Source organism: Manis pentadactyla, chromosome 3 (assembly GCF_030020395.1).
Source record: "Manis pentadactyla isolate mManPen7 chromosome 3, mManPen7.hap1, whole genome shotgun sequence".
Taxonomy (NCBI): Eukaryota; Metazoa; Chordata; class Mammalia; order Pholidota; family Manidae; genus Manis; species Manis pentadactyla.
The window spans coordinates 80,201,181-80,345,359 of record NC_080021.1 but is presented as its reverse complement, the minus strand read 5'-3'; the positions used below and the strand labels follow the sequence as shown (position 1 = coordinate 80,345,359).

Genomic DNA, 144,179 nt, shown 5'->3' with positions numbered 1-144,179 from the left:
ATGGTCAATGATTTTTAGCTTCAGTGCTTAACTGCCTGGTTAATCATCTCTTCTGGCCAGCACTTCCTACATCCAGAGTTTACAGATACTTTTATCCTTTGTTCCAAAATGGAATGCTTTTAGTGGCCTGAGAGTGCAGTCTCTTAGATCAGGGAGCATATAAACTGTGAATGAGTGGAGAAATGTCGAAACTCTTGTCCTCAGAAAGGTCCCAAAGCTTAACAATATGTTGCTGAAATTTAATAACTTTTATAGAAACTACTTGAGTTTCTTTCAAGATAAATCATCAACTTTGAAAATAAACTTTCTCCTACAGAAAAGGTGTGAGGAAAGCTGCAGCTTTCCCTTGTTCTCCACATTAAAAACCCTCTGACCCAGAATGCCTTCTCCATCATGCCTGATTTTTTTTTGGAGGGTTTCCAGTTTTCTTGAGAAATAGTGGACACACATCACCCTGTAAGTTTAAGGCATACAGCAGGATGGTTTGATTTGCTTATATTGTGAAATGATCACCACAGTAGGTTCAGCTAACATCCATCTTCCATAGACACAATAAAAAGAAAAGACAGAAAGAAAAAAAATGTTTCTCTTTGTGATGAGAACTCACAGGATTCACTCTCTTAGAAGCTTTCTGGTCTCAGCTATCCTCATCATGTTGTACATCACATCCCTAGTGCTTATTTGTCTTGTAACTGGAAGTTTGTACCTTTTGACCACCCCTCTCTAATTCTCTCTTCCAATTCTTCCTTCCCGCACCCTCCACAAGTCTGAGTTCTTTTTCCTTGAGTTGCTTTTTTTGGTTGTTTTCTTTTTTTAAAAAATTCCCCATGTAAGTGAGGTCATACAGTATTTGTCTTTCTCTGTCTGACTTATTTCACTAAGCCTAATCTCCTCAATGTCCATCCGTGTTGATGTAAATGGCAAGATTTCATTCTTTCTATGGCTGAATAATATTCCATTGTATATATGTACCACTTCCTTATCCATTCATCTATCAATGGACACTTAGGTTATTTTCATGTCTTGGCTACTGTAAATAATTTTTCTATGAACATGAGGGTACAGATAGCTTTTCAAGTTAGTATTTTTATTTCCTTTGGAACATTCCCAGAAGTGGAATTGCTGGATCATATGATAGTTCTATTTTTAATTATTTTATCCATCCTCCATACTGTTTTCCATAGCATTTGTATCAATCTATAATCTACATCTCATCCAAAGTGCACAAGGGTTCTCTTTTCTCCACATCCACGCCATGCAAAAGAATGAAACTGGACCCATACCTTACACAGCTCAAAAAAATTAACTCAAAATGGATTAAAGATTTAAATGTAAATCCTGAAACCATGAAATTCTTAGAAGAAAATGTAGGAAAGAAAGCTCCTTGGAATGGGTCTTGGTAAGGATTTTTTGAATATGATACTTAAAGCACAAGTAACAAAATCAAAAATAAACAAGAGTGACTACATTAAATTGAAAAGCTTCTACACAGCAACAGAAACCACCAACAAAGTGAAAAGACAACCTAAAGAACAGGAAACAATTTGCAAGCCATGTATCTAATTAGTGGTTAATATCCAAAACATATAAAATGTCATATGACTCAAAGCAAAAAATGTAATAATCCATTCAAAATGGGCAAAGGACTTGAATAGACATTTCTCCAAAGAAGATATACAAGAGACTACCATGCACATGAAAAGATGCTCAGCATCACTAGTCATTAGAGAAATGCAAATCAAAACCACAATGAGATATCATCTCCCACTTGTTAGAATGGTCATCATCAAAAAAGAAATAACAACTGCTGGTGTGGATGTGCATTTGTTTTTAATAGATGATAAAATTGGTTTTCATGTATATTCACAATACATACACCAGATGTGCTTGAGCTAGAAAAGCCTACATAAGCTTGGAGAAGAGAGCAAATTTTCTGTAACCTGATTCTTCTCTAACTGTAAACTTAAAATCTGCATTAACTCTTAGGGAACAATAAAGTAAGTGGAAGTCCCTAAAATTTTCCAAGGATAACACCTTTAGAGAGATAGTTAACATTCTTAATAAATTCAAATAATCTAGTGGTAAAGATCTGTAATGCCCTTTCTCCTTGCTCTGTCTCAAAGGCAGCCTTCTATATAAAACTTAAATGCAATCCTCTCTGCCCATTTTCTTTACTTCCCCCACCCCCCCCACCCTAAGAACATTCTCTGTCCCCCAACCCCAGGACCAAGCCACTTGTCCAATTTTATCTTCAGCACTTTTCTCTCTGCTTCTCTGTGTTTACTTGTCAGACTCCAGAACCAGACTCCAAGCTCCTCAAGGCCACACACTGTAACTTAGCATCTTTAAAGCTCAAAACTTAATATTTTAACTCATGCTTAATAAATACTCATTGAACACAACAAAGGCTCTAATGCTTTTTTCCTAGGGATATTTTTCTTCCCTTTCAAAATTCACCTAAATGTATATAATGGTACTCTTCTGGCAATAATGCTCTTTTTCTATCTGTCTCAGAGGGAATTTCTGGCAGGTCAGAACTGACAGCTAGAGGATAGCCTGGGTCCTTTGGTATCCTCATTTGGGTCCTACGGACATCTCGAAATTAACTGTTGACTGACTTAAAATAAAGTAGATGTAATGCAAAAACAGTACTTTTCACCAGCTCAACTTTTCCTTGTTTTTTTTGGTGGGTGGGCGGGGGGACCTTTATCTTTTAGCATCTGAGAGTTAAACTGTGAAGTGAAGTCACTGTGTAGGTTCAATTTCATGCTCACTATTATTATTAACTGTGTGACCATGGGCTCATTTGCTTAGCCTCTTAGTAATGCTGTTTTCTCAACTGTAAACAGGACACCACTTGCAAGAGTTAAATGAATTGATGCATGCAGAGCATGTGGAACTTGCCTGCTATGTAGGAAGATGCCAAATGTGTTGCTATTGTTATTATTATTATGGCGGTGATAGTGGTTGCTATTGCCTTAAGCAGCTGTGGTCTTCTTTAATATTTTTAGTAGATGCCCCCATCTAATTTTTACATGAAATGATTGTGTATAAGAATGTTCAGCTGTAACAAGGATATGATTATCAAAAATCAAGAAAATAACACCAAAAACAAAAGATGCTCTATTATTTATTTTAAAAGATGGGTCTGGGAGAAGAACACAGTAGGCTTCAAAAAAAGCCTCTTTTAATGGTAAAGTCATGGGCTACATTCAGGAGAACTCCATCTTTGATCCTGATATCACCTATTTGATTAGCTAGCTATATGTGCTTGGATAAAGTTACTCAATCTTTTTTGTCTTAGGTCCTCACTATTAAACAGTAATGACTGCACCTGGCTTGACTCCCTTAGAGGCTATTTTAAGGATCAGATGAAACATATAAAGGCTATTTTTGTATTACAATATTATTTCTACATTATTGAACAACAGCCTAATGAAAAGAAAATTTCTATTAGATGTGAGACCACCAGGTGAGTTCATATAAAAATGATTGGACTGAAAATCTAAACTCTTGGTTTACTAGTCACATAATGTTGGGCAAGTCAAGATGTAAAGAACTTTTCTTGAACTATAAAGCTGTCCTAGTAATCTGTGACCTACTTGTAGGTCAAATTATGTGTAAGAAAATGTCCTGTAAATCAGAAAGTTTCTAGTTAATATAAAATATTTTCATACTCATTATTTATTTAAGAATTTAAGAATTCAATTATTTTAGCAGTTGTTGCCAAAATAAATATTTTGGAGAATTAGCATTTCAAAGGTAAATTCCCTTCTACTAAAATGCTTTATGTGTCATGCCATTGTTGCGATAACATAATGAATTTAGCAGTTACCTTCTTCCTTAATAGGACATACCTTTCTTCAGAGAAACAACATGGAAACAATTTTGGACACCTCCACATTCTTGGAAAAATTTCTATATCACCTTTAGAATCTTTAGTTTGCAAGAAATTCCCAAGAGAAAAAAGGATTTTGCTGAAGAAACTGTACTTATAACAGAAGCTGGAAGTGAACTTTTAGTCCTATGGGCGTTGGAGGAGGTCATCAGGAAGAGGTGACTATCAGTTGCCCTGTGAGCCAGATCAGACAATTGGAGGCACGGCCCCCTCCATCCTTGGAATGTGTGTCCCACTAGGGAAGTGGGCCTTCCCCATTCCCAGAAGCTGCTCCAAGAATACAGCTTTGAGAAAGAAATGTGTTGAGGCATCTGTACTGGATATGTGACTGAACCCAGCTAAGGTCTCTAAGATTCTGGCAGGCAGATGCAGAGAGACCTATTCATCTTGCAGCTGCCCAAGGTGAGCCTCCTACCCAAGTTTCCTTGTGTATTAGAACTGCCGGGACCAATCTGGAGTGCTCTGCCTCTATCTTCCGTCTCTCCTCATCCTTCATGGACATGGGCCAGTTTCAGATTACACCCAGGAAGCTCCCGAGGAGGCTGAACCAACAGTGGGATGTTAAGAAAGCAAGATGGAAAGACTGGCCAGAGGAGACAGGGGGCTCTGGGGCGCAGGGGCTCTTCCTAGTTGGCTGGTACCTGCTGGAGTGATTAAGGCAGATGTTTATCAGCCTAAGTGTGAGAATGCATGAGGGGAACGGTGGGGATGTGGACCTCCTTGATCAGTTGCCCAAGTAGGGGAACTGACAGGCCTCACTGTATACCACTCTGAAACACTGCTCTAAATACTTTCCCTATACATGGTAGCCATTTTCCTTATTTTGCAAATAAGGAAACTGAGGCTCAAAGGTCTTAAGTGACTTACCCAAGGTGCTACAACTATTAAGTGATGGCCCAGGCTTACAGAAGGAAGAGGTGAGAGAGAAATGAAAGATTCTTTACAGAAGAAAAATTAGTAAATTTGTAACTCAGGAGTATCCCCTTGGAGTTAAGAGACTGGCACTGTCCAGTAGAGCTCTCCCTGGTGATGAAAGTATTCTTTTTCTGTGCTTCCTAATATGGTAGCCAGTAGTCAGCCATGGCTTCTGAGCAATTCAAATGTAGTTGGTGGGACTGAGGAACTAAACCCTTCATTTTACCTGATTTAATTCACTTTAGTGTTTGTTTAAATAGCCTAGTGGCTACTATCTTGGACATTACAACTCTAGAAAACAGATAGGAGGCCAAAGGAGATTTAGTTACCAGGGGAGTTTCCACCTGGAGGGCTTATACTAGAAACTGTAATGGAATGAACAGGTGCAGGCAGTGATGGGCATGCAGGAGGCACAGGTGGCTGGAACCAGGGCCTCAGGAGCCACGGGGAAGAGCTGGAGAGGCAGGGCCTTAGTCCCCTGAGGCTCTGAGGTTCAGGCCTTGGAATGGGTGTGCTTTGGATATCCCAGGCTCCTCCTTTTCTCCACACAATGCTTTTACATGCATTCTCTGAGATCCTCAAAACTATTTCTTGGACCTTCTTTCCTGGTCACTGGAAAGCCCATGTGTGGAGAAAGTGAAGATTCCTATAGCCAGGATTCTCAACTGGCCCTGGTGGGCTAGGTCACTACACACGTATGGGCAATACAGTGCCATTGACTCTATATAAAGAACTCCGCCCAGTGCTCTGGGCGACACACAGTGGCATGGCTGCAGAAGAGCAGAGGCTGGAGTGGTGGCAGTGCCAAGGACAGAGACTGAGATGGCTGCAGGGGTAAAGAGGCCCAGAGGCAGAGACCGGCTTGCTGTAGGCAGACCTCACTCTGAGTGGATGGGATTCTAGTGATTGACTTGGCACCATGGGAATAAAGTTAGGTATGAACACTTTCACTCCAAGAACATTCCATTGTCATTTTTGGTCTCATTGAATCCATAGTGAACTTGTCCAGGCCTGAAACCCATTGGCAAGACACCATGGGAACCCCCACTGGAGCCCATACTCATTGAACAGCCAGCACACTACTTGACATAAAACAAGTATTCCATAAACATCTGTGAAAATCACTAATCTATTTCCTTCTCTCACCCACCCCAACTTCCCAACTTCTTTGGAGAAAAAATACAACATTGCCAAATGGAGCAATGGTGCTCCATTGTTCATTTATAATGAAGTCCATTTCTAATCACGCCACAAATCTAGAAGCCATTCCTGACTTCCTCCCTGCCCCTTAATGCCAATACCATTGGTTCTCCCTACAAAATAGGCTCAAGTGCACTCTTTCATCTCCTTCTCTGCTGCCAATCCCTGATCCAAGCCATCCTTACTTCTTGCCAGCAGTTTTCCATCCTCAATAGAGGTGACTTCTAACCTGTCTTCATATGGGAACAAAATGACCTTTTAAACATGTTGACCAAATTGCCGCATTCCCTTGCTCAAAAATGTTCAGAAGATTCCAGTGCACTTAGAATAACATTATTATTCTATTTATATTATTAGATTATATTACTCTAAAGTCTTCCAGACATTTAAGTTGACACTACAAAGTAACACTGGTGATATTAAAAGGTTGTCAACAAAAAAGATGACAATAAAAAATTTAAAAAGAGTGCAAGTAACCAAGTGCAAATAATTAGCAAAACTGTCTGAAGTTCAAAAACACCAATCCTTTTTTTTACAATAAACTCATCATTTGTTGTAATTCAATTTAATTGAGCACTTTTTTGCATTTTTCCTAACCTGCAATATTTTGTGAAAATGATAACTTATCTGATCCTAAACAGTGTGAAAAAATTTAGGAAGTTCACTAATTAGGCTTTACATGAGAAAAGCCAAGTTTTATATCAAATGCAACAAAATAAAACAAGCAAATCTGATGTTTGTTTGCATTACATTCCACACATCATAAAATCATGGGAAATAGATACAACTATTTATCAAATAAACCTCATTAGTTCACAGATTTACCTTGTTATGAGTAATATATAAATCTGGATCCATATATAATCCACAAAGAGTTCCCTGGTTAAAAAGTATTTTGCAAAAGTTCCATTAATAAATATATGATGACTAATTGCTCACTCAACACATATTTGCATTTCTTTTTCTTCCCTTTAATGCTAAGTTTCTATAGAGGAAGAATAAATGTTGGTTTCTACAATGAAGTCATCTTCTAGAATGTCCTAAAAAAGTCCCTCCACTGATACATAGGGCTACAAACACAAACAGATCCTTGAAATATCTAGTTTTTTTCCCGCTGAGAAGGAAAACTCTTCTCAACTGGAAATATGAAAAACTGGTAGAAACTTTGGCCCCAGCTCAAAAGTAAATACAGTTGACCCTTGAACAAACATAGGCTTAGGGGTGCCGACCCTCACATAGTCAAATATCCACTTTTGACTCCCCTAAAACTTAATTACTAATAACCTTCCATTGACTTGAAGCCTTACTTACATAAGCCTTACTTACACAGTCAATCAACACATATACGTTTTGAACACTGTTCTTGTTACATCTTTTATTCATTTTGTTCAATCATCATTGAAGAAGTACCTGTATCCTAGAAGTGGGTCTTAATGGCCATATCTTTTCTTTTCTTTTTTAAGGTACGTACAATAAAATGCACAAATCTTAGAGGATAGCATGATGTATATACATTCATGCAACCATTGTCCTGATCAAGATATCAAACACTCTCACTAATATTTTTCCCCTTCACCTATTTCATCCATCCCTCCACCTCCTCCCCTATGGCAACCACCACTTTCTTTTATCTGTTTATTAGTCTCTTTCAGTTTTATTTACTTGTTTTATTTTTCAGATTCCACATATAAGTGAAATCATATTGTATCCATCTTTCTCTGACTGACTTAATTCACTTAGCATTATACCCTCTAGGTTCATCTACGTTATTATAAATGGCAAGATTGCATTGTTTTTAATAACTGAGTAATATTCCATTGTATATATATGTATCTTATCCTTTTTTAATTTTTACTGAATTATCATTAATATACAATCTTATGTTGGTTGAAAATGTGTATCACAGTGGTTCAACAGTCCCTGTGATCAACTTATACTGTGATTGTGAATTATTGTGCCCTTTCATCCCCCTCCCCATCCTCACCCACACCCACCCCAACCCCTCCCTCTTGGTAACCACTAGTCACTTCTCATTGTCTATGAGTCTACTGCTAATTTGTTCCTTCTGTTTTGCTTTTTTTTTAGATTCTACAAATAAATGAAAGCATGGTATTTGTCTTTCTCTGCCTGGTTTATTTCACTGAGCATAATACCCTCTAGATCCATCCATGTTGCAAATGGCAAATTTTCTTTTTTTATGGCTGAATAATATTCCATTGTGTATATGTACAACATCTTCTTTATCCATTCATCTATTGATGGATGCTTAGGTTGCTTCTATATCTTGGCTATTGCAAACAGTGTGGCTATAAACATTAGGGTACATGTATCTTTTCAAATCAGGGATTTTGTTTTCTTCAGGTAAATCTTAGGAGTGGAATTACTGGATCAAATGGTATTTCTATTTCTAGTTTTGAGAAGAACCTCCATATGGCTTTCCACAGCAGATGCACCAATTTGCAGTCCAACCAATAGGGTAGGAATGTTCCTATTCCTCCACATCCTCACCAGCATTTGCTTTTTCTTGTTTGGATTATGGCCATTCTAAGTGGTGTTAAGTGATATCTCACTGTGGTTTTAATTTGCATTTCTCTGATGATTACTGATATGAGCATCTTTTCATATGCTTGTTGGCCATTTGTACTTCTTCTTTGGAGAAGTGTCTGTTCATGTCCTCCACCCATTTTTTTGATCATGTTATTTGATTTTTGGGTGTTAAGGAGTGTGGGTTCTTTATATATTTTGGATGTTAACCCCTTATCAGATAAGTCATTTACAAATATATTCTCCCATACTGTGGGGTACCTTTTTGTTCTGCTGATGGTGTTCTTTTCTGTACAGAAGTTTTTAGTTTGATGTGGTCCCACTTGTTTATTTTTTATTTGGTTTCCCTTGCCCAAAGAGATGTGTCCAGGAAAAAATAGCACATGCTTATATGCAAGAGGTTTTTGCCTATATTTTCTTCTAAGAGTTTTATGGTTTCATGACTTACATTCAGGCTTTTGATCCATTTCAAGTTTACTTTTGTGTATGGAGGTAACAATAATCCAGTTTAATTCTCTTACATGTAGTTGTCCAGTTTTCCCAACACCAGTTGTTAAAGAGGCTGTCATTTCCCCATTGTATATTCATGGCTCCCTTATCATATATTAATTGATCATATATGCTTGGGTTTATATCTGGGCTCTCTATTCTGTTCCATTGATCTATGCATCAGTTCTTGTGCCAGTATCAAATTGTTTTCATAAACCGTGACTTTGTAGTAGAGCTTGAAATTGGGGAGTATAATCCCCCCAGCTTTGTGCTTCTTTCTCAGGATTGCTTTGGCTATTCAGAGTCTTTCATGGTTTCATAGGAATTTTAGAACTATTTTTTCTAGTTCATTGAAAAATGCTGTTGGTATTTTGGGAGGGATTGCACTGAATCTGTAAACTGCTTTGGGCAAGATGGCCATATTGACAATATTAATTCTTCCTATCCATGAGCATGAAACAGAGTTATATTTATTAGTGTCTTCTTCAATTTCACTCATGAGTGTCTTGTAGTTTTCAGAGAATTGACCTTTCACCTCCTTGGTTAGGTTTATTCCTAGGTGTTTTATTATTTTTGATGTAATTGTAAATGGAGTTGTTTTCCTGACTTCTCTTTCTGCTAATTTGTTGTTAGTATTTATAGGAATGCAACAGATTTCCATGTATTAATTTTGTATCCTGCCACTTTGCTGAACTCAGTTATTAGTTCTCATAGTTTTTTGGTGGGTTCTTTCTGGTTTTTTATGTACAATACCATTTTCTTCTGCAAGTAGTGAGAGTTTAACTTCTTCCTTACCAATTTGGATGCCGTTTATCTATTTGTGTTGTCTGATTGCCATGGCTAGGATCTCCAGTACTATGTTGAATAAAAGTGGGGAGAGTGGACATCCTTGTCTTGTTCCTGATCTTAGAGGAAAAGCTTTTGGCTTTTTACTATTAAGTATGTTGTTGGCTATTGGTTTGTCATACATGGCCTTTATTATGTTGAGGTACATACCCACTATACCATTGTGTTGAGAGTTTTAATCATGAATGGGTGTTGAATTTTGTCAAATGCTTTTTCAGCATCTATTAGATGATCATGAGGTTTTTATCCTTCTTTTTGTTAATGTGGTATATGATAGTGATTGATCTATGAATATTGTACCATTGTTATTGTTGCATCCCTGGAATAAATCCTACTTGGTCATGATTGATGATCTTTTTTATGCATTTTTGGATTTGGTTTGCTAATATTTTTTGATGAATTTTGCATCTATGTTCATCAGGGATATAGGTCTGTAATTTTCTTTTTTTGTGGTGTCTTTGCCTGGTTTTGGTGTTAGAGTGATGCTGGCCTCATAGAATGAGTTTGGAAGTAGTCCCTCCTCTTCTACTTTTTGGAATATTTTAAGAAGGATGGGTATTAGCTCTTCTTTAAATATTTGGTAAAATTCAGAAATGAAGCCATCTGGACATAGGTTTTGTTTATTGGGAGTTTTTTGATTACCAATTCAATTTCATTGCTAATTGGTAATTGGTCTGTTCAGATTTTTTGTTTCTTCCTGGGTCAGTCTTGGAAGGTTGTATTTTTCTAGGAAGTTGTCCATTTCTTCTAGGTTGTCCAATTCATGGACATATAATTTTTCATAGTATTCCCTAAAAATTCTTTGTATTTCTGTGGTATCCATTGTGATTATTCCTTCTTTGTTTCTGATTTTGTTTATGTGTATACTCTCTCTCTTTTTCTTGATAAGTCTGGCTAGGGGTTTATCTATTTTGTTTATTTTCTTGAAGAATAAGCTCTTGGTTTCATTGATTCTTTCTATTGTTTTATTCTTCTCAATTTTATTTATTTCTGCTCTGATCTGTATTATGCCCTTCCTTCCACTGACTTTGGGCTTCATTTGTTCTTCATTTTCTAGTTTCTTTAATTGTGATTTTAGACTGTTTATTTGGGATTATTCTTGTTTCTTTAGGTAGGCCTATATTGCTATGTACTTTCCTCTTAAGACTACCTTTGCTGCCTCCCACAGATTTTGGGCTTTGTATTTTTGTTTTCATTTGTCTCCATGTATTGCTTAATTTCTGTTTTAATTTGTTCATTGATCCACTGATTATTTAGAAGCATGTTGTTTATCCTCCACTTGTTTGTAGGTCTTTTTGTTTTCTTTGTGTAATCTATTCCTAATTTCATACTATTGTAATCTGAGAAGGTGCTTGATACAATTTCAATCTTTTTGAGTTTATTGAGACCCTTTTCGTGGTCTAGTATGTGATATATTCTGGAGAACAATCTATGTACACTTTAGAAAGATGTGTATCCTGCTGCTTTTGGGTGAAGTGTTCTGTAGACATCTGTTAAGTCCATTTGATCCAATGGACCCACAGTGGCTGCAGGGTGCATGACACTGGGCTGGGCCTCCCATGAAGAGGAAGGAGCATTCTCTAATTGGGTTGAGATAAGCACCTGCAGGTGACTCTCTAATTGGGCTGATACAGGGCCAAGCAAGCTGGGAAAACCTCCCTCTGCCTCGCAGGCACCAAAGTATGACACTGCTGGGCCAAGGGGTTGGGCACACAGGAAAGCCCCTCAGGGCTGAGCCACCAACGATGGGGATGGAGCATTTGGGTCTCTCATGAGTGCCCAACCTGTTGGGCCAAGAGAGGGCTGAGGAAGTGTCATCCACCTGCCCATTCTCCTAAAGAGAAAGCTCTGTCCAACTCCCACCCCTCTAACACTCCTCCTGCTGCTGGTAAATCTTTCAAACAATTGCCTTGGTTTTGGGTCTCAGTGAGACCAGCAGAGCATACCTGTCCTCCACATGCAGCTGGAGTCTCAGCCTCCCAGAGTGCTCCAACTCTCCCTAGTGTCCAGTCCAGTTAATCACCAAAACCCAGTGCAATGTGGACTTTTGTTCCCAGAGCAGATCTCCAGGGGCAGGTGTGCAGAGTTCCTGAGCACCTATACCCTCCCTGCTCTGTTCCTTTTCCTCCCACCTGTGAGCTACAATGAGGAAAGGGCTCAAGTCCCAACTGATCACAGCCCTGCCACTTTTCCCTTCTTGTGTGGTCTTCTCTTCACCAGGTGTAGATGGTCTGTTCTGCAGTCTTCAGGTTGTTTTGAAGTTTAGTTGAATTTGCTGTAGTTGCTTTTTTGGTATGAGGGGAGGGGCAGGGAGGTTTCTGCCTTACTTTCCTACTTCACCACCCTTTTTCCCCTCCTATCATTTAGTTTGGTAAAGGAGGATATCACAGCCATTCCAATGAACTCAGTGAATATAATGTATTTATAAAAACATAATAATGCAAATTGACCCTAATTTAATTTTTAAATAGATTATATATGATACTTGTAGAAAGGAGTAATTATAAATAATGACTGTGATTTTTCAACATCAAATTTAAAGAAGCATATGAGTTTTGTAATTAAGAAAAACATTTACCTTACAAACTGAAGGCTATTTATGGTGCCTGTTAATTCCTACTGGAGTTGGATGATCATATCAAGGTCCTTAGTGGAACTGAATCTGTATATTTGATACAATTAACTCAAAACTAATCACATTTGTTCACATCTGAATGTGCTGAACAATTCCTAACTTCTTCACTCCATAAGAGAAAAAAGTACACTTTAGAGTTCTGCATACCACCTAGTTTGAGAAGGAAACTTATTTTCATAATTAAGTCAATAAAATGTCCTTCACATTGATGTATTCAAATATACTATATAAATTCCACCTTTTAAAAAAGTGTATACAAATTTGAATGCGCACCACACATGCCAGCCATTTGGCCCACTTTCTTAACAATGTCACCTTCTGGTTTGAAATGGTTCTTGAGCTGTGTTTACTAAATATCAATCTAGCTTTGTCTCGATCAGGTTCAAGAGCAAGTAAGTAATGGTAAAACCAAAAAACACTATTTCAAGTAAATTGAAGTGTGTATGTGTTAACGAAAGAGCACTCAATACATTAAGACCTATTCCATTATTGGGACATACTTCTACATTCATGCAGAGAAAGACAGGTACCATGCAATTTCACTTATATGTGGAATCTAAAAATAAAACAAAAGAACAAACAAAACAAACAAACTTATAAACACTGATAATAGACTGGTGGTTATCATAGGGAAGGAAGGTAGGGGGATTGGCAAAATAAGAGAATAGGATAAAAAGGTATAAATAACAATTATAAATAAATTAGTCAAGGGATTTTTTAAAATAAAAATAAATAAATAATTTAAAATCTAAAGCTGAAAAAGTAAATTTTTAAAAATTAAAAAATTTAAGTAATAAATATTTTAAAATATAAAACAAGCATAGTTTAATAAGATGAACTAGAGAAAAATTGTTGAACAAATAAAGGAATAAAACATTCCAAAATAGAGTATTTTTAAGTTACGTCTTAACAGTTTTGTTAGTAAAAACTTTGTAAACCTATGACCCATCTCTGCCTTCTTAAATCAAGTATTCAAAAAACTATTTAAATTTTCCTTAGTGCCTCAGACACTTGAACATAGTTCTACATAACTGGGTTGACACCCAGCAGTGACTTTTGAGGGGCCATTTGTCTCTAAGTAAACTAGTCCCCACCCTCTTACGTGGTATCAAGCCTGTTCTTGCTTCACTCAGTCAAGAATGTATCCTGCTACTTCTAAGCTTCTAAGTAGGACTTGTCTTATTTTCAAGCATCTCACCTAAGGAGAGTCTTTAATTCATGCATTTATTCATTCATTCAACCCACATTTCCTGAATATCTACCATGGATAGCACTAGAAATGCTATGATGGATAAGACAGTCACTAAATAAGATCTTCATGACAGCTATTAGCCACACAGGGGCTCTCATTTGGTTTGATTTTGCCTATTTCCTGGTTAATATTGTTGGAAGTCTGGCATCTTATCTATTAGGTTTACAATATTTAGATACTGCATAGTTTGCTCCTCTGTTATCTTGTGTTTGTGTTTACAAATATTGGGTAGAGTCAACAGAACCTTCTGCTTTTCTGAAGAATTTTCTCTTAGGTTAACTTCCTAGTTGTCTTTCCCTGGTAACCTCGTTCGAGTCAAATGTCAAGTGTGTTTCTAAGCTATATTGCTTATGATAAAAAAGATTACTGATTGATAACTTACATCTGACTGAGAGGAGTTATAGGTGAATTATCAATACATGATGGAAAGGGACACCATACTTCAGGCTTCCCTGAGTGAGGGGACTCTGGTAACTGAGTTCTCGGTGTCTCTGCCCACAAAGTTGAGGGCTTTGTGGTGCAGGAGGCTTTTAAGCCAAGGCAGATAGCACACAGGCCCTGTGTGAGTCTCCTTGCCCTGGAACTAGCAGCTGAGTAGGAGTTTTCTAGACGTCTAACCTGAGTGCTGTGGGAAGAGCTGCACAGCCTACCCCTGTGCAGGCTACAGGTATGCCTGACACTGCCCAATGGCTCCAGAGCTCCTCACACCCTGAGTGGACTCCTGCCCACAGCCATCTTCTCAGTCTGAATGTTGAGTTAAACCTAAGAGGCCTCTCTGGTGGGCACTGTACTTTTTCTTCCTATTTCAGTATCTTTGAACTTCTAGAATATCTAATAGCTGTCCAGGGAACACTCCTCCAAATCTTCACAGACAGCCATGAAATCTGTCCAATAAAAGCAGTGAGCAATGAAATGCATTGATTATGTCTGGAACTTGGTCACATCTATTAATTTCTCCCAACTTTTCTAAAAGCATCCCAGTCACCACAGCACATTACATATAAGTCTCACCTTACCCACTCAGGCACTTGAAACACATCATGGCATGTTGTTTTGGAGAAGTAAAGATTCATTTGAGCATGTCAGTGCTTGGAAGTAAAGATTCATTTTCACAACACAATAATATTGTAATTAGTGGTTACCCACATCCTACCAAAGTTTTCCCAACTCATGCAATAGAAGATAGTCAAAAACGTTAAAATTAAAATATATGAAAACAGTATTTAATAATGAATTAGGCATCTAAATCAAATGCTTGGAAAAAATTTTAAAGGCTGACAAGACAGGAGAAGTTCATGAAGATTCTGAAAGAGAAAGCAGGAATCTCTAAGGCCTGTGGAAAATGAGAGCACTTTCTTTTGCATAAGTTCATTCTTTTAAAGTAAGCCTTTTCTTTGCCTTGATATTGGAAAGGATTTTGGTCACCAGAAGAAAGACCTTTCTAATAATAACTGCTGCCTGAGATAAAAATGACTTTTGAGTTTGACTCTTGAGAAATGGAGTTTTCCATTTCTGAAAATCAAAGGTTAATGATGAAATTATCTGGATCCCTTCCAATCCTGAAAAATCTCTATTTCAGGCTCATTTGTACTATAAATCTTTATTGAAGATCTAAGTGCAAAGCATAAATATTTGTGAAATTATTGAATGTACTCTGACTCATAAGTAGAACTCAGTAAGAAAAAAGGAAAATAGGAGACTCTGAGGGTAACTCTGTTGAATTTGGAAGAACAATGAAAGGTAAGTGGAGAAACCAAAAAGAAAATGGAGAATATGTTTTCTTAGACGTATATGTTAGGATGAAACATGCTTCTGCTGGAAGGAATTTTAGAAATGTCTTGGAATGAGGAATGAGCCCTCCTGGAACCAAGAGGCAAGACTGAGAACAGCAGGTTCTCACAGCTACGCTGACTACTGGCTTTTAGTTTTTTGGGGTATACAAGCTTGGGGCCAGACTTGAATTGTTTAGGACATTAGAAAGTTCTTTGAAGTCTATGTGGAGAAAGAAACTTTGAAGTAAGCTAGCTACAGAGAAGAGGGAATTCCAGGGTGAGGACAAGTCACTGAAATGGGGGATTTTATTGTGGTTCTCCTGTGTGTTATGTGATAAGGATCATCTTTCTCATCTACTCTCAGCATGTTTCCCTTAGTCCCCCATGGAGATGGATCTGTGTTGGATAATGCTGTTAATATACAGTGCTAAGTTTGGCCTTCAAGCACATTCATGATAGAAACAGCCCAGGTAAGCGCCCCCTACCTGGGTCACACGGATAAGAGGAAGTAAAAAGAAATGGTAAGGAGATAAACGATACAATCAAAGAAAATGGTAAGGAAAATACACAATTCCATCTTAAAATGAAGAAAAGATGTCTCCAGCAAGCACCCCAGATTCAAGAGCGGGAGATAGGTTCCCAGGATGCCATAGTCCCAGCACTTCAGAATACTCTGGAGAAAGAGCCCCAAGTGTTGGGGAAAATAAATGTGCTGGGCTAGGTCAGAAGGTGCTGGACCCAGTGCAAAATAAAGATGCAGGGCCTCTGTTTAACAAGCAGGGGAAAAGTGCCATAAAAGGCACTAAAATATAAAGTCTTCTAAAAATATTTTATTGCTTATGAAACATAATTCAGTTGCCCTTGAACAACATGGGTTTGAACTGTGTGGATCCATTTATATGCAGTTTTGAAAAATAAACATATCGGAAAATATTTAGAAGATTTGTAACAATTTGAAAAACATGGTCTTTTCTCTAGCTTATCCTATTGTAAGAATACAGTGCAAGCTATTAGTAATTAAGTGTTTGGTGAGTCAAAAGTATAAGCAGATTTTCATCTGCATAGGGGTTGGCACCCCTAATCCCTGTGTTGTTCAAGGGTCAACTACTGTGATAATTCTGACACATGGATAACAACAAATTTACAAATTACAGAAAAAATAAAATTTTTGGTTTCACAATTTATGTAACACAGTAAATAATACTTGATTAACATGATAACCCGAGTAGTTATAGTATTTTTCTGACATTCTTGGAAACTCATTTATTAAAACGTAAAAAAATCTATACTTTTAGGAATTTCATTTTCAATCAATATAATTGAAGATGACATCTGCCACTCTTGGCAAATAATGATTGCCGATCGTTTTAATAATTTTTTTAACTTTGAGGAGGAAATTTCTGCTGATGTAATTGTTACTGTAGCTATTAAGAGTATGTTATAGACTATAAAAACATAGGACAAATTTCTGATAAATTATTCTGAAACATAAGTTTTAATGTATCTAGAGCTGATGAATTTCATGGAACAATTTTTCTAAACATATGTAACTCCTCATACAAATCAGATGCATGTATGTCTATATTTAATATCAATGCAAATATGTACAATGGAATTTTAATATTTCCTCTGACATCTCCTATAATCTGAGAATGTTGTGCAAGGAACCAAAATATACTTCATGATCTGTGCATAACTCAAAATGCCTGATCTTCAATTACAAGAGAAAAATTAATTTTAAAATTATTTTCCTCTCTAATAATCGGTTCATGTGATACTTAAAATGAAGTTTAAAATGAAAATTTTCCATCCAAAGCGATGATCCTTAAATTTAATTTCTTCTAAGCCTGTGAATATTTGCTTTGAAATATAAGTAGCAGTTTTCCTAGCCAGAAATTTTTAATCTTTGAAAAATTCTAATTAGTCTTCAGTAAGTTTTATTACAATATCCATGAACACTTCTATTTTGTGAGGATTTACTGACAAAGCTTACTGCCTGCACACTGGTAATTCCTATTGTTGTGCCCAGATAGGAGAAGGAATATTTGTGCAGATGCCACAGGGACAGACCTGGGAATAAAGGGCAAGCAGCCTTCCACCCTGGGTACCCCTAGGGAATTCCTCCATCTCCTGTGGCCACACCATTGCCAACTCTGTTCTGCTAATGCTACCACCAATCTGGGCATTGGTGCAGGCCCAAGCCACCTCCTTGGGGGCCCTGAGACACCCCAAGGCATGCACATGCACAAGCACTTCCAACTGCTATGTGTGCATTGCCTGCTGTGTAGGTGGGTGGCAGTTGGGCCACAACCCCATGTGCACACTGCCACCCAACTTAACATATGCTCACGCATATGCTCTACTGTCCTGACAAGGCAAAAGTTCTAAAATGTCCTAAATTAGGTGACATAAGGGCTGGATAATGAGAGAGAGAGAGAGAGAAAGAGACAAGAGAAGATAATCAGTCAATAGCTATAGGCCATAGCTAACCGGAACTCCATGTTCCCGGATGAAGTCATTTCAACAATCACCTAGAAGGTCCCCAGTACCACCACATCCCCCTTGCACATGTCCAGTGTCTGACTACCAACCAAAACTAATCCATGAGCCTCCTCTATGGATTCTTTCCCACCTTCCTTACCTTTAGCCAGTGTGAGTTTAAAGAACTTCCTTTCCTTGAGGCCCCTCATAAATGTGCCCTGTTTCTTGAGTCTGGCAGATAAGTTGTTTCTGTTAACTGGCCTTGCTGCTGGTGAAGCAGAAACTTCCTGTCCCAGAACTCAGTCCTCTGTCTGGCATCTGTAAAAACCCTTATTTTTCAGAGGTCTCTCAATCTCTACAATTTCTGATTTGACAGTCCTATGGAGCTGAACCACAAAACACAAGTGTTCAAAGGTAAATGATGACAAATTTTAAGACAGCCAAAGCAGAGCATTACAAGGCCCTCCTGAGTACAGGCCCCTGTCTGTGCAGCCCCACAGGACCTGTGGCCCTGCTACTAGGTGTTGTATGCTCTGCTGGATTCCCTGCAAGAGAGGCCATGTAATGACAGGTTCATATTTAACACCCAATGTCGCCAACTCCCTGTTTTCTTATCTGTAAAACAAGTAATAACATGCCACAACTGAAACTGAAGACATAGAAGGACATGGTTCAGGGGTGGAATTGTGTCACAATAATCCAAGGACAGCTCTTAGCACAGCGCCTAGCCCATAGTGAATGCTCAATAAATTGTAAACCTGGATATCTTATTACCTATGATGAGAGGCAGAACACTGTGGTCAAGATGGTGGCCTTGTTTGGAATCCAGTCCTGGTGCCACCAATTGCTCACTATAACCCTGGGCAAGTCAGCCTGTCTGTGCTTCAGGCTTCTCATCTGTAATACAATTCATTGATTTATACAGGTAAAGAACTTAGAAAAGTACCTGGTACATTGCAAATACTTGGCAAGTGTTAATTATTAATATTTTTCATTTCATTCCCTCACAACAACCAGAATAGGTATATTATGTGAGCTCATGTGACAGATAAGAAAACTAAACCTTGAAGGGGTCCAGCAGCAGCATGCTCAGGCTCAGACAGTAAGGGACAGAACTAGATCTCAGAGCCAGGCTACTTCGCCTCTGTCCAGCCCCAGCTGATTCCTGAGCCCAAACTCATAACCACCTGCTATCCCCAGCATGGAAGACATTCAAAGCAGAACCGACCTAGTTGATGGGTGGTGAGGGTGAGGGTCCCACGGTGTCTACGTTACTTCTGCAGAACCACAGTTAGAAAACTTCTGGATTTAACTTATTTTCAAAGTCCTTCCTGTCTCTAACATCCAATAAACCCAAGTCAAAATTGTAATTAATCACCTTTTGACTTCTCTACATTTGAATTGTACTCATGGGCACTTGCCACAGTATCTGTTGACATACCCAAAGCACCCTTGACAGATCCAGCGGAGTAACAGACAAATGATGACGGGGTGCTGTTAGCAGGTAATGGTATTGCCTGTCAGCCCTTCCCACTCGGTTTCTGCTGAGCCAAGGTCTTATGTGATTCTGACCACACTGTTCTTGCTTCCTCTTCTTCTGCATTCATCCCTGGAAATCCTCTCCTCGGGAACAGCTCCATTTCAGCAGAGGCTGGGCTGGGCTCCAAGCTCACTCAGGAGTGGCCCGTGGCTGGGAGTGGAGCAAGGATACAGGAAGGCACCAGGAGGGTGGAAGAGAAGTCAGGTACCCAGGCTGCTGGTCCTCACCTTACAGATAAGAAAGTGGGATGGGTGTTGGTCCCACTGGGGGAAAGACAACGCTCCCCTTAAGAGGCAATCCTAAGAAGTGGCAAATCTAAAGAGGTACTTCTCCAGAAGGTTGTAGTGCTGTCATTTTCCAAACTATAAAGACAAGATTGTGACATAGTATGTGCCAAACCCATAATTATGCATCTGATAATTTGTAAACTCCCTGTGAATGACTGTCAAAAAGAACATAAGCGTCTACTGCTAAACTTTTGAGGAATCAGTTAAGTTCAAAAGTAAGAGGTTGCCTGCCTTGGTATAGGAGGCTCCCACTGCACACGGGGGCCTGGTTTGGGAGCTCGGTGGGGTGAGGTGGTGGGTGGAAGACTCGGGGTGTGGTGGGCAGATGGAAACCAGGGCGTGTGCCCTGGGTGTGGGTGCTGGGAAAGGCACCCTGTGCTGGGGCCAGGAGCCCCCTGCTCCTCCACCTGAACATGCTGTTCTCTTCAACTCACTGGTGCCTCTGGAAGCCAGCAACTTGTCCCACAGGGAAAGTTCACAGGGTCCCCTCCAACTATAGGCCTTTGCAGTTTGATAAGAAAATCCTTCTGTGGACCTGGCATTTCAAATCCCACCTGGGTCCTGCCAGAATGAGAGATGCTGAAAGAAATCCAGCTCAAGCAAAAGCTTGTTATGGATGATCTGACTCACAGTTACATCTGCTTGGCAGGGACCGTGTCCACCAAAAGGGCTGCAGAAAGAATCCTTCACAATCCTTTACAGGTGGAGCCTGGCAAAAAATACTCAAACTAATGAAGTTGCATATTCTGCAAGCTAAGACCAAAAGATATTCTAAGTGACAAAATGTTCACCTGAATATCATTACCATTATCAGCAACAATAAAAGACAGGTAAAAAAAAAAGAATATTTAACACAAAATAGCTGCCATAGTTTTAATTTAGTGAAAGAAACACAGTGTTTTCTTTTAAAGTAAACTTTCTATTGAAATAGAACCCACATTGAGGGAAGAACACCAAGTATGTACAGCTTGACAGATTTTTCATAGGTAACACACCTGAGTAACCTCTGTGCAGATCACATGCAGAAGATGGGGGGCACTTCAGAAGCCTCCTTTGGGCCTCTCTCTGTCATTATCTTGCCTAGGTAATCACTGCTCTGACTTTTAACAGAGATAAGTATTGCAGTTTTTGAACTTCATAGAAGTGATATCAACCTAATTGTGTGTATCATTCTTTTGGCTTAACATTATGTTTGTGAGGTTCATCACAAATTGCGTTAGCAGTATTTCACTCCTTTTCAGTACTATATAATATTCTGTTATATGAAAATGCAACAGATATCTAGATACCTGGCCCAGTTTGGGGCCATTACAGATAATGTTAAATGAGCACTTTATGTGTCATTAAATGAGGTCAACCCAAATACTAAGGGCTCTTTCAACTCAAAACCAATTTCCAACCGTAACTCTACTATATTTGATGATTTGAACACTCTTGGAATATTCTAAATATTATTTTATCCTTCTGGTTATTTTTTTCACTTTATAGCTAAGTGAAACAGGTTTTTAAATTTTTACAAATTAGTTGCAAAATCTACTACTAACATCACTAAAATGATAAAAATACTAAAATGGTAATTATAAAAGCAATAAATAGGGCAATACAAAAACATTAAAGGAAGAAAAATTGGTATATGTCAATGTTCTTCTACCTTGTTTGAATAACCCCTAAAACAACTTTTATAATTACATTATCTCCTTAGACGTTTTTAATCTGGCATCTATAGTTTTCTTCTACATTTAAAAAATCATAAATGTAAATAATTTAAAAGATACAATGTAAATAACTGAAAAGATGCAATTCCATGTATATGGAGGTATTTTTCATGGACTTTAAATATATTTTTCATAATAACCTTGAAGCTATATACTTATATCTACCATGTAAAGGATAGAGCTCGTCCTCAATGTCAAACTAATGAGCCAAAGCAAAATTATGTTTACTTACTATTAGAAAAAATCTGTCTTTGACTTGAAGGTGAGTGTTGATACACATTCCTGTGCAAAATCTCACTTCTCAACTCTAGCTGTAAGATAGGTAGAGACAGCAGGAAGCATTGCCGTGCATCCACCACCTGGATGGGAAACGCACTGCCGCCTTTGGCATTGTGTGCTGTGGCCAGCCTCCTTTGCCCTCATGTATCTCTTCCTTAGGAACCAGGCATTTTTTAATTATCCAGTTGTTACCTGAAGGTATTTGCATTCCAGAGCAAAACATGAGTAAAATTCAGAAAGGATGAGAAGTACTTTGACTTTTTGTACAATAGAACAAGGTTGATTATGATGGTTTTGTAAAGAGTACATATGGGATTTGAAGACCTAGAATTAATTCCCTTAAATTTATCCCACTGGGCGTACCTCCTTCAAAATCTTCATATACATCCAGCTTGAACACTCTTGGAATATTCTAAATATTACTTCAAAACAAAAAAAATGTTTTTAAGGATGAATATAATGACTTCCATATCTGGTTATATGGTAGCTAGATGTCCAGAGAAAGTCTTCCAGTGTGGAGCTAAAAATTCTAAATAAAAATTTTTTAATCTTTTCAAGTAATTGAAAGAACTGTTTGGAAGAGGAGTTAAGTATTAAGAAAATAAAAATGCTCAGAGTTAAGCCTGTCTTGTGCAGGGGTTTGTCAGGAGGTGAGAGTGTATCTGGCTTTCCTAAGTGCTCATATGTTGGGGAATATAGACAAAAACATGAGGTCTGTAAGAGCCAGCAGGATGGACTGGGACAAAGCCACATGATCCCAGAATCCCAGAAAGGTCACACTGCAGACAGTTTAACTGGTGAGGGGGGAGGGTGCCCTGGAGAGAGACAGCGTGTTTGGGGCCAGAATTTATACCATCTATGTTATCTCTACTCCTGATAAATCTAAGACAAATAGTTCTTTTAAATGCTCCCAACAGGACCTACTGAGGTGATGAAATGCCCAACTGCAAAACTATATACATCTAGTCAATTATTAAATGTAAACCAAACTTTTCACTTAAAATGGGTGAATATTTTTTATAGGATGTAAATTACACCTAGTAAAGCTTTGGGAGAGAGGGTGCAGATTGATTATCTTGCTCCTCATTCTGATCACATACCTGCCAACAACTTTTTCTATAGCTAATACAGGCAGTTAATGCCCTTCACTAGCAGTGTTTCCACTGATCAAAGATAGACTCAAAAGAGGAAGGAAATCCAAGAAGAGAAAGACAAAATGAAGAGAAACCTGCTCTGTGCCATGAGACACCAGCTGTGTTTGAATTGTCTTCCAACATGATTTAAGCAAGCTTGGCAAAACAAACCAGGTCAATCTACATAAATTCATTACCATGCGACTCACTGTGATGGCTCAGAAAAAAATTAAGTTTGTTAGAGGTGATAATGATCTTGGAATAAATAGAGAAGAAAAACAAACTTATAACAGCACCTCCTTTTGTCTTTTTCTGTGACAGGCAGAATGAGGAATGTGTGGCCAGCCCTCGTGAGAAATGCTGTGCACAGAGAATCCCAGTCATGGGCCTGGTACTCTTGCTGTCTTCCCTGAGGCTTAGGCTTTGAAACATTTTAGTTTCTTTAGTGTATGTTTACTTTCCCAAGAGGGTTACAGCACAAATGTCCCCTGCCTCCTTCAACTCTTGGGTTATTTATTCATATGTATTCTTCTTACTCTTTCATATAAGTTAAATGTATTGCTTTTTACTTTTCTTCCAACTTACACTGTGTGCCTTTTGTCATGGAACAAGCAAATTTACCTATAAGTTAATTCTGTTCTTCTCTGAGGATTTTATAATCTACCAAAACCAAGACAGTACAAAAATAATACATGTGATAAAACTAATGTATTTTGAATGTGTCATCTGATGATTAGATTTCTTCCATTTCACAAAGTAATCCCCAATATTGTTCTTAAAATGAAACATTTTTAAACAGAATGTACATTTTAATCACCATTTTGGTTTTTAATATTACAAAGTACTGCACGGCATTTATAAAATGTTTAATAATACAGAAACATATATCAAAACATGGGAAACCTCCTTCATGCCCCTCACTCAATTCTGTTCCCCTCTAGTGGTAACCACTGTGAACCACCATGAACAGAAACGTGTGTCTGTCAGGTCCATTCCTCTCTGCATTTCTATCTGTATTACACCCAACCTCTCCCCCTCAACACACACCATACAAACACTCACAGGTAATGTAATCATCAATTTAACTTCAAAGAAGTAATTCAGGACTTTTTTTTTCCACTTAACATACCTTGGAGATCATTCTCTGACAGTAAATATAGTTCTATTCATTTTTTTTTCAGTTTCAGAGAATTCTATTACAGCTACACCATGATTAATGGAATAGATGTGCATTTAAGGAATTTCTAATTTTTTGCTGTTGTGAACAGACTTGATTGAGAATTCTTCCTGCAGAAGGGTCAATATTGCTGTGATTGATTCCTAGATGTGAAAGAGCAAAGTCAGAAGGTATGATGGCTACTGTCCAATTGCCTTCTATGAAGGACACATCAATTTGTAGTTTCAATGTACACACAACACACACACAACTCCAACTTACACACACAATGCATGAGAATACCTGTGTTCCCACACCCTCACCATTCCTGAATTTTTATCTTTTCAATATCTCAATATGGTGGATTTAAAAAAGATCCCCCTTTTCAACTTATATTTTCCTGAATACCAGTGAAATTGAGCATCATTTCAGATGTCTTCAGCCATTTGTATTTATTTGCCTATGAATTGCCTATTGCATTGTTTACTCATTTTCCTACTACCTACTTCAAATTGGTTTGTAGAAATGCTATAAATTATGGCTCATTATTAGCAGTCAATTCTTTATATGAGAATTATACTCCTAATCTGTTGCTTGCCATTTTACTTTGCTTATATGTATTTTTGTTGTATAGATTACTTTTGTTATGTAGTCAGATGAATAATTGATGGTTTTGGGGGGTTCCTTGCCTACCCACAAATTACAAATTTATTTCCTTATATTTTATTTCAGTTCTTTCATTGTTTTATTTTTTATATCAAGAATCTTATTCCATCCAGATGCCCCTGTCCTCTTTCTACTCTTTGTGTTTGTTTACAGAACCAGTGGTACTCAGGGTTTCAGCTGGAAAGAATGGAAACAAATTTCTGTAGCACCTTCTCCAGGTGTGCTGTGGTTTAAGGTGTCTTTTGCTCTGGTTTCTGGAAATGGGATCCATCTGCTCACCAACCTCTAGTCAGTCCTCCCTGGTAATCTCTTTTTTCTAGCACTGTACTGTTAATATTCACATTTTTATGTCTTCTCTTTCATTTCAGTTGAATTTTGGAAGAAAACAGGATATAAATGCACATGTTCAGTCTGCCATCTTGAATGGAAATGTCTATGTGTGTATGTTCTAAAAAACATTGTCAATGTGAAATAAAAACACGTAACAGAAAATCTGGAAGATACTAAAAGACACAAAGAAAGAAAAGCAATCAAAACTCAACTATTTTTTTTTTTTGACAGTTGAAAAGTTTAATATTTTTTTTTTTTAGATAATTATTTTTTGTTGAAGGGTAGTTGACACACAGTATTACATTACATTAGTTTCAGGTGTGCAACATAGTGATTCAACATTTATATACATGACAATTCTAGGTACCAGCTATCACCATACCAAGCTGTTACAATATCTTGACTATATTCATTACATCCCGGTTACTTATTATTTTACCATTGGAAGTGTGTACTTTTTTTTTTTTTTTTTGTGAGGGCATCTCTCATATTTATTGATCAAATTTTTGTTAACAACAATAAAATTCTGTATAGGGGAGTCAATGCTCAATGCACAATCATTAATCCACCCCAAGCCTAATTTTCATCAGTCTCCAATCTTCTGAGGCATAACAAACAAGTTCTTACATGGAGAACAAATTCTTACATAGTGAATAAGTTCTTACATGGTGAACAGTACAAGGGCAGCCATCACAGAAACCTTCGAAAACTCAACTATTTGATAATAAAATACATTAAGATGTTGGTGAATTCACTTTTAGCATTTCTAACACACACAAATAAAAATTTTCATAGAAAAATAGGATATCATGTATTTAGTCTTAAACTCTGCTTTTTAAACTCACATGTGAAGATTATCTCCTTATACCCTTGAAAAATATTTTTAAATGGTTGTAGAGTACTCCGTCTGCACACATTTCTTAAAAATTAATGATCAATTTATTTTTTATTAATATACTTAATTTCAGAGAGATTAATACACTCCCATGATTCAATACAGTCAAAATTTTCTTCCCAGCCCCTGATTTCCAGGACCAGTTCCCTTTCCTGGAGTCAACAAATGGTATCTAATTATTTTGTAAAGATAAAATACCATGGGTGGAATTGGGTGAGTAGATGCCTTTCTAGCTCCTGAGACATCCAGAAATGTATCATTTATACCACCTCCATAGGAGGACATTCTCTTTTTTAAAATATGTATCAATTTGGAAGGCAAAAAACATTTGAATATACATTTTTCTAAGAATAAGTTAGACCATTTCTTTACATGTTCATGAGCTGATTCTATATCTTCTACCATAAAATGTCTGTTCTTAGCCTTTGCTGCAAAGCACCTCTTAAAAATACTTTCTTAGTTTTCAGGAGTATGGTCAATGCACTAGGTATGGTCAACCCACATCAAATCAAAGTGGGGCCTTCTTCAAACAGCAGGGCCTCTGGATCCCTTAATTACATCACCAGTGAAGACCCACTGCTTTACATTCCTATTTCGTTTTAATGAGATTTCTAATATTGCTTAAGATTTCTTGCTTGAGGTCCACTCTGAACTTCTGACCAGAAAGAAGAGTGACAGCCCAAGATTTGCTCACAGAAACCACAGGGATTATATAAGGCTGGTGTTTTCCAGTGTCCACCCATCTGGACTCTTGCAGGCAGGTTGTATGGCTTGGAGTCCATCACCCAACTTTTCTGTGCCTTAGTTCTCTCTCCTTGGCCTGTTCTGTCTCCAAGTCTAGAAACCGTTCTAGCCCAGCTGCCTCTCTTCATCCAGGGTGGTTAGGTGCCCCTCTTCTGGGCACCCCAGGGCCTCTGCCTGCATGTCTACTGTCTACTGTTACTGTTAAAATCAAAGACAATCCAAGACCACCCTTGAAAACTCCCTGAGAAGACAAAAACAGTTTAGTCATACAAAGGAGGCTTTATTTAGCTTATTTTGCAATGCTAATCTGACCTGGGTTATTGATTGCTTATGCCTCTGACAAAACTTCAAACTGCTTCCCAAGGCTGAATTGACAACCAATTCCCTATCACTTAAGAAAATTCTGATATAAGCCATCACTATGAAGAATGAACAGTCACTGCCCGTCTCACTACAAAAGCTGCTTTATAACCTGTGGATAAAATGAAAGTTCCTGTGGCCAGGATTCTCATCTGGCACTCGTTGGCTAGCTCACTGCACACGTGTGGGCAACACATTGCTAGTGAGACTATATAAAGAGCTCCACCCAGTGCTCTGGGATATGGTGGTACAGCTGCAAGGCTGCAGGAGAGCAGAGGCTGGAGTGGTGGCAGCGCCAAGAACAGCGGGCCAGAGGACTGTTGTGCTGGTAGAGAGGCCCAGAGGCAGAGACCGGCTTGCTGCATGCAGACTTGCTCTGAGTGAATGGGATTTTAGTGATTAACCTGCCACTGTGGAAATAAAGTTGGGTATAACCCTTTCATCCCAAGAACGTTCTACTGTCACTTCTTTGGTCACATTGAATACATAGTGAACTTGCCTGGGGCTGAAAGCCATTGGCAAGACATAACCACACACCCCTGAGCCGCATTCCAGGTTTTGGGTTGAATGCTCCTTGTTTGTTTGCAAGCTGTCTTTTTGATGTGTGTACAATAAACTTTTCCTAATCACTACATCCATAATTCGTTGGTTTATCTCTGTTACTTCTGTTCATGAATGTGTCTCTCCCTCGTCCCCAAAAAGCTCTGCGGTCCTGCAGAGCTGTGCGCAGAGCCCACACAGCACCCGCCCCAGGCTGATGACCTGCAGCCCAGGCACACCCACCCGCGGCCTTCACCTCCCCACCAGACAGCCACTCAAAGGCTTTGCGCAGCTCCCCGCTTCCAAGGAAACTTACACAACCTTCTGAGCACTGACATGGCCTCCGAGGCTCCACTGGCACTTATCTTTCCAGGCTTACACAACCTACCTGTGTCTTCTCACCGCCAAGGAAGAATGAATGTGCAGGACCTCACACACACAGATGCAGGCTGGTCAGCCTGCTCTCCTCTGAGTCTTCGCCACTTGATCCTGTCCTGCCCGACCCTGGGTGAATTCCAAGTGCAATCTTGTCCCGACCCCATTTTCCCTTTAACACCCCCTAAATTGTTGATATCTCTGATCTTTATGCCAACTATCAAACTCCATTCTCTATTATACTTAGGGGTGACTTATGTTGATGTGATAGAGGATTTATGTCAACTGCACATCTTTTCTTGACAGGTGTAGTGCTGCTGTCTTCTGGATCTTTGTACACAAAGATGCTCAATAAGTACTGGCTGAACCAGAGTGCACTGTTGAGTTTTTCTTTTTTTCTCAATCTTCTCTTGTAAAATAAGTATTTCCTTTTTTATAACAATTTTTTATTGAAGTATAGCTGATATACAATGTTGGTTTCAAGTATACAACACACTGATTCAACAGTTATGTACATTTCCCGCTCCCGTTTCTTGGCTTCCTGCCAGCCCCGCACCCACTCCTGCCCACACCCCACCCTCCTCCCCCTGGTGTTCCCACACCCACACTCCTTGCAGCCATGGAGCCAGGGAGGCTGCTGACCTTGATCCTAAGTGAAGGAGTCAGATGCCGCACCTGTGCTCTGCGCGGCAGACTGCAGAGGCAAGATGTGACCCTCACACCCACCCTTCAGGACTGCGGTACTTACGCTCTCTTCGTTCCAAACCTCGGGGCTGTGCTTTGAAAACACCTGGGGAAATTTGTAAATGCTGATACCTGGACTCCCTCCCAACCCAGAAATTCTGATTTAGAAAACCAGCCTAGATATCGAAATTTCTTAACAGTCCCGGGGTGATTCTTAGACTCGAAATCCGCGCGTGTCCGGTTCCGGCGATCCAGTTTCCATTTCCAACTGGGGCAGCGTGGGAGGAAAGGAAGGCCGGGCGAGGCCCTAGCGCGCCCCACCCCTGGGCGGCCGCCGCCCGCCCGCCGCCTTCCGACGTGATCCCCTGTGGGCCCCGGGATAAAGCCCTGAACCTCGCCTGCTGAAAGCCAGTGACCCGCGGCCCCAGGCGGACGAGGCTGGCTTCTCGGCGGGCAGCGAGGGCGGCGAGTCCCGGGTGAGTAGCTGAGGCCAGGGCCCGGGCTGGGCACGACCTCCGGGAGGAGGTGGAGCCGGCCAGCCGGCCCGCGGCGCCCGCGGCACAGGAGCTTGCAAGGCTCCCGGGTCGGGGGCGCTGCGGGAGCTCGGCCGGGTGAGAGCGCGCGCCTCGGGGGAGCGCCGGGCGGGTGCGTAGCTGGGCCTAGCTTCCCGCGGCGGCCGCCGTCCCGAGCCTCCTTCCCCGCCCGGAGAGAGAGCGAATGCCTCCTGGTACTTCCTTCTGCTTCCCATTATGCCGGGTGCCCTGCTCTCTGTTGCTCCGTGCATCCAACTCTCCCCCCACCCCCTCCCACCCCGCCAGTTCATCTCCGGCTCCTTACCTGAGCCAACTGGCTGTCGTGCCCTGGCCTGGGAAGCAGACATCACCTATTTACATTGCAACAGGTTAGTTCAACTTTTAGACTGTGGCTAGGCTATGGGATGCAGACACCAAAGAAATCTGCAGCCTGATTAAATTTAATATGCTCAGTAACTTCCTAAGGAAGTCATTACACTAAAAGGAAACCTTACCTTTACTTTTCTTTGTAAGTGTAGTTACTGTATAACCATCTTTCATTAGCGTAGCCAGGGATCAGTAATTCATATGCTAGCAAGAACACCAGTGATAGCTCTAGATAATATTTACTTTGCTGTCAGTATGTATCTGGTACTATTCTAGCAAGACCTCCTCCTTATGGGATTTGGGAGCAGAGGGTGAGATGATGTGTAACCTGGCAGACACCCAAATCCAGCCAGGCTCCTCTTGTCCATCCCCAGCCCATCCCCACTCTGTGAGTGCTGGGGAGGGCTGTGTGCAGAGGAGGGACTTTTTCTCCCCAATTTGCTCAGTTTCATGTGGGGTAGTAGTGACCATATACTACCCCTTAATACTTACCCTGCATTAACTCATTTAACTTTCAAGCTCCCCATTCCATAAATAATGGTAGATAGTAGTAGAAGCCCCCCTAGTTAGAGGAGGAAACCAGCTTCTTCAACTATTTCAGAAAATACAAGCTCCATGTAGTAAGTCAACTCAGAGAAAATGGACACGTCAGTCTTTACATAACTCTGTCTTTCTTTATAGGGGTCAAACAGAAATATGGCTCTCAGCCTGAATGCAGCAAAGAAATTGCTCATTTTCTTAGGAAAATCACTGCTTGCTCTTCTAAAGTCTGTGGTTTTTGCCTTCATCCCAAAGTCACGGAAGAACATTGCTGGTGAAACCATACTCATAACAGGCTCTGGTAGTGGACTTGGAAGGCTCTTAGCCCTCAAATTTGCCCAGCTTGGATCTGTGGTGGTTCTCTGGGATATCAACCAGGAGGGGAATGAGGAAACGTGCAGAATGGTTCGGGAAACTGGCGCCTCAAGAGTGTACGCCTATACCTGCGATTGCAGTAGAAGGGAGGAAGTATACAGAGTGGCTGATCAGGTAAATCTTGGGTGCTTACTGTTTTCCATGGGTAGTTAAGAACTCTGCTTAAATAGTTTGACATGCATAAATTTGTCTGTTTGCCTTTCTCAGGGCCGATACACCTGTCTCCAGCATCCCTTTAGTTTAAAACATATTGGGGAGTGGGAATTAGAATTTTTGAGTTCTCACTCTATGCAATACACCATGCTAAGCACCCTGTATGTATTATATCATAATTCTATAAAATATGGCCCATTGCTACCTCCATTTCATTTCACATATAAAGCATCCGATACAGAGGGCAGATAAGTGGCTTATCTAAAAACCATAGCTAGTAAGTAGCAAAGCTGTTGCTGGAACTCTGAAATACCATGCTGTCCTGACTGTGGTGACCCCTATGGCCCAATCAGAGGTAGGTGGTAGCACCTGCCTTTGAGGGTAAAAAACTGAGACACAGAGATATTAATGCACTAGCTTAGGGTCACAGAGCTAGTGCATAACTAAGCCAGCATTGGAACCTATATTCAGTCTGATTTTAAATCCACCTATTTTCACCCCACCACAGTGCCTTTCATGTCAGAAAATCAGGGTATTTTATTCATCCTAAAGATTGTTAACCACTGTTGCTCCTTTGGCGATGATACAGAGGCACATACAAGGATTGCTTTTAGGAAGCCAAACCATCAATATATCAATGGTAAGGATTTTGCTTAGTTCATAGAGGCACTTCCTTGTTTGATGGCTGCCTCCCTGCCCTAATAAGCATTTCTCTGTCCTCCAGTGGCATTGAGTATTCCACATATCACTCCCCCGGACCCCTTTTCTGTGGCTCCCAGAATCCCCCAATTTGGTGAGAAGGAAGGAAGCACACAGACCTGCAACAAGCAGCCCAACCATGTTGGAAAGTTCCTGCACACTTTCTAGGCTCTAACTTGAATCCCCTTGCTTCTTCCCACGTCACTACCTAGTGAGAAGGTTTGCAGGTCACTGGCAGGTGAGTTTGTAACTTGTTTTTAAGTGTGTCTTTACATTTCACACATTCGTTACTACCACCTCCAATCACCGACTTCCCGGTACAGTCTGTAGATTCAGACCTGGCAAGCTAGTGTGGGCTTAAGCCTTTCAAAGTGTGGTGTCTCTGCTGCAGCCTGCCTCACAAATTCATCTCTTTTCACTTGAAACACTCATCGTGTTGCATGTTGACTTAAACTGACTACAGACAACGCTGGCTACTCTTAAGCAATAACCAGCTCTTATTCAAACAGCTCTTATCAATCTATTGCTTAGATATTGAGCTAACTTATATGGGCCCCCCCACTAAATAATTACCTCCCTCTTCCTCATGTCCATGATTTAGCTCTGCCCAAGATGCTTAGCTTCAGAAATGGTCAAACACAGCATATTACGACTTATCATTCAGCTTGTCTTACTTTTGGGTATTGGAGAGAATTAATTATATGCTCTTCTGAATTCAGGAGAAGGAAATTACTCTCTACCCTTATAAACCAACCATTTCTGCTTCTTATTCTGAATGAAGGGAAAGTACCAGAGAATTCTTAGGAAGTATCCCATAGAGAAGTGACCAAGGTGAGCATTTTCGGAATGGTATGACAGCGTTTTATCTCCACAGACCCCAATAACTTGAAAGCTTGTGTGTCTGGATCACAGCTTAGCATGAAGATCCAGAAGTCCAACCTTACAACTTGGCATCCTGAGAGGTTATTTTGAACAATAAACACAAGACTAGACTAGAGCTATGCAATTGTCATGTATCCCTAATGGAATGAGGAAGTGTCCTAATTATGTACTTAATGACCGTGATCCCTGACACAAGCCAAATCAGAATCGATTTTGCTTGGCATGACTCTAAGTGACTGCACTGGTTCAACAGCAACAGACAAATATACAAACAAACAGCTTTATTTGTAGCATCTATGAAAATTTGTTAAGGCTTGCTACTGATTCTTGATGTCCCACATCAAACTGTAGGATTCTTTCATCTTTTAACATGGTCACTAGTACTAGCAGACCTTTTCCTATTGCCCACTACCACTAATAGGTAAAATTCAAATCAGCTGTCTTGGGCTGTTTAGACTTAGAAACTGACCTGCACAGACTTCCTGCAGATGCTTGTTTTCATAGCATGGATGTTCACAGAGGAATCCCTACTAGCAGGCAGGCATGGCTCACTGTGGGAGTCTTACTAGAGTTGTCATCCAGGGTTGAGTAGACTGTTGCCACATTCTTATAATGAAGAGGATAATGAACACAAAAAAGGAAAACTAGTTAAAAACTAGAACCTGTTGTATTCTCCCTTGATGTTACCCTGTGCCCCTTGTAAAACAACACAATACCAACAAGTTTACTCTCATTCCAAGGATGAGTGTTTATTGTGTTATCATCGGTCAGTAATAGTTAATAGTCCCTTTTGTCCCTAATGTAGCAGAGGCTGAATACTTATGATGCCTTTCCATGCTTAATGTAAAGGAAAAAGTAGACTTTGGAGCAAGATAACCCTTTTTTAAAACAAGAAAACCCTAAATACAAAACAGATAAATAGGAAGGAAGATTATTCAAATGAAAAATCCTGTTCCAAGTGCCTACTCTAGTACACTTGAGAGATGATTCATAAAGATATAATTTTTGTAGACTGCAAAGATGCAAATCATGGATAATAAAACCATAGGTACCTACTTTGAAATTAAAGTCTGGTGCCTACCTTATCAAGTGTATGATAACATCCTGCATTCATTTGAGAGGTGGTGGTAGAATACACGTACCTGTTTATTTCTCTTAGATGTAACTTCTAGCTTCTAGCTTTGCTCTCCCAGACTCTGAACTAGGAACATCAGTTTCTACTGCTAGGGCTGTCTCCCAGCCTGCATCCCTGTCCCGCTTTTGATTTTGCCTCAGAGAGGGCTTACCTAAGTTGTTTCTAGCCTTGACTGCTTGGTCCTCTTGGATTTGACTAAATATTTTAATCACTCTCCTAATCAGACTTTATGTTAGATTGTTTCCAGTATTTTTATCTGGAAACTGTAACATAAAATGTAAGGTTTCATTATTCTCTATGTGATCCTAGATTTTCCCTAGGCTTACAGATCTGGTTGACTAGTAAATACCTAACATGTGTCACTCTTGTTGCTGGGACCCAGGTCCTCCACAACAGCATACGAGAAAGGTGGCAGCTTCCACCTGGCTTTAGAAATACATCCTCCCATACCAGACTGCATCATCCATACAGGCAGATGCACACAGGCAAGTGCGTACATGCACCCACCCAGCCACCCCCCCACACACACACACACACAGCTAGAGCTGTAAGTGGTATTGCTGTGAGCCTCCTACACACATGGCAACTGCAGCTTCTCTCTGATTGGGGGCAGGGCCCCTGCTGTGTGATACAAATCAAAGTAATGAAATTCAAAACACAAAGAGGAGCAAAGGGACAGTACCATCTCCATCATCAATCTTGGAAAATCCCGTGCTCATTTCTACATAAGATCCGGGGTGACATGCTGAAGATTTGATGTAAGTGAAAGGCTCCAATGTCATAACCAGAAATTTTATTTATTAAATAAAAGCCATTGAGTATCTGTCCAGTGTTACTTTGGGAAACAAACAGGGCCTACTCTGATCCTCACCTTACAGATCTTACACCTAAAAGTTTATGGTAGGGAAAACAGCCTCCAGGTGATGAAAACAGGACAGACAGGTTCTGAGTTGTGCGATGTGATTAAATCATGTACAGGAATATCATGCTTCCTGCTCACTCCCTACTCCATCCCCATCTCTATGCATGCTGGGTCTTGATTTATACTGTATGGCTGTAATGGCCTATATTCCAGAGTAAGGATTAAAATATGCTACTTACACAGAGCATAGAACAAAGTTACTAATCACTGAATATAAGAATAGCTGTAACTGTAGATGGAAAGTAGTAGGGCAATGCTGGAGCTATTATACCAAGAAGTAAAGAAATAGGGAGAAAAGACTTAGGCTTGGATCTCTGATGCACTGTAAGCTCAGCAAAGGAAATAAGACATACGTTGTTTTCAGAGTACGTACACCCAGTCAGAGTTGACAAGGATAAGAAGTGTCTAAAGCTATGGGAAAATTGAACTTAGATTGCTTAAGGAATACCACACTGGTGACTTTGTCATTATTCAATTCAGGTTAAAAGAGAAGTTGGTGACGTTTCCATCCTAGTCAACAATGCTGGAATCGTAACAGGCAAAAAGTTCCTCAACTGCCCAGATGAGCTTATGGAAAAGTCTTTCGATGTGAATTTCAAAGCACATTTATGGGTAACTGTTTTTTGGTCTTATAATAAATGTAGAGTTAAGTTATTTTGACATTTATAAGTACCTTCATCTTATTCTCTTACAATATTATCAGCCCCTAAATAAAGCCCAGACTTCTCCATTTTAGACTTGTCCTGGTCTACCCAGCCATCCTCTCCTGAACCAACTTAACTGCCACCTCCCAGAGCCTCTGATCAGGGAATCCTACCCACAAAGCTGTCATTTATGGGTTTCCAGCCTAAGTCTGGCACCTCCTGTACAAACCTTACAATGGCTCAGTGAGATAAGGGATCACAGACGTTGAAAGAACTGCTCAAGTCTACACAGCACTTAGACATGGCCAGGATGACCTTGTCATTGGCTTACACTGGAGCTCTTTCAAAAGTGAAAGGGGGCATTATTATAAAGCAAGCATTATCCAGATTTGTTCTCAGCAAACCATGACATCCAGTCATCTTACTCAGGATCTGACCAGGGACAGGACCATTTCTACCAGCGCTGGTGATGACATGCAATGGACATTAGGGGCAAAGCCCCTGACTTCCTGGGTGATGTGCCCACGTTCAGGAGCTGCACCTCCCTGGCCTTTGCTGGTGCACTCATGGCAGGCCCCCCACACAGAGCTCTTGGGCTCCTCTCTTGGCTCCTGAGCCACAGCGTTCCCTCATTCCTGACTTGCTGAAAGGTCATCCTGCCCAGGCAAGCTGTCTCCTTCTGGGAGCATGTATTTTCTGGGAAGTCCTGGCTCTTCTCCATTCTGCCCTCTTCTCCAAGGGACTGCCACATGCTCTCCTTCAACTGACAGCCTTCAACTGTGACTGGGTGTTTGCAGGGTTTCTGTCTCCTAGTTTCACCTCCCAGAGCAATAGTGCTGGTGGTATTCTTGGTGTTCTCAATAGAATTCAGGAGGAAGATGGAAAGATTCAGAATTAAGCAGCCACCATGTCCCTTCAGGAGCTACTGCAAGTGATTCATGTTGTCCCAAATATCCCTCTCCTTCATTAGAAGAAGCTTAATGTTCTTCCCCCTGTCTCCATGTTCCCCCATGGTCCCCTCTTCCTCTTCTTTCTCTCTCCTCTTCTACTTGCACCTGAAATGCTGGTGCTTCAGCTGCTGTCAGCCTCTCACTCTAAACACTCTTTCTGGACAGGTTCACCTGTGTTCTCTGAGCACCTGCACACAGCAGGCAAATTCAATTGCAAGGGTCAGCAAGCTCGTGGTGACCATGCTCCCAAGGGGAGTGTCCTCTCAAAGAAGTGAAGCAGCTCATTGCCAACCATTGAAACTTGGAGCTTTTTATTATCCTGCACTCTTTGCTTATTTTTAATTTCTGCCTCTCTGTACATTTAGCTTCTCTCTGAAACTCATTGTGATGCAGACAAAGGTTGTTTGACTTTTATAAGAGATCTCTTTTCTCATATTTATTCATATTATTTGTATTTGTAAAAACTAAGTATGGAATATAAATCTGTCATATAAATGTGCAATCATTCATCTTTGATGAACCATTTATTTGTTGCAGAATACGTCTTCCCCCAAAGCCCATTTCCTGCCCCTTTACTTTCTTTCTCCAGGTCCCACATCAAAGGTGAAGTGGTTCTGTTGTACCAAGACACAGCATAGGTCCCCTCTTTCTAACAGATACTCCCTTTTATGACATGGAATAAAGAAGAAACTGTGTCTCAAGGAAGTAGATTTGAGTATTAAAAAAAGTGATATTTTTAAACCGAAGCCAACAGCAGCATGTTATGTGAACAATGTTCAGAAAATTTGGAATTCAAATAGATGCAAAGAGGAAAGAAGGCAATATAAATCCAAATAATCATATCCTTGAGTACTTTTATTGGTTTGTGGATTGTGGCTATCACAACTAAGATTTTCCAGTACTGCTTCAATTATTGTCTTAATAGCATATTTTTAAAAGTCAACTATGAGGGAAATACAGGTCTTAAAATTTTTTTTTAATAATATTGGAATTGCCATCAGGAAATATTAATTTAACAGACTAAGCAAATTAAGATGGTTACTTTCCAGATTGTTAAGTTTTTATATCCCAGTACCTTCAGGTATTTTTATGAGCTTAAAAAAAATTAATCACAGTAATCATATAAACATCTGAAAAAGTTATAAAGTGTCAAAGTTTTATTTTGCTCTTCTTAGACTTACAAAGCCTTTCTGCCTGCTATGATAGCTAAGAAGCATGGGCATTTGGTTTGCATTTCAAGTTCAGCTGGATTAGTTGGAGTAAATGGACTGGCAGGTAAGAGAAAGGTGATTGATTTCTTACAGCTAAACATGATAGCTCTGAATGATCAGCTCTGACTTGACAAATTAATAATAAAGGTTACATCCAGTAAGATATGTGGTTGAGAACTTCATTGATCCTGCAAAACTGCTCATCAGATATACTTACATGAAGTTGAACTGTGTACTTTGGAATCATTAGGTCTATTCAGTCCTCTGGCTTTAAAAAAAAGGAATGAGAGAGCCCTTAAAGAGGGAACCCCTACAGATACATTTTTCACAAGTGATTAGCAATGTACCTTCCCCCAGATTCACATTGCACTGTTATCAGGATGATAAGGAGAACCACTCTGCCTTCCGACATCTCCACTGCTGTAAGTTTAGATAAAGTTTCTCCACCCCCAAAAACCTGAAATTAACTTTTGTGCTTTTCCACTGGTTGAAGACCTGCAGAAAGTAGTCATCATTTCCATCTCCCTTGCAGCTAAATGACTTGACATTAGCAGTGGAGAGTGGGCAAAGAGATAGACCAGGATCTTGGGTAAAGGTGGCCCAACTCAGGGGCTGGCTCTAGGAGTGGGAGATCTTGTCCTTACCAGCCAGCGAGTCCCCTGGAGCTTTCTGGTGGATGAGTCTCAGGGATGGATGGTCGAGTAGTAGGTTGGAGGGATGGACAGATGGATGAATGGATAAGTCCCTGAGAATCATCCTCTAGATAGCATAGCTGTAACACTCAGATAACTGATTAACCAGCATGCAAATTGGGTGCTTCCCATGCTTTTTGAGCCAAGTAGCATAGTTCAAGATTTACAACAATATTCTTAGCACAGCTCATCTCAGTTATATGAATATGTTATCAGAACCAGCAGTCACCCAAAATATCACCAGTCTATACACATCTCCCTGTACACCGGACTTCCCTTCCTCTATCCTTCTTAGAATCCATCAGGTGTAATTATTACTTATGTCTGATAAATCATGGGTCTTTGGACTAATACAGATGTGTTTATAGCTCCTATGAATATTTTTTCTGACACACTATCTCTATACCCCACAAGGCTCCCCACCCTCTCCCACCTTAGAACATGTGTAAACCTTTTGTCATTCCCACAATATGGATCTTGACTTCCCTGCACAGAAACCAGCAGGGGTGCTATTTAGAATGCAGATTCCGTGGGTTCTGGGCCATATCTGTTCGTCTGAATATTAGGATTTGAGGGCTCAGTGAACTGCATTTATACCAAAAACTCAGATGAGCTGAGGAATCCTCTTCCCTTCCTCCCTATCTTCTTACCCACAGTCTTGGGTAGCAGTGGAGCTCACAACTCCATGCTTTGGCACCTGTAGCCTGATTCTTTCCAGTTGTAGCAGCTACCTCTCAGTAGAGCAGGTAACTCTGCCTCTTGTGCCTCTTCTGTGTGAAGCAAAGGAAAATAAAAGTCCACCCACACACGTTTTATCCAAACTCTTCCATTCAGCCAATTGAACATTCAAGTGTTTACTTAAAGTGAGTGTGATTGAAGACAGAAAGCTCAAAATGGACACCAATCCCACTTTCTACTCCCCCTACATTTTCAAAATATTTAAACGGTAGCATCTGAAGCTACAGAGTCCTTTGTTTTTCTTCTGGGAATGGAAGAAAGAGTTATAGTTGAAAGAAAACTTAATCTAAGTATTGCCGCCCATGCTGATTGCTCTTGCCTAGACTTCTGCATCACTTATACTTTATCGCTTCTTTTGTGTGTCTTTCTGTTGGAAGGCCACCTGAAATTCTTATCTTTATTCATCTATATGTAAGGAATTTTTATTCTTCGGTCTTTGGGACATGGATTAGACATGCATCTTTTGTCCCATCGACAACCAGCACAATGTGTGGCTATCCATTCTTGTGGAAATAAAATCTAGCCATGGCACCAGTGGGAAGCCACCCATGACCCTGCTCTTCCTGCTTCCCCTGGGTCGTTATCCACTGACCTCCGGGTGACTGTTTTTCTTCCCACCCACTCCTCACCTCTTCCAGGGGCCATAGACCAAGCGCATAACAAAATAAGAATTCTGAAATGGTGGTCCCATTCTCTGCTGGTAGTAGGGTTACAAAGAACCCTTAAAGTAATGCCATCTAAAAACAACAATATACATTAGCATTGTTTGTCTTTTTCAGATTACTGTGCAAGTAAATTTGCAGCCTTTGGATTTGCTGAATCTGTATTTGTAGAAACATTTGTCCAGCAACAAAAGGGGATCAAAACAACTATTGTGTGCCCATTTTTTATAAAAACAGGAATGTTTGAAGGTTGTACTACCGGGTAAGTATGTCCTTTGATTTCAAAGAAACTACATTTAAAAAATGATTGGCCAACTGTTTTACTTTGTTCCATCTCTTTTGTAGTTGTCTAAACAGATGTTTTTCTAGGACTCAGTCTGATTTCCAAATGGTTTAAGAATTTCTTCTTTCTTCGAGTATGTTCGTATTTAAGATACTGAGTTTAATGCAGTTGGCTTCTCAAGGCTGTGTCACACTTGTAGCTGCCCTGTAGGCTGGGTCTGCTCATCTGTCTCCTCACCATTTTTGGTCACATCCTCATTCTGTCACCCTACTCCAGCCTACATCTTCCCTGAATTCTGCATCTCATGGAGATTACGGACAGTTTCAAAGACTTCTTTACAATGTACAGACCATTTGTTTAATATGTTTTCACGTACATATGTATTGTAATGTCAGTGTATTAATTTGAATCATCATTTTCCATTTCAAATTACAGCTATATTCTTACCCACTGTGTTGATAATAAGGAAGCAAATATAGAAATAGAATCCAGAAAGGAAAAACAAATACATGTTAATGTCTTGCAACATTTTTCTTCCTAATTTTTAAGAATTTTTACTAATTTGTTCACTTGGGTTTTTTACCTCCTAGGTGTCCTCTTTTGTTACCAATTCTAGAACCAGAATATGCAGCCAGAAAGATACTAGATGGTATCCTGCAAGAAAAACTCTACGTGTATATACCAAGGTTTTTATACTTAGTGATGTTTTTTAAAAGGTAACAGTATCATCTTTTATTATTTCTCTAATGTGCCAATCAACAATTTATTCCAGATCCTACCAGGAGGAGCCACTTTAAAAATATCTTTGAATACATAGATTGCAAGCCCTTGTGCTCGAATGCTGACATAATCTCCTCACACAAGTCTAGAAAATGGAATTGGGGCCTCCCAGCCATCTTAGTAGTGTGTTACTGTCAAAGAGAAGTGGATTTACTGAATAATCTGTGGATAGATTGAAATAATTGATTTTTAGGAGAGATGCTTTCTTTTTTGCTCATCATAAAATAATCATGGTAGAACAGATTTTGTGCTTATGATCCCTCAAGTACAGGGCCCCGAAGTCAAGGCCAGACATTAACCCAGATATTTCAGGAATTTTTGATATGGGGAAAACTGGCAATAGAGGATAAATTTGAGCTATAAGATGGCTAAAGAACTTGTGGGGAAAGAACTGAAAAGATAACCAACATCTTAAAAGCAAAAGAGCACATCTTTGTCTATCCTTCTGTGCTCACCATTGGATTTCAGTGCTGAGATTCATTAGCGACAGTTTACGAAAATTAGACCCAGTTACATGAACAGCGATGCTGAATTGCTGAAATAGCTGCTGAGTCCCACTATCCCAATTCATTTTCTAGACTTTTAACAGGTTATCTCATTATACTTCCCCTTCGTAGGGGTTTCTACTTGGCAAGGATGTACAACCCATTATTAAACCACTCCCTCTGCTGAGTTGAAATCGGTGTCCTTTTAACTTCCTTTGGTTTTAGCTTTATCTTCTGGCACTATGAGTGATTCCATTCCTCTTGACAACAGTTCTTCAGTGATTTGAACATAGATACCATGGCTCGCAGCCATTGCCCTGCCTGTGTAAGGAAATGTCTTTTCTTTTTAGCTACTTGGATCTACTCTGTGCCATGGACCAAAACTATTCTTATATCCCTTGACTTCCCCAGCCTTCCCCTAGCTCCTGAGTGACTGGGCTAACTGTGGCGCTGGGCACAGGGTGAAAGTCTTTGGCAAGAAGTTTCAAATCTGGGGTTATTGTCCTTACTAAGTCTGTGGCTCTAAGCATGCCCTTTATTCTCAAGGCCTGGTTTTTTCAGTTACGATGTAGAAGTCAGTGCTTGTTACAGCTTATAGACTAGTGAGTTCAACCCACTATTTATTGGGCAGTATGTGTGTTGACAGTTCAGTAGCTGCTTACTGCCTAACAGAGGTTTATAGTTCAGTAATGCCACTTGTAAAGAACATGGGGCTTCATTTTTCTAATTTTTTGGAATAATTATAGAGGTTATAGTTATATTTGCTTTTATAGGATAATAGTTCTGGGCCTCAGTTTGAGAGAGATCTACATAGTTCCTGAGAGGGCTTTGGAAACCTGAAGTTCAGTAAAGGGATCACATCACTCATTCCTTCAGATATTCATTCGATAAGCATTTGTTAGTACCCAGTGACTGCCGTGCATTGCTGCCCATCCTAGGACCTGGGGTTATAGCAAACAACACGAGATATAAGAGTCCCTGTCCTCCTGGAAATTATCTTCCTGCAGGGTGGGTAGCAGGAACAAAAAAACAAAAACCTAAAGTAAATGAAAAGGTATGCTGGGTGGTCATAAAGTACTATGCAGAAATATAAAGCAGAAAAAGAAAATCCCACTTAGAAGGGAGATGGGTGCAAGGTGACACTTCATTTGCCATATGGTGCTCAGGAGAGGAACCATGGAGAAGGTAACGTCTCACCAGAAACCCGAAGTGGGGGAGGGCAGGAGCCACCTGGATATTGTGGGATGCCCTCCCAAGGACAGCAAGCTCAGGGTCCTTTTCTTCACCACCATAGGACAAGTCTCAGGTTTACTGTGCCTGGTCCATTTACTGTGCCTCTCCGTGCTCTGCAGTGGGAACTTCAGGATGGAGTGGGGTCCGAGGGCTCCGTTGGGGAGGGGGCGGGGTGGTGGTGGAGAAGATAAACAGTCTTGGTTGGGTCTTGCCAAAGTTCTGAGGAGCTGTTGCATCTAACAGGAGTCCCAGAAAGATAGGTGGATGATCTCATTTTATACTGGAAGAAGCTGCAGCTCTTAAGCTACGTAGCTTGCCTGAGGTGGCCCTGTAATTACAGAACTAGGATTCAAGCCAGGCTCATGGACTCCACAAGACCTCTGCTTCCTCTCACTCATTACACTGTGTAGGGAAGCTTTGGAAACTGACAGGAGAAGTGAGTTAGATCATGTAAATAAAGCAAGGAGAGATACAGAGCCGCCATGCCAGTGTCCTCCTGCATAGTGGACAAGCCAAGGGTGGCCCTGAGACATGCACACTAACATGTGCATCTGTGAATGACTTCACCTGTGACAAGTCAGGGACACTGCTTTTCAGCTGTACTGGTAAAGATGCTTTTATGAATGATAAACAAGATAATTTACTCTTCTGTTCTCTTTAGTATCTTGCCCCTCAGGATGCTACTGCTTATGGCTGACTATCTGGGCATCTTTTATTCAATGGATAACTTCAGTGGCCCAAAGAAAAAAGACTAAAGACCAACTCTGTGGCTAATATCATCTGATATTCAACATTACATAATTATATCAGTGAAGAAAAGTATGGATGACAGCATATATCTGGAAACTGCCAGTACCAGTCTTCTTCTGCTATCTGGACTAATATTTTCGACCAATACCTTTGAAAATAATCTTGCTCTCTGATTCTTTGTTCTTGTTTTTTAAATTAAAAAGCTGCCCGTTTTTTTGTCATTTCTACTTGCAACAGATGTGTAAGAGAGATAATCCTGTCTCTCATGACCAGTCCTTTGGCCATGGGGGAGGTGGCTCAACTAGGGTAGGTGGCTGTGCTTGAGCCTGCGCTAGGAAACAAGGGTGAGAGGCAAAGAGCTTAGATTAGTGTCTAGCTGGAATGCCCTCTTTTCAGAGGACACAGAGCTCTGAATTTCTGTCATTTTACTCTCAGCCTTTTTGAACCTGTGCCACCCATGTCCTTCTTTCCAAAGCAGCCACACGAAGAGCTGTTTCTCCATGCCCCGGGCGTTCACAGACCAAAGGCCAGTCCTGCTGAAGATACCTTAGGTGCTACCATGTCAGGGAGCTTTACTGCACATTCTCTGAATGACTCTGTTAGGCAGGGATCCTAGACCAAACTCTAAATAGGATCACATTTTTTTTCCTAGACAAGATCAAAGAATGGTTACTTCTTACTCTGAAGATGAACTTCCACCTGTTAATCTAGAAAACATATTCATGTGGTTAATTTCAAGTGTTTAGTATTTCATATGTTTTGTATTTCAAGTTGGGATATACATTGAAGTATTTTTCCACAGAATGTACAATTATATGCATTTGTGTTCATTAGTGCTGCCTTCATCTCATCTCAGATCTATTATATTCTTATAGTTTAATCAACTAGCCAACTGCTCTCATGCTTTGGAAATTAACTATAAAAATCAAGATTAAGACAAACACATTAATTACCATATCCCTGGAACTCCCTCCCAAGCTGGTGGGGACTCCTGCCTTGCAAGAAAAACCACAGACATTGTCTCTTACCTTCTTCCATGTGGGAGCAGGAAAGGATGAGAGCTGCCTTGGAAGACCCTTTGAAAGTCAGAAAAACAAGCGTTTAAATATTTTGAGGGTAAAATGCTCTTAGAAGTGCAAGAGTCTCAGGGAATGTGGAGTCTGGAATCCACTGTGCGCTGATTGGTCTGGAGCTGCCTGAATGACTGACAACACTACCCCTGTATTTCCTTTCTACTCAGAAAGCCTTCAAAAAACACATTTTGTAATAATAAAATATAGTTAATATTTAAAGTGCCTGGCACAAAGCTATGCACTTTACACACATTATTTCATTTAACAAGAATATCACATCATTAGTCAAAGAATAATATTTATTGTATACCAATTGATAAAAGATATTTAATTTCACAAGAGTGACATCCTACTCAACTGTAGATATGTATGTGAGGATCAAAAGGCCCCTGTAGATTAACAACTGATGTTCCAAAGACACTTAAGGGATTTAGCATAAAGAAGGTCTTAGGGCATAGTGGGCACCCACCACATCTTAACAGTATTAACAGCAATTATTTGTAATTGGAGTGTATCCTGGCTAGACTACTACAAAGGCCTCAAATTCAACTGTGGTTTTATGATACCCATAAAATTGTCTAAACAAATTCAGATTGACTCGAAGTACTCATGAGAAGAGACCATGTGTAAATTAGAGGATTCTAGAGCATAATAAATAACAAGGTGATTCAGTACCACGTTCTCAGCATATGTTTCATACCAGTTTCCATCTGTAATGTAACCCTAATGAAACCAAGATCCAGAGCCCAACACCTAAGCAAGCCTTAAGAAATGAAAGCTAAAGGCAAGGGCTGTCGCTGGCATTGTGCCCTCTGCCCTCCAGGATGGCATCACCCAGCAGCATGTAGTAGCCATACTGCTCAAGAACTAAGAATTCTATGTATGAGGAGTCTGGCTGGGTAAAAAGTGTGACCATGCTTTTTTTTTCTTTTACTTTTTTAAAATTGTGATGCTGTATTAGTGAGGACTGTCATAACAAAATACCACAGACTGGGTGGTTTAAACAACAGAGATTTATTTTCTCACAGTTCTGGAAGCTGGGAAGTCCAAAATCAAGGGGCCAGTGAATTTGGTGTCTTGCGAGCCCACTTGGCTCACAGTTGGCAAGGTCTCTTTCTCAAAAGACAGGTGCCGTCAGAGAACTGAGGGCAAACTGTCACCCCAAAACCCATTCAGAGAGACACAGCCAAGATTTGCTCACCTGGAGCCAAAGCCGCAGTGGAGCTATAGCCTGGTAGGAACACTTGATGACAGATTTGACAAATTACTGGAGACTGAGTATGAATTAGCATGAGACTGAGAAACTCTTGGGAATCAAAGGCTTTGGTGGGCCCCCACACTCAGGTGGGCCTGACCTCTAGGAATCCCAGCAGGTTCTCACAGTGAAATTCTAAGAAAGATCCCCTCCTGGCTGTGGGGAAAGAATCACTGTGAAATAAGCCCAGAGCCTTCCCCACAACAAAGGCCTACTCTCCCAGGAAAAGGACTCTACCAGAGCCTAATCCCAGCTGGGGGAAGGGCATTTCTCCTCACCCTATCCCCCCCAGCCCTGCTGTTTCACCCAAAGGGGAAAAAATAGCATAGACCAGAGCTTCAAGGAAGCAGATTGGCATTGCAGTCAGGGAAGGAAGAGGGGACAGGGAAAAGCTTCACCCCAGGAACAAACATTTGTGAAGGTTCCAGGCCTGAGAAACAGGTCCACTATAAGGCTGAGGTTTAATCAAATATTTATAAAATAGTACCTTTCTCCCCATACCATATCAACATGCTCAAGTATAACAGTGGATTAGAGATGAAAAAGCTAAAAATGCAAGCTCTCTCTCTGAAAAGAAATACTTTGAGAAACCTGAGGACAGCAGGGGAGATAGAAACAGGAGCCCTAGAGGGAGCTAAAGCCTCTGGCAGTTGCAGTTGCAGCATATATTAAATTCAGCCCAGCTCCCAGCAAGGATAACATCAACCCTCACCCCAAAAACCTGTTTATCCCCAGTTCCCATAACCCAATAAAACATGCTCAGGATTAAACAAAAAATAACAAAGCATGCCAAAAAACGAGAAAAAAAATCTGAAGGGATAAAGTACTTATCAGAACAAGACACAGATATGACACAGATATTCAAATTATCAGGCAGAGAATTTAATGTAACTATGCTTATTAAGAGCTCTAATGAATAAAATAGAAGCATGCATAAACCAATGGGTAACTGTGATATTATGAATAAATATATTTCTTAACATAAATCACAAATATATATATATATATACATTTTTCTTCCCTGTTTCTGGCATAGAGTTCTTAAGACCCTTGGAATTTCCTAACTGGTAAGAGTGATAAAGATGAAATGGTGTCTTGTTATTCATCTAACAAGCTCCTTTCAACCACACTTCAGTTTTTGTTAATAAGGGGACTTTTAGAAAACCTATAAAGATGGGGGCTGGTTGCCAGGGAAACAAATCATAAATTGAGGGTTAGAATTTCAGCCCACCCCTACCCACTGCCACAACCTCCAAGGAGGGAAGAGGGGCCATAGATTAAATCAATTAACAATATCCAATGATGTAATCAATCATGCTTATGTAATGAAGCCTCCATAAAAACCCATAAGGACAATGCTCAGATTTTCTGTATTGGGGAATGCATCCACATGCCTGAAGGATGGAGCATCCCAGTTCCATTGGGACAGAAGCTCTTGCATTTGGAACCCTACCCAAAGTCACCCTATGGACCTTTGCATCTGGCTATTCATCTGTAGTCTTAATAATATACTTCATAATAAACCATAAATTTAAGTAAGTGTTTCTCTGAGTTCTGTGTTTTAATTAGCAAGTTCATCAAACCAGAAGAAGGGGTCATGGAAACTACCAATTTATAGCCAGTTGGTCATAAGTACAAGTTATATCCTGGACTTGAAATTGGAATCCAAAGTTGGGGAAGTCTTGTGAGACTAAGCCCTTTTGACCTTAAAAGAAAAAGAGCCAGTTACAGCAAAATGGGTCTATTCAGGAATTGTGATGTGGGACATGCAAGCTGTGGTAAACCATAGGCAAGTCCAGACATCAAAAGAGAAGAATGTTACTTTATAGAGAAAAGGAAGAAGTTGGGATGGGCGACTTTGAACAAAAGTCTATTGAAGGAAAGTGAGTTCAGGATGGTGACAGTTTCTCATTGGCTGAGTTGTGGTATTTTCTTATTGACTGAGATTGTTGCTGGGCAGGGTAGAATTCCTCCTTCCTCCTGCTGGAGTAGTAAAATAGGTGTTTTCCTGTTGGGAATGCAAGGTAAGTCTCTTCCAGTTGGGATCTGCAACTGATGAGTGATAGAGTATAAGAGCACCCTCTTCTGGCCTCCCAACTCCATTCTAAATGAGGTTTCCTTTAGTCATGCCACAGCTCTTTACTTAGGGAATCTGATGGTGTCTTCAGTTAAATAGTGTCAGAACTGTCTTAAATTTGAGACACCAAGTCATTACCCATTGAGAATTGGAAAATTGCTTGATGTGGGAAAGAAAACCCATACAAGATGTCATAAATTTTGTGAAAGTGGTAGTAGTGTGAGAGTAAAGGAGAAACACAGGAAGAATGTATCTTTCAGACTCCATTGGTATTGGAAAACACAGAGTAATGTAAACAGATGGAAACTCTGAAAAAGAATCAAAAAGAAATACTAGAAATCAAAAACATCATAACAGAAATGAATGCCTTTGATGAGCTCATCAGTAGACTAGACACAGCCAAGGAAAGAATGAGCTTGAAGATACATCAAAGATACTTCCCAAATTGAAATGCAAAGACAAAAAAAAAAGAACGGAATAAACAGAACAGAACATCCACAAACTGGAGCAATTTCAAAAGGTACATCATAAGCATAATTGGAATACTAGAAGGTAAAAGAGAGAGTAGGAAGTGGAAGAATATTCAAAAAAATTTTTGAATATTTATTGAAGTAATAATGGCTGAGAACTTCTTAAAATTAATGACAGATACCAAATCAGGAAGCTCATAGAAACATAAGCAGGATAAATGTCACCCACACACACACACATCATATTCAAACTATAAAATAAAAAAGACAAAATGAAAAATAAAGATGCCAGAGTATAAAAATATCTCACATATAGAAGAACAAGGATAAGAATTTCAGGCAACCTTCCAATAGAAACTATGTAAGAAGAGAGTAGAACTTAAATATTTAAAGTGTTGAAAGAAAAAAAAACGTGCCAACCCAGAATTCTATATCTAGCAAAATTATTCCACAAAAGTAAAGGAGAAATTATGACTTTCTCAGACAATAACTGAAGGAATTCATCATCAGTAAAGCTACCCTGTAAGCAAGAAGTGTTAAAATAAATTCTTCAGAGAGAAGAAATATGATATATAGGTCTGAAATTTGGACCTAAATAAAGAAAAGAATGTTATGAGTAAATGAAGGTAAAATAAAACCTTATTTTTATCTTTCTTAATTGATCTAAAATATAATTGTGTGTGTAAAGGAAAAATAGCAACAATGTATTGTATGATTATAGATATATTTAAGTGAAGTGAATAACAGCAATGTCACAAAGAATAGGAAGAAGGAATTGGTAGTACTCTGTTACTGGCTGCCTGCATGCCACATGAAACTGTATAGTGTGATGTAAGAGTGGACCTAGGTTAGTTAAACCTGCCTTACTGTAAACTCAAGCAAATATTTGAAAACTTTTTAAGAAGTATAATTGATACCCAAAGAGATGAGATAAAATACAACCACATAAAATGTTTAATTAAGACTAAGAAAGCAGAAAAAGAGGAAAAAACAAGTGCAACAAGTAGAAAATGTTTAATTCACCTGTGTAATCAGTTTAAAAGTGAATCACTAAACACACCAATTAAAAGGCAGAGATTGTCAAAGTGGATTTTTAAAAGAACTCAACTGTATATTATAAGAATCCACTTTAAATGTAGACTCAGGTTGAAAGTAAAGGGATGGAGAAAGATACACCATATTAACACTAATCAAAAGAAAGCTGGAGTAGTTATATTAATTTCAGACAAAGCAGACTTCAGAAGAAGGTTTATCAGAGATAATGAGAAGCATTATTTAATTGATAAAGGGGTCCGTCTTGCCAGTGGGTTTCAGCCTCAGACAAATTCACTATGGATTCAATGAGACTAAAGAATGACAATGGAACATTTTTGGGGTGAAAGGGTTTACACCCAACTTTATTCCCATGGTGGCAAGTCAATCACTAGAATCCCATCCACTCAGAGTGAGTCTGCATGCAGCAAGCAGGTCTCTGCCTCCAGGCCTCTCTGCCCCTGCAGCTGTCTCAGTCTGTGTCCTTGGAGCTGCCACCTCTCCAGTCTCTGCTTTCCTGCAGCCTTGCAGCAACCCAAAGCACTGGGCAGAGCTCTCTATATAGAGTCAATAACAATGTATTGCCCACGCATGTGTAGTGAGAAAGCTGATGAGGGCCAGGTGGGAATCCTGGCCATAGGAACCTTCACTTTCTCTGCACTGCACCCTTCCAGGATTCTCCCCTCTCAATCTATGCACTCTCAGTCTTCTGCAATAGTCCCTTCTCCAGCCTCTCCAGGGGAAAGTGTTGCAGACACACAGGCTGGTCTTGTTGCTTTGTGTCTGGTTTCTGCTGCTTCGTCCTCAGTGGTTGGAACCTCTGCTCCAGTTTCAATTGTTGCCACAGCTCCAGATGATTCTATTTGACTTTCCATCCAATTTCTCTCTGTCCACTCCTGCCCTTATCAAATCAACAACATCTGGGTGTTCATAACCTTAATTGGGCCCTTTAAATTCTTCCTTCAGGTAGCCGACCATACTTCTCTTTTGTTCTTTCTTTGCTTGAGCCTGAATATAGAAGCAGAGCATAGAGTGCTCCATGACCTGGGGAGGGGGCTGCACCTCGCCTAGAGGAATCCACAGTTGCTGAGTCTTTACTTTCTTTTGGGCTTTCCACCAGCTTTCAACCAGGTGGGGTTTCAACCGAGAAGAGCTGATAGCTCCGGCACTGGCAGAGCCTCCACCGCCACCTGTTTGTAAAACCTCCACTCCTCCATTTCTGGGCCTGAGGGCTCCACTACATCCTTCACCTACCCCACAGCACCTGGCAGCCTGCACTCTCATGCTGCCTCTTCTCAAGCCACTGCTTCTTCTCCAGCTGCCACTTCTCGGGCTACCGTGACATTCTTTACCATTTTCACAGTACCTTGTAGGGATGCCATTTCAGTCACCAACAAATTTTTTACCTCCTCAATGGCACCTTGCAGCTCATATAGAATCTCATGCTGCCTCTTCTCATGTTTCCTGCAGGAGGGAGTCTTTGTCCCTTAAGGCCTTTCTCAGTTCCCACAGCCTCATGGGCACTCTGTTTCTTTAAGGAATTCCCTATTTTGCTGTGGGCCAACTTTACTGCCTCAGGTGTTGCCTCAACCTCTTCCCAGTCTTGGGGTGGAGCCCAGTCCTCTAGGAGGCAAGCCACGTAGGACCACACGTCCACTGGGGGCCACTTTAATGTCTCCCCATCCAGAGGCAAAGCCTGCGGAAGCACCCCTCCCATGAAGGCTGCCTGTTCCATTCTTTGGTCTACAATTGTCTTGCCAATGGGTTTTAACCCCCGGCAAGTTCGCTATGGATTCAGTGTGACCAAAGAAAATGACAGTAAAATGTTCTTGGAGTGAAAGGGTTATACCCAACTTTATTTCCAAGTGGCAGGTCAGTCACTAAAATCCCATTCACTTAGAGTGAGTCTGCATGCAGCAAGCTGGTCTCTGCCTCTGGGCCCCTCTGTCCACATAGCCGTCCTCCGGGCCTCTCTGCAGTCATCCCGCACAGCCGTCCTCTGGGCCTCTGTCTTCAGTGCTGCCACCACTCCAGCCTCTGCTCTGCTCTCCTGCAGCCTTGCAGCCCTGCCACCATGTCACGCCCAGAGCACTGGGTGGAGCTCTTTATATAGAGTCAACAGCCATGTATTGCCCACAGGTGTGCAGTGAGCTAGTCAACCAGGGCCAGGTGAGAATCCTGGCCACAGGAACTCTCATTTTATCCACAACAATGAATCCTGCCAATGTCACCAATTGTCTTGCCAGTGGGTTTCAGCCTTAGACAAGTTTACTATAGATCCAGTGAGACTGAAAAAAATGACAGTGGAACATTCTTGGGGTGACAGGGTTTATACCCAGCTTTACTCTCCTAGTGGCAGGTCAAGCACTAGAATCCTGTCCACCTCAGAGCAAGTCTGCGTGCAGCCAGCTGGTCTCTGCCTTTGGGCCTCTCTACCCCCACAACCATCTCAGTCTCTGTCCTCAGCACTGCCACCACTCCAGTCTCTACTCTCCTGCAGCCATGCAGCAGCCCAGAGCACTGGATGGAGCTCTTTATATAAAGTCACTAACAATGTTTTGCCTACACATGAGTAGTGAACAAGCCATCCAGGGCCAGGTAAGAATTCTAGCCATAGGAACCTTCACTTTCTCCATAGGGCCAATTCTATTTGAAAACATAACCATCTTAAATGTATATACATCTAACAACAGAGAGTCAAACAACATAAGGCAAAAGCTTATAGAACTGAAAGAAGAAAAAGACAAGCCCACTATTATAGGTCCAATAGCCCTCCGTCAGTAATGCATAGATAATGCAGGTAAAAAATCATTCAGGATACAGATTATCTAAGCAGCACTATCAATTGATGTGATTGACATTTATAAAATACATCATCTAATGACAGCAAAATAGACATTCTTCTCTAGCTCATCTGGGACATCCACCAAGATAGACCACATAGTGGGCCATGAAACACAGCATAAACATCTGTTTACAAGGTTCTAGACTCTTACTACTCCATCTTTGAGTGAAAAAAGTATATTTCCCCATAAGTTATGTCTTCCATTTAAACTGCCCTCTATCTCTGATACCGAACAATTCCTCCTAGTTTTCCATCTTTAATAGGATTTGAACCTGGTTTCCTGGTTCATGGCTCCTTTTCTGTCCCCACCATCTTACCACTCTCCTGGGAGCCCCAACAATGCTGTCAGTGCACCCCTGACTAACCCAGTACTTCAGGGTCACCTTCCTCAGGAACCCTGTCATCTGTGGGCTTCCCTCCAGCTTGCTGTTATGGACATTCACTTGTGTTCCTCCAAATTCCTTATGTTGAAACCCTAGCCACCCAATGTAATGCGGCATTTGGGTGGTCATTAGCTTGTGCACGTGGGGCCCTCATGACGGGACTAGTGTCCTGATAAGAAGAGGAGAGCTAGAGGCTCTCACTCCCCACCAAGTACTTCTCACTCCCTCTCACTTTCTCCCTCTCCCTCTCTCTCTCCCTCTCTCTCCCTCTCTCTCTGTCTGCCATGTGAGGATAAAACAAGGAGTGGGCCTTGTGCAAACCAGGAAGAGAGTTCTCACCAGACATGGAATCTGCCAGTGCCTTGATCCTGGACTACCAGCCTTGGACTCAGACTGAGAAATAAATGTCTCTTGTTTAAGCCCCCAGTCTATGGCATATTTGCTACACAGCCCAAGCTTACTAAGACATTTGCCCACCAGGGTGTCGTCCCTCATAGCTTAAATTTCAGTATCCCATTCTGGCGACAATGTCCCATCACTCTCTCTCTCACACTTATGTGTTTCTCCCCTCCTTTGGCAAGTTCCTTCTTTTCTGTATCCTTCATCGTCTATTCCTCTGTAATACTCTTATCAGTGAACTTTTTTTTCAGTCTGTTACTTATTGAAATTGTCTTCTGTATCATCTGAGCTGACACCTGGCCTCTTTTAACACCTTTCTTCCTTCCTGGTAGTTCTGCATTTTTCTTCATACTGAACTTCTTCACCTCCTCTAAACTACGTGGTGAGCCCCAGGGTTTCTTTCTTGGGATGCTGTGATTTACGCTCTTGGCACCTTCTTCGGTTACATAGACAATCATGTTTATTTCATAAAACACAAACAACCATCTCTTCTTATGTTTTTTGGCAACCACAAATATGCCTATGGTTCCTAAACTGGCATCTGAGACCCAGCTGTTGCTCCAAATCTTGGATATCTATAAGCCCAAGGGAAATTTGCACTGATCCCTCACAAAGAAGACATGCACCTCCTCCCCTTGCCTTCTTGGTGTATGTTCGTAGAAACACATGGATTAATCCTTTATTCCTGCTTACAATTATTAAACCTCAATAATCAGATCTCATGTGTCCAAAGCACCAACAACTGAGGGACACCAGAAAAAATATTTGGAAAGAACTCAATATTTAAAATTTCACAAAACAAAACAAAGAAACTTATTATGGGAAAGGATTTAAAAACAGAACTTGGCTGCATTTTCTAATACTCATTATATGGTCCATTAGAGCTTTTTTAAAAAATTATGTATAATTAGGGGGATTAAAGATGGCAGCATGAGAGGAGAGACAGAGGCTTCCTCCTAAAACTGGATACAATTAGAAAATTTAATTGGCACAACTAATCCTGAGAGAGCAACAGGAAAGAGGACAGCATCAGACTGCACACACCTGGAGAAAAGAGCAGAGCTCAGCGAATGGGGTAACGTACCAGAGCTGTGGCTCCGCAGGACCCGAGCCCCTCCCCCACCCCAGCTCACTGGTGGGAGGAAGAGAAATGGAGCAGGGAGGGAGTGGAAGGCTTGGGACTGCTGAATACCTAGCTCCAGAGATCTGCGCTGGGAGCACAAACCTACATTTCATGGTGCTTTCATGAGACTTGCATGACTACTGGGTTGGAAAGTTAATACAGGCAGAGTTCCTGGGGAGACTGGGATTCCGGCTACTTGTGGAAAGCAGGGATCCATATCTGGCTGCTCTGGGACAAAAACTTATACCTGTGTGCCTGGCCCACTGGCTCAGGCAGTGGAGACAGGCACAGCAGCCAGGAGGCGGGGAACAGCTCTTTCCTACCCCCTGTACCGCTCCCCTGTGACCCTGTGATGTATTTTATAAATGTCCCCTGTGACCCCCGACATTGCTTCAGAATAGAGCTTCTGGACACTAGAGGGTGCCATATACAAACATGAAACACTAAAAGAACCTTGTCCAGAGTAAAATTGTTAATACAACTCCTGAGAAAGATTTAAATGATATGGACCTGGTGACTCTTCCTGAAAGGGAGTTCAAAATAAAAATCATTAACATCCTAATGGAGGTGCGGAAAGACATCCAAGAACTCAGGAATGAATTCAGGTCAGAGATCCAGTCATTAAAGAACACGATGGAGGGTGTTAAAAGCAGGTTGGATACAGTGGAGGACACAATAAATGAAATAGAAACTAGAGAAGAGGAATACAAAGAAGCTGAGGCACAGAGAGAAAAAAGGATCTCTAAAAATGAATATTGAAAGAACTGTGTGACCAATCCAAGCAGAACAATATTAGCATTACAGGGATACCAGAAGAAGAAGAGAGAGAGAAAGGGATAGAAAGTGTCTTTGAGGAGGTAGTTGCTGAAAACTTCCCCAATCTGGGGAAGGACATACTCTGTCAGGCCATGGATAGCCACAGATCTCCCAACACAAGGGACCCAAGGAAGACAACACCAAGACACATAGTAATTAAAATGGTAAAGATCAAGGATAAGGACAGACTGTTAAAAGCAGCCAGAGGCAGAAATAAGATCAGATACAAAGGAAAGCCCATCAGACTAACATCACACTTCTCAGCAGAAACCTTACAGGCCAGAAGGCAGTGGCATGATGTATTCAATGCCATGAAGCAGAAGGGCCTGGAACCAAGATTACTTTATCCAGCAAGATTATCATTTAAATTTGAAGGAGGGATTAAACAATTTTCAGATAAGCAAAAGCTGAGAGAGTTTACCTCCCACAAACCATCTCTGCCATCTATTTTGGAGGGACTGCTATACATGGAAGTGTTCCTAGGGTGGGATAGCTGTCACCAGAGGGAGTAAAATCACAGTAGGGAGGGTGGAGCTGCTGATTGCGAGGCAAATGCAAAATTAAATTGACTATCCCCAAATTCAATCAAGGGATAGACAAAAAGTACAGAATTTGATATCTAATATGTAAAGAATGAAGGAGGAAGAAAAAGGAGGAGAAATAGAAAAGAACCTTCAGATTGTGTTTGTAACAGCATACTGAGTTAAGTTAGACTCTTAGATAGTAAGGAAAGTAATCTGAAACCTTTGGTAACCATGAATCTAAAGCCTGAAATGGCAATAAGTACATACCTATCAATAATCACCCTAAATGTAAATAGACTGAATGCACCAATCAAAACACACAGAGTCACTGAATGGATAAAAAAACAAGACCCATCTATATGCTGCTTACAAGAGACTCACCTCAAACCCAAAGACATGCACAGACTAAAAGTGAAGGGATGGAAAAAGATATTTCATGCAAACAATAGGGAGAAAAAAGCAGGTGTTGCAGTACTAGTATCAGACAAAATAGACTTCAAAACAAAGAAACTAACAAGAGATAAAGAAGAACATTACATAATGATAAAGGGCTCAGTCCAACAAGAGGATATAACCATTATAAATATATATGCACCCAACACAGGAGCACCAGCATATGTGAAACAAATGCTAACAGAACTAAAGAAGGAAATAGATTGCAATGCATTCATTTTAGGAGACTTCAACACACTATTCACTCCAAAGGACAGATCCACCAGACAGAAAACAAGTAAGGACACAGAGGCAGTGAACAACACACTAGAACAGATGGACCTAATAGACATCTATAGAACTCTACACCCAAAAGCAACAGGATACACATTCTTCTGAAGTGCACATGGAACATTCTCCAGAATAGACCACATACTAGGCCACAAAAAGAGCCTCAGTAAATTCAAAAATATTGAAATCCTACCAACCAACTTTTCAGACCACAAAGGTATAAAACTAGAAATAAATTGTACGAAGAAAGCAAAAAGGCTCACAAACACATGGAGGCTTAACAACATGCTCCTAAATAGTCAATGGATCAACAACCAAATTAAAATGGAGATCCAGCAATATATGGAAATAAATGACAACAACAACACAAAGCCCCAACTTCTGTGGGACACAGCAAAAGCAGTCTTAAGAGGAAAGTATATACCAATCCAGGCATATTTAAAGAAGGAAGAACAAACCCAAATGAATAGTCTAATGTCACAATTATCGAAATTGGAAAAAGGAGAACAAATGAGGCCTAAAGTCAGCAGAAGGAGGGACATAATAAAGATGAGAGAAGAAATAAACAAAATTGAGAAGAATAAAACAATAGAAAAAATCAATGAAACCAAGAGCTGGTTCTTTGAGAAAATAAACAAAATAGATAAGCCCCTAGCCAGACTTATTAAGAGAAAAAGAGAATGAACACACATCAACAGAATCAGAAATGAGAAAGGAAACATCACGACGGATTCAACAGAAATACAAAGGATTATTAGAGACTACTATGAAAACCTATTTGCTAAGAAGCTGGAAAACCTAGAAGAAATGAACAACTTCCTAGAAAAATACAACCTTCCAAAACTGACCAAGGAAGAAACACAAAATCTAAACAAACCAATTACCAGCAAAGAAATTGAAGCGGTAATCAAAAAACTACCCAAGAACAAAACACCCGGGCCAGGTAGATTTACCTCGGAATTTTATCAGACTTTCAGAGAAGATATAATACCCATTCTCCTTAAAGTTTTCCAAAAAATATAAGAGGAGGGAATGCTCCCAAACTCATTCTATGAAGACAACTTCACCCTAATACCAAAACCAGGCAAAGACCCCACCGAAAAAGAAATTTACAGACCAATATCCCTGATGAATGTAGATGCAAAATACTCAATAAAATATTAGCAAACCGAATTCAAAAATATATCAAAAGGATCATACACCATGACCAAGTGGGATTCATCCCAGGGATGCAAGGATGGTACAACATTCAAAAATCCATCAACATCAACCACCACATAAACAAAAAGAAACACAAAAACCACATGATCATCTCCATAGATGCTGAAAAGCATTCGACAAAATTCAACATCCATTCATGATAAAAACTCTCAGCAAAAAGGGCAGGTACCTCAACATAATAAAGGCCAAATATGATAAACCCACAGCCAACATCATACTGAACAGCAAGAAGCTGAAAGCTTTTCCTCTGAGATCGGGAACAAGACAGGGATGCCCACTCTCCCCACAGTTATTTAACATAGTACTGGAGGTCCTAGCCACAGCAATTAGACAAAACAAAGAAATACAAGGAATCCAGATAGGTAAAGAAGAAGTTAAACTGTCACTATTTGCAGATGACATGATATTGTACATAAAAAACCCTAAAGACTCCACTCCAAAACTACTAGAACTGATATCAGAATACAGTAAAGTTGCAGGACACAAAATTAACACACAGAAATCTGTGGCTTGCCTATACACTAACAATGAACTAACAGAAAAAGAAATCAGGAGAACAATTCCATTCACAATTACATCAAAAAGAATAAAATACCTAGGAATAAACCTAACCAAGAAGTGAAAGACCTTTACCCTGAAAACTATAAGACACTCTTAAAAGAAATTAAAGAGGACACTAACAAATGGAAACTCATCCCATGCTCTTGGCTAGGAAGAATTAATATCGTCAAAATGGCCATCCTGCCCAAAGCAATATACAGATTTGATGCAATCCCTATCAAATTACCAACAACATTCTTCAACGAACTGGAATAAATAGTTCAAAAATTCATATGGAAACACCAAAGACCCCAAACAGCCAAAGCAATCCTAAGAAAGAAAAATAAAGTGGTGGGGATCTCAATCACCAACTTCAAGCTCTACTACAAAGCCATAGTAATCAAGACAATTTGGTACTGGCACAAGAACAGAGCCACAGACCAGTGGAACAGATTAGAGACTCCAGACATTAACCCAAACATATATGGTCAATTAATATTTGATAAAGGAGCCATGGATATACAATGGGGAAATGACAGTCTCTTCAACAGATGGTGCTGACCTAATTGGACAGCTACATTTAAGAGAATGAAACTGGATCACTGTCTAACCTCGTACACAAAAGTAAATTTGAAATGGATCAAAGACCTGAATGTAAGTCATGAAACCATAAAACTCCTAGAAATAACATAGGCATAAATCTCTTGGACATAAACATTAGTGACTTCTTCATGAATATATCTCCCCGGGCAAGGGAAACAAAAGCAAAAATGAACAAGTGGGACTATATCAAGCTGAAAAGCTTCTGTACAGCCAAGGACACCATCAATAGGACAAAAAGGCATCCTATAGTATGGGAGAATATATTCATAAATGACAGATCCAATAAAGGGTTGACATCCAAAATATATAAAGAGCTCATGCACCTCAACAAACAAAAAGCAAATAATCCAATTAAAAAATGGGCAGAGTAGCTGAACAGACAGTTCTCCAAAGAAGAAATTCAGATGGCCAACAGACACATGAAAAGGTGCTCCACATCGCTAGTTATCAGAGAAATGCAAATTAAAACCACAATGAGATATCACCTCACACCAGTAAGGATGGCTACCATCCAAAAGACAAACAACAACAAATATTGGCGAGGTTGTGGAGAAAGGGGAACCCTCCTACACTGCTGGTGGGAATGTAAATTAGTTCAACCATTGTGGAAAGCATTATGGAGGTTCCTCAAAATGCTCAAAATAGACTTACCATTTGACCCAGGAATTCCACTTCTAGGAATTTACCCTAAGAATGCAGCAGCCCAGTTTGAAATAGACAGATGCACCCCTATGTTTATTGCAGCACTACTTACAATAGCCAAGAAATGGAAGCAACCTAAGTGTCCATCAGTAGATGAATGGATAAAGAAGATGTGGTACATATACACAATGGAATATTATTCAGCCATAAGAAGAAAACAAATCCTACCATTTGCAACAACATGGATGGAGCAAGAGGGTATTATGCTTAGTGAAATAAGTCAGGCGGAGAAAGACAAGTATCAAATGATTTCACTCATATGTGGAGTATAAGAACAAAAGAAAAACTGAAGGAACAAAGCAGCAGCAGAATCACAGAACGCAAGAATGGACTAAAAGTTACCAAAGGGAAAGGGACCGGGGAGGATGGGTGGGTAGGGAGGGATAAGGGGGGGGAAAGTAGGGGGGTATTAAGATTAACATGCATAGGGGGGTAGGAGAAAAGGGAGGGCTGTACAACACAGAGAAGGCAAGTAGTGATTCTACAACATTTTGCTATGCTGATGGACAGTGACTGTAAAGGGGTTTATAGGGGAGACGTGGTATAGGGGAGAGCCTAGTAAACATAATATTCGTCATGTAAGTGTAGATTAGTGATACCAAAAACAAAAAAAAAAAAGGGCAGTTCCTGTGTGGTAACCTCCAATGAGTTCTACACAAGGGTACAAAGGGCATATAAAAGTGTAGGCAAAGGGTCTGTTTGTGTTTATACAGAAGATCAAAGCCTAATTGGGCTACCCTGAAAATGAACTAAGATACGATATGAAAGAGAACTTCCAACATCAGCACTCTCTGGAAGACTCATGCCAGAAGATGATCATCAAAAAACCCCAACAAAGATCCATGCACTGCTACAGCTGTAGATGCACTCATCCCACTAGCTCCTGGACTTGCCATGGGAATGAAGGAGATATCTAAGCTGGCCTGTGCATACAGTAAAACAACAAATTTGACTGGATCTATACTGTTGGAACTCAAACAAGAATTAGGAGAAGTGCAAATTGTAGCACTCCAAAATCTTACAACTACAGACTATTTACTGTTAAAAGAACATAAGGGATGTGAACATTCCCCAGGAATGGGTTGTTTTAATTTGTCTGATTTTTCTCAGACTGTTCAAGTTCAGTTGGACAATATCCACCATATCATAGATAAGTTTTCACAAATGCCTAAGGTGCCTAACTGGTTTTCTTGGTTTCACTGGAGATGTCTGGTAATTACAGATATGCTTTGGTTATGTAACTATACTCCTATTATGTTAATGTGTGTGCGCAATTTAAGTAGTAGCTTAAAACCTATACATGCTGAAGTTACTCTACAAGAAGATATGTCAAAGAAATAATCAATCTTCCCATGTTTTCTCCCGCCTGCTACTTCTATAGCTTTTCTTCTTCCTTCCTAATTACAACCCTTAAATAGAATTCGTGCCTCATATCAAATTTACCGAGTATCATAATTCTTCCAAGTGGTAAAGATACCTCAAGACAAATGCTGGGCATAGAAGCCACAGGGCATAAATATGCAAAGAAGTAAAAAGCTAACCATTTCAAACAATAAGGCTTCTCTCTCACTTACCAACTTTACATTTCCCTGTATGGCCCCAGAAGACGACTGGTTAGCCAGAGACGGGTAAGATTCCTCAAGGGAGGAACAACCTAAGACAGGCACAGTCGCAGGGGGGTCATCAGGTGAGAAATTGGGGATCAACAGAGGTGAGGCTTAGAACCTCACCCCCCCATTCTGAGAGAAGTCTTCTGCATACGTGGATGATTTATTGCCCTTGTCTGGCTTGGATTAACACATAGTCTACAGGCACACACCTGATCATCTACATTTGCTCTCTTACAACACTAAACTATGTTTTCTACCTTTATCTTGTATCTACCTACCACTTCAGCATTTTATTAAAAATAATAATAATAAAGAGAGAAATGTGGTATCCGTATAAATCAAGTATAATAACCAAATGAGTATTCATATTTGAACTGTTTATAGTTCATAATGCATGAGCAAAACCGAAAGTTTCTGTGATGGCTGCCCTTGTACTGTTCACTGTGTAACTTATTCATTATGTAAGAATTCGTTCTCCATGTAAGAACTTGTTTGTTATGCCTCAGAAGATTGGAGACTGACAAAAATTAGGCTTGGGGTGGATTAATGATTGTGCATTGAGCATTGACTCCCCTATACAGAATTTTATTGTTGTTAACAACCATTTGATCAATAAATATGAGAGATGCCCTCACAAAAAAAAAAGGACAGTCTTCCAATGGTAAAATAAATAAGTAACTGGGATGTAATGTATAGCATAAGGAATATAGTCAAGATATTGTAACAGCTTGGTAGGGTGATAGCTGGAACCTAGAATTATGTATATAAATGTTTTATCACTGTGTTGTACACTTGAAACTAATGTAATGTAATACTGTGCGTCAACTACCCTTCAATAAAAAATAATTATCAAAAAAAAAAAAAGTTACCAAAGGGAAAGAGACTGGGGAGAATGGGAGGGTAGTGAGGGATAAGGGCAGGGAAGAAGAAAGGGGGTATTATGATTAGCATGTATAATGTGGGGGTTGGGGGAAAGGGGAGGGCTTTGCAACACAGAGAAGACAAGTAGTGATTCTACAACATCTTACTATGCTGATGGACAGTGACTGTAATGGGGTTTGTGGGGGGGACTTGGGGTAGGGGAGAGCCTAATAAACATAATGTTCTTCATGTAACTGTAGATTAATGATAACAAAATAAAAAAAGTTTAATTAAAAAAAATTATGTATAATGAGACAACATGTCCATTTTTAATACTTAGAGTCCCTAAAGACCTTATTCTGGTTCTGTTTTTCTCTTTTAGCCCCTATTAATCATTAAGGCCTGAAGATCTGGCATTCGAAGTATCGCTGGTATCCCACTGTCCCACACCCCCGAACTCTCCCCATCACCTGCCACTGCCCTGGCTCGGCTGCCACCTGGAGCTGGACAGGAATTTCCCCAATTATCTCCCTGTCTCCTATCACACCACCCTTCCCACAGGACCTCGGAGTGGCTCCTCTCAGAAGCAATTCCAAAATCATCTCTGTCCTTTGCAAAGAAACAAAAAACAGACAAATGTACTAAACAAAGCAAATAAAACCTGTTTAATGGCACCATGCAGATGACAGGACAAAGTCCAACCACCTTAGCATGCCTCTCAAGGTTTCCATGGTGTATTCTGGTGTTCCTCAAGTATGACTTTCTGGCCACTTCCATCAGATTCATTCGGAAACTGTTAAATTCTCTGGGTCAGGGCTCAGGATCTACACATTTAACAAGCTTCCCAAATGTAAAATGTGAACAGCCCTGCCTCCCTCCATGAGCTCACTGACATCACTCACTCACCCACCCTCAAAACACAGTGTTTCTCAGCCCTTGATGGTTATTACTATCACCTGGGAAAAAACACTTTTAACACTAGTGCCCAGGCTTCTCCAGATGGATAAAAGAAAACTATCTGGGAATGAAGTCCAGGAACTGGTATCTTTTAGGTGGTCCCCAAGTGAGTCTAATATGCAGCCAGGATTGAAAACTACTGGTAATACTTATGGTTGAGCTGCTCTGAAAAGTACCACCCCATCTATGATGTGTCTCATCTCCATTCTGTTTTTACATAATACTCCCTGCCTGGAGTGTAGTTCTGCCCTGATAATTGCCGAACTAATAACTCTTTATTCCTTATGACCTGGCTTAGGCCATGTTAATATTCCAGGAAGCTCTGCTGCTCTCCCTTCCCCAGGCTGGGTTTGGTCCACTTTCTCTGGGCTCCCATAACACCAAGTATGTATCTCTAATACTGTAATAACTATAATTGTGTACATAATAACAACTGTTTCTCTCTGTCTCCTCCAATGAAACTGTAAACTCTTTCAAGACAAAGACTAAAACTCATGTTCCTTTGCATACTATGAGCTTAGCAGCATCTCACACACAGTAGGTACTGAATGAATGGCTTGATCTTGATAAAATAGTAGATGGGTTACCTACCTAGAGCAAGAGGCCTAGGATGAAGTTAAAATACTGGAAAGAAGACAACATTTGCAACTATGATTATGAATCACCAAGAGATGAATAAAAGAACTGAATTTTACAAATATTACAGTAGAAGAATAAATTTCTTTACTATAGTTAAAATATTGGCTTAGCTATGCAATCCATTCTATGTGCAAGGGCTCTCTGTGCCATAGGGCTGTATATGTGTAATTAGCTAAGACCCAAAGAGGATTTAGTAACTGTCGGAAAGGATGGTCAGCCCTTTACACCTTAGTGTAAATAAAAGCCTTGAAGGTAGAAGGGTGCCATCTACTGAGAAAATGGAGCATAACAAATAAGTGAAAGCTTCAGATTTCTCATTTTTTAATTGTTCCTGGGAATGTCCCACCTAATTTCTTGCTCTGCCCATTGCATAGTTTATCAAGTATTTTTCTAGATTATTTTCAATCTGTTAAAATTTCGGAAAACTTCACATCTCCTCAATAAGTATTCTATGCCCATTTTAAAACATATCACACTTTGTTCATATTTTCCTTAAAATGTGTAGTGTTTTTTCCTAAATGTGTTTAATTAGAATTTTAAAAATAAAAATGAGGGGATAGCACAGCTCCAAAGTCCAAACTATTAGTCCTTAGCAAACAGAAAACTACCACTCGTTTTGTCAAATTTTTAAAAATTCAGGGCAGGGAAGAATTGTTGACACAAGGTAAGGGCCAGATGTGTTCACATTATTTAATACAAAATGCAAACAATGTTCAAGGGAAAGCATCATTGGAGCCCTGTGGGAAGGCATCCCTGGCTTTGCAGAACATGTGATAGAGAGATAAGCACCTGGATGACAAACAAAGGGAAGGCTACTGACCTGTGCTCATTAGCTCCTATGGCATAGTATGGGTAATACTCTGTTAGTTGCATAAAATATTTTCTCAGGACCCTTACTCAGAGAGTAGGCTGAGCTACGCAGAGTTGATTCCATTGCATTCCTGCTCAGATTCCCTGAATGTTTGAACATAAGTAGAAATAGCATTTGTTGAGCAGTTTCTATGTGCCAGTCATTGAGCTTTCTACCTTATAGATGGCGACTAATTTAATCAAAACATTCATATGAAGTAGGTTTTTTATCAAGTTTAATGATGAAGAAAAAGAGACTTCAAGAAACTGAAGAAATTTACCCAAGTTCATACATCTAGTAAATTGATGAAATTCCAAGGCCAATTTCTGACTCTCAAGCCCAGTCTTCCCCCACTTGCCCAGGCTGCATCACAAGGGAAAAGTAGATAACATAACAAAGAAAAATAGCTGTGAGCAGCATCAAAAGAGAAACTAATTCTTAGACTGGGGAGAGTGAGTTGAGGGAGTCCCTGTTAATTCACACTCTCTGCAGTATCTATAGGGAACTGTTTCTCAACAGGTTTGGTTAAATACTAATCACTCATGGTGTCCCTGTGAAAAATGGGCTCATGTTCAACTGGGTTTAGGAAATGAATTCTGTTTAAATTAGTTTATCCAAGGTTTCATGCAGATCTTGCACATCTAACATGCCTGTGACCACAAGTTATAAAATGCTTTCTGGCCAGCGAGGAGCTGTAGGTGGGTTTTGAGCAGGGCAGTGGCAGGGCTAGATTTGCATTTCTGACACAGGGTCTGGCAGGTAGGGTTTGGGACTGGGAAAGACTGAACATGAATGCACCCAGAATCTCAAATAGGATATCTGGGGGAATGGGGATGGAGAGAGGTCAGAAACCAAAAAATATTTAGGGTGTAAAATTAATAAGATTTGGGAGATGTATTAGATGGAAGAGAGAAATAGATAATATCACACCGATTTCTAGCTTGGGTGACTGGATAGATGTTATACCATGAGATAGAAATATTTATTTATTTATTTTAATTCAGTACTTCCCAAATTTACTTATCTCTAACCCTTTTTTTTTTTTTAATACCCAGTGAAACTGATGTCCTGCAGAACACACTTTCAGCAACACTGCTATGGGGCCTGATGCACCAGAAAGGCAACTGGCCCCGAAGTCTGCTCAGCAGCACCCAGCTTCTCTGCAGGAAACCCTAAGAAAAATTTTATGGAGACAAAAGGATTTTGTTCTATAAATTAACAGTGCGAACACAATTTAAAGGGATATATAAATCTAACTTAAGAGAAAGCCTGACTTATTTTTCCTGCCACTCTAAGATCTAGAGCAAATTGTTGGCAAACAATAGAACTCTTGGGTCAAACCCAGCTCTCCACCTGGTTTTGTAAATAAAGTTTTATTGGAACATAGCTATACTCATCTATGTACACATTGTCAATAGCTGTTTTCAGGCAATAATGGTGGCACTGAGTAGCTGGAATGAGACTGAACCACCTGTGGAACCTAAGGTATTTACTATCTGCTGCTTTTACAGAAAATTTGTGAAACTTTGATCCAATGAACTGTTAAGCACATCATAGATGCTCATTAAAAAAATAAGTGACTTGATACATTGAAATCCATGTGTATGGACACCAATACATTTTCAACCCAAGCATCCTCAGGCTGTACCAGCTGATGAGCATCAAGGAATCACAGCAAAGAAACTGAAAGTATAGTGCTCTAATTCCACCTCCCACCCCACTTGAGGCAGTTGAGGGCCTCCAGCCCCAGCACGCACTTACCAGAGTTTATGTGCATGTGGCATCTGTCAGCTCTTCCACCACAGCTCCTGATGTTGCCTCCCATATCACATAGGAGCTGCTCCAGGTAGCTCCCAAAACCACCTTGGTGTTTATCAGCCAGCACGTGTGTTTGTAGAGCCCTTATCAGTCAGGAATGCATTCAGCTGCAAATAGCAGAGATTCCTACTATGCAGAGGTTTTTTAAAAAACGGGTGTTTATTTATCCATTCAAAAAGAAATCTAGCAGTAAGTGTTCAAGGCTGGTTTTAAGCAGGAGGGATGAAGAAAGAGGGAGGGCAAAGGGCTGAGGAAGCATTCCAACCCAAATTGTCTTTTTCAAGAACTTTCCTGAGAGCCCAACCTAATGGCTTCCACTTACATTTTTAGCTCACATGGCAACCTGTTCCCACATGAGAATCGGGAAGGGCAAGAGTGTGAGCTTTCAGCCCCTGCAGTAGAGGGAGGGAAAGGACACTGGGAATGGCTATGGAGTAGCCAAAGTGAAGCATCTGGCTCAGTACCGTGGCTTTGCTCCATTCTTCGTCGGGCTCTCACCATTGCCTGTCTTTCCCTGGTGCTCCACACCAAAGTAGGCGCACGTGGGCCTCTTGGCCATGTTTGGCAGCTCACAGAGATGTGGGCGCTTTGGCCTCATGTGTGTGTCACAGCCTCCCTTTCTCTTAACACCGGGCACGCAATAGCATACCACAGAGCAATCTGAGCAAGTGCCTCACTATACCGGGTTTACCATGACTTCTTCCTTCTTACCTAAGGCTTGAAAAGAAACTTCTGTGTGTTCCAGTCCTCTTCAAAAATTTTTTTACAATGCCCTCCCTTGTTAATCTCTTGTTCGTTAATCTCTGGGAGGTCTTCTGGATATCTCCAGACATGGTTGAATATAGGCTGTATACTGCTTTGGGTCCCACTCAGGGATCCTCACAAATCAAAAAGGTAGAGCAAGAGAAAGTAGATGGAGATTGGGGTTTCACAAACCCCACTGCTGAGGGCTTAGGTGGAGCTATAGAAGGGAGATGGAATATATACTACTCACCACAAGCTTCCAGTCTATATTTTAAAATATATCAAAATATCAAAATAAAATATTGAACATATTTAATATAATACGAAATATGAAAGTCTATATTTTAATTATAAATATTTTATCTATTTAAAAAGCAGATCAAAAAGAAATTCCTGGAAACATGGTGACTAGTACAGTATCATGTTCACAAGTTTCAGAAGAATCTGTACTTAGATGGTTGGATGAATGTTTGGTTGATTGGCTATTATTTTTGTTTAAAATCTATGCTAAAAAATAATACAAAATATGTAATGGTGATTGAGTATTCTTTTAAACACCTTGCTTTAAAACCAGAGTTTTCATTCTTCAAATTAAAGAAGTTGTACTCAACTCAAATGACCCCAAAATGAGTATTTATCCCATTACTGAATATATTGCATTGGTAATGTGTGAATGTTCAGGAGCAATCCAACATTATAACTTAATAATTAATTTTGGTCCAGAGAATCCAAATGCAATTCATGTGCATTATCTCATTTATCTTTCACAATTATTGAGTCACTCCATTTTCTCCAGATTGGCTCATCCACCTCAGAAATACAGTTGCCTTAATTATAGGCAATTTTAAGGAGCACTTTCTAAAGGCTCCCTATATCCCCCAAATAGCTTTGCAATCTGATCACTAATGCCTGGCATCTTTTCATAAGAGACAAGTCTCTCATCCCGCAATTAGAAATAAGACCAAACAAAATGTTCGTGTAATAGGTGATATTTTACTCAATTTCACACACAGGTGTGGAGGCAATGCAGTGAATCCGGCTCCATTTAGATAGGCGAATGATCCAACCTGGACTCAACCACTATTATATATATTTTCTCATTTGTAAAATTAAATAATAATGATCTCTACCACATATGTTTTTTTTCCAGGATTAAATAAAAAAATATTTACAGAGTCCTTAGCCTGATAGCTAGAAAGGATTCAATGTTAGTTGTTCTTGCTCTTGTTCTTGGATGGATGAGAAAAGGAGAGACAGTACGAAGGGCATCAAATTATCTAAGGGGAGGAGAGACACGTTCCACAGAGGAGAAAAGAACACCAAAAGAATAGAGACTTTCCTATGGCAATAATGACCAAATAGGTCAAAAATCCCCATTTTGTACCGTGGCTGGTGGGGCAGCCTAGGGTCTTTGGACAGTGGAGTCTGTCACGAGGGGAGGCAGTGCAGCAGTCTACCACCAGATGGCAGCATAGAGCCACTGCCATTTTCACCCTCGAGCAGCATTGCAGCAGGATCATGCTGAACTAGATAGAGGTCCAAAGAGGAATTGGGTTCACAGCAATGGAAATAGGAATTATGACAGCTGAATTCCCTCTAATGCACCATCAAGCCCTGAGCAGCAGTGTTCCTGAAACTCTATTTCTATCCATCCATTTTCACTAACCCGAATTTTTCTTCTTGCTGTTCTTGAAAATGTAGAATGACTACTAAACTTGATTTACTACAAAAGATCATCATTCTACAATCAAAGTAAAGAATTGCAGGGTACACTCTACAGCAAGCATTTTTCCTGTTCTATCTAAACCCATAGTGGTTCAGCTATGGCTATAACTCTTACTGAAATAAAACCCTTTGCCATGCTTGATTGATACTGCCAGTGATAGACAAGTCCCATTCGGACAAGAGTAGTTCAACAGCAAAGAAGCCATAGAAATTCAACTGCTTTTTTGCAGAAAAGTCAATCATTACTCCATCAACATCTTTAAAGACCAGTTTTCAGATACTGAATAACTTCTAAATGGAATCATATCACTTACATGTATTTCATCCAAAAAACCAAAGTATTTATAGACTTTCATTGTTGATCCAAAAGAACTGGTCATTTTCCTTTATAGCCACAAATAAGAATAACTTTGCAGTGGCCCATCATGGATTCAAATATTACAGAATCATCATTCTAAGTCCATTCATTTTTAATTGGGACAAAGAAAGTCATTCAAGGAGAAGTTCACAAGTATACATAATGTCCCCCAAATGCTATAATTTACAGTTGGTGCTTAGATTTAGTCAGCAGATATGAAAAACATATGAATCCAAATGATGCCCTAGAAACTACACATATTTAGAAGCTGAAACAAGCTATTTCTACTTAGACCTGAAATTCTCAGGTTCACTTGGACCTGAAATTGTCCAATAATCTGATTGTTATTGTGGTAGATAGAACTCAGCCTACAGTTATACTTACATCCCTTGTTTCTGTATGTGTGCCTAACTTATGTGGATTAAATGTGAGTGATGTTAATTTTTAAAATATTTCCAAAATGATTTTTTAATGACAGTACACTGAGCTGAAGATAGGAGAAATATCCACTATTTGAAATATGTAGTCTTACCTTAAAATTAACAACACCAATAATTGACTTTATCAGTGATATTAATATTACACTGTGTGTCTCTTCATATGATGCACTGAGCAGGCCACAGTAGTCCTTAGAAAGGTCTCCTTCCAAAAAAGCATAACCTGAATCCAATAATGAACAATCTCAGGTAGACCCAAATTGAGGAACATTCTATAGATAAATGGCCTGTACTTCCCCAAATTATCAGTCATGAAAGGCAAAGACAGAGGAGAAACTGATCCAGATGAAAGAAAACTAGAGAGATGTGAAAAATAAAGGCAACATACGATCTTTCATTGAATCTCGAACCAGAAAAAAAAAAATTGCTGTATAGGAGGTTACCAGGCACAATTGATGAAACTTGTGTAAAGTCTTTAGATTAGATAATAACAGTGTATCAATGTAAAGTTTCCTGATTTTGATAATCATATGTGGTTGTATAGGTGGATGTCCTTGTTTCTTAGGAAATATATACTTAAATTATTTAGAGGTAAAGGGCACTGTACTCTCAAGTGACTCAAAAGAATATAGAATTTTTACATGAAGGAGGAGAAAGGAAGCAAATATACACATATAGCAAATGTTAACAAATGGTGGATCTAAATGAAAAGTATTTCAAAGTCCTCTGCACTGTTCTTGCAAAATTTCTGTAAATTTGAAATTGTTTCAAAGTAAAAAGTAATCCATAAAAAACATGGTAGCCAGAAAGTCATTACAGGTTAAGAGTGAGTTAAGCAAGTTCTACTTTATTCTGTTCTTAATAATAACAACATGTACTCTTCCCAAAAAAGGGAAATTAAGAAAGAAAATACAACCACCCACAATGCACCTTCCGACCCCATAGGTGTTCCCATGTCCCTGCTGTCGTGGATGTTTTGTGCCCTGTGTGTGGTTACTACCTTCTGTTCCAAACCTCCATCATCTCCTGACTGGAAAGTGGGCTCCCAGCCTCTACTTGTCACCCCTCAGTCCAGTCTATTCTCACCAGAGCAGCTAAAAGCCAATGTATGCCTTTTGTGTTTGGCATTTTCAACAAAGTTGTACACATTCACCAAAAATACCTCACAAATGTAGAGGTTTGGGAAAATACAGAATGAAGTGTCTGGCTGAATATTTTAGCATTTGCAGACATGCAAACTGTTTAATCTCAGTAAAATCCCCCTCTTCTCACTCATCCGTAGAACTCTCCTTCTGCCAAATTGCAAAGGAGAGCAAATGCCCTCAACTCCATTTTTATTCTCCCCTCTGCCCCTGTCTTCAGCGGGCTGCCAATGTCAATTTTAACTATGGCTCTTTACCTGGCTATTTCTGAGGCCAAGCAGCTGAATCCAAATATCTCAAGTCAGATCAGAGTGGGCCCCTGCCCTCTGGTTGAGCCAGAACCTACTGGGTCTCACTGAAATCTGTAGGTCGAGGCTTAGGCACCTGACATTGAGCATAACTCTACTCCTAACCAGCTGTAGGCTGGGGCAAATTGTATAATCTTTCTTCTTCTCAATATCCAACTAAATAAAACAGAGGCAGGATGCAATAATTCCTAAATCACTTTTAGTTCTAAAAGACTATGATTCTATAATTCTATAGCCAGGAAAAGTAGGAATAATCAGATAGGAAATCAGGAACAGAAAAATATTGAAATAGAACAGAATGAAAAATGATCACAAACATCTTAGGTTTATTTTAGAGCTTTGATGCAGAGAATAGAAGAGTAAGGCTCCCCTCACACAAACAGGTGGAATAGAATCGGGTAATTAGAGACTGGTCATTGTAGAATGACATGCAAAATGACTTAATAAAACAGCTGACTGTGACATTTACCAGCTACGGATGAATGAAACACCTTCAAATGCTATAATTAAATATCTCTGAAAACAAATTCCAATAGGGAGGAAGCTTTTCTTCTTTATACTTTCAAAACTCAGGAAGTAAAAGTACAGTCCACTTTTTAGGTTACTAGATCAATGGTTCTCAAAGCATGGTCTACAAGTCTAGACTAGAGATTAGAGCATTTCAGGATGAGAAGTATTGATGAACAACAAGTCCAACTTTTTACTTAGTACACAAGATAAGCAAAGACCAGGCTGGTCCAGTGACCTGCCAAAGGTCCCATGGAATGATGACTCACTCCCAAAATGTCTGACTGGGTGCTTCACTGCTTTACATCCTCGTCTGTGAAGCGCTCCTAAGCAGTCAGTGTTGGGCTGGTCTGTAGTGCTCTAATCAAAGCCACAGCCGTACTTCAATTCTGTTGTTGATTCCCACACTTGGTCCCCATTCATGCCTTTGGGACTGCCTGTGAGCTTAATGAGGTCATGTACAAGGAGACGGTACTGGAGTCATTTTATACCTCTGGGATGGGATCCAAGATGCACCCCCGCCCTGCCTCTCCGATCTGGGTCCTTCTCTAAAGTGGGCCCAGTGAACACAATCCCAGATAATGTGCAGAGGCAGCCACTCAGGTGTTTTCTGTATTAGCAATAGCAGTAGGCAAACAGGACCACCTATTGCTGGAGGGGCTTGTATTGCCATCAAAGTGTCTCTAGAAATTTGGAAAGTTAGAAAGCCATTGGATTATAGCACCTTGTACATGTTCTTAATTCAAACTAACAAGTCAAAGAAAAAAGCCAATTCACTTGTTGGAACATTCAGCATCTCTTCTCTGGATTTGCCCAGGAAAAAGAAGATAGAGTAAAGGGGGACTCCGTGATAGAAGACAGTGCCCTTCATTATAGCTGTTGGCAATAATTAAGGGCCTTTGTTACCTGTTATGGTAATGATCACCTCCATTTTACTGTGGAATGCAACCTAGCAAACAAGCACCACACCTTGTGCCAGCCTTGCAGCACGCCTCTGCAGCACCCTTGATTAGACCCTAGGCACCTCCCAGGCTAGAGGAGAGCTATGCTTTCTCAGCTCACCTGCTCATGCAGAGACCACTCTCTCCATAGCCTTGGGATCCAGACAGATAGGTTAGCATACAACCTGCTACCACACATTCCCTTGTGATATTATCTCATGAAAACAGATGTAATGCTTTCTTTTTCCAGATAGGTAACATCTTCAGGACAAATGAGCATAATTCCTTGAATCTCAAGGTCTCAGACGTCTACAGTGTCAATAAAAGACTTCCTAATCATTTGTAAGTTTTTTTAAAACATGACCCTACAGCTTTGCCAGGTCTCTTGGATCTTCTGTAATCCCTCATATTCCAGAGGAATGAACGAGATTCCTTGTCAGTTCAAAAGTTTGAGAATTCCTAACCAAGAAATTTATATTTGGAAGGACATAAGGTCTGAGGCCCTCATCCTAGAGAATCCATACCTACAATTTAATTTGTGAGATCATCACAAGAAGGGGAAGTGGTAGAATCATGGGATTCAACTTCTCTGATTTTGGAATTCAGACTCTCCGAATCTGAATTTCTCCTCTTTGACTTACTAGCCATGGGAACCTAAGTGAAATTCAAGTTCACCTCTTTAAATCTCATTTAAATTGTTTGTAAAAGACAAGTTTGATAAGTTTGATAATAAACAAGCAACATATTTCAGCTATTGTCATTATTAGCAGCTGCTGGGAGGAAACGTCACAGAACATGTAAGCTTGTGGGTTCAGAAGTTACATTGCTTAAGTTAAAATTCAGGCTCCACCTCATACTAATTGTGTGACTGTGGGAAAATTATTTAGTCTCAAATTGCAGGTGTTCCTTCTCTAACAGGAGGATGAAGGATGTCATGAGGAATAAATGAGAGAAAAAAGCAATGTACCCACTGAAAGTGCATGGCACAAGGCCTGGTGCAGAGTATTTTTTAAATATTGGTTATTGTTACTATTAATGGAAATGCAATAGCAATGGTAGTAGTATTGCTTTATTTGGGGGATAACTTGCCATCACGAACAGTGGAATGTCTCTGAAAAATGTCCTTGGCAGAATTAATGTTTCCATCTTTAACTGGAGCTCATTTTTAAATACCCATTTTCTCTGAACAGTGCAAGGACCTTTGAAAGAATGTTCTGGATGAATTAGAAGGGCACATTACCCAGTAATTTTCTAGAATGGGGAAACATTTTTTTCCCTCCTGAGCTGTTCCCTTTGATTTACTAAAAATCTTTCTTGAGCTATTTAATTAGGATACTCATAAAAACAATAACAATTCCTGACAATATTTCTAATATAAAAATTTTCACTGGTCTAATATTATTTTAATAATTTATCTGAAATCCATGTATTCTCAGGAGGCACTATTTATAACAGATGTGCACTGAATTTTCAGTTGAAAACAAGAAAACAAACATACTTTACATTAGACGCTCCCCCGCCTACTGTCTTGGGTAGCATATCAAGGCCCTGGACCATCGCTGGCTATGTGTCAGCTGTTTGCTCATCTATGTAAATAGGAAGCTTAGTAGCTGCCCTGCCTAAGTCTCCTAAGGTTGTTATTGAAGATCAGAGGAGGAAAAACTTGGATCTCATTGTAGTTGAACTCATTGTACAAATTTAAATTGTTCATATTTCAAAATGTGAGCTTGCTCACCCACACAAACACCAGTTCTTGGGTTCTGTTTGCACCAAATGGAAAACAACTTATTGGTGGGCACATTTACCCCAGCATTAGGGCCCAAGTTTGGCTCTCAAAAAAGAGGGACAGACTGTGACAGAATATACCTTGAGCTATTCAGATGAGGATTTCTCTTCTCTGGAAACAGGGAGGCCATGCTTCTGTCACAGGAGCCTTTAAGGAATTTTACCAGGCCTTCACAGAGCTGTGCACACGCCAAAATATATATTGACATGATAAACCACAATGGATTTAAGTGTTTAAAGTCAAAAATACACTTTTAAAAATAAGTACACGTTGGCTGATGGAGCAATAATACCTGGATGCTGGATTGAATTTGTTTAGAATAAACCACGGAGTAAACTTTCCCTTTACATTTTGCACCAAGAACCAAAGAGGAAAAACAAAATTCGGTGGAACATTCCGTCATGTCTATGTTGTGGAACAATTGCAACTTGTAGCAGTTACATAGCTAAACCAACAAACTCTACAGTCTGTGAAAATGTTTAGGTTCAAATTAAAATTAAATATGCTTCCTATGCCCCTGGCTGTGTCCGCTTTCTTCTGTTTTACACTTGTCCCTTACATCTCCCGTAATCCTCTTCTGATGTCCAGAAGGTCTGCTGGAAAGAATCCCCCACACTCAAGAAAAAACTTGCAAAAAAACCCAGGTGCCAATTTTTCACTTATATGTTCTGTTTGCCAGTCTATGTTAAGAATAGCTGCATACAGACTCTTCTCTCTTTCCTTTGGTTATGCATGCAAATGGAGAACTTTCCAGTTGTCTCCATTGTTTTTAATTTGGGTGGAATATTGTGAAATATTTTGACTTGAGCAACTTCTTGTGCAGATGGCCTATCTGAGGTGTTTTGAAGTGTAGAGGTGATTTTTTCTCATTCATTCAGTTCTTTTGGGGAGATATTGCTGCCTCCATCATTGCTAAAAAGTGGTATTTTATTATTTTGTGAGATTTCAAGCACTAAGTAGAAGCATCAGAGGAGACAAATCCTGTCTAGATAGGTGGTTCAGAGAATTCTTGCTCACATCATGAGCCAAGTGCAAAGACATTCAGAGCAACTACACTGAGGGGGGTCCTGGGAAGGTCTCAGAATTTTCCACAAGGCCCTTTGATCTTCTTTTTCTCCTGAACTGGTTCCTAGCCCAGGGGCAGGAATTGGAGAGTGGTACCCCTATGGGTACTATGGCAAAATGTATAGCAGTAGATCAGAGGTTGTCAAACTCTCCCTATTGCTCAGAGGGACCCTCCACATACTGAGATGTGGATTCCTTAGGTTTGATTGCCTCTGTCAGAGACCAAAGTCCAATAAGCCATGTGCTTAGCACAGAGTGGCTTCTGGCAGCCAAGACAATAGACAACATGTTTCCTAAAAGGGGAAAAAGTATTCCTTCTACCTGAGGTTACATTACCCCAATCTCAAATTAGTACCTTGATTATTTTACACTAGCCCTGTGATCACAGCTCTGAGCTTGACAGTGAACACACAGTGCAATGTCCTGGAGAAAAGGGAGATACTGAGATAGTCATCTAGGTACTTGGCATCATGTCAGCAGACAACTGACTGAATTTTTCACTTAGGACCTTAGAATCCCCTGTGGCAGGAGGTTTTTCTTCAAAGGTGTTTAGTAATCCATAGATTCAAAATTGGAAGTATTTTGGAATCTAACACTTCATTCACAGCCTTTGTTTCTTTCACATATGACTACTCGCTCCTTGCTGCATGTAGTTTTAAAGTTCATTGCACTTACTTATTTTCCTGTCTCTCTGTTGCCCTTTGCTGCAGGGACTCTGGAAAGCTTTGACACTCCTTTTCACTGGTGCATTTTCATTACCTCTGTATTTATGATTTCCAAGTCCTTTAAATGTCTACTGTTGTCCTCAGAGAGTCACTCACATGACCTCTTTTACCTCCAGGTAATGCTCATTAGAAAAGCCAAGTCAGACAGAACAGCAAGAAGCAATGGCCTTCTTGGGTGGTGGCCCCAACCACTGCCAGAGAGGAATGAGTTTTCTTGCCTCTGACCCTTGCCATGCTCAGTACAACCACATCCTTCCCTTGCTGATATCCCATTACTTCTCACCTCTCTTCTTTGGCTATAATGGTCCTTTTGTTCATAGCACTTATAACTTTCTAATATGATATCTAGTTCATTTGTAGTGTTTATTATTAATCATCTCTTTATATATCTACAGTCGTATAAGCCTCAGGAGGGCAGGGGGCTTTGCCTATTTTGTTCAGTAATGAACCTCAAGTTCCAAGGACAGCGTAGCACATAGTAGGTATTCAATATTTGCTGTATAAATGAATGCCAAAAGATAGGTACTTGTGTAATGCTCAAGGCATAAAGCATACCTTACTGTTAAATCTTCTCCTTGCTCATTTCTTTATCACTAGGTGCAAAACTTTGGCAAGATTTTAAACTTTGTCTGTGTCTTTCTTCTACTCTTCTTTTTACCTTCTTTCCTCCCACAACTCCCTGTGGCCCAGAACTTTTACTTAACCTAGACACACCCATCTCTTTGGTCCACTCCGACCCATTCTTCACCAAAGAAAACAAACCCATGTTTCAATATATAATATATTCTCTCTTGATTATTAACCCCTTGTAAGTAAATCCATCCCATCTTTTGTTGTATCATTTAGAGAAGTATTCAGAACTTCAGAGCCATAAACATTTCAGGAGAAAAGTCTCTATCCAAATTAACGTAATGCTCTATCTTTGTAAATATGCTACAGTCTTCTCGAAGATAACTGAGTTGCCAAACCATGCAAGCTTATGCACCCGGCCTTCTCCCTTAGAGATACCCTGATAGTAAAATCACTATAATTAGTTTTGTAATCACACAGCACTAAAGAATCCTTACTCAAGACCAGGGTGCTGTCTGGAATTGAAGAGTTCAAGAATGAAAGTAGGCAGTATTGATCTATTATTCCAGCAAATTAAAAACAAAATGTAAGATCCTTGATATTCAAAATTTAAACCCCATTATTTGAGTGGAGAGTGCATGAGTAGTTTTTTTTGGTTTTTTTTTACTTTCCTTCTCCTCAAAAGGTAGGAATGGAGGATAAAAATAGCTAATATTTATTGGTACTTCCTAAGGTCTGGCCACTGTGCTAAACTTTTTATAGACATCATCTCACTCAACACTCACAACCACCCTCTGAGTTTGACATTTTACAGTTGCAGAACTAGAGACTTTCACATCTAAGTAATTTATCCAAAGCCTACATCTTAGGATAGCTTAGGACAGCTAGAAAGAAGTGGGGTTATCAATCTAACCAGTACAAAGCAGAGCTTCAGTACAACAGCACAACCTCTCAGACTGCCCCTTACTTCCTCAGCTTTTCACATCTTCTGTCCACAGCCCCTTACATAAGTCATAAATGAATAAAGGGATTTTTAAAAAATAAATGGAGGTAACTGACCCAAGCAGTATTCATGCTGGATGTGGGGGTCATAGGGCTATGAGGGGCTGGAGATGTACAACCCACAGTTAACAGGACCACAGAAGAACCGCCCAGTCTGAGTGTTGTCGGTATTTGGTTTTGTTTTCCCAAGAGGTAGAGAACTGTAGTCTATTAGGTTGTGAAAGACACTCTCCAAAAGTGGAAGTTAGGCACAGAAGCTGTCAAGGGTTTGGAATGCTGTTCTACAAGCTGACACATATATTTGAAGCTAAAGAAACAGGGACATGACACTCTGGTTGCCACGTATACAAACTATAAATTGAAAACACCCCTACCCCAATCCACAATTGCCCAAGTCTTTAAGGAACCTATGGATGTGTCAGGAACCTCTTCAGTACAACAAAAGGACAAAAACAACCTTTCGATCCAGCAAAAAAGTCCATTCTGCGGACCACCCCAGCTTTTGGCCTTGTTCTTCCTTGCTGTTTTATGACAAAGAACAGTCATGTCTCACTATTACTTCAAGAGCAGAAGATGGAGGGAGACAGGGTTGACAAGGTGCACAGAATCATTTTGAAAGACTTGTTAGTCAGTGAAAAGGTTTGGTAAAGAATCAGCTATGCAGTTAACTATGCTGCTTAATTTGTAAATTTATTCCTAGAGTACAGATTTTCTTATTCACTCTTACAATCCCTATGGTAGTCTTTGATTTGTGTACAGACTCAATAAGTAAGTGCTGAAATGAATAGTAATTTGAATAATAGCCACAATCAGGAGCTGCAAAGGAAATTAAAGATGCCAAGGAGTTAGGCCCACCACAGGGAAAATGGGAGTGAGATGGCAGAAGCAACATGCTACTGCACTCAATCACAGGTTACTTAAGCTACAAGAGTCTCCCAATCATGCATCTGTGAGCCAGGAATACCGACTGCACAGGGTTGAAATGAGTTTTACACATGACCATGTTTCTGACAATACCTTGTAAATTACAAGGTGCTGAGCAAATGTGAAGGATCATAATGGTCTCTGTTTCTGCAGTTCAGTGCAGGACATGACAGATACAACATACGCATATAATGCAGGACAAAATGATAGGCACCAATTGTACGATCATAGACAGTGCCAACCAGAGCTGTCCTTAGTGCTAAGGCACAGGGAAGGTGCAGAGAGGGGCGCTGTGTGTGAGGTTTAAGAGTTACTTTGGAATAGAACTGGTGTGAGGTAGAATTGACACACCAAGATTTCCGAGGTGAGAAGAGGCTAGAAGACAGCTTCTGAAAAAGAGAGGGCTCCTGTTCATGAGTAGAGGGACAGTCTAGCCAACAGTCAGTTCTGTTTATGTGTGTCATGCATGAACATTGATGGAAAATATTAAGTTTCTTCTGAGTGACTTGGTAAATATTTCCAGTTCTATTTATAATCTCCCCACCCCAAATGAATTTTTTTGTACTTGTTCTTGCCTTTTGGAGACTTCAGGTATATATGGAGCAGCTAGAACAGTGGCAAGTTGTGAGTGAGAAGAAAATTTTAAGGAAAGAACATTCTGGACCAAAGTGAAGGAGCGAAATAAGACAACAGTGTGATTTTGTAACCTTTTCTAGCAGAGTGGAGCGCTTGGTCAGGGAGCAGGAGGGATAATATTAGTGAGAAGTTTGTAGTAGTTGATACTTTAGCATTACCAGAGTGGACCAAGAATCAGATAGGCTTTCAGTTATTACAAATAAATCCAGTATTTATTTTTATAAAAGTATTTCAAATATTAATAATATCTACTTGCACAACACATGTGAAATCTTCTTTGGGTTTCACAACAACCTGGAGAATAATTAGGGCATTAAAAAAAATATGTATTCACAGTATGAAAAGCTCTAATGGATTAAGCAATCTACTGCACAGGCAATAAGTGGCAGAGCCAGAACCCAAACCCAGATATTTTGACCCCAAATGCAGTGCTGTGGCTACATCATGGCATGTTTTACCTCTGTGTAGTAAGTGAGATTTTTGGTTTAGGTTGGGCATTGGCACCTTTATTTTCATTGTTAATGATCTTTTTATTTTTTATTTGTCAGCACTCTCTGTGATCCATGGCCAGGGCCCTGCACTCACGAATTGCTCTCTCCTTTCTCTCAATATCTCATCATTTCTCTCTTCCCTGGCCTAAACTTCCTTGCAACCTGCCCCTTTTCCCTCAAATGCTCTGGAATGACCCTTACCCTCTTTCAGTTTATTTAGGACTATCAGGACTGGTGGAAGGTATCTGACTTGGTCCCAAGCCCATTTATTTGTGGTCTCAAAATGTTGTGATGAAAGAAACAGAAAAATAGAGTGCACAGACCTAGGTCACTTTCGTGGCCCGGTTGCAGTCTCTGTGGACCAACAGATTTTTAAATTGAGACGTTTTCCTGGAATAAAGTGGGTATTCCAGAACAGAGCTTGTGTTTTGTTGTACAATAGCTCCACCCAGTCACCAGAGGAAGAGCCCAGGACCCTGAGAACAGCCCATGGGCCACAGACCTCCCATGACCACTCTGCAATCTCAAGGGGGCCAAGCGCTGTCTGCTGCAACCAGTGACATAGAAACCACTCATAATATTGAAACCTGTCAAGAGCAAAACAAAATTACCTCTTTCAGTGTCCTTTTCAGAAAAAAGCATTTGACACTTATGCAATATTTCTTTCATTTTTCCTGTACAAAAGAAAAACAGGAGGTGAAAAATTAAAAGAATGTTTAGGTGACTGTATTTGCTTAATTTACCACTTCTGGGTAGGTACACAGCTACCCAGGGTACACAAAGAAAATGCCACAGTAGAGACAGGAGGGAGATTAATTCTGACTGGGGATTCGATAAAGGCTTCAGAGACATGACAGATGAGCTGAACCTGAAAGGATACAGGAGAGTCTAACTATAGCACTTGATGGACAGCCATTCAATTTGAGAAAATTGGGTGCAATGGGGAGTATGGCAGGACTGTGCTGTCCATGAACAGGGTATAGTCAGGTATTTTTATGTCTGTCTCCCTCACTGAAATCTAAGGTCCTTGAGAGTCTTGTGTGTCTTAAGAACAAACCCCTTCCCAACTTTCTGAAGCTTGCATCCTTCAGAAATGTCACAAGATCTTAGAGGACCTTGTAAACCAAGGAAAGGAATTTGGGCATTTGTCCAGAGGCAATGAGCAAGTCTTGGGAATTTTAAGCAGGGAAATTACTATATTTGCATTTTAGAAAGATTTGCCTGGCTGCCCTATAGAGAAAGAATTGGAGTGGGACAAGAGTTTACGGGAGAAAACAGTTTGTCCATTTGCATGATCTGGGATCATTGTAATAAGCTGTCTTTGGTCTCCTGAATGATTCCTCCCAACAAAAACTGAATTGACCCTCACCATCTCAAAATCCTTCATAGCTTTCCTTTATGTATGAAGTTGAAAGTCACAAGCACAGCCTTCAAGGCCCTTTATAATGTGGACCTATTTCACCCGCCTATAGATTTTTCTTCTCCCACTACCTCTCTTCACTTACCCTGGTTTAAGGCAGTAAGAACTAGCCCCCAAATATGCCACGTATATATGCCCCTTGGTGTGTATGAAAGCTACTTGCCCTCTTACAAGTTTGCTCCTATTCCTACTGAGGTGCTCATTTCATTCTCCCAGGCAGCACAGTCAAGTTCTTTGAGGGCCAGATGGTGATTTACTCAGCCATGCTCACTCAGCTATGCTCCTCCACACTGGTTAGCCTAGCACTTTGCACATGATAGGCACTTGGCAAATATTTGTTGAGCAGAATTGAACTGTAATAGCAGTACTTGTACTTAGATTCATTTAATATTCTTTAAGCACCAAAACTATAAACAAAAAAATTAATACATTTAATTACATTAAAATGTGAAACACTGTGCAGAAATAAGAAAACAAAAGACAAAGTGGGAAAAATACACAAAGTACATATGACAAAGAGGTAATACCCTTACTATACAAAGAGTTCTCCAAATCACTAAGACTAATGATCTAAAAAAAAAATGGGCAAAGGAAATAAATATACCCATTCAATTTTTCACACATCAATTGTAAAGATGAAGGAGTTTAAAGCACCCAGTGGGACTGAGAATGTGAGGAAAAGAGAACCACTCACAGGCTTTGTTTATGGGAGTATAAAAATTTGTGTGCTCCTCCTGGGAGGGTGATTTGTCAATATTTACAAAATTTAAAATGAAGAAACCTTTAACCTAGAAACTCCACTCTTAGAAATTTATCACGCAGTTTCAAACAGAAGCAGCAAAGAACCAGACACAAGGATGCTTGTTGCAACCTTGTTTAAAATGGCAAACCCATCAGTGGGAGACTGGTTCACATAGTGCATCTACATAATGGAAAACTGCAGTCACTGAAAGAAATGGAGTAATCTATAATCTTTGATGGAGAACTATTCTAAACTATATCACTAAGTGAAAAAAAGCAAGGGACCTCCAGTTCATGTATTATGATTTTCCTTTTGTGCAGAACAAAAAAATATGCAAATATGCTTGTATACTCATGGAAAACCTTGAACTTGACATTAGCTGCTTCTGAGCAGATTTATTTACATTGTATACACCCTTTTGCACTATTTGAACTAGCATGTTTTCAAAGTGTTCAGTTTTAAAAGCCACCCCTGGCCAAATACATACACATTTGTGATCATTGATAACACAGTAGGAGCTTACCAGGCATTATTTATAATCATGAATGATATTGGTAACCAGGAGCTTGCAAATAGATAAGGTGACTCTCAAAAGGATTGCTTTTTGCACACTGCAATGCACCACCCTGCCCCACTTTGTGCAGAATCTGTAATGAGATGTTTCCCATGAAAGTGAGATGCACACACCAAACGCCATCTGTGTATTTTGTTGATTGATAGTTGGTATCAGGGGCTTGCCTGACTCCAAAATTTCTCAGTGCACACACTAACATCCTGACACAATTGATCAGATTATGTAGCTTCACCTCTCCCAAAGTATAGTCTTGGAAGGAAATATAATAGTGGCAAATTTAACAGCGGTGATGGGGAGCATCCCTGGGACTCTGCCTCTCCAAAGTGGTACAACACGTTCTTGAACAAAGAAGAGTGTACTTAAATTAGAAGGACATGTGTAAAGATGCAAACAAAGAATTAGGGAAACACTGAAGACAAATTTAGATGAATGGCTTTGCCTAGGTAGAGCCATATTATGATTATATGCATTAAAGGTTTGCTAATCAAAACCCCCAGTTAGCTTGTCATCAAAAGTACTTCATAGAAAACACACTTACATAAACCAACATCAAAGAGCTATGCCATCACCGCAAAGTTATAGTAATCAAGATAGTATGGCACTGGCATATGGGTAAGACATACATATTGACCAATGGAATGAATTCAAAGTCTAGAAATTAACTCTCACACATATAATCCATTGATTTGCAACAAGGGTGTCAAGACAATTCAACAAGAGAAAACAATCTTTTTATCAAAAAGTGCTGGGACAACTGGATAGCCACTCACACAAATATTGAGTAACTGAAAATGGATCAAAGACCTAAATATAAGAGCTAAAACTCTCAAAATAGACATAGGTGTAAATCTTTTTTACCTTGAATTAGGCAATATTTTCTTGGACAGTCTGTCACCAAAAGCAACAAAAGAAAAAATACATCGGACTTCATCAAAATGAAAAACTTGTGTTTCAAAGAACACGATGAAGTGAAAATACAACCCTCGGAATCAGAGAAAAAAAACTGCAAACCATGTATCTGATAAGGGGGCTCGTTATCTAGTAATACATAAAGATCTCTTACAACTCAATAATAAATATATACAATCTAATTTAAAAATGGACAAAGGATCTTAATGAACATTTCTCCAAAGAAGATATACAAAGTGGTTAATAAACTCCTAAAAAGATACTCAGTATCTAGCCATCAGGGACATGCAAATCAAAACTACTGAGATACCAGCTCACACCCACTAGAAGGGCTATAATCAAAGGCAGTGTTACTGAAGACATGGAGAAATTGGAACTCTCATACATTGTAAAATGGTGCAGCCACTTTGGAAACTGGTTTGTCAGTTCCTCCAAAGGTTAAACATAGTTACCATGACCCAGCAATTCAACTTGAAAAAGAAATGAACACCTGCACAAAACTTGTACACAAGTGCTGACAGCACAACACAACTCTTAATAGTTAAAAAGTGGAAACAGCCCAAATACCCATCAACTGATGAATGGATAAATAAAATGCGGTATATCCATACAGTGGATATTTTTTGGCAATAAAAAGGAATGTACTGATACATGCAACATGAATAAGCCTTGAAAACACCAGGTTAAGTGAAAGGGAAAGTCATAAAAGACAATAACTCAATTTACATAAGTGTCCAGAATAGACAATTCTAGAGACAGATTAATAGCTGCCTAAATGTTGAGGAAGTGGGGATGAATGGTGCTGTTGGGAGTAAGAATGTGTGCTAATGGGTGCACAGGGTTTCCTTCTGGGGTGATATGTTCTAAACTCAACTGGGGCCATGGGTGCACAGCCTTGTCACCATTATAAAAACCATTGTACTGTACACTTTGATTAGATTTATATGATGTATGAATAGTATCTCAGTAAAGTTATTAAAAAAAAGTAACTAGACAAGGACAAATAGTTACTGGATGAATGTTGATATTGGTATGTACATTTAAAGAGGGACATTAAAATTACAAACCTTCAAACATGCATGCTTAAAAGTACTGAGAAGCTTTTCACACAAGTATGTATTAATTACTTGTCAGGTCCTATTTTAGTCCATCTTTCTTAGAGCAATCAATACAAAGAATTTTTCTGAAACAATCTTTCTTTTATTCAAACAGAATCACACTTAACAATCAAGTCAAAGGCCTAAAAACATCTGACCTGGGTTCAGGACTAGGACCAACTGAGAAGGAGTTTATTGTCAGCAGCCATTAAAATAACAACCTTGATCCCAGACCACATGAAGGAACACAAGCTACTGTTTTCATTGATTTTCTAGTATACATTAAATTTTATTAAGTAATAATGATCTTTATAAAACTATTTGGTAAACAGAACAAACTGGATTTGAAAGGCAGTTGAGTATGAGAATTGCTACACAATCCACTCTGGTCACCATACTGAATTCTCATTTTATATCATAAAATGTTCAGCTCTAGCTGCATCCCATTATTGAGCTCACCTAATGAACCCCCACACCTTTTCCTTGCCCATTATCTTGCATATGGAAATCCTACTTCTAAGGAATCACCTTTTCCCCTCCATTACTGTGGTTCAATAACTAGTACTATGCCTTCAGAGAGTTATTCAGTATTTATGGATTTTAGTTACCAAGTATTTTAATAAGCCTTTCCTTCAAGAAAACCTGTTCTTTTGCACACCACTTAGTTAAGAGTCGTCCTGCTCCCCTGCATCCCTGCCTAGTGAATGTACTATCCTGATTTAAGCAGAAAGTGAGTGGACAGACATAGACCTCAGTAATGAGCCTGGGATGTGAGGCCCACTGCACATCCACCCTCACTTTACCCTCCAGCTTCTCTTCCACCACCTCCCCAACCACCTTAAACTCCAGGTAGGAGTCTTCAGACTACTGTCCAAATTTAGCTCTAGGTCTCCTTCTACCACATTACTGCTCATATCATTGCCTCCTTGGAAATGCTCACTTCCTTTCACCACCATTAAGTCTCTACTTGTTCACATCTTACTTTTCTTTCGAGAGTCAGCAGAACCTCAGCTACTTTTCTAACACTCCCTTATCTTCAGGAAGTAATGGAAACTCAGTCAAATGGCAGGGGCATACTATCATCATGGCACAGAGAACAAATCCAAAGGACACAGGGCTAACTTAGTTTTGTTTCCTCTTGTAGGATTTAAGGTCTGCTAGGTAAGGCCTGTAAGATCTTAAGAGATTATAGTAATCATTTACTAAAAATATTCATCTGCTTTTAAGTTAAGCAATTTTAATGCAAATATTCAATAGGGCATTTTTCCTATTGCTCCCAAGATTTCATCTCTTTCTTCTGCTGTAGGCATAGATGGCTTCATTCCATTACGTCTTCTCTGAATCATGACTGAATTCTGCATGAAGTATAAAAAAAGAAGAAACCAAAATCAGTTATATATTAAATGCTAATCACTTTGCAATAATTTTTATCACTTCCTCAAAAAGAAAATTCTAAATAAAGTTAATTAAAAATTTTTTAAACTAATTCTAGGTTTTCAAAGTGTTAACAACTAAATAGATGCAATTATTCCCATAGGAATGTTAATAGTAATTAGGATTGGGAAATACAGTTTAAGAGGACAAGGGTATAGTCCACCAAGTGAAGCTACTGAGAAACCACTTAGCAGAATGAAGTAGCTGGACCCAGGGCTCAGAGAAACAGAAATTATATATTGTCTCAAGAAAAATGGGACCATTTTAATTACCATGGGTGGCAGTGGGAGAAGAGGTGACAGAAATGGAAGACTACCATGTGGCAGGACAGGGAAAATTATCCACTCTGTTCATCTCAGGAAAACTAAAATAGTAACAAGGATCTTGTTTCAGGGCTGCAGATACTTACACACCTAGGAAGACCCACTGATAGAAATGCCTTTTATATCCTGGGAGCAGGATGAGGCAGCTAAGAAGGGTGCTCAAGCGTCTTTTAGGGTACACAGAGAATAAAGTCGAATAGTTAAGTTTCCCCAGTCATCATTAAGAAAGGACTGTGGGTACTGACTAATTTCAGGCTTTAGTTCCAAGCCTAAAAGATGAGTTTTAACTCAATATCACTTCAAAACCAAAGCTGGGCTTACCCAGAATTTCCGGCAGTTTTTGTACTTCAAGAAGTAAGTGGAACACCTTTCTCTGTCATAGTTATTTTCATCCATACATCTGGTAGAAGCATCAGACTCCTTAAACAGTAAGGTAAGCATCATCTGAGAGGTAGAATGGAATTAAAAAAAAAAAAAACTTCTGCTTTCTCTCAAAGCAGATACTGTGAAACAGTACCTTTTTGTTTATTTTAATGAACATACAATGAATGAAAACTGAAGTATCTTTCCAACTATCCCAGTATTCATTCTACTCAGAGCAGACATCTATCTGCCTTTTCATAGTCTGGGTGGGCTAATCACAGATTTTGAGCCGCAGCACTGACTAAAATCTAATTTAAGACATTAACCATTTAACAAAGAAGCTGAGACAGGGGCAACGTGCTCAAAATCACTACTGGACAGCTAGAATCAAACCCAGAGTGCAGCTCTTCTGCTTTTCCAAGTTCTCATTTCGACCTGAGTGTGTGATGTTAAGCTGGTTTCCAGATCCTATGTTAAGGTGCTAATCACTAGTCTACATCAAGGCAACTTAAATTAACATCACCATCTTAATGTATTTTTGGCTATCATTCACTCCATTACACAAGTACATACACTATGATGTAAGCAATTTTAATAAATATCACTTCAAAACCAAAGTAAGCAACACAGGGCTACAGTTCAAAGGAGGGCAGCTGCCATTGCAGAATTAAATTTAAGTGGCCTGAACTGGAAGTAGACTGCGTAACAAATTTCATAGTGAAAGGTTATCAATCTGAGAGGTCATCTAAAGGAAAGCTTTACTAAAGGGGTAGGTAATTTGCTTCACAGATCTTAGAAACATGATCTATCTAAAGAGACTTAATAAAGCTGTTGAAAAGAGATCTAATATACAGAACAAAGCTAAATTTCTGTGCCAAATGTCTGATGAATGTGTTTATTTGGAAAATGCATATAACATTAAGGAATATAACTTTCATAGCACCAGTCTGATGACTGCATTATTCAAGGGTGACAAAGGCACAGATATTGTTAGTCATAACAAACAAACAAACGCCAATAAAAGCTCATTATCACAAAAAAATAGTTTGTTTATATGATACCTTTGTGAAAACCTTTAGGCTTTAAATAGGCTAATTCTATTATCAGCCCCTTATACTCTTGGCCAGGTTGACTCAAGGACATTATGAAATTATTACTGTTAAAACATAAATTTGAGTGAGAGTTTAAGAATATCATACTTTCCAACTTTCTATGTTTGAACTAAAGATGTTCATTGTTTTAAATATGCCTGTCTGGTATTACAGTGACAACTAAATGCTTGCATATTATACAAATAAGGGAAACTTAAGAGATGAAACTTTGTTAGCTAAATTATGCATGTCTAAAAATGCTCTAGTGAAATAAGGATACACTGGCAAGGAATATCTTTTGTACAGAAATAAGTTTATTCAAGAACTGCAGTAAACAGATGCCAAACAAAATCAGAAGCTGTTTTTCCAACTTAACACTCATGAGAATCAAAAGCAAACCACCTTACCGATAAGCAAGGATTTATGTCAGGATCTCTCAGCCTCTGTGATACCATGGGCATCCTAACAGTCTTCTTACTGCAGAGATGTTGGGGAAAAGTTATACAGTGGACGAGAGAAAATAAGTCAGTAAGTCTCATTAGTCCCATAAGTACTTGAAAAATTAATTGTGGCATAATTATTCAGTGAGGAATTCCACATATCCTGTTTTGAGAATAAAGATTTGGATGTGTTTTTCCTTTGCATTGCCATAATTCCTCAGCACAAAGACCGTATTTAAATGTACCTACTGAAATCTGCTTGTCTAGAAAGACAGCTCAGCAATAATTCAATTTTAGTTTATTCTTATTTCTAAAGTTTAAGCAACTGAATGTAGTAAGAAAACCTAATCATATAGCATTACTTCCTTACTACACATTAATTAGCATACCAAATAAGTGTGGAATAATTTAATACAACCCAACTTTAGCAAAAACATTTGTTAACTTAAGTGCCTGAATGTCTCCTCTGACCCCAGCACTGGAATGGCCATATAAAAGACAAAGTTACTGCTTAACTGACATTTTGGAAAGGTAAAAAAGTTGAAACTTTACCTCCAGTGACATCTTCTACTTAACTGATACTTCCCTGGGTTGAAGGAAGGCAGGGAATGCTACTCTGGCTCATTCATCTTCCAACTCAAGCCTTACAAATACAGTTCTGCAGAAGTGTTTATTGATGAAAGATGATCTCAGTTCCCTAAGAGCCAATTAGTGATTCCAAATCAAGCCATATACTCAAAAGTGGACTCATATGTCAACTATATCCCAGGACAATAGCTCTCTGTAATGGAGCTCAAATCAAACTGGTATGCCTATTACTGTCAAAGACAGCAGACAAAGGAAGTAAAAGAGAAACATTAAAAACCAATAGTCTACTGTTAATTATTTCAGTGGTTTTTGTTGTTGTTGCTTCAATATGTTGGTATACAATCGAGAAGCCATCCACAAATATTTTTAAATGCTCTGCACTAAGATTAAGGAGCTGATTTAACTTCTACTTCCACGAATCCTTTTCTATCTTTATCAGCTTCCACCTAAAGTATGAAGGAGAAGCCAGCATATAATGCAGGATGATCTGTGAACCACCACCAAATAAAAAACTGCATTAGTCAGTATAACCAGAGCAGAATTTTTGTATGATTTGGTTTCTACTTTTCTTGACCAAAGATGGGACCATCAAAAAAATACTGGTCATGTAAAGGGTAAAAAAGTACATTCAGGAAAAACAATAAAAACCCCTAAGCTCCTGAAAAGTGGAAGAATTCACAATCAAGAATTCCCTAGTTCCACTTTTTCTTTTAAAGAGATTAGGATGTCCAGTCCAAAGGAGATCAACTGTTGCAAAGGAAGATACAAAAATAGCCATCCCAGGGTCCTTTAACTTCTAAGTAATCCTCTTATTTTATGATTTTCATTGAACAATACATGAATATATCTAGCTAAAAGAAACATCTTGACAAAAAGGAAATCCAAGATACTGTTCATTTACAACTAGAAGCTTCTTCCTCACCTGAACACAATTCTTTTGCAGGCTTGACTTCTAAGAGAGATGATGGCACTAAATAAACTCGCAGCCCTCTTTTTCACAACTAGCCCATAATGTGAGAACACCATGCTCTGCTTCGCTGGTCATATGTCTTGGATATAGTATCTCAGCGATCAGACGCTGACAAAACTCTGGTTGCCTGCCTTACATGAAAGCGTTCTACTCTTCATTTTATCATCAGTCAGGAACTCTTTAAAAATAACTAAGTAACATCACATACACCCTTCTCAGGTTTGCAGCATGAGTTTATTCACATTTCATTTCCCTTCTCTTGCGGATTCTAAATACAAACCAAAGTTTGGATTTCCTAATGTCACCTCCTTTGCTTGAATCCTCATGTACAAACTGGATATGAAGAGGAAATGTCAGTTTACAGTAAGGAGCGGGGCTGAAGGATAAGATCGAGTGTTTCGTGGAAAGGACTCATCTACTTACTTTCTGAAGGTACTAAACAAATGTTACAAAGCTCGACTTGCGGAGGATAGCCAGAACGAAACCAAAAGATTTGAGGGAAGGGCCTCAAAAACACATCACATTGGAGGAATAACTCTTAAAATTTTCTGCAAAGGGCAAACTGCTTTAAAAAGTATTCCTTGATTTTCGATTCGGTAGTTCAGGGCCCCACTCGCCAAACAGCTTTGAAATGGAAGGGGGAAGGGAACGTTACTGAACACATCCATGCCCACATACTAATCGGAGCCGAGGCTCGGATCAACGGCAGAGGCAAATATCCGTAAGCTGAGACACCTCATGCGAGAACCTAGAGCCCTTATAACCCTACTGGTGGGTGCAGAGAGAGAGGGTCAGGAAGTCGGGGCGGCACGCAGGAGCGGGTCGGAGTGGTCGAGTGGAGAAACTGGAGAGATGCGAGGCCCGGGCCTCGCCGCCTTCCGCGTGCTGCCCGTCGGTCTAACGGCGGACAGCGGGCCCAGGTGAATACACCTTGCTTCGACCTTCGACAGAGGCGAAAGGGCAGGGGACGACGAAAACGCAGGAAATTGGGTGTAGACTAGGCAATTACGCTTCAAAAGCTGGGACAGAGGGAGAAGGAAGAGCTAGGGCGCCCGGACAGGGCAGGGGTCACCTTCCTTGCCTCCCGCCCGAAAAGACCCGTGTCGGGGGTACCAGAGCGACGGCAAGGGGCCCGCGCTGAGGCAAGGCCTGGTGGAAACGGCTCCACGCCGAAAAAGTGGATTCGGGCCCCTAGATGCGCCCCTCTCTTCTTGAATTCCGGCAGCCACCGCGGAAGGAGGGGCAAGGGACCACTTACCTCGGACAGCCGCTTCGCCAGTGACCAGGCCGTCTCCCGCTCCAAACACGTCAATGGCTCGCGCAGCTGGACCTTAAGTAGCGCACATCCGAACATGCTGCCCCCGCTCCCCGGCAGCCGCCGGCCCAATCGGCGCGCGCCGCCGCCAGACTGACAGCCAAGCGGTGCCTTGAGCGGCGGGGGCGGGCTACTCTCGCCCCGCCCCCACCCGACGGGAGGAGGGCCGAGGCGGGAGGAGTGGGCGGGGCCGAGTGTGCGGCACCGCCCCTCACCCGCCCCGCCGCGCCCCCGGCGCCGCGCCCCGCCCCTTAACACTTTGGCTTGACCGGCGGTGCTACAGACCAATCGGCAGTCCGGTCTCTGGCGGCGGCGGTGCCTAGTGGCCGGCATCGGGGCGGAGCTTGCGTGGGGGGCGGGCACAGCAGCGGGCGGGGACCGGGGGCGGGCCGGCGGGAGGCGGGGGCGGTGGCTGAGCAAGCCGGGGGAGGCGGTGGTGGGCGCGACGTCGGCGGCGGCGGCGGCGGCGGCGGCGGCAGCTGCAAGTTGGGCTGCAGGGGCAGCGCATACACTACAATGGCTGCTGGAAAGAGGCGTAAGGAAACAATTTCCAGGCCCGCCGCGTCCAGCCCGAAATATGAGAAAAAAATTATTAGAAATTCCGCGGGCCGTGTAAAGGCGGCGGACGGGCCGGAGGGAGGATGTTAAAGCCCCGCGGTGAGTTCTCCCGGGGTCCGGGGCGGCGGAGAGGCGTTTAGCGGGAGAAATATCAGGGTTATTTAAATTATGGGACTAGCCGAGGGGGCAGAGGAGCGGCGGCGGCGGCAGGAGGAGGAAAAGTTTGTGCTACTCTCAGCCCCTGCTCAGGACCCCAGAGAGAAAAATAATAATAAAAAAATAAAATAAAATAATTCAGCGGGGTTGTGAGGACTCCCGAAGTCGCTTCTGACAGGGCAGGGGGCGATGCGGCTGGAGACCCGAAGGTGAGGTCGGTGGGAAAAAAAAAAACCTTTATTCAGGGTCTGGAAAGTTTGAAAAGTTTTCCTCCTCCTCCTCCTCCTCCTCTCTGGTGCTGTGAATATTGTGACAGCGGCAGCGGCGGCAGCGAGAGCGGAAGACATTAGAGACCCGAAAAATAAGGGAAAAATTAATATAAATTCAGTTTTGAGAGTAAACTCTCCGCATTTTCCACCAAAACATCCCAGGGGAAGGTGGCTTCCCAAAGGGCCTGGCGGAAACCCGCAGTCGGCAATATTTGGGGGGCACTTTGAGTGACTTGGGGTAACTTTGCCCCTTTTTCAAAAGAGGTTTTCTTTTTTGGAGAAATGAATTTGTTTTTGCCCTTTCCTCAGGTGGGCGAGTCGGGGTCGGGGTGCGGGGTCTGCGGGGAGGTGTGAGCCCTGGATGTGTGGCTGCGACGGGGGGGGGGGGGTGGTAGGGGGAGGGGGTGCTAAATGAAAGCAGGAGATCTGCACAGAGCAGGGACAGCTTGTTGTCAGTATCATAAACAACCAAAATGGAGGGAGAACTCAGGCATATAACCAAATAAAAATTTTTTAAAAATCGCAAAAAATCCCTAAAAATCCGGGATGCTCCCCCTTTTCTCGCTGAAGGTAAAAGTATGAACCGCCTTTCCCCTGAAGTCCATTTTGACTTTGCAGGGACCAAGGAGTTAATATTTATTTATTTTTTAAAACTTTCGAAGGGCAAAAGCCTTTTATAACTCAACCGACAATGAGAAAATGTGAAAATCCGATGCAAGAGAAGGAGGGGGAGGGAGGGGGGAGGTGGTAGTGCAGAAACTGCTAAACTTATTGGTAATGTGGACTGATCTGAGATAAGATAAACACTATATTTGCTTTTTTATAACTCTCTCTTAATGATCTTTGCGGCTCTTTTTTTTTGGTGGAAAAAAAGCGATGCCATTTTCTTAATAGAGTTAATATGTGTGATTGGAAGAATAAACCTTTCCGGCTTTAGATTGCATTTTCGTCGCATTTATGTTTCAGGTTTTGTTAGTGGCTCCCTCCTTTCTTTAAACTAAGCTCCATAGAGGAGGGGTAGGGAGGTGATGTGCACACAGAGGCTGGAGAGCACTACTGGAGCATCTTTTGGGGAGGGTGGGGAGTTGCTTACTTTCTCCCTTCCTGACCCGTGTGCTTCACCTGTTCATCCTCACTAAAGAATGTTAAGCTGAGGTTTTCTGGGTTTATGTATAGAAAAGGATGGTGTCTCTTGCATCACACTGAAGTTAATGGGAAAGTGCTGCTGATGTTGGTTCCACGTGGGATATGGGACAGAGCAGGGCATTTTAAAGGGACAGCTTCTCTTTTCTTAGGATTTTCATCACCTACACAGAATCACTGTCTGAGGACCAAAAGCAGAGGTGCTGGGAGGGTGTGGTGATGGAAGAGCCTTCTCTTTCCATTATTCAAGTGAACCCACGTTTAGGTGTGATGGAGGGAAAGGAGGGATAAACAAACTCAACAAAAGATGGATATGGTGTAGACTAGTTTGCATCCAAGCTGTTCTTTTGTGTAACAAGCCTCCCAGGAACTTTTCATGTTACATTTCTTTGCTTTTGAAGCTGATTTTGGAAGGAATTGTGGAAAAATGGAAATAGTTTAAGGTGTATGGTGTAATGATATAGCATTATTGAACAGTTATGAATTCTGTGCAGTGAGATCAAAGAGCTGTGTATGCCCATAATGTGATTTTACAGCCATTTTGTAAAAGCTGTGAAAGACCTAATAATACTCAATTTGGCTTGAGGTACATTGAGGACTTCTGGTTGAAAACTGCAGACAAGAGTGGTGGAGATTCTTTCACACTATAAGCAGTAGGCATTTCTTTAAGGGAAAAAAAGCACATGCACCAACCCCATGGAAAAGTTTACGTATGCCCAATTTTAAAGCCCATCCTATAGATGTGCTGTAACTCTGCACCTTTGAAATTAAAAGATTTTAGAAACCTGAGACCTATCAATTTGCATCTTTTAAGATGAATTTGTATTTTTAACAGGAATGTTTGCTGATCATAAGCTATTATAGACTCTAATGGTTTGCTTTTTCACAATATTTTCAAAATTTAAAACATGTACATTGTACTTTATTTGAAGTTAAGATTGATCTTGACTAGAATTTACTTGTGTTCCATTTTCCACAGGTATATGGGTTTTCTGAAATAAATGCCTATTTTCCTCTGTTTTTATGATTTGTAAAAATGGATTTAAAAATTAGAGCTGGGATTTTAGACTTCTTATACAGAATATTTTTTCATGTCATACTGTGTAAATTATTATTTTGAAGTCCATTGTATGTTAACATGGGTTCACATCTGAGCTCTTACCTGCACCTTTCTGTAAATACCTCCATAATAGCACTGCATTGGTGTAGTGTTTGAGTACATCATCTTGTGGTTTCTGATTTTGGAAGCAATCACAGCTTTTTAAGAACTCATTAAGAAATTATTCCCGTAAGCCACTATTAAATGCACATTGATTGGAAAATGATTAAACTGTCAATGGAGAGAAGAAACTTACCCCTCCCCCAAATAATCTTCAGTCCAGAGGTTTCAGAATGTCATTCATACTTAAACCTTAGAAATTTATCTTACATTTTTATATTCACTGTGTTTTGGCTCAAGACAGTTACATTGACTATAAGTAGTCAGGAATAAGCTATGTGTTCAAAATAAATGAGACTTTTACATCTTGAATAGTTGCCACTTTGACAAACCAAGTACTAGTGTCAATAAATTCAGTTTCTATAGAAGTGAAGAAAAAGGCATTTCTTCCAGTTATATTAGACCATCGAGTTATTCAGGTCTGGACATTTCAAGTTATGATTAGTTTATTGTTAGCCTAAATCAAAGTGCTGGTATTGTGATTTTTTTTTCTCTTTCACAAAGGGTGATATAAAACTTTCTTCATGTGTGGGTTTTACACAACTAGCTACTTGTGTGAATTAGAAAAAGCACTGAGTGTGCGCAAGAATAAAATGTATAATTCCTTAGAGAGTGTTATTTAGATAGGGCACAGGACATAACTAATTTGAATTGGCTGTATTGGCTTTTTTGATGCCTTAGAAATACTACCTGTTTAACATCCTTTTTCTGAAGTTACTATTAAATTTTACCAATTTACAAAAATAATATAAGGATATTATATACTCAGAAACTTTATTTCAGTTAAAATTAGAGAAACTTCATAGATTGAGATTTTATTTGCAATTTATATGGCTAATTTTGCTATTTAAAATTCTATAAGGAATTTAGCTGCTATGGCAGAAGATTTATAAGTGTGGTCTAGTACCAATAAAATTCTATATTTTATATTCATTATAACCAACATATTTTAATAAACACGTTTCTTACAGCTAAATAAATCAGTGAATTTGCTTTTATCAATATAGTTTAAAATTTTTAAGAATACTCTCTGTGTTTTAATATGATACAAGGGTGGGGTTTCTTTTCCCTTCATTTTAAACATAATCCTGGTTGTTACTGTATACATTTTGGTTTGTAATTATGGAAATTTCCCCTTCTGAGGATGAAATTACTATTTACTAAATTAAATGTAATGCTCCTGTCTTTGCCGTTTGAAAAGCCAGATAGCTAAAACATATATCTATAGCTGTCTTTGAAATTTTGTTTCAATAATCATTTGCCTCTTCAACTATGTATCAAATATTGTTTCTTCCTAGAAATGTTGTAATATTTTTTATTTAGAATCCTGTTCTTTGGAAAACTAGAATATATGAAAAATTGCCTGTTTCTATATACACACACACATACCACACACCCAAGAAAATGAAAAAACAAGTTTTACTGAATAGCTTTACTTCTTCCAGTGCCTGGAATACTTGTTCTTTTTGATGTGTTTCCAAATGTATAGGAAATACACAATTTTTTTCTTTTTATATTGATAACATCTTAGAATCTTTGGTTATTTGAGTAAGGGAGGAGTTTCAGAAGAAGGAAAAAACAACTTAATCTGTTCCACAAAATCCAAGATAGTGAATATGTTAAAGGTAAAAGGGCTATAAATTTTCCCTTGAGCCATTTTTTAAAAATGTTTTAAGAACCTGATAAACACCTTTTCTGAAACATGGAATACTTGGAAAATACATCAGTCACTTGGAAAATATATCAGTCACTGCAAAAAAACAAAAATGAACCTTTAATTTCTTTAATTTTTAACAGAAATTAATGTATGCAGCATATTTAACCAATAGTAAGTGTTTAGGTAGCCTTAGATAAGTATTTACAAATAAGTTAAATGTGAGGGCAGGGTACATCGGATTGATGAACTGTAAAGTTAACAATGATTGTAGAATTCATGCATGGGAATTCTTTTCCATTTTACAATAAGACCACTTTGGAGGTAACTGATTTTTACTTTTTGTATTTATTTCAGTGCCAAATTTTTTTGAAATGTCTGAATCTGACAACTACTTTGTTACTACTTATCATTTATATCAGGGTAACTTTTATATCTCATTAGTAAATTTAATTTGAGAAGTAAAATGAAAAATTTTAGGTTATAATATTTTATAAAAGTATTGGTGTATAATTATTAATATTTGAAGTTATGAGAAGTGTACATGTATGAAAGCCTAGTAGAAATTATTATAGAGGTGTGATTTGATTGTTCCTTTTAAATCACTTGGCCTGCTGCCCAGTGGTTTACATTCTACTCAATTAGTTCACCTGTCCATGCTTCCTCTTTCCAGGGTGGTATTGACAAAGATATGGTGGCATGGAACTACCAAGGGTGCTTTGGTATATTTTTTTTGTAAATGTTTGGTTTGTTTGTTTTGTGTGTGTATTGTTGTTTGTTGTTGTGAAGCTGTTAAGGTTTTTGCTTTTTTAATGCTTCTCATGAAACAAAAACCCATTTTTATGAAACAGAAATAATATCTCATTGTGAAAAAGTGAAGTGGTGTGATACTGCATTAAAATTACTAGTATTTAAAAGTCCCTGGATGTCTTGTAAGCAGAGTTACTGCAGAATCATGTTATTAAAAGTAACCTCAGTGTGTGTTCAGAATTTGAGATGACTACCTAAGAAATGTGTGTACATATGTAGAATGAATGAACTTAGGTAATTATGTCCTAGGTCAATAGGATAAGCAATTTGCTTGAAGTGTTCCCTTGCATTTTTTTAAGTGAAAACTTTTCCTAATCCAAAAACATAGAAAACCTAGAAACATGAAGGTGTTACAAAGCAATAATGTTCTTTTTTGATGCCTTTTAAAAATAAGAGTTATAAATAATGGAAGTGTGTAACAGGAACATAAATATGGACTAAAATGTCCAAAAGTGATGAGAAAGAACTGGCTAGATGAAAATTTCAGAATAAAGTAATATCCATGGTAAATTTAAAATTTGACTTATGTAAATACAGAATAACTAACTATAAAGAAAAATGATTAATTAACCCCCCAAAATGAGAGTGGCAATTGGAGGAATCTATTAGATAATATTTTTAATACAAATTGCTAGCTTTCTGATAAACTTTTAAAAATAGATTTCCCCCAAAGCCTTTCCTCCATATCTTCTTAGATTTAAATTAAATTAAATTAAATTAAGTTCTAAGAATAATTTGTAGTAGTTATTTGGAATTCTATATTTTTAAATGAGGAAAATTTATTTTCTGCTATTTTTTAAAAAGATTTTAAAGATTATTTTAAATGTGTACCTAAGTGAAGTGCTCTGAAACATCTTAGAAACTACTGAAAATTGTTTTCTTCATTCTTTATCAGAAAGTTTAAAACTTTCCGTTCAGTTAGTGAAATAAATTTTAAAACCTTAGCCTAAGAACAGTGTACTCTGTGGACTTTTTTTAGGGCAATTTAAACCATTCTTTCAGATTTTAATAAAATTTAAAAAGCTTTTCACAAGGTAAAGATAAGAACATTTACCAACAAAGTTCCTTATTTCTAGAATGCTTTTAGGTGTTTGCTGATGAGTAGAGGAATTTAATTTTATTTCCCATATATCAATTAACAATTGAATTTCTGAAGGAGAATCTAGATCTGTCATAGTGTTATTTCCCAATAGAAGTTTCCTTTAGTGTTAGAAAATGTTGGGAGTAAAGGAGGCTTCTTTTCTTTGCAGATTGTGAGGGATGATCTGCCATTGCAGAATCTTGAACTCTACCTTTTATGGGAGTGAGAGACCCATTTTAAACATTCAATTATTAAATATTTAAATTATTGTCTTAAACCAATATTGGAGTTGCACATGTACATATTGATTATGATATCCTGTCTTTTAGTTTATGAATATGGGATATTAAATCTCAGATTAAGTGCTACAACTAAAGAACAACCATCTGATGTTTTTTTAAAATTACATCTTTTAAGTCAATAATTGGACATTAGAGCTTTTAATTTTGAGAAACATTTTTGGAGGCAAACTAGAAATCACTTAGTGTGTAAGGAATTTAGCCCCTTTGGCTAAAAGGCAAACTTGGAAAGTGTTTTTATCGTTTTTGTTCACTTGAAGATACATTAGAAATAAGTTGATTGAATTGTTCTTAATCAGGAGAATTTTTAAAAATTGAACCTGGAAGCTTAAGGTAGTTTGAATATCCAGGTTCAAAATACTACAAGTTGAAGTTTAGTCTGCTAGATTTTCTCAATAACTTGATTTTATTTTATTGTATTGTCTTAATGCTGGGATTACATAGAGCCCAAATAACTTTTTATCATATCCTAAAAGAGTTGTTTTATTTTTATGAACTTTAAACAGTTAAATGAAAATATTGTTTCATATAAGATTACCTTTCTTAAGCTCTTTGCATTTCCTAAATACAATTTCTTTAACTTTTCCATCCCAAAGAAGAGACATTAGCTCCCATACTTTAAAATTAAATTTGTCCTAAGTTTGCAGGTTGTGAGAGTTAGCACTTTATATTTGCATATAACCTATTATAACTCTAAAAATAAATATTAATATGTTAGTATATCTGATTATAAGCTACACCACAAACATTAATTTGCTTTCCTTATACTTCTAAGGTTATTTTCTAAGTAAATATGATAAAATATTTTTCATGTGTTTTTCTAATTTGTTATTGTCTGAGATGATTTACTTGGGTAAAATTTCAATCTTGGTTATTTTTCTCTTCTAATATTAATGGTATTTTATTTGCAAATCACTATTCAAAATGCACAGTGTTTCAGCACTAAAATAGAATTTGGCATGTAAGAAAATAGGTAGGTTAATTATACCAAGAGTGGTGGAAGCAGCCCTAGGTTCTTATTTGAAGAGTTAAAAATGCTTCAAGAAAAAAAGTGCCTTTGAGTACAGAGACATTTCTAACAGCAGTTAGTGGTATTTTATGCTTTTCTTTATCTGTCTCCTAATGTCTGAGCATCCTCAAAGCTACTGTCATGGAAATAAATAATTGACTTAACTATGCCCTGTGTGCAGTACATGTATCAGATTTAGCTTTTATTGTAATTTGCTCTAATTTACTTTTAAGAAAAAAATGTAAAAGATAGTTAAGCCTTAGCAATAATTGGTGTACATCACATTTTAAAAGATACTACATAAAAATATCATAAATCAAAAAATTAGTTATCAGGTAATAGATTTAATTACACATAAAAGGATTTTAATATTGAACTGGATAAATTGATGTACTGCTGAAATATAGGGAATTTTAATTAGCAGTTGTTATTATACCTGAATCTATTTGTGTATGCCTAAAAGTTTGTAAACAAAGTGAACACACACAAATGTCTCACAGTTTGTAGAAGTTCCTAAACACATATCCTTTGACAATTTATGAAAACATTTTTCATATACATGGGCAAAAGTACTTCAAAAATCATAATATAGTCAATTATTACAGTTTTAAAGAAAAATGGTGACAAATGGGTTAGTACTGTTTTTATTTGCATCAGTTGAATGTCCATTGTAATGAAATATTTATTCATTACCCATTTTATACTCTTAGAGATATTTTAGTTTTTTAAAACATTGTTACAGATGTTTTCCTTAAAAGTCTTTCATTTTGGACATTATCACCTAATTAAGACAGTTATTTTAACAGCATTCCTGTTCCCAAGATCATGTTATTCTTAAAAGAAGTTCCTATCTTGAAGCACTTTTAATCATAGCTTGGGTTATTTTTTCAAATATATACTAGACTTCTCTTGTTTCTTGAGGTAGGCATTTATCACTATGAACCTCCTGTGTAGAACTACTTTTGCTCCATCCCATAAATTTTGGTATGTTACATTTACATTTACATTTGTCTCAAGGTATTTTCTTATTTCTCTTTTGATTTCTCCTTTGATCCATTGGTTGTTCAGTAACATGTTATTTAGTCTCCACAATTTGTGAATTTTCCAGTTTTATTATAAATTAATTTCCAGTTTCATACCATTGGGAATCAGAAGAGGTACTGGATATGATTTCAGTCTTCTTAAATTTATTAAGATTTGTTTTTTGGCCTAACACATGATCTGTCTTGGAAAATGTTCCATGTGCACTTGAGAAGAATGTATATTCTATTGCTTTTCATTGGAATGTTCTGTAACTATCTCTTAAACCCATCTGGTCTAACATGTTGTAAAAGGCCATTGTTTCCTTATTGATTTTCTGTCTCAGTTATCTATCTATTGATATAAGTGGGATATTAAAGTCTCCTACTATTATTGTATTGCTGTCTGTGTCTCCCTTTAGGTCTTTTAATATTTGTTTTGTATACTTAGGTGCTCCTATGTTGGTTGCATAAATGTTTATAAACATTATATCTTCTTGTTCAAATACACCCAACTTCATACCTGAAGGAATTAGAAAAGAACATAGACCAAAGTTGATAGAAGAAATAACAAAGATCATAGAAATAAATGAAATAGAAACTAAAAAAACAATAGAAAAGGTCAGTGAAACTAAGAGCCATTCTTTGAAAAGGTAAAAAAATATTGATGAGCTTTTAGCTAGACTCAACAAGAAAAAAAGAAGACTCAAATAAAAAAGTCAGAAATGAAAAGAGATGTTGCAACTGATACCATAGAAATAACAAGATGTCATAAGAGACTACTCTCAACAATTTCAACAACCTGGAAGAAAAGGGGAAATTCATACAACCTATCAAAAGTGCATCATGATGAAATAGAAAATCCTGAACAGACTGATAACTACTAAGGATATTGAATCAGTAATCAAAAACCTCCCAACAAACTAAAGTCTAGGACCAGATGACTTCATTGGCAAACTCTACTAAATATTTGAAGAAGAATTAATACCAATCCTTCTCAAACTCTTCCAAAAACTAGTAGAAGGAACTCTTCCAAACTCATTTTACCAAGCCAGCATTACCCTGATAACCAAAACCAGACAAAGATGCCACAAGAAAAGAAAATTTAAGGTCAATATTGATGAACATAGATGCAAAAATCCTCAATAAAATATTAACAAACCAAGTACAGTAGTATATTAAAAGGATCATACATGATCAAGGGGAATTTATTCCAGGGATGTAAGCATGATACAATATTTGTAAATCAATCAATATGATACACTACATTAACAAAATGAAGGATAAAGATCATAAGATTCCATCAGTAGATGCAGGAAGGGCTTTTGAAAAAATTCAGCATCCATTTACAATACAACTTCTCAAAAAGAAGGCATAGAGGTATGATAAAAACTACCTCAACATAATAAAGTCTGTACATGACAAGCTCATAGCTAACATCACACTGAAAAGTGAAAAGCTAAAAGCTTTGCTTCTAAGATCCAGAGAAAGACAAGGATGTCTACTCCTGCTAGTTTTACTTGACATAGTATTGGAAGTCCTAGATGCAGAATTAGGCAAGAAAAAGAAATCAAAGACATCCATATTGGAAAAGAAGTAAAACTCACTATTTGCATATGACATAGTATTATATATAAAAAAGCCTAAAGTTGTCATCAAAAAACTGTCAGAAGTCAAAAACGAATTATGTAAAGTTGCAAAATACAAAATCAACACACAAATCTGTTGCATTTCTACATACTAATCATACTATCATAAATAGAAATTAAGACAATAGTCCCCTTTATAAATTCATTAAGAAATACCTAGGAATAAATTTAATCAAAGAGGTGAAAGACTTGTATGTTAAAAACTACAAAATGTTAATGAGAAAAGTTGAAGGAGACAAAAATATGTGGAAAGGTATTCGGTGCTCATGAATTGAAAGAATATTGTTAAAACGGCCACACTAGCTAAAGCAATCTACAGATTAATTGCTATCCCCATCAAAATACCAGTGTCATTTTTCACAGAACTAGAACAAAAAATCCAAAATTGTGTTTAGAACCACAGAAGATGCCAAATAGCTAAAGCAATCTGGAGAAAGAAGAACAAAGCTGAAGGTTAACACCTACCAGATATCAAACAATACTTCAAAGCTGTAGTAATCAAAACAGTATGGTACTGGCAAAGACAGACACATAGTTCAGTGGAACAGAATAGAGAGTCCAGAAATAAGTCCACACATATATGGACAATTCACAACAAAGGAGGCAACAACATACAATGGGGAATGCACAGTCTTCAATAAATCATGCTGGGAAAATTGAACAGCCACATCAAAAGAATGAAACTGGACCGCTATCTTACACCACACATAAAAATTAACTCAAATGGATTAAAAATGAACATAGACATCAAACATAGAATTAAAAGAAAAAAGGTAGTAAGGTCTTTAACGTAAGTCTTGGTGTTTGTTTTTTTTAACATGCAACAATAGCAAAAAGAAGTGGGACTATATCAAACTAAAAAGCTTGTGCGTAGCAAAGGATATTGTCAACAAAATGAAAAGGCAGTTGCCTGAATGGAAGAAAATAATTTGAAAGTCATATATCTGATAAGGGCTAATGGCCCAAATTTATAAAGAACTCATACAACTCAATAACAAAAAGGCAAACATCCAGTTTAAAATATGGGTAAATGATCTGAATAGACATTTTTCCAAAGAAGACATACACATAACCAGCTGGTAGATGAAAAGATGCTCTACATCATTAATCATCAGGGAAATGCAAATCAAAACCACAATGAGATGTCACTTCACATCTGTTAGGTTGGCTATTATAAAAAAGACTAGAAGTAACAACTGTTGTCAAAGATGTAAAGACAAGGGAATCCTTGTGCACTGTTTATGGGAACATAAACTGGTGCAATCACTATGGAAAACAGTATGAGGGATCCTTAAAAAATTAAAGATAACACTACGATATGATCCAGCATTCCACTTCAGGGTATTTATCCAAAGAAAATGAAAAAACTAACTTGAAAAAATATATACACCCTATATTTGCAGTATTATTCACAATAGACAATATATGGAAGCTACCTAAAGTTCCCTTGATGAATGAATGTATAAAGACACTTTGAGATACATATATCTTTGAGATATATATATATATACACATACACACACATGTTCTATAATTCCATTTCTGGGACTTTACCTCCCCAAAACTAAAATCACGATTGGGAAAGATATATGCAGCACTGTTTACAGTAGCCAAGATATGAAAGCAACCTAAGTGTCATTAGTAGATGAATGGATAAATATACAAATGGAATATTACTTAGCTATAAAAAAGAATAAAATTTGCCATTTGTGAAAACATCGATGGACCTTGACATTATGCTAAGTGAACAGAGATAGACAAATACTGTAATATCTCTTATATGGAATCTAAAAACAAAAGCTACGCTTACGGATACAGAGAACAGATTGCTGGTTGCCAGAGGCAATTGGAGTGCGGGGGAGGAATGGATGAACTGTTTTTGTATTTGTTATTTTTAGTTTAAATAAATCTAAAACAAAAATTAACTATATATACTAGGGATATTATTGCTCTATATAAACATCGAGTCTGATGTAGTGTTTAAATTTAATCACGCTCAGTTCACCTTTTATCAGCCAGTGTAGGAAGAATAAGAAAAGCAGTTTTGAGAAAAGTGTAATTGATCACATTCAGAGGCTGACTCCTAAGAGCTTTTCTAAAATGCATGATACCTCTGCCAGGATTAAAAGGAATTTCTTAATTAAAACCAAAATACTCGTATGTCTAAGGAGTGTTTTCATAATCAGATTTCAGACACTCTTGGAGGTCTGCACTGGCCACTCCAAGCGTTCTGCCGTTTGCACATATTTTGTTCTCAGTGCTGCCACCCTGTGTATGGCAGTGCCTCTGTACTGTATGCACTACTTTTCTGTGCTTTTTATCAAGCGATAACATCCAAAACCACTTCTGGACAATAAGCATACATATTACAACATATGTTTAAGATATTTTAGTATACTATGTTTCCATATCTAATGATATACTAGATGTAGAATTTCAGAAGTTACACAGTTCAGAACTATGGTATGCAACTGCCAAAAATGAAATTTGGGCATTTTTAAAGGTAAAATATCTGTGTCATCTCTCACTTGACTGAAATAAGATGGAATCAGACTAGAATTTTAAATATAGCTTGAAATTGATCAAGTAAGAATGCAGAGGTTTGCTCCTTTAACAGTAAGAACCTTTGTAAGGTTTTTTTATTTTAGCTAAGTTTTAGTTAAAAGTTCTTCCTAGTAAAAGCAAAACCAAAAATGAGCACAAAAAAAGAGACTGTTTTTGTTTAAAAGGAAAAGAAACAACTTGATTGGTTAAAATTATTCCCTGACTCATTAGCCAACATGACTTTTAAATTATATCACCCAAAATATTTTGAGTATTAATAACTGTGCGTCAGCCATAAAATACTTTGGCTGGATTGCAGTCTTTGCTTTTGCCTATAGTGTGTCATTCCATTCTCACAGCAATCCTTTGAGATGGGACATGCCGGCACTGTGTATGCAAGAAACAAAAATTATTTCTGAATCTGGAATGCTGCTACTTATGACTGAGTCTTTAGGGTGGACAGGGCATAGAAGCTAGTTATTATACATTGATTTGCTAGTGTAAACCTATATTATATCCGTACTGAAGTTAATATAGTTTAAAAATTTGTTGTAAAAATAAAATTTTTGGCCATAAAGTTGACACTGAGTAACAAGTTAAAAATGCTGCATGTATACTTATATTTAAGCTGTATATAAGGAATTGAGAGAAAAATCTATAAATTTACTAAAGATGTAAACCTAAACTGTGTTTACTGGATTTAATGATCTTGTAATAGGTGCAGTTTCATCAGTTTTTGCTTTAAAAACATTTACAGCAAAGCCATCTGATTTAATATAATGAGCATCTCTTTTTGAATTTTTGAATGGTTTTATTTCAGTAGATGATATGATTCTGTGTTGTTAACAACTGAAAATATTATTTAGTTTGGTTGATTGTAGATATTAGGTTTCCAGGGTAGAAATGTCACTGATGATCTTACCATTTAGGAGAATTGAAAGAATTTAATACTGTATATGGTGTCATCCCAATTACTCCAGAATTCCAAGTGAAGTTCAAAATCTCTTATTTTGTTACTCATGGCCTTGTCTCCATAGGTTTTGGGAGGTTAGAGATACACCCCCACCTCTAACTGTGACTCATTTGTTTGTGTTTTTTCAGTGTCTCTGCAGTGCTGTCCACATCTTACCTGTCCTTTAAGTCCCATCTTAACCCATCTTCTTTGTGAAATTTCTTTTTTCTTATTCCAAATGGGAGCCAGAGGGGGTAAGGGTACTTCCTGCCAGTCTTAGGGTGTTTTATTTGCCTTCAACTTTTTCCTTGTCTTCTATGCCTTTTGGAAGCAGTCACAAAGCAGTATATTTTTAAATACCAAAATAATGGTGCAGACAGAAAAATTATAGGTATTCAAGGGAAGGAGAGGTAGAACTTGAGGTGGGCTTTAAACAGGGTGTGAGTTAGGGATAGGCAGAAAGAAGAGAGGACATGCAGATAAAATGAACGATTGCAGCAGGGGGTTAGGAGGCAGAAATGTGCTTGTTCATGGCCACCAAGACCAGTTAGACTAGAGAGGGGGGTTTGTGAGGGAGTGGTGCAAGGTGAGACTAGGAAGGTATGCTGAGGCCTGCTTGTGAACACCCTTACTTGCCAGCCTAAGGAATTTACACTCTCTGCCCCAGGCATTGCAAGCTTTTCAAGCAGGGGAGGAGGAGTTAGGAAAATTAAGTCCATTCAGAATGAAGAATAACTTGAGCCCGTGAGTGTGAGACTAAAGTTACAGAAATGTCAATCCAGATTTGAAGTGGTCCGCTGCTGCGCACGTAACTCAGGTCTCTGTCACTAGGCCACTCTCACTAGCAAATTCTAGACATTTGTTTTCAAAGGCTTCTTTGTCATAGCTGCTTGGATTAGATGATCAGCATCTCAGACTCTCAACATCCCTAAAACTAGCAATTCAGACCTCAGTTATTTTATTAGAGGCTTTAGCATTCTTTCAGGCCCCTGGTTGTGAAACCACCTTTTCTACATTCATTTGGAATCTGTCGTAGGTTTAGTGCTTCTACTGTAAAGACATAAAACAAAGTGGGTGTGTAGAGGAAAAAGTAGTTACTAACAGAAGGCGAATTGTATTTTCAGAGCAGGAATGAGGACAGGCTACTAAGGACAAGGGAAAGATGGGCATTCTTGAGTGTAACTTGTGCCTGTCCTGGTCTGCCACTGGAGTGTGGAGTCAAAGTGAGCGGAGTGATGGCAAGTGAGGCTGGGAGGACACCAGGGCCAGGATGTACCCTCACCAAAGAGTTTTTATGCTGTTGCAAAAATGCCACACCAAAGTCCAGAGTCAGGTCCTCATGACAGAAAGAGCCTGTGGCCTGGTCCACTGTCTTAGCTGTCTCTGTCCTCAGTCTCTCCTCAGTCGTCTCCTCACTGATTCTCAGCGTTGGCATCCTCCTTAAGCCCCCTCATCAGATGACTTGCATGGTTCACAGAGAAGACAGGCCAGCAGCTCAGCTCTGTACCCATCCCCTCTTTACTTCTTGATGGCTCTGGGTTAGTGACCGGCCTTTCTGTTGGGGGACAGGGCTTTGGCTGAGCCTCAGGGGGAGTCCATCTAGTTCATCTAGTTGGGGAGGCCAGGTCCCATGTCCTTTCATGACGTACAACAGGGCTGCTGGGCCAGTGGCCTCCTCCACCCCATTCACCCTGCCAGCTCACTACTTCCCATCCCTTCCTCTTCACTGCACAGTATGCCCAGTGCTTTCCCTGTGGAAAACAAAGTACCCTAGGAGACCTTTGCCTTCATCTCACCTCCTCCTCACATGTCTATTCCCATCTTGCCAAACTCCCTGAAAGGGTGGTGTCTGTTGGTCTCTGTTCCCCCAACTCCTCTTTCTCTCTAACCCATCCTGCCCCTATCCCATTTTGAGTCTGTGTGTGAGACCATCCATCAATAGTCCCCAGGTACCAAATCAGTGGCTGCTTTTCTAGTTCATTCCCACTCGGCCTGTCCTCAGTACTGGATGTATTTCTGTAACTCCTGCCTCTCCTGTTCTCCTGGCCCTGCTGCCCCTGCTCTGGCACATTCTTGCCACTTTGATGGCACCTATTCTAGCCATCACTGATCTCCAGCATGCTGACGGTTCCCAGGGCGCTCTGGCCCCTGCTCTTTTCCTGAGTGCCACCTCCCGCTCCGCCATTGTCTTGGCCTGGTGACTTGGTGCTAAGAAAGTCTCATTCTTTATGTCTCCTCTGGGCCCCCATGCCTGCTATTCTCTTTATACACACATCTCACATCTGTGTACAGGATGCCTTTCCTCTCATCTCTTATTCATTCAGCAACCTTTACAGAGTGCCTGCTGTGGGCCAGGTTCTGTGCCAGCCACTAAGTCAGATTGAACGAAGGAGACAGACAGTAAATAAGAATTCTCTCGACTTGTGGCAGGTGGTATGAAGGAAAGAAGAAGGAATGCAAGGATGAAGAGTTGGGGGCTGGGCAGGAAGGGACCCTTAGAGACGCTGGTCAGGGAAGACCTTTGACAAAGGAACTCAGGCCTAAATGATGAGAAGAAGCAAGCCAAGAATCAACCTGGGGGATGTCCTTCCAGACAGGACCCTGATGGAGGAGGAACCCAGCCAGGCAGAGGGAACCAGTGGAAGGCAAGGCAGAGAGCTGCTCTGCTGGACCTCTTATGCCCCTGTAGGGGATAGCCATCCCCACTGCAGCTAGAACTCCCGGGGTGCCCTTTGCAAGCTGGCTGCCACCTCATCCTTACCTGTGATGCCCTTTTCATGTGGCTAGAGGGCTCAGAGCTGGTGAAGCCATCCTGTCCCCAGGGCATGGCCACCTTGAGAAGGCTACTCCCTGGAACTAGTGACCTCCTAGCTCACACCTTCCTCACCTCCCTCCCCTGCTCCTTTGCAGCTCAGTTGCTAGGTGGGCCCCAGGGTGTGTTCCCAGCCTGCTTGTCTCTCTGGGGTGACACCTCTGTGCTTGCAGAGCCATCTCTATTCACTACGCTGGAGCACTGCTCCCACCCTGTGTGTTACCCAGCTTCACAGCTGGGCTGAGCCCTGACTCCTCCCCTCTCTCTCTGGAGCCAGGCACACAGTAAATAGCTGTGGAGGAGCAATCTCTCCTCAGGAGCAGACTGGAGGGATGATGTGGTAGCGGGAAGCTGGAGGAAGCTTTGAACAGCAGTTAGGATCTGTGTGATGAGAGTCGTCCAAAGTGAGCACAGGCGAGGAATAACAGGTGGCATTGAGCCACATAGGAAGGTTGGCAAGAAGAGGCCTGGGTGTGGCCCTAAGGAATTGCAGCCAGCAACTGTGAAGTGCAAGACAGCAAAGTGGCTTGTCCCGTCCACGCCGCTCCACCCACCCCATGCCCTCCTGCTCCCTTTTTGGCCTAAGCCCTCCCCAGTGTGCATGAACAGACCCCCACCCCCCACCCAAAGCAAGCTTTACAGTGGGGCTGCAGAGACAAGTACACATACTCCAAAGACCGGCAGACAGACATGTATGGCAGTTAGCATGCCTGTACCCAGAGCACCCAAAGCCAGGGGAAACTTGAGTCCCAGAGGGAAAAACACACCCAGACACCAGACCTACACTTACAGTAGGAATGGAAGACATTCACCCTGGAGACACTTCATCTCTGTCTGTATGTGTAACTTAATGTCCATTCTTGAGGAAGGGGAGAGAAAGCAAGGGAAAGACAGAGAAAGGAGGAGGAAGCAGCCCTCCCAGCTCACAGCCAGGCAGGGAAGAGTCACACAGACAGCTGTGTTTGTCTCCCCCCGGCCTTGGGGGAAAGGTGCACACAGACTTCCACAGGACACTGTGGACACTGATCACTGGGTGCAGGGAGAGAGTAACATGTCTAGAAGGTGGAAGTTGGAAGAGAGACCCCAGAATGGGAAGTAGGGGGAGACACACACACAGAAAGTTGTGGGGGCAGGAGACATACACCAGGATGGGGTAAGGACACTCACCTTGTCAAGGGCAGGAAGGGGATAGCCCCAGAAGGTGGGGCAGCAAGTTAACACTCACCAGGATGTGAAGGGAGACACAGTGACACCAGGCACACTGGGATGGGGAGGAAAAGGATCTAGATACAGCCACAGGCACCCAGAGGGTGGGAGAAGATGCCCTTCCAGAGTTGGGGGAAAGATAACACAAGACACCCCTTCAGCAGGAAAGAGACACTCCCAGAGGGACGAAGACATACTCCTAGGGAGAGAAAGAGACATATGTACGCAGAGAGGGTGAGAGAGGAGCCCTCACACACACGCCATGAGAGGGGAGAGGGATATATACATCCCTGATTGGCAAAGCCAGACCACAGAAATTGGAAAGGAATTGACGCATGTGTGCACATGTCTAGGTGGTGGGGGAGAGAGATGTACAGATGCCCACAGAGGAAGACGCACACATCTATACATACCAGGAGGGAAAGAGGCAGGAGGAGGGATGGAAGCCCCCACGCAGAGAGAGACGTGGGCCAAGCAAAGGCTGCACGGGGACAGCGAGAGGAGACAGCAGGGAAGACTCCATGCTTGGGGAGTCGAGAGATACCCAGTTCCTGTTCAAGCTGTTCAAGCTACCAGGCAGAGACTCAGAGCTGGGAATTGGTCGTGGTGCTTCCCAGTCCCGGGACTCTGTTTTCCCAGATAGCATCTGTGCATGAAATCATCCCTTGACTGCTGAAGGTAGCTTAAACTCCAGTGATGGATCTCTAGACAAAGGTCACACCTGACCCTTTTACCCAAATTAAAATACTGAAAGTTATCATATGTTCACATCGATTTTTCTTTCTTGGAGTATCATGTACATGTTTGTCACAACCATCTTAAGCCTTTAACCATCTTGAAGGTCACAACCACTTTAAGAATCCTTTGTTTCAGCTGGCACCTCAGGTTGTTACCTGAAACACTAACTTGACCCCACCCTGCGCTTGGCTCCTGAGCTCCCTTCTGCTTGGGATTCTCTTCTCCCAGTTCTCACCAGAGAGCATCCTGTTAGGCCTGACTCAGTGGTACTTCTGTGCCCCACAGTCCTAGCACTTGTGTTCCAGCCCTGAGCACACAGCTTGCTTTGACTCACAAAGGAGATGTCCTTTTCCTCTATTCGTGGATCTAGGTCTTATTTCTCCTGATACCACCTTACTTTCACACAGCAAACCCCCAGGGAGTTTTGTGAGCTGCAGGCCTCCCAAATGGTAACAGGAAAGCAGAGTCTTGGGTCCTATTTCTCCCCTGCACAGAGCTCTAGGGGCTGGCTCCTCTGGCGTGCACTGTCTCCTGCTCCCCATAAGAAGCCAGGCCCTCTGAACTCCAGACCCTTTACTTCTGTGGACCTGGGCTGGGGTACCTTCAGGCAGGGGAAGCTGCACACACTTCCCTAACTGCTGGGAACGGATTTGGGGCCAGCTGGCAGCTGTCTCACCACCTTCAACCTGTCCAGACCATGCAGCTGGCACCACTGCTGCCCTACTGCCAGTCTCTGGCCACCTGTCCCCTGCACGTTCTATCCTCTTGTTGCAGATGATCCAAGGAAGCTGGTCAGCTTCTGTGGGGGGTTGCCTGGTAAGTCAGGCAGTGAGTTAGGACGTTAACCTCATTTCTTGGAACAACAGTATCACCTGACATAATGAGGTGGTTACTCTTTGCTTACTGCCCAGCCCACTTCCACCTTGAGGCCCTTTTAACCCTTGTAATAACTCCATAAGACAGGTACTGGGCGTATTCCCCATTCACAGGGGAAGAAAAGGAGGCTCAGAGAAGTTAAGTAACTAAGTATTAAATGAGATGATGCATGAAAAAATTCTCAGCATAGTACCTGGTTCATATGAGTGGTCAAATGATTTTTTTCTAACTATTCTATGAAATTCTAGCTAATAAAGATAACAATAATTGTTCTTTCATGGAACTGGGATTTCTAAGTCTTAATAGTCTATTAATGGACCAAAGCTAGTGTATTAAGTAATTAATATTTTCATTTTATTTATATTCTAATATTTAATAAAATAGGAGTGTCAGATTTGTTACATTCTGATAATTAATACTGATGTATTAATAGCTAATAGTCTAATAGAGATTCTAATTAGAATCTGTAAAAGACATTAGATAACTTTGTTCCCAGTTTACTGAGAAAATTGGGTCTATCAGGTATGCCCTGTCAAGAGTACCCTTATTTGTACCCTAACACCTTCTTTCCTTGGCTGCTGAGAAGCTCTGCTCTCCTACCCAAGGCTTACCATCTCTTTTCCTGCTTCATTGAATAGAGCACTGTGTTCACCTCTAGGTTCTTTTTCTTCAGCCAGTGAGATATTCAGGGTTTTGCAGACAAAAATGGTTTGAAGCCTTCTCTTGACTCTGTCACCTTCATCCAGCCATCCTCTTTCTCTTACAGACCTTGAGGTCTTCTTTGGTTCTTACTCAGACTTTGCCAGTTCACACACAGACAAGCACACATGTACCCCTACCCCATCACCAAGTCCAGCACTTTCCCCTGGTGCCTGACCTGTTTGCTCTGTGACTTTGGCTCTTGCATAGTGTGTGCCCATTTTCTCCATCAGCCACCACATTCATCCACCACACAGCCTAACACAGTTCTTTGAGCTTGCTAGACTAATTGATTCCCCACCCTTATTAGAATTGAAAATTACCCAGTCATTTTATGCTAGATGATTTTAGCACAAGTTTTATGCAAAATGTTAACCCTCTCCTGGAATATTTCTAAAAAATAATTTATACAGTTGAAAGGTCATGACTACTAAGGATATTTGTTATATTACTTTTACATCCTTTCAAAGTCTAAGAAGTAACTACTCAGCTTCAGTAGAGTAGCATAGATCCATTGATTGGCCTGTAGCCTTTGTAGCAGGATTGGGGTTTCAGAAATGCTCACGTACAGTCCTTAATTCACAGAAGTTGTAAGCTTCATAAACTGCATGTAAATAACCCCTGGCTTTGCCGTTATCAACCAGTTTTTATTGAGCACCCACACAATTTATACTGCATCACATACAGGTTTACTATGTAGGTTAAGTGTAGCACTGTATTTAGGTGGTTTTTAAAAACTTTGTATTATAGAGTATCTCAAAGTTACACAAATGTAGAACAGTAGAATGAATCCTTAAATGCCCTTATCAATTTCAATAGTTATCACTCAGGAGCCAGTCTTATTTTGTCTGTGCCCCTCTCCATGTGCATCTCTTCACCTGCAGACTATTTTAATGTAAAATTGTTTCCTATCATTCCTAAATTTTTGGTATTTCCAAAAGATACAGACTCTTTTTAAAGGTATACTCAGAATGTGATAATCACACCCAAAAAAAACAATAATGCCTTAATGTCATCAAATATTTAGTTAGTGTTCAAGTTTCTGCAGATGTCTCTTAATCTTAACAGTTTGCATGATCAAAATCCAATAAGGCCTATATCCACAGTCTGTTGATATATCTCTTACATCTCTTTTGACCTACAGGTTATCCCTTCTTATTTTTTGCTCTTAAAATTTGTTGAAGAAATGGGATTTTTTGGTTTGGTTTGATTTTGGTTTTGTCCTGTAGAGTTTTCTGCAAGTCTGGATTTTGCTATTTGCATCCCTGTAGGATTGTTTGACAAGCTCCAGTGGCCTCTCATTTTATGTAGAATTCAGCTTCTGTTTTTTACTTCCAAATATGTTAAAGTCCCCTAGAAAGAAGACTTTGGAAAGATTGAATGTGGAAGAAGTAGGTGTTACAAATATAAATGTATGGTAGTTTATTTCTGGTGTAATATTAATGTTCACATCATCTAAAATACGTTGAATACTAACAGGTATTTCCTTCTGATATTTTTCTTCTTTAAACCTATGTAATACTATGTAATACATAATATTATATAAACTGAATTGGGATCTTTGTTCTGTATCCCTACCTTTTAAGAACCTACTATTGTGCAAAGGTTGTTTCCCATGTATTTGTATGTTATGTCTGCATATGTTAGAATACCAGTCGGCAAGCATCGTGGTGTATTTAGCCTAACTCTCTTCTTGGCCATATAGCTTATTTCCAGTCTCTAAATAATACAGTGATGAATGGCCTTGTGTGCATAAGTTTTCAATACATCTCACATTATTTTCTGCAGACAAATTCTTAGGTGTAACACTAGTGGAGAAAATGATAAATGCCTTCTTTTGCTTGGCAATTGCAGGGCCAGTGTGACCTCCAGGACTGTACATGGAGTGCTCAGTTCCTTAACCCCCTCCATTGTGGGCCATGACCACTTCAAGGAACCTTGCTGTAATCTACGCTTTTTGATTTCTCTTGTATTTATCTTTCATATGTTTTCCCTTCTTAGCAGTCACTTCTCGCTGCCATCATTACATTTGCCTTTGATGCCTCAGGGTCCTAATATTCTCTCCACCAAAAATCTCAGTAACCCAGCTTGGTGTCATTTTGCTTGAGAGACTGGCATTCAGAGAGGGAAGGTGCATCGTGCTCACGTCCATGAAAAAGTGCATGTTGTGTGTATATGTAATGTCTGCTTTGGCTGTTAAGAACCTGTGTTCCTCCTCTCTGTCCGCGCATCACTGTTTTAGATCATGGATATTGCAGACTGAAAGATCATTGTGTGCTAATACAACAAGCTGATGTTAAGTTGAGGAGAGAAAACTCACCAGCTAAATTCTGAATTGATCGGAATTTGCGAAGCAAATAAATTAAGGGAGTAATTATCCATATTACCCTATAATTCATTTTTTGAAGAATCAGGATTTAGATTGTCACCTCTTTCTATACCTTTAAGTATTAACTATCTAGGGGGATGTTGGTTGAGAAAATTAAAGTATTAAGAATATTTAAACAGTATAATCAAGATTCTCTGAAATTATAATAACATTCTAATAAAAGCTGAAATTTGCATAATGTTTTGCAGCTTGCCATGGTTACTTAAAACTGCTCACCTCTGTGAATCTGAACCTGAAAATAGGCCTTGCTGACCACAGCTTTGTGTCCTTTAACTCTGCTCGCCCCCTTGCTCCTTCTCTCACTCTTGATGCTTTCTCTTGGTCTGTCCTGCCCTCTCTGGTTTCACTTGGTCCCTGCTACCACAGCCTGTTCCTGCCAGTGTTCCAGAACATCCAGTCCATCGACTGCCTTCTGTACCTGCTTTACAACTCCCAACCCTGGAAGAATCCTCTCCCCTTGCCTTTTCTCTCCTTGGGCCTCCAAGATGACTGGAGACAGTCATGTTACTCGGTGATCAGAAGTAGCATATGTAAGTAGGCCTGAAACTACCGCTAGAGTCCATGGCCTGTTGGAATTTGGTCCTGGGTCACTGCAGCTCTGCCTCAAGTATGTGCCCCCTTCCTATTGATGCCCCATAACACCTTCTGTTCCTCAGGCACATTGGTCTTGTTTCTTCTGCTTCCCTCATGCCATTTCTGCTGCTGGAATGTCCTTAGCTCCTTTCAGCCAGTTGGCCAATGCCTCCTTGTCCTTGAAAGTTGTGAGGTGACATTAATTTGCATCTTCTCAGTCCTCCGCCTGTGCCTCAGAGGCCCTGTCCTCCTGGTCTGCTTTTGTGTTTCAGGCGCCATCCCCACTGATCCATTTCTTTCTCAGCCTTTCCTTCTCTGCCTGTGTCTTCCTGTCAGCAGGTAAACATGTTAAACCTCTGCCACCTTAAAAACAAACAAATGAACACCTGTGACAGGAAGCTGTCTCCTTGCTGTGCTTTCCCTCCAGCAGTACCATTTCTCCAGAGTGACATGGATACCGACTGCTCACATCACACTCCTTCCCCAGGCTCAGTGTTCCATTCCTGTTCCTCCACCCCTGAAATACTCTCCAGGATTACTAAAGACCTACATTCTGCTGAATCAAAGGGAGTAGGATTTAGGTGATCCTTGCCCCTTCTGGGCACCCCCTCCATTGTTCTGTGACTGGACAGCCCTCCTTTCCCCCAGAATTCCTGTGTGTCCTAAGTTGTCTCTGCCACAGGCTCTCTTCCTCTGAGCTCCTTACCCTGCTCTTTAAAAACCTCTGCTGGCTCTTCCTCATCTTTTTAACAAGCTGCCATTCAAGGTCTGCATGTTATTGGCTGCTCCTTAACTGTAGTGAAACCCCTACTGAGTGCTGGTCACTTTGTGTGCCCTTTCCATAGTGCCCTTTCATTTGTTCCTCGTTAGAACCCCGTACGCGTTAATTATCTCTCTTTTCAGGGAGGAACCCAAGCTGGAAAAGGTAGATGAGTTAAACAAGGCCTCACAGCTGCCCCCCTTGGCCCTGCAGTCACCACACCAGATTGCTTCTACAGACCCTCAGACTAACCCAGCCCACAGAACTGCCTTTTCCTTCTGCCAGGCATCCTAGAGCGCAGGCCCTTTCACAGCCTCCTGGGCTGCTCCCGGCCTTGCCTGTCCACCACCTCACTTCCCACCCTCCCCTCAGGGCACCATGGCTCCAGGCAAGAAGTGATAACTGTGTGTCCCCCATCTCCTGTCCCCTCCTTTGGTCCACCTGCTCCTCAGGCCTGCCCTCCCCTCTGGGCTGCCCACCCCACCTCCCAGCCAGCTCGACATGTCCCCCTCTTACCTCTCTGTACATTCAGTTCTTCCTTCCCAAATTCTCCTCTTCAAAGCCTGAAAGAATATTTTATTTATATGAATTCCCGTTGTTCATAATCTCTACTTACTTTGGGGCCTTCTATTTTGTGTTATCAATTATAAATATCCTTTGGGGATACCTCTCCGAGATTACACACTTCTTGGTGGTAGAACTGGTGACTAATCTTTGTGTTTCCATGATACTTTGATACTTAAACTAAATAACAGAGATTTATTTATCTGTAAATTTGTTCTTACAGTCCATTTCAAGGGCCTCTCTGCAGGTAGGGGGACTCTACTGGTGTACTAGAAAGACTGACTTTCCAGACGTGGCCACAAGGTGGCACAGTGACTGCAGCATTCTGGCTCTGTGGAGGGTGGTCCAAGTCAAGAAAGAGAACAGGGTGGTCATGATTGCTGGATGCTCAAGAGTTTTTTTAATTTAAAATATTTATTCAATTCATAATAATTCACAAAGAGAATCAAGTAAGCTGAGCAGCTGTTTTCCTCCACAGTTCCATTTGGCCAACAGTGGAAAGGTTCCCTGTCTCCCTTCCTCTCTTCCTCATATTTGTTCAATAAATATTTGAGTACCTCCTTTGTGCATTCACTGTTCTAGATATTAGGGATACAGAAATGGACAACCAAAGGCAAGATCTCTGCTCTGATGGAGCTTATTCTGTGGCCTTCACTGGGACCCAACTAAAGATACTGGAGACAAGACTCAAAAGTTTCTTTGCTGTTTTTTTGTTATCCTGAAAACAGAAATAAACAGTGTTTCCCCTCTCACCCAGCAGGAATTGATCCATAGTTTTATTTATCCAAATGGGTTTCAGTTTGCAAAGCCAAAGGACCACTAGTCACTTACTGCTCTGACTAATTTTAGTTTAGCCATGATTTTCTGTGGCCTCCTACCATAGATTTCCCAGTTATCCCACTTAGTTAAGAATTGACTGTCTTCTTTTGCAGTTAGAGATACTGAGGTTCAAATAGGCCAAAAAGCATCTCTAAAATTGTATAAATACATGGAAAATACATAGTCAGGTCTCTGTATCATTCATTCTAAGATCAATGCCAGTAAAATTCTTAAAAACAAATGAAAGCAATCAAGTCTAGTATTGTGGCAGATACCTATGCATAAATTTGACACAGACTGTGTTGTTGCTAAAGGTAACTTTGACAAGGTGACTCTAATGTAAATTTATTTAGTTCAGATTACATCTAGCATTTAGAAACATGTCTTCTGCAAGGAGTAAGCAAGAGTGCAAAAAAAAATGCAAGTACGATCGTTGAGAAACCTCAAAAATCACACACTTGTGAGAAGTCACTGTTAGAGCAGCCCCCATTATGGTATGTCTTAATTGTACTCATTTTTTTCCAGTCCAGGATCCCCATCTATTCCTGTGCCTTCCCTCTATACCTAATCTCTCCACCAGCCTGGCTCTGCAAGACAGGATTCAGTTCCACACCCCTCTTGCCAACACTCGTTTCAGTTTCAGTAGCATGAGGGTAGGGGATTAATTTGAGATGCCATGCAAAAGAGAATTTCCATGTTGTAGAATTCACAATGTGGAATTTTGGTTTTACCATGTGCTTTTATAGAGTACATTTTTTCCAATACATGGCTGTTTTCTCTGATTTTAAGTAAGCTTAATATTTTCACAGGTGCATTATAATCTTTTACCACAGCTAAGCCACAAGAAGGGACTGATCCATCCTGGGAAGGTCAATTGTCACAATGTACCCAAATTACCATTCAGGTCAACACACAAAATGACTGCCCACTCCATACAGATTGGTCTTACTTCTGCTATGATTTGGGGTTATCTGTGACCATGACCACCATAAAATTTCAGATATGCTCCACTTATTGTCACAAAGATGCGAAGATCGAAAGTATGCTGTTTCACCAAATATCACTTTTAACATAAATCTCACATTACATGTGATTACATGGTCTTCTTCACATGGAGTATTCCCATTGTTTGTCCTTCAAAGATTCTAGTGGCTATGATTATGTATTTTTTTAGAAGCCTTATTTTTAAATGTACATCAGGCCATTTGGGGGCAGCACATTTCTGAGTACATGCTGCATATGGTAGTTTTGCATTTTGAGCCCTCAAAACTATGCTAGAGACTTTACATCCATCTCCTTGTTTAATTCTAATGGTACTGCAAGGTAAGTATTTATTCCCATCCTGAAGAGAGATTAAGTTGTCCAAAGTTACACTTAGGGAAAGGCAAGTCCTTTGTCTCTCGGCCACTATTCCCTGTACCACTCCAGGTTCTGTGAACCAGCATGAGCATTTGTGTTTTGAGGCCCCCTGTAAGTCAGTTTTAAAGGAGCAGGATAAAGACAGTTGTCAGTACTGTTACTGGTTAAGATTATGGAGAGACCTTCTTTCTGCAGCACTTCTTATAGTGGGGGGAGCAAACTAGGGTCCTGCAGTGGAGAAGGTCTTGGCTGAGGCTCCAAGGAGGAGGGTTCTGAGGCCTCACAGTGACCGGCTTAAGGCTCCTTTTGTTAATTACCTGTTCAGCAAGCACTGCAAAGTTCCAAGTGAGTTAAAATTGAGGAAGGTAAAATTTCTTAGGAAAAACGCTAGCCTAACAAAAACTTGAAAGGAGAATGACCACTTAATTCTGTCTCAGAAAGCAACAAAAGCACACAAAGATTGGTTGTTTTCCAGATCATCTACACATGTGGCTGGGGATGGGAGGGTAGGGAGCAAATTGTAGAGGCACTTGCATTTACAGATTTAGAATAATCTGTAAATTATTAGAATAACTTTAAATGTTCAGGCTTTGGTAACATGACTCACAAGACGACTCCACCCATCTCCAGTCCCTTAGCTTCATTCTATCTCTCCCTTGGCTCCAAAAGTAACAAACTGCCTGAAGATACCCAGATCCCCTACAGTTTCTGATTCCCTCTACCTGGAATACCTGCCCATGCTTGGCTAATACTTGCTCATTTTTTTTTTATCTTGGCTCAAGTGTTACTCCACTTATTTTTTTAATTAATCAAAGGCAAGCCTACCAATTAGCATGGTGCTTCTTTTTTTTATGGCTACCACTAATTAACATATTTAAAAGGTCTGTACAGAGGCTGAATTGAAATGCTTCAGTGGGTAGTTCATTTGGTATTTGATAAATGGAACTTATCCCAGAACTATTTGTTACTTGTAGGTCTCAGTTCCAGCTAGAGAGTATTCCTGGAGCCTTTAAATCATGTAGTAGGATATGCCAGTCTGTAAAGCAACAGGTGACTGCACTGGCTTCTTCCAAGGGCAACAGCTGAGAATGTGGCTCTAAAAACTGCCTCGACACGTGTCCTTTCTGGTAAGGGCTGAATGTGACTCTAACATTTAAGCCAATATGCCTCTCATTTTTTTCCCCCATCTGAATGGGAAGGAAAGATTTTAGTCATTTTGAGTCACTTGCCCTTATAAAAGATTTTAGTTTATCAGTTCAGAGAAATTGAGTTTTTTGCAAATTTCAGTGAATTCATATGAAGGTTTGTTTCTCATCCTCCTTAATTGTGTTTTTCTCAGTATGAAAACTTGGCCTTTTGTATAGCTTTATTGGGGTATGATTGATAATAAACTGCACACATTTAAAATGTGCAGTTTGCCAAGTTATGACATATGTCTACATACCTGAAACCATCCCCACCAACATATAGTGAACATAACCATCATTCTTCAGTTTGCCCATGTCCTTTTGTGAGTGATCCTTCCCGATCCCCACTTTTGTCCCCACATAACTACTGAGCTGCTTCCTGTCACTAAATTAGTGTTCATTTCCTATAATTCTATATAAATGGAATCATAAATATGTACTTTGTTTCTGAATTCTTTCATTCAGCACAATTATTTTGAGGTTCATGTTACTGTATGTATCAATAGTTCTTTATTTTTTATTGTTGATTAGTAGTCTGTTGTGTGAATTTCCTACAACTTTTGTATCCATTCACACATTGATGGACATTTGGGTTGTATCTAGTTTTTTACTGGACCTATGGTTCCTTATCTCTGGGGTAATACTAAGTGTAAAACGGCTGTGTTATATGGTAAACACATGTTTAACTTTTTAAGAAACAGCCAAACTTTTTAAAAATGATTGTACCATTTTTACCTTCTTGCCAGTGGTATGAGTTCCATTTGCTTCTCACTCTCACCAACACTGATACAGTCAAATGGTCAGTTTTAAAAATTTCAGTCATTCTGGTGGCTACATAGCTGTATCTCACTGTGGTATTATTTTGCATTTCCCTAATAAGCAATGATGTTGGACATCTTCCAGTGTGCTTATTTGCCATCCATTTACCTTCATTGGTGAAATGTCGATTCAAATATTTTGCCCATAGTTCAGTTGAGTTTCAGAAGTTCTTTATATATTCTGGATACAAATTCTTCATCAGATAGATACTTTGCAAAGATTTTCATTTAGTCTTCCAGTGGTTTGTCTTTTCATTCTCATAATGTCTTTCAAAACAGTTTTAAATTTTGTTGAAATCCAGTATCAATTTCTTCTTTCATGGGTTGTTCTTCTAGTGTTGTAGCCAGGGAATTTTTGACTGTCACAAGATTTTTGTCTATATTTTCTTCTAGAATTTTTATAGTTTTAGATTTATATTTGTGTCTGTGTTCCATTTGAGTTAAGTTTATCTGTGGTATTAAGTATGGATCCACTTTTTATATATCTACAACAAGCTTTTCCAGCACCATCATTTGAAAAACTATTCTTTTTGGTAAAATGATTTTTTCTAATTATAGAAGTAAGACATTTGTAAAATATAGAAGAAAAATAAAGCCTGTATCTTGTTAATTTTGTAAAAATAACTTACCAAAGAGTATTGTTGGGTGGGGGGAAGGAGAAGTTCTAATTGTATACTTTACAAAATTGGAATGATATTAAATTCTATGTTCTACCTTTTAAAATTTTAGTATTGTAGCAGTGTTCTCCCATGTTGTTTAATATTCTTTAAATGCATGAATTTTAATAACTAGATAGATTCTATCATATAGATATATAATTTTATTAGACATCAGTTTTTGTTCTTAAACTTTGAACATGCTTAAACTTAAGGCTTTGTTTATCTTTTTTTTTTTTTGCTTATAGTTTTAGAAATAAATTACCAGGACAGAATATATGAATATGTAAACGGCTTTGATTACATATTTCTACAATGTATTCCAGAAAAGTTTCAACAGTTTATACTCCCACCAGCAAAAACTAGGAAGCTTAATTATTTATGGCAAATTTTGTTTGTGTAAAACCCTTAAGAATGCCCCCCCCAGGGACCCCTCTGTTATTCTCCACAGTGTCTTCCTAACCTTCACTACTGTCCTCAGGCCAAGTGCCTTGCTCCTCCCTCATTCTTACCAGACAAATGACCCTTCTACTTGGCACTGGAAAACCTAAGCAAACTGTATCCCTTGACTCTTTTACCAAAACACTTATCAGGATGAATATTCATCCCTCCTAGGTCAGTAAAGAAGCCCCCATTCTTACCTAAGAGGAAAACCTCTCCCTTTTCTCAGCTCCCAATCTGCCCTGTCTTCCAGAATGCTGTCCTCTTCCCTTTCTCCTTATTCTCTGCACATAAACTCTCTTGTCTTTGGCACCTGGCATGCTGGGTTCCCCTTCAGCTACCATCCTACCATCCCTTTCAATGCAAAGCTTTTGGGAAGAAGGCATCCTTTTGCTGGAAACTATTTCCTGTCACTCAACTAGCAAAACATAATTTCGGTGTTGCACCTTCCTCCTCCTCCCATTCTCTCACTCCTCCTCATCCCACTCATATTCTTTGGTGCCAGAGTTCAGTGTCTTCTTCTCCAAATTCTGAACTCTATGCTACAATTGCAGGAGTATCCATAACTCTTGGCAGCTCTGTCTTTTTTGAGGGGGAGGGAGGTACAGGGGGATTGCCATCTTTATTTTCCTTCTCCTTGGAGCTCTTTCTCTGCCTCCCCCTTTAAATGACTTGGTTTCATTTCATAGTGGTAGTCATTAGGCTCCAACACAAGATAGCCAAAAATATGGCTTGAGTCTGTGAAAGTAAGCTATACGACTATCATTGCCTACCTTCCTTTCGTTTGCTAACACTGAAGGCACTTAAGTGGCCTTTCTTCTAGGAAATGCATGTTTTTGCTGGTTTTCAGCTCTCTGCTTTGGACTACTCCAGCACCCATCTTCTGTGTCTCATTGGAATAAGCACTCACTCCCTGCCCCCTCTCCCCCATTACAGGCTCTCTAAGTACTTATTCTCAGTGATTTTGACCTGTTCTGAGTTTTACAGTCACCCTGCTTCTCATCATTAGTCCATGAATGTATGGTGCCCTAGCCATTTGGGCTTCAGTGCCCTTATCCCATTTGAATCCTTATAGTGTCTATAATAAACTGTAAACACTCCAGCCAGTGTCATTTTACAATCTGTAGTAATCCCCAATTCTGATTTATGAGTTCTTCTAGCTAACTGGCATCCCCTCGCCCCTTTATTCCCCTCTTTCTTTATTGTACATTCTTCAAGGCAAAATTCATAGTATTCTTTTCCTTTTCTGACCTTCTTTGGCACTTGTTTATACCATATATTGCTTTTACTATTGATCAGTCATTCTAGTACTGCTTTATGGCAGCTTTTATTTTATTTAATAGTGGTATTGCTTAATTTAGCGTAAGGTATCAATCTCATGGTTACAACTAGCTTGTATGCTTCTGGAGAAGAGGGGCCATGTCTGCATCCCCCGTAATTCAAATCAGTGCCATGTGTAATAGGTATTTGTAGTGTTTGTTACATCAGTGTCAGCTATTATCTTAATAGAGTGGCAGCCACATATAACTGAACATTGACTCTCTGGAGAGATGAAGCAGATGACTTCTGCACAGAACTCCTGGCATCCCTTCTCTCTCTTGCTTAATGCCCATAGAGGTACGTCTTCATTACCTGCACCACAGAATGAAGCTGAGGATCATCCAAAACACTTAATACTTCAGAATGTATTTTAGGGTTTTTTGCATTTTGTTCGACTTGTCACCTGTGAATTCACTTTAAAATGAATAATAGTCTCACCATAAAGCCTAGCCCAGGAGCTGGGCAACTATCTGTCTCCTTACTTTGCCTCTATTTTAGGGTGCTTGTGGTTTGCACCTTTTTCTGGGAGCACATGGCCTCAGGGAAACACTGCTAGGGCAGGATTTCTCCCTCAGCTATTGTTCAGAACAATATAATACACCTCAAAAGGTTCTTCTGAAAACTGTTATTGCGAAAATAGTGATGGCTTACTATATAAATAAAAATAAGCAGCAATTTTGAGAAATGGCAGTAAATTTGGAATTTTACCAAGTAAAAATATGAACAATCTACATTATGTAATTGTGATTCAGTGAGAAAATGTGTAAATCAAGGGATACTGATTTGTTTACTTTTCATTTTTCAATGTACTATAAATATTTTTGTTTTATGTTTGTTTCTAACAGTATTTGAGATAGATTTCCCAGTAAAGATACAGTATAAAGAATATGAGTAGGTGGTAACAAATAAAAAACGATTTGGTTCAAATGCCATTAACCAGATTGGGTCTGACTTTTGGAATTTCAAACTAACTCTTCTTTTCTTTTTAGGTTGCCTCTTGGTGCTGCATTGGCTGTATTTGGCACCCAGAATGCTTCATTCTGTGATGGTCTATTAATAAGGTTACCTTGTAGAGTTTGGATTCAGGGCCTCAGGTAGGTGGCTTTTTTCATTATATGGCATGACTTTCAAAGTAATTAATTATTTCAGGTTCTAAATAACATAAGGTGGAGCATTAAAAGCTTTGAAAAGCATGCCACATAATAAGCATGCCACTTACTATTATTTTAAGGTCTACCAATATATGTTGTGTTCAGCAGGGTTTCATTAATAGTTATGGCCTAATGCAAGGATTGGAATATTGGCAAGAAACAGTCTACTTTGTGCATGAAATGCAAAACCGCTGTAAAAACTTATTTGTTCATCTTCCCCAAATAGCCCGCAGATGGACTCTTAAGTTCTTCCATCCCTGAGTCTTGCTCAGAGTGGTAGACTATCCCAAGTTACCATTATATCTCTTTCTGTCTATGGGGTAGGATCTGATTAACAATGGGCAGGTGGGGAAGGTAGCTATCTTTGTTTGCTGTAATGGGAAAGATGTTAGAATAAGAAACTCAGTGACATAACAGCAGTTTGCTAGCCCTGTTGGAAGGGCACAGAGGCATCTAGATTTCCCAACTTGTAGATGCAGCTCAGTGGCACAGAATCTAGGTCTAGCAGTACTTGGAAATCCAGGCACACATGTATTTGGCACCAGGTAAGTCTGTCAAGGACCTCAAAAACGACTAAGATGTAGAGGACAGGACCCTCAGCACTTGGATGAGAAGACGTACAAACAAAAATGTCTGTGTCAAGTGCCAGAGGACAGGCTCAAGGTCCTAAGATCCACCAATGGCAGGCAGGGGCCCAGCCCTGGGAAGTGGCACATTATCCACAAACAGAGCTTCATAATCAAATAAAAGGCATATGAAGTAATTTGGCTTAAATTCTCTTAATTACATCATTATATGGTGATAAAGCATTATAATCAAGGTAGCATAAAGTTTAGTCATTTGTTTATTATAAATATATCTTAAATATACTAAAAGTTGTTGGTTTTTCAGCATTACAGGTTATGAATTTTTCTTTTTCTACTTCGCTATAGTTGTACTTGTTTTTAGTGAAGCTGTTCTTTAGCAGCTAGGAAAAGAAAAAATGTCTCATTACTTTGACTTAGCCAACTACTTTTATGCACATTTTCTCCTTTTTGATTTCTCTTCTATCTGTAATCATTCAAATATTTACTCTTTTCAGTGTCATCCTCACACTTTAATTTCTCATGAAGAATACCCTCTTCAAGATCCTTTTTCTTTCCTATAAAATGTCATTGACTTTCCAGATAATAAATCGTAACCAATACAGATTTCTTATGCTTAAGGAGCTGTGGAATAGAACATTTGAAAGCAGAAATTTGCCGAAATCCCGGGCCACCTGAGTGCTGCCCGGTGCATCTCTGTGCTTGTTGGGCCACCTGTGGACCTCTGGGTACCATGTGCTCAAGTCTCCCTAGCTTTTGACACCACTGACAGGAACAGGATGGACTCCTAGGTGGTTGGGGTGTGACTTCTGAGCTTGCTGTAAACAGATTTGGGCCTTAAAAATCCCAAAACATGTTTACCTGCTTTTTTGGTTCCTTAAAGGTACTGTAGTTACGTTCAACAAATACTTACCAAATGTCCGTGACATGCCAGGGCACTGACAAGGTGTTGAGGGTAAAGGAATGAATAACACTTTCTCCATAGATAAAGTTACAATTCCAGGGAGAGACAGGTAATTTCAAGGGCTTTCCAGTCTGTAATAGGAGTAAAAGGCTAAGAGTGGTAAAGTTTTGCACCCAAGTAAAATCGGTCAAGGAATATAATTTTCAAATTTCTTGTTGTGACAGCTGGTGGTATGCATGGGTCCTCTGGAGATGGAGGTGGGGTGGCCACCCCTGAATGGGCATGTTTGTCTAGAACTGATGCTATTTACCTTTAACTGTATAGGAATAAATAAAAGTGGTTGTTTGCAGAAGTGGTCTTGTCCTGGACAGCCACATAGGCATAAATCATGGAGGACAGAGTGATGGCACCTAGAGAACCTTACCTGGGTGGGAGTTGTTTTTCACAATATTGTTTAGTGCTACTTGAGATTTTGCACCCACTTAACATAGTTATACCTTGTTGTATACCATAACACATGCCTAATCTTTGAACTGCACTTCAAGATGGTTTAAAACTAATTCTCTGCATGAGCTTTTATAACAAAGTAAAATTTCATTTCCTCATTGCTTTTGTTTCAGTGTGTACTATTTCCATCTTCCCATTTGAATTTATGCGCAGATTCAGTATGAGTGCTTGGAGAGTTCAAATATGAAACCCAGATTATGCTGTGTTTATAATTCTAACAACATGAGGCAGTTAATACAAATGAATAGACGTATGTCCTCCAAATGTTTGGGGTTCTTCAGTGTGATCATTTTTATAGTTGATGTCAAGCATTTTTGTTGTAGCCCCAAGAATTTAAGGGTTCAGTGGTAACAGGAACTTTTAATTCATCACAATTTGGGAGATATCCAATTTTCGGATTGAGCTGACCTGTGAGCCCCCTGCATTATGATCCCAGCCAGAGCACCAATATTTTAGAAATGCTTTATGCCACCACCACCCCCCAAAAAACAGGAAAATCTGTAAAAATAAAGTTTTGATTAAGCAATCTTACTTTGTATTCAGATGTAATTACGATTCTTTGCTTTGTCAGGTGTCATTCCTTTTCTTTTGCACAATTCCTCTCTCATTTCCTGTTTGTAAATACTGATTAGTTACCCAATGTGAAGAGAATGAAAATACTCTAGTGTACCGCCCATCTATGTTTTTTATTCTTTTATCTTGATAAGAATATACAGTCACAGGGAGAAAAATCCCCCATACAGTTGTGAAATGAAATGCTAACTTCTAAATTATGGATCATAAAAAAGAGCTTTTAAAAGGGAATTAAAACTTCTTAACCTAACATGACATTATTTCTCCTTAAAAAATTAACAAAGGAAAATATTTCTGGATTGAAAGGTAAAATTCACTTGAATATTCCATCTTCATCAGATTGACTATTTGTTCTCTCTGGGTACTCTAGAAAATGAAATAAATAGCCACACCCAGATTCAAGATAGCCCAAAAAGGAACATCCTAATTAGTACAGATAGTTGAACTCAGATTGAGATGCATTGGTTTTGCCTTGGAATTCATTGACTTTTTCCTATTGGTTCTTTTTAAAATAAAATTTTTTTAAATTCAGGCACATACGCTAAAGCACACAAATCTTAGTGTACAGTTTGATGAATTTTAACATGTGTATACACATTTATGTAACCATAACCCAGATCAAGATATCAAACACCCTTTTGGTTCTTGAAAACAAATAGGTCTACTATTTCTCCTCACTTCTCTGATGGCTTTTATTAGTAGTTTATTTAAGATAATGCTTTCTAAACATCAGTAAGGCTAAATTTTCTGGTAAATTTCTGAAGGGTGTGCCAGAACTGCTTTTTAATGAATTGCTGAGAACTTGAACATATCAAATACAAGTAATTCAAAACAGGTATTCTTTTTTTTTCTTTGTTTTAGTTTACTGTGTATGACATCTGCTCTAGGAAAATAAATATGTAATTGTCAGTAGTTTGGGTATAAAATGAGTTATTTGGGTGCCTACCTACCTACCTACTGAGGTGTGTGAGGTGCAGGCTCGACTCTGCCGCATCTCCTGCTCCTCAGCCGGGATGGCTGCTCCCCAGTGTTCTCTTGAAGCCTCTGCAGCCTCATCTAACCTAATCATCCATCTACCCTCCCTGTTCTGTGCCAGGCATGGATGCAGGTACCACCTTAGAAATTTTTATTATGAATGGGGATCAAATTGATATTTTCTACTTGTAACTAATTGTTTGCTTAGCACCAAGATGAATCAGAGAAGGTGTGTTTTTTGAAGCAAGCATTTTAGACAGCTTCTATTATAATTGCTATTATTTTAAACTAAGACTTTACAAATAGCTGAGAAATTTCAAAAATACCTTTCTAGTGGCTTTAGTCTTTTGCATCCCCTTGTATCCATAGTGTATTATTTTTTACTTGAATATAGCTATGTTTTTTCTGGCTTGTGTCTGCTGTAGTGGTTGATCAAACCCATAGTTCATTTCGTTGCTGGAACGCATTTATCTTGCTCTAATTATTTTCAGTCATTCAACAAAATTTTACTTTTTTTTATGGGAAACAGCAGTGAAGAAAACCGATAGACCTCCTGCCCCAATGATTCCTACACTCCTTATTTTTAATTATTAGATTTTTATAGTTGCAAGATATTTTTTCTTTATATTATGCATTAATAAGTGATTTTATAGACCTACAGAAATTGAATTCTGTAAAAATTTCCACATTATCATACAAGATCAAAATGTGTTCTAAATATGCTGTTGCCCTTTCTTCAAAATTGACTATCCTCAATTATGTTGTTATCTTGTAAATTTATTTCACATTATTCAAAGCTCTGTTGTGTTCTAGACACATAAGTTAAGGTATTAACTGCTAAGTTTCCTTTTGCAACCTACATATTTACTCTATATGAAAAACATGTTTTAAGCAAATGTTGACATTTTCTGAATTGTTTACTAATGGTGTTTTATGATTAGCATAAGGGAAAATAAAGCTGTTTCATGTCATTTGCCCTTAATTAGCAAAGTATATTTTGACTTTTAAGTTAAATATGGAAGAATTGTTAATGCAGGTAAGTATTGTAAAACTCATAGCTGAGAGAAATGACTGTCAGAACTGTGGAATTTAAAGTATAGGAACAGTTTCAGTACAGGCCTGTTCTTTTGCCAGCATCCTCATAGTAATTTATTTTAGTAGACCCTCTGATGTATGATTCATTTTTGCTTATTTTTCTCTGTGAGTCGCTGTTTTAAAATGTAGAGCATAGAAAGATAAGCCTGTGTGTGTGCACACATACAATATTCCCTTTAATTATTGTTTTTATGTATGCAAAATTGCCCTAGGAAAAAATGTCTGTCCTGGTATCAGCAAAAACTGGAAGGGTGTTCAGAAGTGCAATGTATCATCATCAGGGTGGTTTGAAATGGGTATATGTACATTTTCTACTTTGTTTCATTATTCTTTAGATCAAGGCAAAGAAGAGCATTAATCAAGCACAGTAACCAATCTTTGATACATAAGAAGGAAAAACAGGAGTACACATTTTGTTGCAGACTTTGCAGAATAGTAGTCGCAATGCTTTTTAAAAGTTTTTCTTAATCCTGTAAAAGAAAATACACAGATAATTTTAGTCAACATTTTAGGATTACATAATGCCAGCTATATATTTTTTTATGTTTATTACATCAAGCCAAAATAATAATGAACTCTAACCAGATTCTAGTTTCTTTTGGGGAAATAATTAGCAGTCCTTTAAAATTATTTGGCCCCTCATAAGGACTCAGAATAGTTAGGTTGAATTTAGGGAAATTAACTATGACTTTGGAATTATGTTTTGTGATTAAATGAATGAAAATGATTGCTTAGTTATTTTATTTCAGAGGGTAAAATACGTAATGGGTGGTTTGTAGGCTATTGTAATATTTCAAATCAAGATGCGTAATTTTAAACTGTGTTGAAATACTTTGACTCTAAAGGATTTTTATTATAAATGCCATTGAACAGTAACCATAAATAAACATTTTTATAAATGTATTTGAGATTCAGTAAAATATTGATAGGAAAAATGAGAAAATATTTTAAAAGTTTACTTGCAAACTGTCTTTATTAAAAGAAGCTTTTTAGGTCTTAACTTTATTTCCTCTGGAGATCGTGTCAGCAGCCCAAATAGAGAAAATAGACACTATCCCTTCTTCTTGTCATTAAGTGTAATGGTAGAATTTATCCATTTACAAGGTGGTTTGCCAACCTGCCCTTCTAGAATGCAGTAGAATAAGACTGAGATAAGAGTTTTAGGGCATAAGCCCCATCCTGACCACAAATGCAATCAAGGTGTCCAGCTTCTATAGGCCTCTCACCTTAAAATGGGGCTGATGTTAAGTGTGTCCACCTCTCAGGTCCATTGAGTTCCAGGGAGGCAATAGAGATGAAAACACCCTACACTTGTAAGGTATTTATATTATTAAAGTAACATAATACACAAAACAGGCTTTCATATTCTTAATTACCCTACCAAAACCTCAGTATGTGCCCTGGGCAAGTAAGTATTTACAAAGTTAATTTTATAATTTTGCAATTTTGATGTGCAGAATTCAGTTCTTCCATTTATGCATGTCCTGTGCTTTACAAAAGAATGGAGCTTTTGCTTTAACTTTTAAAGTATCTTTTATTAGTCTAAATTTTTATTTTTCTTGCCTTTTAAACTATGAGAATAATGCTGCTTTCAAATATACCCTTAGTATTTTTGTAACGATGCTTGAATGTCCTCTATTAAATATTTTATGTATATATCCTTAAATTCTTAAAGTAGGTGAAAATTTGATTTCAGGGAAATTAGATTTGTGTCTAAAATTAAGTAAAATTATTTCCATTTAACCTCTCATTGGTGAATCCTTTCGTTATTGTATTTTAACTATTTGATTTATATTATTCCTCTCAAGTTCTTGCAATCATGATTTCTGATTGTTCATCTTCAAAATATTCAGAATTTACTAATCTCTCTGTGCCCTGTACAGTGTGATAATTCTAGTTTTTTTCTGCCTTTCAACCATTATTCTTTTGATATTTACCTGTAAGTCAAGAATTATTAACAGATATTTTTTCTATGTCCTTAGTCCACTGAAGATCCTGCTACTAATAGGCATTTTTGAGATTTTTTATGATTTTTCAACAATGATCTCCTAAAACCAAATGATGCTTTCTTCCTGATACCCTCTTCTCCTGTAGCAAACCTATATTTAACTTCTCTTGCATGCTTTTGAAATCTAAAGAGCACAGACTTATTGCCACATTTCAGCAATCCTTGCAGCATTCTGAGAAATAAATTGGCAGGTGTGGCAGTTAACAAAAGTGTAGCTCAGAGAAGCCCAAGTCACACAGGTGTGTGCCATGGGGGCATGTGATTACTTTCATCAGGAGTCTGCTATTCTTTGGTGAGGTTCCAACGCATTTTCTCCAAAAGCTAACTAAGTTTGTCTCTTCCAAAACGTATAAGCTTCATGAAATTTTGATCAATTTGTTTTACAAATAGTACCTAATATCCACTTCTCTCAGTAGGCAAGCTAGATTTTTAAAACTTAAATTGAATTTGGGAAAAAAGTGGGGAGTCATTCAGCATCACAAAATGCCATTTATATAGGTAATACTGTTTTACTTTTTGTTTCTGCATTTATTTGCCCATGTAAATGTGCTTAGAACTAATAAAACTTTGCAATTGGTGAAAATTAATGCATGTCTCATCAGCAGAGTATGCAATGGAAGCATGTGCCATGAAATTGCAATTCTTTTATCCTTTATTTTTCATCATTTATATACTGTTTCCATTTAGAGTGTAGTCCATTCGTATTTTTTATTTCATAGATTGGTCAAAATGGGAAAGACTGGATTCTGCTCTCTTCTACGAAGAGTCAATGGGACTGGCTAAAATCAAGGTCTGAGGCTTTTTCCATCTGTCTTCAGGTATGCATTGAACAAAAATCCCTATAGTTCTCTGCATGTATCTTTAAAGTATTTGATTGATATGTGTATTATGAATGTAGACTTTGTTTGATGTTGAGCTCACAACCTTATATTTATCCTGTAGTTTTAAATGCACCTATAACTAATTTGAGTTTTGTTATATATTGAGATAAAAAAATATTATCAGCCATGAAAAAATTTCAGCTGGTCTTAGAAAAGTGTAATATTTGAAATATGCAATTCTTCATTGCTCAGTATGTACATCCAAAGATAACAGAATTCATTTGTTACTCCATATTGAGTATTAACAATTTTCATATAATTAAACATTTGTGTATTGTTTCATGGTGCACTCTTAATACATTTTTTTCAATAAGTTAGATGTTTTCATTTTTCTCAACTGGAATTTTCTGCCCATTATGGTTGGATCTCACAGCACAATAATTACAAATATGACCAGTCTTTGAAATATTTTCAGATATTTCATACAGGGATTTAAGTACTTTGCATTCCATATTGATTTTACAGTTGAAAAATTTATCAGCTTGTTCCCCAATGTTCTAAATAGCTTCATGAAAGCATCATGTTAGGAAATTGAATAGTCAAAATTACTTTTTTCCTGCCTTGGCAGAATGCTTTATACCAATTTACAGTGTCATTACTGGTTACAGCAGAATAGCTGTTTAGCTGTTTCTGAGAAAGGTGGAGAAGCTGTCTCTTGAATGAGAATATAATAGGAAAAGAACAAGTCCTTGAGATTCAGAAAATCTAAAACCAGAGGGAACATCTTTTCTTAGCATTAGTAATGTCACTTGGAATTAATTGTGTTACTCTCATTGTCCAACTGCAAAGGAGACTTAGACAATGTGAACAACATGAAGGAAGGCCTACTGCATCTACCTGCTCGTGAAGAAAAGATACATGAACCAAAATCTGATTGCCTTACCCTTAAAATGTTTACCTTTTAATCAAATGAGTTGATAGTTGCTTATTTTGTCTGTTTAGTGATACCCTCTACATTAAAGTACAATAGGATCTATTGTAATACACGTTTAATTTTACAAAAGTAGAAGTTAAAGCCCCTGCTAAAGTATAACTGGAATCTGCGAAAGTCGGTATCTACTTCTATCTTGTGAAGGCAAGTAAGTGTCTGTCTGGTGCCAAAATGCAAACGATATGCAGAAATTGGTTTTGGAGTTTTTTCTGAGTACATAATAAAGTGAGAAATCCAATCATCTAGTAGTTGGTAATAGTCATTTAGTCACATTCAGTTTTCAATTTAAAAGTTAGATCTTTCTGAAAGAGGTTTCAGTCATTATTATTTGTGTCTCTGAAAGTACATTGCCAGACCAGCATTCATGAACCTTGAGGAATCATGTAACTCATATCAACTGGATCTTTGGGGAGCTGATTTCTTACTCTGAGAAACAGAGTTAATATTTACTATCTCTTGTACACGAATTTCAAAGATTTCAATTAATTTAAAACTTTTTGTTTAAGTAGACATACTCTTTGCCATGAAATATGTATATTCTCTCTCACAGCACTGATAGCATATTGAATCTCTGACATACCTTTTACAATCTGAAACATCTCTATATCAATGTGTCCTTTGCACAGGTGTTGTACTCTAAGCCGAAAGTCCCAGTGGTGTGCTTCATGGAGGTATAAAAGATTGATGTGCTCAGCTCTTGGGAGGCCTGATGACTGGCTCATGCCCTAATCCCAGTGTGCCCAAAGAACAGAATATTTTCTATTATGTGAAAGGTGGTGAGGCAAATTACTTCAACCAAATCCTTCCTCCCAGATGACAAGGAGTCACGATCCCCACCTAACATAACATAAGAAGGTTTTACCATTTCAAGAATGTAGTATATTTGTTGCCAGATGAATCGTTTCTACTCTTGTCTCAGAACTCCCTCTGTGTGTGATGACACTGGTATAAAGAGCAAATTTTCTCTTTGGGTGGTACATTCAACTCTTTCAGGCCTCCAGTGTCTGTGCATTAAGTAAGTACTTATTCCATGAACTGGTGGTTCACAGGGTGCCTAAAAGAGTTTTCAGTTGCTTACCTCTATTTTCCTAGAATACAAAGTGTGACTGAAGCCAACTTGCATAAATTAAAATGGTTTTTAGACATTAAAATATTTGCAGAAACATTTTTATGTTTTTAGCCGTACCTGTGTTCTCTAGTCTCTTCCCAAAATTGAAGCTTAATTATGCCACTTTTTAGCATCATGTTTTAATGCTTGCTGAGAGTTTCCAAATCACAAGTGCTTTCCCCTAAGTACAGCATGTCAGGTGGAATTTCAGATGTACGAACTGTTCATTCTGAGCAATGCATTAATACGTATTTTGACAAATATAAAGAAACCTACAGATATTACAATAGACCAGCTGAACCCATTTTATGGTTTCTTTTTTAATTCAAAAGCATCACATAGCAAATAAAACTTTTAAAAATTAAATTTAGTTACAAACTAGTTGTTTCTTATTTTTTTTTCCAGTCCCTTTTTGCTTTCTTTTACGACCACATGAAACTTGAGAAGCCACCTAAAGCTAAATCATTTAGTGGAGTTGGGCAGTTCCCAAGTGTCCAACAAGAAGGCCTGGTTTAGGCTGCGATGGCCACTGTCATTCCTGGTGATTTGTCAGAAGTAAGAGATACCCAGAAAGTCCCTTCAGGGAAACGTAAGCGTGGTGAAACCAAACCAAGAAAAAACTTTCCTTGCCAACTGTGTGACAAGGCCTTTAACAGTGTTGAGAAATTAAAGGTTCACTCCTACTCTCACACAGGAGAGAGGCCCTACAAGTGCATACAACAAGACTGCACCAAGGCCTTTGTTTCTAAGTACAAATTACAAAGGTATTAAACTCTATTTGTCTTTCAGATTATATTTTCTATTATGTTGGCCATTTGAAGCCATTGTAAACGTTTATATTTGTATACACATTCTTTAGCTGATTTGCAGAGAGGAAATGTTAAGTAGATTAGACATTGGCTAGTTTTAGTATTTTAAATCACATACTTTTATGCATTAGTGTCTTTGGACTTTATTAAATGAAATGCTTAATGAGAGTAGAATTTCCATTTGTGCAAAGAAATTACAAGAAAGTAGGACATTTACGTGAGTATTCAGTCTTGCTCATTTGCTTTTGTAATAATAGCTAAAAACCAGCGAAAACTAAAGTGGCAACTTAAATGGCTCAAGTTCTGCAGTATTTAGGTGTATTAACTATTCCTTGTAGTATATGTTAAGTTAAAAAGTGTCCATTATTAGGGAAAGCCTGTTTTAGCATAGTAGTTTAGCTTCCATTTGAAAAGTGAATGCACACCATCTTTGTCATGGTACTTACAGAATATGTCTGTGTTTGAAGGCACATGGCTACTCACTCTCCTGAGAAAACCCACAAGTGTAATTATTGTGAGAAAATGTTTCACCGGAAAGATCATTTGAAGAATCACCTGCATACACATGACCCTAACAAAGAGACATTTAAGTGTGAAGAATGTGGCAAGAACTACAACACCAAGCTTGGGTTCAAGCGTCACTTGGCCTTGCATGCTGCAACAAGTGGCGACCTCACCTGCAAAGTCTGTTTGCAGACTTTCGAAAGCACAGGAGTGCTTCTGGAGCACCTTAAATCTCATGCAGGCAAGTCGTCTGGTGGGGTTAAAGAAAAGAAGCACCAGTGCGAGCATTGTGATCGCCGGTTCTACACCCGGAAAGACGTCCGGAGACATATGGTGGTGCACACTGGAAGAAAGGACTTCCTCTGTCAGTATTGTGCACAGAGATTTGGGCGAAAGGATCACTTGACCCGACACATGAAGAAGAGTCACAATCAAGAACTGCTGAAGGTCAAAACAGAACCGGTGGACTTTCTGGATCCATTCACCTGCAATGTGTCTGTGCCTATAAAAGATGAGCTCCTTCCGGTGATGTCCTTACCTTCCAGTGAACTGTTATCAAAGCCATTCACAAACACTCTGCAGTTAAACCTCTATAACACTCCATTTCAGTCCATGCAGAGCTCGGGATCTGCCCACCAAATGATCACAACTTTACCTTTGGGAATGACATGCCCAATAGATATGGATGCCGTTCATCCTTCTCACCACCTTTCTTTCAAATACCCATTCAGTTCTACCTCATATGCAATTTCTATTCCTGAAAAAGAACAGCCACTAAAGGGGGAAATTGAGAGTTATCTAATGGAGCTACAAGGTGGCATGCCCTCTTCATCCCAGGATTCTCAAGCATCGTCATCTAAACTAGGGTTGGATCCTCAGATTGGGTCCCTTGATGATGGTGCAGGGGACCTCTCCCTGTCAAAAAGCTCCATTTCTATCAGTGACCCCCTAAACACACCAGCATTGGATTTTTCTCAGTTGTTTAATTTCATACCATTAAATGGTCCCCCCTATAATCCTATATCAGTAGGGAGCCTTGGAATGAGCTATTCCCAAGATGAAGCACATTCTTCTATGTCTCAGCTACCCCCACAGACCCAGGATCTTCAGGATCCTGCGAACACTATCGGGCTGGGGTCCCTGCACTCACTGTCAGCAGCTTTCACCAGTAGTCTGAGCACAAGCACCACCCTTCCACGTTTCCATCAAGCTTTCCAGTAGGGTTTGAGACGTGGATTTATTACAAAAATGTATGTGTAGCCCTGCCTTAGATGACCATTTTTATTTTAGTGCCCGCTTTAAGACAGTATAAAAACTTCTGCTTTTGTATAGTACCAGTTTCCATTAAGCCAGTATAAAATAGAGACTAGCTTTTTAAGTGAACTTTGGAACCTGTTATGTTTACCTGGGTATTTTGTCCTGATTCACTGCCAATTGTCAAATTTTAAGATTTTTTTTTTTGTATAGGAAAACCATTATTGTTAGTAAAGTCTTACAAAACCCATGTTCAGATTACCTTTAGATCTTAAATTTTTCATTTTTGTCCCACAACAATGGCTGTACCTTTTGACATTTGGCTCATTAAAAAATTTGCAGTAGAATATAAGTTTTCTAAAATATATATGAATAACCCAAGAATTCTTAAATTTTTACTAGCCTCTTAAGTGGATTTATAAGGAAGTGTTTCAAATGAATTAAGAATCCATTTGGGGAGATAACACATGCCTGTTAGTTATACCATAATTTCAGGTCAGTATATTTTGAAGACTTGCTATTGTCTGGCTCAAATACCTGCCATCATTATTATGCACATATAAGGAAAACAAAACCTAAACACAAAGCACCAGTATTTACAGCAAAGAGACTCCTAGTATGGTGACACGGCATTCCATTTTACTTAATAGCCTCAAATTAATATGCAGGATATTTTGCCACGTTTCCACCTTCTTAACTTGCTCTGTTTCCATTTAATAATAGTAATTGTGTATGGCATTGGAGTCTTCAGAGTCAGTAGATAGATCTCTTTAATCTTTTTCCACCTTTCATGGCCAAAGGGTGGTCAAGTGCAGCCAGCAATTTTATTTTGGTTGTTAGTCCAGAATGTAGTGCGAGCCATTGTGGAACACAGATGCTTGGTGTGTTTATCCCAGAGGGGACTGTCTCAGCTTACCTGGTGTGGTAGACGCCTAAGCAGAAAGATGTGAAATACACAGTTCAACTTGGGATCTTGTCTAGGGATCATGTCCCCTGTTGTCAGGGTTGAAAACTAGACTCTAGAAGTAAAGTAAAAGCATATCGCTCACATCACTTCTTGCTGAATTTGATACAATTTTCTTTCCCTTAAGAGCCCAAAGCAGAAAACAAAACAGTCCTGCCCCCATGGTATCTTTCTTACTCAGTGTTAATTCATCTTTCCTTGCTATTTTCAGATGGAGACTTTAAAGTTAACTGCATTAGAAAACTATGTGAGGAATGACCACAAAGGCTTAAGTAACTGAAAATATATACAGTAAAACCCCACTTTTACACATCTGTGGGAAATGGGAATGTTGCAAATAAGTTGAATTTGTGGAGGGGGGAAAGTAAAGCAGAACAAGTACTATCTTAGTTAATGTGAAAGTAACAATCAAAGAGTATTGTGTTCACTGAATAAAACGGTTATGGTCTTTCCTCATGTTAGACAACCGCCATAATCTCAAAGGTCAAATTATATTTTTCTAAATACCGGTTGAGATAAGAAACATATCTATTAAGCACTTGTTAACACCTTATTTTGGGACCCGTCTGTTGGGGAGGGTATGAGGGGGGAAGGTTTATAGAAGAGTATATATCTCTTTAAAAAAATATATTTCTGAGCACTCATTAGCCCTATATGAAAGCTTCTTTTCCCTTTTATAGGGCCAATTATCACTGCAGATTGCAATGTTTACCAAGTATTTCTAAAAATGAGTGCAGATTACTGAATATAATACATTATTTAAAAATATTTGGGAGTAGTATAATTTGTGAAGAAATGTAAATTGTAATAATGTAAATGGGGGTTTCACTATATATATTATATATATATATGTATACACACACACACACACATATATCGCACTTCATAGAATCAGAGTTGCTCTCTTGAGGAGCTTTGCCTCCTGATATTTTATCATGCTCCTATTTTTTTAAATCCTAGGAGCAGTAGTTTTTATACTTATGTATTTAAATTTTATTATTAAAAATTACATTTTATAAGAAAGTGTGTTCCAAAGGCATTAAAATTATATATGTTAATAAGGAAATACATTTTTAAAATTTTCAAATTGCTCCTAAGCTTTTGATTAGGAGAATATTTGCTCTGAAAGTAGGCTTTTAGCTCTGCTTTATTACTGCTTCCTTTAGTTTCTATGAAACAGATTGCTTACTTAAATCATTAGTTGAATGATTAGTGTTCAATATTGCTTAAATCACCATTTAAAAAAAATTGGTGACAGAGCACAAATAGAATACCTATTTTTAAATAGAAATCACAAATACAAGTGTGGAAGCACTACTTTATTTTGTCTAAAATTTGCTTAAGGAGAAGTCAAATTAATGAACCAAGACAGTGGCCTTCACAGGCTGTATTTCACTGCTAAAAAAAAATTTTAAAGGGAGTACCAGGATTTATTAAATAAAACATTTTGAAAATGGGGAATAGCGCCATAGATGTATATTTTTTTTAGCCTAATTCTCTGCCCTGCATGGAATTCAGATACATGGAGGCACATCTTTCAGGGCACCAGTGTTAAAATTGTGGAGTCTTAATTTTCATACATACACCTCTTTGCCTGTTGCTGCCCCACAGACATGAAATAACACTTCCAAGTAAGAGGGAATTCAGCTAATTTGTTTTTTAAACTGATTGTACTGGTCACTAAGCCCTTTTTGAGAGAATTTTTATTAAACATGAGGCAGATTCATTAATCTTGATTGCACAATGTTCTAACAAGGGTGTAACACAGAACTGGCTTTTATTTTTTCTAGAAGGAAATTGACATTAGTTTTTATGTCAGCTGGATGTGATTAAAAATAATTATTGCCAATGCTGTTTTCATTCTTCAGTGGCCAGAATCATCATCTTTGAAATTTCTAGTAGTGCCTTTGCTGATTAAAATAAAAAAAGGATTATCATTAAGTAAAAATTAGAATCGGGACCTCAGACAAGATTTTGAACCTCATTCAGTTTGAACTTCTATGTGTGTGTACCAGTTAGATCACCAGACATGGAAGCATGCGTGTGGAAGAATTGTGGCACTCACTGTAAGCAATATTTTCCATGGGTATATGCAAATATCCTTATAGTTACTGGTCACTGTTAAAATTTGCATTTTAAAATTCTATTACCAAGTTCAGTTTTTCAAGACTTCAGTTGTCCTGGCTGGTCATGCACCACTCTTTGTGCAACTTTTAAATTCTATTTAGTGTTTCTTCCAAGCTGTGTATTTTTGCCTATTTGTTGCTTGTGCTTTATTATTCTTAGTCATGTGTGGAATATAGTGATATATTGTGTTAATTTGGACAGTAGCGGTTTTTAAAAACCATATACTGACTGAAACATGAGCCAGAGCTGATTGCTTTATTAAGCTAATAATGAATGTTAAAGAGTACATATTTTCAGGATCATTCATCTAGTAAGCAATACATATATAGGCCAATATTTTTTTAAAAAATAGAGCTTGGTCAACCTCTATACTACACATATTACAAGATATAGCACTTTCAAAATGAATCTAAACCTTTACAGAAACTTTCTTATAGGTTATGCCTTTTATTTTAAGACTTATTATAATTTGTTTCAAGTGCCATTAGATGATATATATGTAGACCTTTGATATATAATGCTTTGTGTTCAGAAATGGTAGATGGTATTTTAAACAGGTACATTTTTACAGTGTTTTCTTATCAATTTGCTATATTGCACAGGATCAGTGTGTGTCTTTTCATAAGGTTTTACAATGGTTTATTTTTTTACAAGGTTTACGTGTCTCAAAACACACTGTCTTCCCAGTACGTAAATTAAAAAATACCAGTTCACCCAAGTTGCTTCTAGCCTACTGAGATCCATCTGACATTGGAGGAGATCTTCTAAATGTCGAATATTCCTCATTAGCAATGGCAGACTGTTATCTCTGACAAATGAGTGCCTAGGTTGGCTTTGTCTTATTTTTCTCACTCTGTGTCAGTAACGACGTCTGCAACACAGATCATCTGTTGTGGTTCCATAGATCCACATAAGTTGTGTTGCGTAGTTTCATGCTAAAAACTCATCCTGAGCTCCTTTTTGATCACATAAAACAAAATACCATCAACACTGGCAAAGGCATGCTTACATCACCCCTAGGCCCTTCTACAACATTCTCAGCCCTCGGAGGACGGAAGGCAGTGTCTTTTGGTAAGTTCTCTAGCTCTAGAAATGACAGAACTATTGCTAATGTATGAAACACATTGTATAAGCTTCAGTGGTACAGAAGAACCAGAATGAATGTTTATCTTCTCAGAAACACTCCCTCAATATTATTTTGGATCATGCTGCTAATGTAACTTGGGATACAACTCTTCATGGTGCTACAAACTTCTCTGTCTCATTCAGTCATATTTTTTTATCCATAGGAAATAAAGGACTACATTAGGTGTAAAGGTGTACAATATATTTTTATACTGTGACTTAATTTGTCATTAACAAACTTTTACACCACCCACCACAATGTATTCATGTGCACTTGCAAAAGGAAATCTTGGACATGCAAATGTTACCAGAACAAACCCAGCTTTTATCCACAAGGTGACTCAAAATGAAAAGTGGGCTTAATAATATGGTGTGGAGTGAAGAACATGCTGTATGTTACTAACAGGCCTTTGAATTTAACAAAAACTGGGAATCCATTAGGAAATGGATTGCATCATGCCTGAACATAAGCTGGACTGCTGAAATTGTATTTTTAGCTGATGAAAAAGTGTTTGGACTAGTACTCTAAATATGTTCTAATGATAAAGTTTTGAGTCAAAATAGAAAAGAAAAAAATCTGCATTCCAGGCTGAATTTTGTATATTTTTATTGCATTTAAAATCGCTATTCTGTGATATTGGGAAATCAAGTGGCTTATCATGTATATCGTGTACTTAAAATGTATTCACAAACTACTGTTGTATTTGTATAAAATATAGACAAAGATCGTATTTTTTGTGTGTGTATAAGCTCTGTAATATAGCAATCACATTATTAAGCTGCAGTGATACCACATTTTAAAAATCCACATCCAAAGAAGCAGGCTATTTATTGTCCAGTTACCCAGATATAAAATATTAATTTGCTGCTAATTAAACAATAGTACTGCAGCTTCTTGTGGCCTACAGTGTTATGTTTGCTGTAAGAAAAAGATACATGAACTCCACAAAATATATGAATAAAATTATAGAATGGCTTTAGATAATGTAGATCTTACTGAAATTTTAATAGATGATAAATTTCTATTTGAATTTTATCTTTCCTTCACTTTGAATTTTAAATATTTTCTCATTTGATAAATGCAAGATTCTAATAGCTGTCTCTAGGACAAATCTTTGTTGTCAAAATGAAATGTAAAGTTCTAGGGTTTCTTTTGTTTTAAAACTTGTACCTTTAAAGGAAGGATAGAAATTGTAAATAAAAAAGTAAAAATATCTTGCATCAAAACTTTAATCCAGGTGAGAATTCAAAAAAGAATTCCAAAAAGGCTGCTAGAATGTATAAACTGATAATGTTTCTTGTTCACGTGAGATAAAATTGGCATTAAGCATTCCTTTACCACTTCCTGTCAGTACTATAAATCATCCCTTTACAAGTTCCCTTTGAGCTGTTTGTCTAACATTTTGCTGAAAACCCTCCCTTGACCGTTCATCTGGACCAAAGAAATGAGCGCGCACATACATTTCATCAAAAACCCATCAGTTCAGCAGGCGGTGATGCAGCTTCAGAAACAGAGAGATTAATTCTGAAAATCCAGTTAATTGTTCAGGAACCAATTGCAGAAACAATTTTTTATGTACCACATAGCACATCTTTCAGTATAATGGGAAAATTCCTTCTTTACCTGTGACTTCCCTGTTTTGAGGCTCCCCTCCTCTCAGAGAGGTAAAGAAAATGAAGAGTTATTCCAAAGCTGGCAATTCCTCTTTTCACATGCTCAATTTGAACAAATCTAAAAGTACTTCTTTGTGCTTAGCATTAATTCTAAATACATTTTTATTTCAATTCATGTGTATGAAGTATTTCAAGGACTGTTTATAGAAGGAAGATGTTTTTGCTTTTTATAGTTAGAATATGCTGAAAAAGTATGCTTGGGATTAATACACTGAAGGTGTGAACTCCCTATGTAGAAGTAATTAGAAATGCAGCCTGCTTATTACAGAGTAGACCCAATGGGACGAAAAGACGTTTCCTTTGGGCAGTTAAATGAAAACTTTATACTGTTGGTTTACTGCTAAGGGGAGGGAAAAATTCAGTCTGGCTATAGACAGCTTGAGTTCTGCTGTCACTTCCTAAATCGAGTATTTCTTAAGCAAAAGGCACCACTTTGTGCTAAGTCCTATAAAGAGATCAGCTTTATAGAAAGAAGTGTTTCCTGACCAAGCCTCCAAGTGAAGATGGCAGCAGCACTGCAACTGTGTGAAAGCCTAAGTACTCTACTGAGCCATGCCCAGTGAGCCTGTGCCAGAGATCAAAAAATTATCAGTTATTGGTAGTTTCAGACTAAAACTAAAACAAAACAAACCCAGAATAAAGACCTGCATTTTATTTGATACAGAGGCCGATAAATAATCTACTCTGAAGTTGTTTTGACTCATAGTATAATGGTTTTATGTGTCAACTTGGCTAGGTTGTGGTACCCAGACTTGGTGTCCAGTCCAGTCAAAGACCAGTCTGGATGTTGCTGTGGAGTTATTTGTTAGATGTGATTAACACTTAACATTATCAGTTGATTTTAAATAAAACATTACCTTCTGTAATGTGGATAGGCCTCATCCAATCAGTGGAAGGCTTTGAGAGAAAAGACTTTTCCTGAGCTAGAAGGAATTCTGCCTCCAGGCCGTCTTTGGGCTCAGCCTGTAACATTAGCTCTTCACTGGGTCTCCAGCCTATTGGCCTGCTCGTGGATTTCAATGTCCATGATCACATGAGCTAATTTCTTACAGTAAATCTCTCTATATATATTTATATACACATCCTATTGGTTCTGTCTCTCTGGAGAACTCTAAGCTCCTTTCAACAACTGCCATTCTTTAGAGGTGTTGGTTTTACCTTGAAGGAAGTGGAAACATTTTTCTTGTGATATACTAGTATGGCAAAAAACAAATTTCCAAGTTCAGACTGCTCTAGAAAACAAATGGAAAAAGCCCAGTGCTTAATGGAGATTGTATTCATAAAGGAGGTCTCAGACTCTCCTTTACTATACTGTTATTTTGCTGCCATTGTAGATGAAAATGGTTTTCTCCTAATGAACAGGTTTTCTTTTAAAGAATGTAAACAGATTAATCTTGCTTTACTCCACAGAGTAAATATCAATCAATATACTTGAGATATAGACCAATATTTAGTATACATGCACAACTGGAAACATTTGTAAATTGAATCTTTTTTGGAAACAGGAAGACAGTCCATTTATGACAATACCTCAGTCAAGGGCCTGGGGCTGAAGGGATGAGAGTCAGAAGTGTAATGGCTCCGCACATAATCTATAGAAGTTTTCCATGTTATATTAGAGTTTTTGCAAAGGTTTAACTTTCAGTTCCTTCTTTCTGTAGTTAGAGAACTTTAATCTCTTTCTTGGGGTCACTTTCAAAGGGTTAGTGCAGTCAGCAGTCTTACTGGAATGATGTTGATAATTTACTGTTTCTAGAAATACATAATTGATCTGTTATTAGTATTCACACACTGTGACATTTCAAATAGACTCCTGTAACCAGATTTTCATGCCCTAGGAATGCTTATTGTACAATTAGGTTAATAGCCTATGCCATGCCCTACTTAGGATTTAAGGTGTGTCAGCTTTTCCCACTTCAGAATTAGTGTCTATAACAAATACACATCCTTGTCAGTATCTTGAAGGCTATTTTGTTTAAAGACTTCAGGCAGATGAATTCATCTCATCCCCACTTTTCTGCATTTAATTACCTTTTGCAGGAGTAAAGTGTTACTGTTTTATTTTCTGTCATAAGTTATTTTATATAATATTTCCATATTCATAAATTGTACCTTTACTAAGAGAGCTTCAACTTAAGTACAGTCTGATTTGAAAGAACCTGAAAATTCTCTTCCATTAACAGTGTCTGCCCATTTCCTCCTCTTCCTTTTCATATCATTTTCATGGGGCATTACTCGCTGTTCATTGTATTTATCCATCCCTGGGAATGCTTGCTTTCTCTTGTTTCTGCCCATGAAGTCCACATGCTAAAATCTTGCCCATATTCCTGCTGCTTCCTAATAAAAGCTCTTCCTTTCACTATACCTTCTTAAGTCTCACCCATGGAAAGGTCATCATTTTCCCTATGAACATTTATTACAGCTTTTAAGATCTTCTTAGGGTGGTATACATATTTTTTAAACTCTTCTAAGCACTTGAAGATAAAACCCTGTCCACAGTTTCCTGCACCTGGCAGATAATGAACACAGCTGGCTTACTGGCAGCCCACAGCCCATTATGGGTGTCTCTGAACTTTTTAAACCATCTTAATAATTAGGACACATTAAAAAATATCTTTCAACATATGACCCCAAAATTTTGTAAGTAATAATTTTATCACTTGGGTTATCTTTGTTCTGTAGAAAGGTTTTTTTGGTATACTAAAATTATGTGATAATACTTAAAAAACCCATTTTATTCTGCCCTTCTGCATCAAAATGAGCAAATTCTAACAAGTGCACAATTTCTTCAGAAGAACACCATTCTAAAAACTGTCATTATAGTAGAGCAAAACTAAAGAACCTTTGGGAATTCTAATTCTTGTAACTTCATACTTAAAATGCTGTAACCATGGAGTCTTTAGCTTTGTTTAAATGTCTGGAAGCTTTGAGTGACTAGATACAGGCATCAGTAGGGAGGGTTCTTTTCTATTTCATCAAACACTATGATAAGTTCTCATAACAAAGTGTCATTTTGAAATCTCAGGTCTTATTTAAATTCTAATTTGCTTTTTCTCCTTAGCAATTAGGCCAGTGAATAAAAAACTACTGAATGGAAAACATTTTGTTTTCTTATTCTACAATAACAGCAAAAACCATTTTGTCTTTTTAAAAAATCAAAGCCCTTTAAACCTAGCACAGACCTTTGACGTTATCCCCCTACTTTTACAGATGAGTTCAGGGCCACACAGGTAAGACCAGGGCCCAGGTCTCCTGGAACAATCCCAAGCTCTTTCAGTTATCAGGTGTCTGAAGCTTTTCTATTTGAAGGGAGGCCCATAAACATGCAAGACTGAAAACAAATTTCTTAAAAGTCCCATGATTTACCTTAAATTTCAAATTCTGGGAAGATAAGAAAATCAATCATCTTTGCCTTTCTTGTCAGTACTACTATCCTTATTTTACAGATGAAGAAACGAACGGTCAGAGAGAGACCATGACTTGCTGGGAAATGATGGACTTACACCAAG

At 39.1% G+C, this 144,179-nt stretch overlaps 3 protein-coding genes across 10 annotated transcripts; 2 read left to right on the top strand and 1 right to left on the bottom strand.

The window, feature by feature from the left end:
* Positions 1–28,698: 28,698 nt before the first annotated feature.
* Positions 28,699–42,992, top strand: SDR16C5 (short chain dehydrogenase/reductase family 16C member 5). Of its 2 annotated transcripts, none has more exons than XM_057498067.1 (7): positions 28,699–28,792; positions 30,317–30,664; positions 34,822–34,953; positions 37,111–37,210; positions 39,356–39,500; positions 40,112–40,237; positions 42,681–42,992. In XM_057498067.1, the coding sequence occupies exons 2-7, from the start codon at positions 30,332–30,334 to the stop codon at positions 42,772–42,774; spliced, it is 930 nt and encodes a 309-aa protein (XP_057354050.1). In that variant the 5' UTR covers positions 28,699–28,792; positions 30,317–30,331; the 3' UTR covers positions 42,775–42,992. The 2 variants fall into 2 exon arrangements, with proteins under 2 accessions (XP_057354050.1, XP_036734841.1); XM_036878946.2 differs by lacking the exon at positions 28,699–28,792 and adding an exon at positions 29,055–29,212.
* A 29,340-nt stretch (positions 42,993–72,332) lies between these two features.
* PLAG1 (PLAG1 zinc finger) lies at positions 72,333–140,222 on the top strand. Of its 5 annotated transcripts, none has more exons than XM_057498063.1 (4): positions 72,368–72,454; positions 130,013–130,111; positions 132,619–132,977; positions 133,490–140,222. In XM_057498063.1, exons 3-4 carry the CDS (start codon positions 132,736–132,738, stop codon positions 134,745–134,747), a joined length of 1,500 nt encoding a protein of 499 aa, XP_057354046.1. In that variant the 5' UTR covers positions 72,368–72,454; positions 130,013–130,111; positions 132,619–132,735; the 3' UTR covers positions 134,748–140,222. The 5 variants fall into 5 exon arrangements, 4 of the variants coding, with proteins under 4 accessions (XP_057354046.1, XP_057354047.1, XP_036734835.1 ...); XM_036878940.2 differs by lacking the exon at positions 72,368–72,454 and adding an exon at positions 90,377–90,574; XM_057498064.1 differs by lacking the exon at positions 132,619–132,977 and having other exon boundaries at positions 133,490–140,221.
* CHCHD7 (coiled-coil-helix-coiled-coil-helix domain containing 7) lies at positions 84,609–90,273 on the bottom strand. 3 transcript variants are annotated; one of them, XM_036878911.2, is made up of 5 exons: positions 89,861–89,884; positions 87,597–87,741; positions 87,012–87,081; positions 85,472–85,570; positions 84,609–84,748 (listed from the first exon to the last, which is right to left on the bottom strand). In XM_036878911.2, the coding sequence occupies exons 3-5, from the start codon at positions 87,063–87,065 to the stop codon at positions 84,644–84,646; spliced, it is 258 nt and encodes an 85-aa protein (XP_036734806.1). In that variant the 5' UTR covers positions 87,066–87,081; positions 87,597–87,741; positions 89,861–89,884; the 3' UTR covers positions 84,609–84,643. The 3 variants fall into 3 exon arrangements, with proteins under 3 accessions (XP_036734806.1, XP_036734805.1, XP_057354048.1); XM_036878910.2 differs by lacking the exon at positions 87,597–87,741 and having other exon boundaries at positions 89,861–89,998; XM_057498065.1 differs by lacking the exons at positions 84,609–84,748; positions 85,472–85,570; positions 87,012–87,081 and having other exon boundaries at positions 89,861–90,273.
* Positions 140,223–144,179: the final 3,957 nt, after the last annotated feature.

Coding starts and splice junctions, on each gene's coding strand:
- PLAG1 (XM_057498063.1), top strand. CDS start 132,736: ATGGCCACTGTCATTCCTGGTGATTTGTCAGAAGTAAGAGATACCCAG. Junction 132,978..133,489: donor TCTAAGTACAAATTACAAAG/GTATTAAACTCT, acceptor CTGTGTTTGAAG/GCACATGGCTACTCACTCTC.
- SDR16C5 (XM_057498067.1), top strand. CDS start 30,332: ATGGCTCTCAGCCTGAATGCAGCAAAGAAATTGCTCATTTTCTTAGGA. Junction 30,665..34,821: donor TATACAGAGTGGCTGATCAG/GTAAATCTTGGG, acceptor TATTCAATTCAG/GTTAAAAGAGAAGTTGGTGA. Junction 37,211..39,355: donor TGGAGTAAATGGACTGGCAG/GTAAGAGAAAGG, acceptor TGTCTTTTTCAG/ATTACTGTGCAAGTAAATTT.
- CHCHD7 (XM_057498065.1), bottom strand. CDS start 90,250: ATGCCGGCCACTAGGCACCGCCGCCGCCAGAGACCGGACTGCCGATTG. Junction 87,742..89,860: donor TGGCGAAGCGGCTGTCCGAG/GTAAGTGGTCCC, acceptor ATTGGCTCTTAG/GGAACTGAGATCATCTTTCA.